Source organism: Manacus vitellinus, unplaced genomic scaffold, assembly GCF_001715985.3.
Source record: "Manacus vitellinus isolate BGI_N305 unplaced genomic scaffold, ASM171598v3 scaffold_3_pilon, whole genome shotgun sequence".
NCBI lineage: Eukaryota > Metazoa > Chordata > Aves > Passeriformes > Pipridae > Manacus > Manacus vitellinus.
The window spans coordinates 8172808-8294978 of NW_021940535.1; the positions used below are offsets into that span (position 1 = coordinate 8172808).

General features: G+C 40.7%; 2 protein-coding genes across 2 annotated transcripts; one reads left to right on the forward strand and one right to left on the reverse strand.

Annotated features, from left to right (window-relative positions):
• Positions 1-9910: 9910 nt before the first annotated feature.
• Positions 9911-93993, forward strand: AOAH (acyloxyacyl hydrolase). Its single transcript, XM_018075724.2, has 22 exons — positions 9911-10204; positions 10593-10747; positions 24356-24451; positions 29418-29478; positions 30574-30673; positions 38691-38750; positions 44287-44357; positions 46315-46375; positions 46878-46948; positions 48161-48209; positions 48621-48669; positions 49788-49882; positions 57768-57859; positions 60169-60251; positions 67105-67141; positions 68112-68186; positions 74397-74569; positions 77261-77319; positions 77400-77459; positions 79020-79116; positions 82882-82958; positions 89423-93993. Exons 1-22 carry the CDS (start codon positions 10080-10082, stop codon positions 89549-89551), a joined length of 1875 nt encoding a protein of 624 aa, XP_017931213.1. The 5' UTR covers positions 9911-10079; the 3' UTR covers positions 89552-93993.
• A 374-nt stretch (positions 93994-94367) lies between these two features.
• On the reverse strand, positions 94368-118109 carry ANLN (anillin actin binding protein). Its single transcript, XM_029961829.1, has 23 exons — positions 117956-118109; positions 117318-117587; positions 116556-116902; positions 115644-115863; positions 114546-114739; positions 114300-114407; positions 113675-113795; positions 112677-112793; positions 111918-112144; positions 111253-111404; positions 110791-110938; positions 110019-110154; positions 109526-109708; positions 107703-107829; positions 106720-106768; positions 106584-106640; positions 105025-105063; positions 104594-104615; positions 103464-103576; positions 98729-98815; positions 97064-97171; positions 94937-95109; positions 94368-94539 (listed from the first exon to the last, which is right to left on the reverse strand). The coding sequence occupies exons 1-23, from the start codon at positions 118059-118061 to the stop codon at positions 94416-94418; spliced, it is 3228 nt and encodes a 1075-aa protein (XP_029817689.1). The 5' UTR covers positions 118062-118109; the 3' UTR covers positions 94368-94415.
• Between the last annotated feature and the right edge of the window lie 4062 nt (positions 118110-122171).

Here is a 122171-nt window from a genome sequence, read left to right on the forward strand (position 1 = left end):
GCAGTGTGTAGGAGGCATGCCAAACAGCCCCAATCTCTAGAGCAAAGGAATGCACCTCTGACTTTGTCTCTTGATGCTCTTCTGAGATCTACAGCTAAATGTGGAGGACCTATTGTGATACAGAGCATCCTCTCTCTTGAATCCTGGGTAGAATTGTTTAGCATCCATCAGCATTGAAGAAAACAAGCCCACTGTGCTAAGGGAGCCCTTTAGTGAGGTGAATCCTTCTCAGGGAGGCAGGGGAGCACCAAGGATGCCATTCCAGGTGCTGTGTACAGGCACAGTTGGGGCTTGGGAGCCCATGGAGCTGCTGGAACTCTTGGCAGGAGCAGGATTGGGTCACCTCTCTGAAAACACAAGCCTGATAAATATAGCCAGAGAGTTTTTGTTAGAAGTTACAGCTTACCTTCATCTGCAGTGACTGTAGTTATTTTTGCTAATCATCAAAAGAAACTGGATGTAGGAATAAAGCAATGGAATTATCTAGACACATGAATTATGAATTTTGCATCACGAATTACTGCCTAAAATAGCATGATGCACCAAATGCATCTAGGGCAAGTGTTCTTTAGTTTTGAAGGGCTGGAAATGACACTAGCTTCGGGGAAAAGAAATATTTTCTTTTATATCTCAGAAAAAAATTGGGCAACTTTCCTTTACCTATTTGGCATCCAATAGTTCCTAATCTCTTTACACAACTTTTGACACAGCAATCCTTCTGGGTTTCGGCTGCTCAGCTTGAAAGGCTTCACTGGGATTTGATTTTCAGAAGGTCAGTGCTAAGCATTTGGCAAAACTCAGGTGTCATCAGGGAAACAGAAGACCAAACACTGAGACACCCAAATACGCCTCCCCGTATCTTTCCTGCCTCTTCTCACTTCCTCGTTGTTAAATGCCCAGGAACTCGCAATATGCCATCATTAAAATTTCTTAACCAACTTTCATGGTTTCCACATCAGAGTTATGGGGCAGAAGACTTGTTTCTGGAGGACTTCCAAAGAATTTGGCTACAAAGGGTGAAAAAGGAAAAGGCTTGGGTAAAAGAAAAACCCCAGTGAGACCTAGATACCCGTATCACTGGATAGCTGCATAACTTATTAGCCTGGCTAGGGCTCTCAGGCTTACCCTACTTGATATTAACCACAGACACTCTGGTGGGAAATCCTCTTATAAGCTGTGATCCACTTCTGCCCCAGCCTGAAACAAACTTTGGTCTGCTGCCTGCCCAGCTCCTAATACAAAATGAAATTCCCCAGCCTGCACGCTATCTTTTATCTGGACTTTTACCAACACTACTATCACTGTATCGCTCAGAGGCAAGATTATTCAGACTCCCCGCTGGGGATCTGCAGCATCACCGCTGCACAGAACGGAGCACACCCAGAGACTGCAAATAGAGATGTTTCCGATATGCGTGGAATAGTTTGGGGCATACCCAGCTATACAATTATTATCATTTCTGCTTTCTGAAAAGCATTCCTTGGCATCTGATCACTGCTAAAAGTGACGGCTTGTTTGTGTTCGGTTCAGAGCCTGGAGATCTCCAGAACATACCTGTTTTCTTCATTTGCTTTATGTGATGGGAATTTAGTGAAGAATGATAGATTTGCTGCTGGGGTGTCTGTCTGCCATTTTTGTGAAACTGAGAGAACTGCATTTTGTTTGGTCCCCAAAATGCATTTTAACTTAGTTATCCTTCTAGGAGTGATGGAGAGGCTCCCTTTTCCCTCAGGTAGTATAGTTCAGAGGGTGAAAGTCTCTCAGGCCCCGCTTTGTTATCTTCTGGGTATAGTGTTAGACCAAGATGTTTACTCAGATCTTTTCATTTTGAGAAACTACTCCAATGAGGGGAAGGAGTTTTACTGGATGTTATTTAACACCCTCAAGCTTTGTTGCTAATTTATGTTGGTTGCTTTAAATATACATGAATGCTGAGGCTAAATGATGAATGGTGGCGAGCAAGTAACAGGGAGAAAAAAATCCACAAATACTCCAGTGTTAATTTGTTTTCTGAGCCGAGAAGATGGGGGAGATACTACTTCTGTGTCACACTTCAGCAAAACCCTGGATTACATTCCTCTCTCCTCCTCTTTCTTCTTATCCTCTGGTTGTACAGCAATCACCTATATTATTTAGGCAAAGTAAAGAGAATCCCTGTGGTGTCCAGCAGCTTCATTTAAGTACAAATTAAAAACTAAAAAAAGAAAAAAAAAAGGAAAAAAGGGACAGAAAAGCCTTAGCCATACATTTCTGTGGCTGTGGTCATACCTGTGCAGAAAAAGGAGATGGGTCCAACATCAGCAGGCTTGCAGTCCTTCATTTTGGAAGATGGATTGTTTTTTAAGACAGAAGATTGCCTGCTCATTTTGCCTGTACAAGTTAGTTGGGTAGATTTTGTTCATGCCTATGCCTATACCCCTCATATTTAAATAACCTTGTAGAGAGCACATATCAGGGTTCAAAAAGGATTCAATTACTCATTGAAATATATTACAGCTCTTTTTTATGCATCCAGGGCAAGAGCAGAAAGACATCAGAAAGGTATTATAAGAGAGTGAACATTTGTCTGAAATGCTATTTATATTTCATTGAATTGGCTGAAAAGGACTGTGGAAGGCCAGTAATGAGTGAGGGAGGCAGGCAGCCATCCCACTGCGCACAAAGGGTGGCATCTTGATGGATGATTTAATGACTCCAACATACGCGGAGGGGCCGGAGACCAGGCGGAAATATCCTGTGTTCAGGGCACAGCTTGAGTGGGGGGAAAAAAGTGATGTGGTACCTGCTTTCTCCCTCACTTACAGTTCAATGGTCCTTGTGCCACTGGTTTTGATTCTCCTGGGGCCATTCCTCATTGCAAAGGCAGGAATCATTCCTGCCTTCTCCAGGTTCAAATCTCTTCTGGGATGAAGTAACACATCAGATTAGCATCAAGCCCCAGCTGCTCACCTTACCCATCCCTCAAACACTGTTGTGTTTAACTGAGTATTTTCCCTAATACTCTAATTTCTGGAATGGGCCAGGAAAAAAATGAAAATACAGCTCTGAGTCTGAAGCTGAAAAGAGATAAATCTGGGGGATGCCCAGACAGGGTAAGGAAGCAGAAAGAAGGATGAAAGGGGTTCTGAACACAAAGCCATTTTGGAGAGGCATGTTTCTGCTTTATGGTGAGATGGCTATGAACAGTGGCAGACAAAGCCAGCTCCCATGTCATCTTCTCTCATATATGCAAGATGAAACGACTGATGTCAGAGATCAGCATATTATCTGATGCAAGTGAAAAGATAAACAAGTGCAAATAAGACCTCCATGAATTTTCAGCAATAGAGCTAGGTAAATTAGGACAACAGAGTTTTAAATTGGATATTAGCAAAAATTTCTTTATGGAAAGGTTTGCTAAGCTTTGGAACAGGCTGCTCAAGGAAGTGGTTGAGTCACCATCTCTGGAGGTATTTAAAAGACATGTAGATGTGGCGCTTAGAGATGTGGTTTAGTCCTGGATTTGGCAGTGCTGGCTTAATGATTGGACTTCATTGTCTTAAAGGTCTTTTGCACCCTAAATGATTCTATGATTCTGTGATCTGAAATGTAAAGTGTTAAAGGGCTGACCTCATACCTGAGTTTGGCTTGCCTGTAGAAGATTGTTATCAGCGAGATTGGTGCAAACTTTACTGAATGTATCCTCAACATCAGCTTGTTGAATGACTGAATGTATAGTCCTCCAAGTGCTTTGAGTTCTTTCATACAACCCACCTTCTCCATAGAGCATGAAAACTCTGTACATGGCTGGCTGACCAGTGGCTTGCTTAATCAATATTTGAAAGATTAGCATGCACTGCCTTTGCATATTCACCTATGCCTGATAGATGCTGTCCCCTGCAGGACCATTTTGCTGATGGAAACTGTCCAGCTCACCTGCAGGTTTTTTATTATCGAAGCAAATTAGTGAAACATCTCTTTGAAAAGGAAAAAAAAAAATCCTCCATCTCGTTATTGAGCTGCAAAGTGACGTATGTTGTACAGGTCCCATTTCTGAGCATGGAAGTTCCAGTACAAGCCTCAAACAGTATGTTTAAATAATTTTGTGAACTTTGGTATGTGCTAGAAATGCCTCCAATGACATTTCTCACTGTTTCCTAGCCCAAACACTGGGAATAATTATCTTTTCTTGACTTATGTTCTGTGTCGAGATCAAGAGGCTGTTGAGCTTAATTTTATTTGCGTTACTTGGAAGAAAGATCAAATGGAAAAAACATAATCAAACATTTATTTTTCTTCTTCTTTAATGTTGTCATGCTCCCCTTTTAAGTACTTATAACCTGACAGCATCTGGGGCAAGCTTTCCCGCCACCATCCCCTACCACAGCTTCAACCAGCACTAAACCAGGAACCTGATAAGGGGTTACATTTCTGACAAAAACCTGATGCCATAGTGATAGCGCTGCAGGGATAGATGCAGTAGACTGGATTTTGGCTTGCCTAGCAGGCTACTAGCTATTTATGGCAAAGCAATAATCACACTGAGTTGATAATGCTTGGATCTTACTTCTCTGGGATTTAAATGAGTACCCAAACTGCAGGGCAGCACAGAGTCTGTCCCAGGCTTCCTAACTTGTATTTACAGCTGGCTCTGGGTGACTCTCTTATCTAAGGCCTTTAACAAGTCTTTCTAATTAGTCCTCTCTGTAATATTGCCACACTCTCTTGCTCCTTAATTGCCAGGGTTTTTTTGTCTAGATAAGAGCAAGAATTAGATCTTCTTTAGAGCTGAAAAGGCCCACAGCTGGGCCCACACAACTCAAACTACAAAATCTATGTTGATAAGATTACTCCTGCATTTGTAGTGTCATCTGCACATAGTAAGAACACAACAACCAGGTCTTTTTTTCTGCACTAATACCAAGCCACTAAGGAAATGTACTGCATCACCAATAATCACAAAGTCATAGAATCATTTATTGGAAAAACACTTTAAGGTTATCAAGTTCAACCATTAACCCAGTACTGCCAAGTCCACTAGTAAACCATGTAAATCACTGTAGGGCTCCACATAGTCAGTAGTGAGAAATACATTTTGAGGATGCAGTTTATCTCATCTCTGCTTTGCAGAAAGCCATCTTTAGTAGAAAATTCAGTCACCTCCTTTTACCAACCCTAACAGCTGGATCTTCCCAGAGGTGCATAACCTACTGTGCACAAGTGTGCAAGGTGACACAGCCGTGTTTTTCAAGCGTTCCCTGTTTGAAAGCCCTAAGGGTCTTGTTCCCACAATTTATTATACTTAAACTGAAGTAAGTCGTGTCAGTGATTTACATTTCTAAGAGCATAGATATCAACAGCCCTTGCAAGCTGGGATAGATAATTTCATTAAAAGTTTCAGAATAAAGGTTAATCATCACAGCTACAGCTTGACAATAGCTTGGAACAAATTTTTGGATATAAGTGTAGGAAAATATTGGTTTAAATGCTTTCCCTGCAGCTTCGAATGACAATGAGATGGAGAGAGACTCTGAAACAGAAGCATCACTTGAACTGCAAGCAGCAACTGCTAAGGAAACTGGGGCAGAGGGAATGACTCAGTTGGCTGTGGTGCAGTCTCAAATCCACATGGGGCTCTGGAAATGTTCATCCATGCCAGTGATAGCGCAGCAACCGCATAGATGATTTTGACAGTCAGAGAAATTTGGAGAGCAGTAATGAAAAATAACCAACGCAATAAACCACTGGGAACTTCAGAGTCAAAGGGCACAAAGGACAACATTTTGAAAACAAAAGGAAGAAAAGAAACCGAGAGGATCTTTGATCTAAAGGCTTCTTCCTGCAGATTTTATCTCTCCAGACACAAAAATACAAGGCTTATGTCTATTCCCTTAAGAACTGAACAGCACGTCAAAGAGGAGAGGAAGCCTTACAAGATAACATTTAATCATCATAAAAATGCATGCTTGAATGTGACAAAGAGAAAGAAATCCATATATCTTAAAAGTCAATATGTAACAGAAATCTAACCAAAAAGTAAAAAAAAAAGTGCAATAATGTGTGCTGTGGCTTGAACAGAATAAGATAGATAAATGTACACTGCCAGCTGATCTCCTTTTGTAAGAGGACTATCTCATTTTTATTTTTTTCAATCAAATGGTCCCTAATCCTGACAGATGGTATGTCAATTCTTACTTGTCCTGTTTTTGGGCTTCTTGGAAGTATTTTCCACTCTTTTTTCTTTTCAATGGCTTTTTTCAATGTATTTTCTGTGTACATTACAGGTCTTTAGGGACCCATTACAGAAAGCAGTGTTTAGCATAACTCCATCCTTGTATCTCATTTCACGCTTCTACTGGCAATCATGTATTGTGCCCTATGGGGAAAGGGTGATTCTTAAATTGTCTTTAAGACCTTATTCAGGAAATCAGACACCCGAACTCAGTTCCACTGTATCTCTGTCAGGGGCATTAAAGATAGAGGCTCAAACCTTACCTGTCCCCTAGCTTGTTTGTTGGCACGACCACCCAAGCCAATGTACATTCCATGTCAGGAACTAATATAGAAGCACAAGAAATGGAGAAGTGTTGTGGGTCCTTCAAACTCCAGCCATCACACTCCTGGGATTAGCCTAGGTGATTGTATTTCTTCACTAGCATGTGCCCTGATGCTGTCCGCTCTGCCGTTATCGAAATTCAGGCTTGGTTTTGTCTGCTTTGCCTCATGTTTTTGGCAGCCACACACATGTGCAAGTTTCTCTCAGCTTTGCTTAAATTGAGAGAGGCTTTAGGGTGTGGCTGGAGACCTCGAGTTGGGAGTTACCGAGTGGGACACATCATGGTCCGTTAACCCCTGGAGCCCCTTCGGTGACCCCCAACCAAAGCCGTCTCTTACGCGGTGTGTCTCCCACACATCACACTTGCTACTGATCTGTATGTGGGAATATGGTGACTGACATTTAGCTCTGTGGACCCACACATGTGGTAAAACTCCCCAGGAAACATAGACTGGATCAAGCTGGGTGAGATGAGCAAGCTCCTCAGTGTGTCCTAGCATCCTGAGAGAATATAGCAGACAGCTATACGACTTTCCTTCGGAGAAGCATCTTACTAAAACCCCACAGAGGATGCAACGTACATCTCTCCTCATCTGTGTGCTGAATGGAGGGAGCTGTGGGCCCTCCCATTTCCCTGATAGGAAGCAACAGTGTGAGGGCCAGTGCATATCGTGGATGCATGCACATGTATTTATTTATGTATTTGTTATCATTAGTCCAAATTCAACCTTGAAAAAATTCAACTGACCCTACATCTTCTGCATAGAAGTGCATGAATGACCTGTGTGTCTGTGGAGGTTGGTCATTGCTGGAGCAAAGAGGGTTTCCCATCTGCAGAGGTGGTGTTCTCACTACACCTTTGGTTCTACACAGTCCTCTTCAAAAGAGACACATGGAGACCCAGAGAGAAACAAAATGTTGATTACATCCCCAATGCTATTTAGGTGAGTAATGCTGCAGGCAGGTACTTAGTGGGACTTCCAGAAGCATTTCTGCAGAGTTCATTCCTGTACCTGCCTGGCTCTCATGGTCCCCAAAGGCAAGTGTCAGGGCCCTGGGGCACAGCCTTGACCAGGCCCACCAGGACACCCTCCCAGGCACCCGGAGTCATGTTGCAGCACAGCCCTGAGTACCTGGTCCCCACCTGAACTGCACTCCTCTGCCTCCTGGCTGGACCTGCTGCAAGCCTAGGTTGAAAACACATGAAAAAAACAATAGAGCTGGGGAGACAGAGATGCTTGCAAGCTGTAGGGTGACTCTGCCAGATGTTTTTAGGCAAGGAACACCCCAGGCATCACCTCTCTGCCCTGATGCTTTGCAGTGGGCAGAGCTCTGGTCTTCCATTTCTCCTGCTGCCTTACCCTTTATTTCTAGGTAGGCAGCATCTCCTGAGTCGCCCTTGTCCCAGGTCTGCTTCCCTGACTTAGGTGTTGTACACAACCTAATAGAAGCATTTATTTTCAAATCCCTTCCTTTGGGAAAGAAATAATGTGGTTTTTACCTCCCATGAACATCATCCATGCACTTACTAAGATTAAAAGGCAACGCTCCTTCACTCCTGTACCAAGACAGCTTTAGTCTTAGGGACTTGGAAGTAATATAAAACCTGCTTGGCAAAAGGCAGGCCTTGCTATCTGGTTTGAGTGGGAAGGAGAAAGATTTCACACCGGGGGGTGCCATCTTCCCAGCTGGCCTCTAAATCTAAGCATGCAAATCCCTCATTTGTCTGGCCAGACCACATATTTTAAAAGCTTTGGGGTTTTTCTTTAATTGGTTTAAGAGCTTGGCTAACGCATAAGGTACAGTGCAAACCAGCTCTGTGTTACACACGATTCTGGGTTGTCTCACCACTCTTTCCACAGCCTGAAATGAAAGAAAATAACAGAGCCGATTATAGGCTTCAGCTACATGCTTTGTAGGTTTACATGCCTGGGAGCAGCTTGTGATCTAACTATATATTTTATAAGTGCTGTTGTTTAGATTTGTGTTTTGCAACAGATACAAAGCAGAAACCATTCTGAGGACCTCTCTACTTGGAAGATTTTTCTTGCCTATTATTAGCACTCTGCTTTTGCAGCAAGTGCTCATGAGCCAATATGCAGGGTTTTAAAGGACTTCAAAGTGTCATTGGGAACCAAGTGATATGTGTGTTAAAAAGGGTTTAATGGAGCTGCAGTCGCTGTAGCACAGTGTCTTTTTATAGCAAGTTTTTACAGCATTAAGAAAAACATCCTGCAGATTTCAGTGGGATTGGCATATGGATAAGGTACTTCGCACTATGATTTTTGTTTATGTGCTATTAAAAAAAAAGAAAACCAGCATTGCTAGCTATAGGGAGAATGATAAGCAGGAAGAGTTCTGCAAAACTCAGGCAACAGCTATTGCCTCTATTTTGGCTTTAATTATTTTCTCCTTTTTTTCAAAGAAAAGCTTATATTTGAAAGCCAGCAGCTTGACTTAGAGAATGGAGATATGGAGTGATTTGTATTCACATTGAAGATTTTAAAGTCTTTTTTTTTCCCCAGAGCCACTGGATTATATTATCATTAGCACAAGGCAAATCCTGCTTATCAAAGTTGAGGCAAACTTTCTGGGGCTGTCTTTAAAAAGTCATAGGTCAGGCTCCCAAGGAAAGAAGTGGTTTGCAAAAACTGTATGAAATACTAAAGTGGATCTGATACCTATGTGATCATGTTGATCTGCAGGAATTGGCAGGAATTTTATTAGGTCCTCTAGTTCTCCTTTTACGACATCATTTATAAGTCTCCTTTAACTATTCCTGGGCAGTATGCAGGGATAGCAGGTGAGACAGGTTACTCATTGTCCTTTAGCAACCTGCGTTAACAGCCTGTTAATTTCTGAAAGAGGCAGGCAAGGAGTGGAAAGGAAATACAAGTACCCATGGCCCACTGGGAGGGCAAGAGGCTTGCCCAGGGTTATACAAAAAGACATACAGTGTCTGTAATGTAGCTGTATGGACTTGTTCCAGCTCTGAAGCAACGTTATTTAAAAATGTTTCACTCTCTGCTTTTGCTTCAGGCTGGAGAACAACTGGTTTCTGCCTTATCTGAGGGATTGGAAAAAAAAGAGAGTCAGGGAAACCTTTGGTTGTTGTGACTGCCAAAGTAGGAACAGCTCGGGATTTCTCAAGCCTCGCAGGCAGCTGAGAGCTGCAAGCAAATGTGCTCAAAGCTGATGACAACAGGGGTTCAGCTCCCAGTGCTGCCCTTACACTGGCAGCTGTTTCCCATCCCCGTGGCTCAGTCCCAGCAGAACTAAAACCCTGGCAAAACCCCAGCGTGGCAGCCCCGTCCCTTCTGCCCCTGCTGCTCTGGCTTGAGCAGCTTCTCATTTTTCACACCCAGTCCTCCCAAACGGAAACCCTGGTCTAAAATCTTACACAAGCAGCCGGAGAGATATTTTTTTCTAGTCTGCGGAGGAGGGCAGAGGAGAAACGGTGCAGGGGGGAAGGGTTTGTGGAGTTGGTTTCCTTTTTTTTTCTTTTTGCAACACTAGTTATTCAGGGGAGTGTCTTGCATTATTAATGCTGAGTGGCTCCGGCAACTACTGCGGTTCAAGGTCGTTACTCATCCGCTGCTACTGCAGGAGACACAGGAGCGCTGAGCCAGAGCTGTTCATCCAACTCTCTTGGTCCTCCCAGGCCAGCAGGTTGGGAAGAGCTACACATGGGGCAGCGGGGTCGCGTGGGGGCGTGGAGAGCAGCCCCGGGCCAAAGGGTCATCGCAGTCTGGTCATGGGGTGCCTGGGTGTGTGGGATCTGCTGGATTTAGTGGGTGGTGGGGCCTGAGAGGAGCTGAGGGGTGTGCAAAGAGCAGGGGTTGGGAGAGCACCTGCGATGTGGGAGTGCGGGGTCCTCCATGCACCTTGTGGGAGGGCAGATGTCTGTATGCCTACCTGGGTGTCTGCCCCTGTATCACTTACAGCTACAGAGGCATGCAAGTCTCCTTTCATCTCGAGCTGTAGGAATGCAGGATGCTCTCTGAGCATGTCCACGTGCTCCCTTCCTGCCTGATTTCTTCCGTTTTTCCTTCCTTAGGATGAAGGGCCCTAGGCAAACATTCCTTAATTTATTCTGCATCCTCTGGCTCTTGCTTCTGCTGAAGGCTGCCTCTTCCTCCCCTCTACACCATGAAAATGAACCACCACCCCCTTCACTCCCCATTGGGCTGTACAAAGGACAGACCTGCGTTGGTATGTATCCAGGTTTTGTTTGCCTACTGGACTTGTTCATTCGTTACTCCTCTGGTGAGCTGAGAATTGCTGTGCACATCATAAATCGCTCCTTTATCTATTTCAACAGCTGTACTGCAAAACACTTGTAGTCTTTGGTGAAACAGTCACTGAAGATTTTGCAAGGCCATTGTGGGGTCTGGAGTTATTTTATGATTTTGTTTTTCAGTGGCTGCTTCCCAAAGTTCATGGTTTTGCTCTGTGAGCAATGGTAACTAAAAAACTGGTTTTAATGTCTGTAGGTCTGGTACATGGAAACAGGATGTTGTGAGGTCCTTGTATTTGTTAGGGTTCACAATGCATTTTGCTTAACTGCAGGAAGGCACAGTTTCCTTCAGACTTGCCCAGAGTCTCCCCATTGTCTTCATTGCCTTGGAAACTCTTCTTAAGAGTGGTTGGTCCATATTTGGGACAGACACCTTTGTGGTCTGGATGATCATCTCTGAACATCCAAGTTGGAAAGTCTCTTTCCTCACATTTCCTTTCCTTTTTGTGAATGCATGCATCTGCATGATCTGTACTAAAGTGAGGCAAGTTGGCAACACCCCTCTAGTGTGACTTTGGTGACTGTGGTGATATCCACAAGATCTGTAGCTGGGGGTATCCTCAGCTGGCTGATTCCCAAAGGAAGACCGGTAACACTGGAGTCAGTTTAAACTGTGGGTATCTCTGCATCAGAAATGCCCTTGTCATGAGACTCTGTATATCTAGAGAGATGTGGGATCTTATATTTTTTATGTGTGCTAATGTGAAATGTTGGGTATGTCCTATGCATTACAATCAAATGCTTTATTTTGTCTTCAGTTGGACTCATTGATTTTAGAGGTCTTTTCCAGCCTAAATAATTCCATGATTCTTTTAGTTTCCCCGGGGCATGTTTTGTGCTGTAAACATAAACCCTGTCACAACCCTCCATCCTACAGAAGGAAATAATTCTTTTCACTATGGCTCAAGGAATATAATTAGAAATCATATTCCTAAGCTTGATAAAATCAGATTTTTACCTCACTTCTGAGCCATCCACAGTGCCCCTGAAAGTTTTGGTGCCAGGGAGGCAGGATGAACCAAAAGTGGAACGAAGTGGAAGTCAGGGTGGTGAGGCTTGTGCAGCCCCTGATGGGGTTCAGCCACCAGATGGAATATGAGAACAAGTGGTGAAAAGCAGAAATGACCGTCAGGGACTGGCCTTTTTTGGACTGGCAGCCATGCAAGCTGTGACTGAGCAGCTGCCAGAGCGAGGGAGAAGTGGTGTTTAATGGTGAGATCTTTAGGGTGCTACCATTTTGATGACACAGGAAAGTCAGTGATCATGCTCATTCGCTACACTAAACGCTTTACAATAATGTTTTTTAGATGTTAGGTGTAAGCATTGTCTGCCCTTTCCATCCTGTTGATCTAGCAAAGTTCTAAATTCCTAAAGTCACTGCACATAACATTGAAGTTGCCTCATGCAAGGTCCTTTTTTCCCTCCTAAAGGGATGAGAGCTGAATCAGCCCCATTGCTGGGATCACTGAACATGTCCCTGGCTCTTGTCTCCAGCAAGAGGACAGGAAAAACACTGCCTTCCACACCAGTTTCTCTCTCTGAAGTGTCCCTTCAGCTAAAAACATCCTTGTGAGCTCAACTCAGGACCAAAACAGACTGTGCCCCACCTCTGTAAACTGCAAGATAAAAACAAAGTGTGGCAAGTGTTAAAAGCGCATGGGCCAGGCCTGGCAGGGAGGACTGGTGGCTGCTAGCCCAGATGTCTGCCACTGGGCTTTTACTGATTAGCTGCTCTCTCAACTAAACACTTGAAAACACTTACTGTGTCCCTTCATTATATCAGGCAGGAAAGAGAAAGCACAGAGAAAGTGATGTTTGTGCTTGCCATGGCTTGGAGCAGGAATAAAGTCAGTTCTTGCATCTAATTCAGTGATCAGCCCTCTCAGGAGCAGAAATTAAGCAAAATCAACTTGTGATTTCCTTCCAATAGCTCGACCCCAGACCCTGGTTTGCCATCTTGGAAGGTAATGGGAGAGAACCATAAGAACTTCCTCTGTGTCTTCTTGGCCTTAAAGATCAAGGCAGAATTTTTCATAGAATCAGAGAGAATCATGGAATGGTTTGGGTTGGAAGGGACCTTAAAAACCATATAGTTCCAGCCCCCCTGCCATAGACCTATAGACCATGTTGCTCAAAACAACATCCAACCTGGCCTTGAACAGTGCCAGGGATGGGGCATCCTGTTCCAATGCCCTCTCACCCTCACTGTGAAGAATTTCTTCCTAATATCTAACCTAATTTTTGATGTGAGAAATGCCTGCTGCCAAATGTATGGGAGATTTTATTGAAGAAATGGGGGTTTTCATGCAAGTTAAATGTGTGGTCAGGTATCTAATCTTTCAAAGTTATCTGCCCCTGTTTTCTGAGGGAAATGAGGTAACTTCACATTGAATAGTCATTTCTGATCACTCCTGTGTACCACCTGCATGACCGGGATTGCTGTGTTAGTAGCCAAATCCTGCCAGAAAATGGATGCTCTTCCAGTAACAAAACCACAAAAATATTTCCCATTAATCCTTTCCACTGAAATTATCACACTTCTTGAAGAAATATGTAGAAATGATATGACAGGAGAGCAAAGTGCAGCTCTGCTACCTCCGTTAAATGTGGTACAACTTGGTTGCTTCTTCCTTCTGTTCTCCTTGCTAGTGGCATTCCCTGGGTAGGCACCACCATCTGCGCCAGTATATTCTGGTCATACTGGCAAAGCAGTTGGATGCTTCAAGGGGCTTCCCTGCCCTTAGCAGATCCTGGGAAATGTATTTTGTGTCAGCACCTGTATGCTGATACAGAATATGGCAGGGGGAGAGGAGGGCATGCCTCCGATGAGGTGCCACAGCAGGCTGAACAACTCAGACAATTCATAGGGAGAGGTTGGTCAAAACACATCTGCTTTCAGATTGTCACTTGTCTAAAAAAGGTGACTCTTTTGCAGCAAACTCATATTAGAAAACATTAGACAAAAGTTTTAATCATCCTCAGGAACTGTAAAAAAGGTCATGTCATTTTTTTCTGCATTTTCTTGAAAAACATGGCTGCTTCATTCAGGGAAAGTCTTTTTATAATTGACATGGTGTGCAAATAAAGCAACTGTAGTGTTCCCACCTAAAAAAGGGTTTAGTACTGCTGCCTTTTAGAGTTATGGCAAAGAGGGGAAAAGCACCCAGCAGTAATCCTCCCAGCCACAGGATCAAATGCAGTATACCTAAGCAGTTCTAAGATAACTGGTCTATAGCAGTTTCTAACCACAACCAAATAAATGGTCTTCCTTTGGCCTTGTCACGAGAAAAACTTTCCCAACATGTGACATTCTCTTTTCTCCATCAGTGTTTCCTGTCTCCCCAGGCTGGAAAAATGCCACCCTTTTTGTGTGAAATCAGCTCAGGCCCTCCCTCTTGGCCTTTTGCACACTTAACATGTGATATGTTCTTCTGGTTTTTCCCTATGGTAGAAAAAAGGGCTTTTGTAATTTTTTTCTACATAGAATCATAGAATCACAGAATATGCCGAGTTGGAAGGGACTGCAAGAGCCCATGAAGCTGTTTTATCTCCTGTAAATGCAGTGAGATTTGCTCTGTGCACTGTTTTGGATGCTGGGTCTGGCTTTCCTTTCTGTTTGTTACTAATGGGTAGTATGGCTTAAGAGGTTTATTCAGGATGAGAAATCCTTTTGCTGAGTGCAGCCTGACAGTTTCAGCGTGGCATCCTGAGAAAGAGATTCTGTGTATTTTTCTCTTAAAAACTAAGCATGAATGAACACTTCAGATACTGAGGTCTCTGACTTTCCCATCTGTTAAATGAGGAAAAACTGCCCATTTCACAGGGCAAGCAAAGTTTTACTTAATGTTAGGGTACCCAAAGACAGTACAATAACACTGGTAACTGCTGACACTGGTGTTAATGTTTCATCATACCTGAGATCATGTTCTTTATTTTTCTACATTTCTTAAAATTTTTCTTCTAATTTTGAAAGTTTTTATTCCCTACTGCCTACCACCCTAAATTACAGCAGAGCCCTTTCGGGGTTTTTGCAAATTGTTCTGTTCTCTAGCAAAGTTGACTTCATCCAGAGGTGTCTGAAGCAACCTCAGGAAAGGCAGAAGCTGTCCTGGAGGACGCAGAAACTGAGGGAGACACTGAAAGACAGAAGGGAACTGCTGTATTCATCTCTCTGCAACGTAGTGAAGAAGAAATTTGGGGAATGGTAGATTAGTCACTTAAGCATCAATTCCTAGAAAAATCATGAAATAGTTTATAAAACATTTTAAAAGCACCTTTCAAAAATAATGTCAGATCAATCTAATTTTCTTTGCCAATGGTATAATGGTGTGTAGACACAGAGGAAGCAGTAGATATTATAGCTGGACTCTAGTAAGACTTTTGGCACTACCTCAGCACTAATCTTACGACTGAGACATGTGGCATCGATTAAGCTTCTACAGGGCAGGACAAAACTGATGGGTAGCCTTGTTTAGAGAGTAATTACAAGTGGCTCACTCCCTAAGCAAAAGGATATACAAAATTACGTCTTTCTTGGACTTCTCTTTCCATATTTTCACTAGTCAAGATAATGAAATTTGTGCTATTAAATTAGCAGCTCATATATGGCTGAAATTGTTTGCAAGTACAATGAAGGGCCGAATTAAATTAAAACAATCTTGACAACTTGGAGTACTTGCACTTGAAAAGGTTATTTCAATATGGGAATGTTGAAGGCACTTCAGTAGAAATAGTCCATGTAGCAGATGAGATCAAACCAGCTGGGTAGCATCCCTAGGGAAGATCATCTGGGTTTGTGGTGGCACAATGTTGGCATGCTGTCATGAAGCACACACATGTGCCGAGCACCAAGACGCGAGAACAGAAGATAGCTTGCAAGATGTGAAGTAACCCGTTACCTTTCTCAGCATTGACAAAGCTCAGAGGAATTTCTGCCTTGCCTTTTGGGGCTGTGCATCAAGAATGATGCAGAGTGACAGGAGGTTTCAGAGAAAAACAAGCATAAGCTATAAAGAACGAGTGAATAAATTAGAGTTAATTAGTCTAGAGAAGACAAACTTGAGAAAAACATGTCTGTCCTTGAAAACATTAAAAGGGTGATCCGTTCTCAAGGTTCATAACAGCTGTGGCAAGAAATAACAGAAATGGGTACCAGTGGGGACATTTGGGTTAGGAAGAAGATTTTCTAAGGTCAGTAATAAGTGAGCACAGTCGTTAGTTCCTGAGAAATCTGTAGAAGACCTCATTAGAGATTTTTGCAGACTGTGTCTAGCCTGTCCCTTTAGAATGGCCTAGATGGCACAGATCAACTGCTAGAGCACAGGTTGTGTAAGAGGACTTCTTTCAGTGTTTCGGGGGTTCGGTGCTGTGACTGCGAGAACCATTTGCAAATAGCAGCATTTATTTGTTTTCTTCCCAGAAGTCGACTGCCCTGCTCTATTGACCATTAACTTTGGTTGCCCTTTTTGGAGTGTGGTGATTAGTCAGGGAGCACTCAATACAACCAGACAGCAACGCTGTCCATCTTCTTTGCTAGTGAGCAGAGATCCTGTGGGTCAGCAGCCAGGGAAGCAAATTTCCCCATCTTTGTGCTCAATATAATGCCATTCTCACAACCTTTGCAGGTCAGCACTTCCATTCATCCAGGACCACATAATTCCTAGTGTATGAAGAAGCATGTTTTTGAAACATATTTTCAGCTCTGATTACATTAAAGAACAGATGTTTCCGAGCTACCAGCAGTGTAAAACGCTGACCTCTACCTGTGTTGATTTGCTTGGTTGTCATTGTCCTCAACAGTTTGCCTCCGTCTAGCTGTGCATGAGTGCAGGGATGAAATATGCCCCGCAGAGTGGCAGCAGGATTGGTGGTGTCTGGAGCTCCTGATAACTTCACACAATGGAACATGCCAAATGGAGTTGGAGGCTTTTAGCAACTGTGCTCAGACAAAGTGGCTGTGCACATATTGTCTGGGGAGGCACCATGACAGAACGTATAATTTACAGCTCAATGAGTTCTGTAAAAAGGCCATACCCAATATCAGTGTAGCACCACAATGTATTTTACTCTGAAAGGCTGGGAATTGACTTTGATTACAGCTAAACCACTGCCAAGCCACAGCACCTCTGTTCAGTTCACCGACATTGCTCAGTTTACTGAGTGGCAAAATTTGGCCTGTTAGTCAACAAGAAATACTAAATTTGATCATAACATTTTTTTCCTAGGTTTATACTTTAGATAGGAAAGAACAGACATGGGAGTAGTAAATACAGTAGAGATACTAAAGCTACTATTCAGTAAAAACATCATTTCCAGAATCACCCCAACTCTTACTGAAAGTTTATGACTGTAAAATGTAAATATATCTATTGATCACAATAAAAAGGTATGCTCAGCACACCAACACATCTACATCTATGTGTGTGTAAATACACAGTCACATCTGTATGCATTTGTAGATATGGGTAGTCATGTACATTTTACATTACTTATGCTTGCCTTCAGTATAAGTTTTCTTTAATAGTTTTATTTATCGATGGTCTATTTGGGTGCTGATTGCCACGTGTGTGCCTCTCGTTCTTGTTCGTATGTTAACCCTTAGAGAGAACTTCTGCTTATGTTTAAGGCAATCACTTTTACTGGTTTTAGGAACTGTATATCTGAAACAAGTTTCCTGCATTCTGAGTCTTAAAATGGTCAAACCTTTGTGACAAGGATGAAGTTATCCATTCACATTAACTTCCCCTGCCAGCAATCGGGCTTCGGTAAATTTTCAATATTCTTTCTTGATTTGGAAAAGATAAATATGCTCACGGCACACATGCAAACATGGGGTTTTTTTCCTATTAATTAATACAGAAAACATTTCTATTGGAAATGCCTGGGGTTACAGATTTTTTTAAATAGGGCTCTTTAAAGTGTAATATAGGAAACATTTGGAATACGTTTGGTTGGCAAGTATGGTACTAGTGTCTTCCACTAGATGGAAACTGAATTTTTGGCACTGCCATAGCTCTATCAGAGTCCTTATTGGGTGTCTTAAGAAAACAGTAGTGAATGAATAGGGCTCTAAAGTTAGGGTGTCTGAGGTGGCTCACTGCTACTGCACGTGCAACAGAAATGATAACTGGTATTCCAGGGTTTGCTGGTTTTGTTACTGATTTTGTTACAAATGTACTCAAAATACTGTTATATTGCTATTAATATTTTAAAAATATCTTTAGCCAATATACTATATGTAATTTAATACCCAGTGACAGGTTTGTTAATAGTGTATCATTTAGTATTTCCAGGATATTTTATAACGCTTAGCAAATTAAGGGCAAAAGGGTCTCATATATGCCAATACGTTTGAATGGATACCTCTAATTATATTCCATCATTTCAATATCTCTGTAAAATGCATTGGCACTGTAAATGAAATAGGAAACAAAATCTGAGTTAAAAGACTATCACTCAGATCCATTTCTAAATTACCTTTCAAAGAAACGAATCTTCTGGCTGTAAGAAAACTGTCCTAACTTTGCATATACAGTTAAGTCATTTGAGCTGAATATTTCCATGCTGGAGTGAAATCTTGAGGTTATAAAGGGCTGTTCTTTGAAAGTATCAGCTCAGTGCTGAGAAGCAGTGCAAGAAGGCAAAATGGGTATTGGGAACTATTAGGAAAGGAATATATAATGAGTGAGATGCTGGAACAGGTTGCCCTTGAGAAGCTCTGGATGTCCCAACCCTGGCACTGTTAAAGGCCAGGCTGAATGGGGCTTTGAGCAACCTGATCTAGTGGAAGGTGTCCCTACCCATGGGATGGATAACTAGATGATCTTTGAGGTCCCTTCCAACCCAAACCATTCTATAATTCTATGAAAAAGAAAGCATTCCTGTATTGTAACTTTGCATGGTCTGCCTGCATCAAAAATACCCACATGGATGTCCGCATCTCAGAGAAGAAAACCTTACTTCTTCCTAGTTCCCCATGTGAATGCTCTTATTTCAAACAGGAATGTCTTTTTCCAGGTTGAACTGGAACTGGATTACATGAATTTAGAAAGAGGAGATTTTATACCTGTATAACAGCATCTGCATGTGGAGTAGCAATATTGCCTTTTGTAGACAGGCTCTTGGGTCTCCTCACCTGTAGGCTTTGAGATGCTTTGGAGCTTAGGATCGTGTTTTGGGAAAGCCTTCATCTTCTGTATAAAACCAGGAATGTGATAGATGGGTTCATTTACACAGAGGCTGGCTGCTGCAGACAGATTTTTGAGGCAAAGGTTTGCCGCTTCACCAAACAAGGCTCCAGCTCCTGCTTCACTGGGAGTGAGCTGGCTGGCAGGGTTTGCAGAGAGTTATTTGTGTTCAAGGCTGCTTTTGTGGACTTATATCCTCCTTTTGCTCTGTGGGTGCGTTTAATTTATGGCTAAGGAACAGTGATATGGCTGGACAGGTGAGAAAGAAGTCCAGTACCCAGAAATGTGAGCAAAGGATGGCAAAGGAGGATGTGTCAGGTGCCAGAAATCCAATTTAACAGAGTTTTACTCAGACAAATAGACCTACAAATCTGAAACTTAGAGAGGCAGCTTACACTATCCAGACATTTTTTGACATCCCTAGGTATAATTCTAATTATAGAGCCTTTCAAACTTGTGCAGCAGAAGTGGATTAAGTTAAATAGTCTGCTCAAACTGCTAGAGGCTTCACAGCTAAGAAATTAATTTCTCTAGCTTTGATTTTATTATTGGGGTATGATTTTTTTTCCCTGAGCTTATTGGAAATGTCATTTTATTATTACACACTACTTTCAAATACATGGAGAGAAGTACTTCCTGATGTGTGAGTTTTCACCTTGCTGCTGCAGAGCAAAATGGTTATGGACTTGTCTTATCTCTTCAGAAATTAATAGCAGATGGCACAAACCATCGCTAAAAGAGACAGGCATTTTATTAATACCAGAGTCTAGTTTCTAATGGCTGGCAGGTATTTTAATGGCAATGAAGTTCTTCCAGAGAAAACATTCTTCAGCCTGTCAGGGTATTGAAACCTATTATTGAAGTGAGATAGCAGAGTCAATTTGTTGAAACTTGTTACTAAAGAAAATCTTATGCAACTATAAAAAAAAATTAGAGCTTTTTTAATGATGAAGCCTATTTACATTGGCTTATATGCACCCAGCTCATGATGAGAGATAAATCACATCTAAATAGCAAGTAAATTAAAAGCAAGCAATAGTTGCTAATGACTGACCAGATCAGGACATACTTTTCTACTGATGCCAGAACACTTAAAAGTTTGTATTAGTGCACATATCATAAGTAATTAAATCAGTTAAATTTCTACAGTTGAAGATATCTGATTTCCCCTTGCCCTTTTTAGCTAACTAATTATTTTGCATTTTTGACCAGCAAAATTAAGACCCAATTAAGACTAGGATAACTGCTTACCATTTCTTTTCCTGACACTAAATTCAGAGGAAGATAATATATTGGATTAAAAGGAGAGCAGGTTTGTAGTAGGAGTGAGGATAGTCTGGATTATCTTGAATTTGTAAACACTAACCTCTTGAAGTTTAGCCCATCACCAGAGATAGGTTCTCCCAGAGGATAAATCTGAATTACTGGGGTGGCATGTTTTTACAAAAAAAAAAAAATGGGGAGTCTAGGTGGGTTAGGCTCCCCAGACCATAGTGACCCCTAGACATTCCTTCTCCCTCTGCACAGTTCAGTCTTTTTCCCCAAGTAATTTACAATCTCCAACCCAAAAGCTTCTCCAAATGGCATCACTCTAAATGAAGGTCTTTGGCAGAGCTCATAGCAAGGTGATAAGAGATGTCAGCAGACCACAAGGAGTAAAGAGAGGTGGGCCAAGGGCAGTTGATAAAAGACCTGGTCGATAGGGAAAACAGAGCAGATGAGCCAATGGCTTGTGTTGATGGCATGTGTTCCTGGGGAGCACCTTTCCCACCGGAGGGCAGGAGGACTACCCAAATTCAGGTCCAGAGACTTCAGCCGCGATGCCTGATGATGTCCCCAACTAGAACTGCAGACCCTTTTTAAAATCAGTCAAGACTTTCTTTATCAGCTTGTCCCACAAAGTAAGCATTTTGCCTGGAATAAATGCATTTGACTGGGAGAGCATTTGAATAATCAAGGTGTGGTCTGTGGGTGCCTGAGGTGGGGAGAGTATAACAGCGTGAACAGAAACATCCTCTCTGTGATAGTGAAAACAAGTTTATGAGAGCAAACATTCTGAAGTTCAGCTCTGTGGGTTTTTCCCTAGTAGTCAGGCTATTATTATTGTTATTTATATTCATATAGCTTCTAGTAGCCTGAGGTACTGCATTAAGTACTGCACAAACTCAGTGATGGCTCTGTTAATCCTCGTGTGAAGCAGATTTCCCTTCAGGCCTGGTTCAATAGACACAAAGGTGTCTATCTGACTTAATCGATTGAAAAAATTTTCATTTAATTGCCAGGAGACTGCTCCTAGAGTAGTGTTACCCACATGATTGTGTTTGTGGTTAAGAATTCTATTTCTGTTTGGCAGAGCTGAACCAAAAATAGCTTTTTTGTTTCTCACTCCCTCTGTGGTACTTTGACAAACATGAGATAGAAACTCACATCTTCAGTGTCTTGTATAGCACAGAAAATGGAAGCACCAAGGGTATTTTTATTCTCAGCCCAACTCTTCGGATGTTGAGCTGTTTGTCCATAAGCCCCTTTTTCTGCAGACCCCGAATGGAAGTGCAGGAGCACTGCATTACACAGCACAGGCAAAATGAGAGACACTTCTCTCTGCTGCAGTAGGTGAGATTGTCAGCTCCAACCTAAACAGTTCTATGATTCTGTGGATTCCTCAAGCTCGTGGTGCAAAAGAATGAGAAAAAAAAACAAAAGCTGTGCACCTCAGAAAATATCAGAGGGATAGCTCTTTCCTGTCTTTCTTCTTGGACTCCTTTTTGTCTTTTTGACTTCTAGACATCAAGATTGTTAGATGAACGCCTGACCTCGGTATGAGTAGAAAGGAAGGCATAGAAAGAATGTGTGTTTTTGTGATCAAAACACAAAAGGTAGTTTAGGTAGTTTTCTGAGCTTCTATCCTCATAAATAAAACACAGAAGTCAGGGGAAGGGTAGTTTTTTGTTGTCTGCAGGTTGCACATGTATGTTAATAATATAGTTTCATAAGAACTAAGCTATGTAATGCCTTTTAGATGTGTTACAGTGTGTCTTGAGGATGTGCACTGCCATCTCTGTGCTAAAGGATGGATCAGTCTGGCATGGCTGTGCGCATGCTACCCCAGCAAAGGACCCAGGGTCTATTTTCTGTCTCAGGGGTAATGGTTTTAAACTAAAATAGGTTTTGGTTAGATTAGATATAAGGAAGGAGTTTTTTACAATGAGGGTGGTAAAACACTGACACAGGTTGCCCAGAGACGTGATGGATGCCCCAGCCCTGGCAACATTCAGAGTCAGGTTGAATGGGACTCTGAGCCACTTGGTCTAGTTGAAGCTATTCCTGCTCATTGCAGGGTTTGGACTAGATGCATTTTGAAGGTCCGACCCAGCCCAAAACACTTTGTGATTCTATGATAAGGCTGTTATAAGGCACCTGCTAGTGGTTAAATCTGGTTCAAATGGCCCTGGTGTGTTCTTTGAGCCCAAGTCGGGAGCATGCTTTATCCTTCATCTTGGATGTTCCCTTTACTTTAGTTTGTGTCTTTATTGTTCTACTCTTTTTTTTTTTCTTTACGAGCTATTGTGTTTTTAATGAGCTGTTAATTCCTTGGGCTAGCTAGCCTCTGGTTATTTGGAAGGATAGGGGAAAGAGGGAGGAGGAGAGGGAAGAATGTCCTGCTTTAGGTTTTTTCCTTGGTAGTATCTGTCTTCATTTAATCTCCAATCCTTTTAGTCTGACTAGAGGTAATGGCTCTTAGCATGCTCTATAAATCATTCTGCAGAAGATCTTGAGTGAGCATTTTATTTAATAAGTATGGAGAAGTGGGCTTTTATCCGTGCAAAAGAGGTGACAAGTTCACTGTAATTTCCACTGGATTACTGTATTTGGAGTAGAAGAAGTAATAGAAGACTCAAAATACTGGCCTTACAGCAAGTTCCAATTGTACTACCTCCTCTTTTACTTGCTACTTGATCCATAGAAGCATCAAAGTTATTTATGTTGAAAAACAGCACTTTGATTTAATAGCGCATAGGTGCTTGGGTGGAATTTAAAGCTCACTTTGAAGAGTTGTGCCAGTCTGAAAACCTGAACATTAAAGCTCTCGAGCTTCAGAAAAAGGTGAATCTGCAGCCACATCAAATTGCTGCAGCTCACCTCCATTTCTAGACTGTGTCAGAGCAAGTCTGAGAGCTTGGATTTCTTGAAGAGGAGAGGAAGTACGGTTCAGCTACAGGGATCTCAAAGAGAAATCTTTATCCAGGCTGCTGGAAACTGGCATCCTGGCTCCTTGTCTACTGTCTGCCTGGGATACCCTCCTTTCTTTCTCCTTTCAGGCTCTGAGCCTAGGCAGGGACTTCACTCTGGCTGCCAGGTCTGACTACAGTGGGAAGACTTTGCATCACCAAAGCTGTGTTCCTCATAAAACAATGAAGCCACTGCAGAGAAAGCACAATGTTGACTTACAGCAATTTAAAATTGATTTGAAATGAATGCTCATCATGTGGATTTTGAATGGCTGTTGAGTGAGGATCACATTGAACCTACTTCATCCCCAAAACAGCAGGAAAAGTGCTACACATCTCAAGAAATGCTTCACTAGTGTACAATTTTGTGAGTCTCAGCCACAGGAAGTCCAAGAAGCAACTAGGCTGTAGCCCTGTTCACACCCAGATTAGTGATGAGAAATAACCAGCTTTATAGGTCAAAGGAAGTGGTTTCTTTCCAACCACAGAATGAACTCTGAAGACATTTTGTCTTTAACAAATGGGACCAGCAACCCTGTGTGTGTACTGAGCACTGCTGAGCTTCAGAGTAAAGTCTGTGAAGAAACGATGCCATGGATGCTTTGGTCATGGTCAGAACACACATCTGCGGTGTGATGTCTCTTCTGTAGGTCATCACAACCGTTTGTTTTCCAGGTTTGGTGTCTCTCTCTGTGGCTTGTGTGGAGAGGTATAAAAGTCCTATCAAGTACAGACCTGTGACTTTTTTCTTGTGAGAAATAACGAGAAAGCAGGTGGCCAAGCAGGCAGTCGTAACAGTGGCTATCCCCCTGACTCCTTGATTTTCAGCCTTGAAAGAATGGAGTAATTTTTCCAGGAGCACTATATAGTAAAAGTCAGGCTGTTCTATGTGTTCCCCTGGCATCCACATCCTCCCTGTAATAACTTACAGGGTTTGAATCAAGACAGGAATTCACAGATATTTTTCTTCTTGAACATTTATCTGCCATGGAGCATTTCAAGAAATAAAATGCCCAATGATGCCTGAAATATTTCTGTGGCACGGGGCACTTCGTCACACCTCACAGACAACCGTATTCACTCTTTTTGTTTGTTTGTTTGTTTGAAGGATGCGTGCTTGTGGTGTCTGTAATTGAACAACTTGCACAATGGCACAACAGTACAGTAAAGGCAGCCGTGGAGAGACTGTGCAACTACATACCTGGTAAGTACCAAGTAATGTGCCATGTTATGCTGGTGCTGCTGTATTTCTCTGTTAATTAAAAATTCTCATGTGAAGTCTGAAAAAACTTTATCCACTTCTCGTGCAGCATCTCAAACATATGTAGCTAGGAGATAGAAAGTTGCTATTTACAGGAAAGTCAGTGGCGTGGCTTTGCTTCGTTTCAGGGACGGGATTTTGTCCCAAAGTTAGAATATATGGGGCTGTATTAAGCCCACACATATCTGAGCACCAACATATGCAGACCCCTTTCCTTTCTTTTTCTCCCCTTTGTCTCTTTGTTAGCTGCTTAAGAATAGACTCACTGTATGCCCGACTACTCATCTTGTTGATAAGGGTCTTCATAGCAACTGTGAAGCTGAAAATGTTTGCAGTGGATATAGGAAGCTGCTATTGCAAAATTTTAAAAATGAGATCAAGTTGACAGATGTGATGTGAGGATTTGGTATGCGCAGAAAAGCTATTGAAATGTAACTGGTGATACAAATTTCAAAAGCAATAGCTATTCCATATGATTATATGTAAGAGTCCCGTTTTTCTGCCCCTTATTTTGTCTGCCCAAAGGAGCTTAGCTGTCCACATGCACACTCCTAAATAGAGAGCAGTTTGAATGCCACAATAGCTTTGTGCCTCACAGACCAATCCTATAACTATTTAAGTAACTAGATCTCACATTCATGATATCTTTTTAACATTATGAATGTAAAAAAGATGGCTTAGGATTCTTCATTAAAAAGTAATTTTTATAGGACTTCACGAATTATATCTCTGAGAAACCATCTTGCTCCATAAACCCTAGTTAGGAGATATGTGTAGAATATTAATTTCCTCCTTTCCAAGTGAGGATTTCCTGATGTGGAATGGGGCAGGGAGCTAATTGCTAGGATTCATTCATTGATAGAATGACGCTTATCTGATTTCTATTCCATAAGTCATATCCTCAGTGTTTTAAATTACAGGCACATAACCACGAAGTTACAATTACAAACACTGATCCTGCTATTAAAATACAATTTTCTTCTTTAAATTATGACATACTAGCTCTGTGTTCACGATTCGCTCAGTGGACCTTGTTCTGCTGACATGTCAAGATATTTCTTTTCAGCTGCCATTCTTTACACATATAAAATCCTATTATCCCTTTAGTTAAATCTATATAATCCAGTTACCTTCTATGAGATGCATGGATACACCCAATAGAAAATAACTGACCCTGAACTTGAAAGGAATGAAAAATCCTATAGATTGTGTGTGAGCTACAGTGTAACCCACTTTATCCTCTCCTGGGGGGTGAACACTGCAGGCCAGCAGGAATTAACAGCTTCTTCTTGCTGCTTGAAACAGTAGAAAAGCTTTGGGTGCTCATGAGGAGCAAACCTACTAAAGCAGGTCATGCATTTCATTTATAGAAGCAATTCATTATTATGTGCATGCCTATAATCGATTGCAAGAATAACAGCAACAAATTAATGGCAGTGGGGTTTTTCCTAGGGCCAAAAAGGGAATAAGAATTCATGTGGTTTTTTTTAAGGACCTCCTATAATTCTGATTAGAAGCCTTCAGTAAAGTTATATGATGTTCAAGAACAAAAGACAGAGAAAAAGATAGTAAAATTTTCAGTACCTGTCAATCCCACTTAATCCCCTAGGCTATGTAGAAAATGGAACCACATCCTCATTTGTATGGAAATATTTGCAATATGTGTGATTCAAGCAATGTGGCCAGTAAAACTATGAAAATAAGACTAGTAATGTCACCAGTGAAGAAGGCTCTTGAGCAGACGCAAAGGCCAGGTCTGGGAGAACATGCAGTATTTACAGTGTTAAGAGATGTTAGCAAGAATATGTGTTTACCTGGATACTGACTGACTGCTTGATGAAATTGAGGTGTCTGATACCTGAAATGTGCTTTGACACCCTTTGCCTTCACCATTGGCTCTGAGTCATGCTCTGCCTCTGTGTTGGCCACTGCTGTGTAAACACCTCAGAGCTCAAGTGCAAATGGCAACAGGATAACAGCATCTTTCTTGCAAATATTTATCCTCTGGCATTCAGCCAGAATCTGTGTTTCTAGGACTATCAAGATATAGAGGAAAACCTTCCAGATTGTTCTTACGTGAGAATAAGGCACTTTAGGGGATCTCTTTTATGCAAAACAGGGCAAAAGCAAGTACACTCTATATTTTCTCTAAATTTTCCAGCATTTAATTTGGTTTAAGCTCTTTTTTTGCCTTAAGAGACTGTGAAGAAAAAGACTCCAGGCCAATTTAGTGTACAAGATAAGATAAAAAGAGTGGGTCCTTTAATTAGGCCTCAGGGCAGGGGAATACACGTGACATGCCCACACCCAGAGCAGTGGTTGTATGATTTTATAATAAGGTCCATTCAATCCCAGATCTGTCCACTCCTGGTTCTGCCCAGTTCTGCCCACTGACACACCCCTTTGGGAATTAGGTCTGGGGATGTTTGGGACCCCTTCTTCCTCATCTTCATCTTCTTCACAGCGTGTATAGTCCTTGGAGCTACTCCAAAGTTCTGGGCTTGAAGGTTGCTGTGTCTGTGTGATATCTTCTGGTCCAGGCCTAGAGTGCTTTTCTACAATTCTACCTTGAAAAGAAGACTAAACACATTAACAGAATTTAGAGGGATTGATATGAAATGCGGTAACAGAGTTGGGTATGTGTAACTATTATGCTACAGGGTAAGGGATATAACACACCTACATTAAAATCTACATTTACTACAAAAGTACTTCTAAAATCTACAAAAGGAAAAAAATCCAAAAAGCTCTGAGGCATCGTTTTCTTGCCCCTGAACGTTCACAGTTATTCATCACTTTTTCTGTCCCTCCCTTCTGACTTACACAGGTTCTTCCTCACAGATTCCTCTCTTCAATGTCCTCTGCTCCTGTGTTTTATCAGAGCTGGACCTTTGTTAACACATGAATGCAGGCTGGCTGGCTCCTAGGGCAGTCCTGTAAACAGTGCCTGTGGCTTTGGTCTGTTTTGCTGGAAGCTAAAGCCTGAATGGCATCTGAATCTTCCAAGAGGACTCTATGTGCTCAACTACAATTTAACATTATTACTATTCTTTTTACCTCTCATCATTTGTTATGCCATGGGCTAGTTACATGTCAAGCTTCCTGTACGCATAAGGAAACCAGCACCTAGAAATCCGTGTGACCAGCAAAACCCTTACATCAGGTCCCCAGACTTGGCGGGCAGCCAAATTCTTTTCTCCTCAGAGCCACCAGTACAGGTTACAGTAGCCAGCTGGCTCTTCCAGGGCCAGAAACATCGTGGAAACCAGCTGGTCTGGGAAAATCACAAGGAGACCATCATCTGTGATGCGTCAGGGAGGTGTTGGGGAAGCCAGCCACCTTTGCCTGCAGGCTACTATAGGGAACCAGGTGCCCCACTGGCAAGCCTCATCAGAGGGTATTCTAATCAGCTGTGATACCAAACTCAGGGTTATTGATGTCTGCAATGTCCTTTTAGGTGAACAAGAATAAAATCTAATTCTAGTCAGGAGACCAATTCTTACTTGCAGATTGCTTCTAAAGAGCCAATAGAGAGGAGTTATGTGACAAAGGAGGTAAAGAAATTAAGCTAGTAACTTGATAGAAATAAAACACCTGTCATGGGATAAGAAATATCAGCTATCATAGTTACAGAAGCTGCTTGCAACACCATATGAGTAGGAGAGTGTTGGGAAAATTATCTCTTTGTTCCCTGGTATGCCTTTCTGGCCCCAGTCCTCCTTTTGCAGTCACAGGTTGCCAGTCAAGGTGCTTGCAGTCCTGGTAGGAGAGCAGCTGTGGGAGAAAGAGCACATCCATGCCCACCAATGGAGTCACTACCACAAGGTTTTGTACCCCCCTCGGAGCAAACCTACCCACCTGGTATGCAGCAGACTCCTGGCCATGTCCAGCTGGTTAAAATTGAATATATAGCCCAGAGCTGGAGGGGAGTGACTCCTTTGGGGGTTGCTATGCCTTTCTTTGGGAAAGATGAGGACACACTGTGCTTTCTTCCCCAAGTCTGTCTGAGTAATGGAGGTCCAAAAGAAAAATGACAGCTCTCAGGAATTTGAGGAGCTGCAAGTTTATTGTCACAGTACTTACATGAACCTGCATCTTTTGACATTTCACAACACTAACCCTACCGAAACGAGGCTGACACCTCCTTTGCATAGTTAACCATCTCTAGCCTGTTCAGGCCAAGAAACAGGAAGTTTTCCTTCATGGGAACTGTCAGACCAGTGCTACCATCATGCCCTTTTTTGATTCAAACCCCAATCTCTCCCACAGTGTCTTTGCTCAGGTGCAGGGACCACCTTTTTTTTAAAACAGTGCCTTAAAGAAATCACTAATGAACTGTCTTATGGAGGGTATGCTTCACCCAGATTAAAGAAAATCAACTAAGCCAGCATCCCAAAAACGAACACATCTGCAGACCATGAAAGAAAACCAAACAAAAAATGTCAAATATTTCTTTGGATACAGTTACTCTTGCACAACTCCTGCTCTACACAAAACCTATTTTCTCAAATCAAGAAGCTCCCAGGCAGTTCTAGCCCAACACCACTCTCTGCTCTTTGATTTACGTATTTGTTTTCTTTCTTCTTGCAAACCTACTGAGCTATTTGTTTAAACTTCTTAGGACATGCTGTGGCATACATTATTTCTTTTGACTTTTCCATGATACCATACTCAGAACATTTAACAAATGCTGACTATCTATTCTAGTCTTTATCATGTGGCTTGCCTAAAGTGAGAGAAGGGTTTTAGGCAAGGTTAAAAATTCGGTGCTACACTGAGGTCATAGAGTCACATGCCTTCCTCTAAAGTAAATCAACATTCACCTTAATGAATTAACTGCTGCTGCATTTTGACTGCTGCAAAACCAGTTCACTATGTTCAACTACTTTAAAAAAATTATGTTTTCTAGAAAAACTGCAAGGTTTCTGTTACTTACTCGCTGAACTTTATGGATCACGCATAGCTGAACTGTAAGTATCACTCTGTGCTCTCAGATTTTTGCTTAGTTTGTTCTTGACACGTACAGATGTGCTGTCAGATTGAAGCGTAGGGATTTCACTCCTGAAATCACATTATTATTATTAAAGCAGAGGTGCTTCAGAGCGATTCTGGTTTGGCATTTGGCACAGATATTCCTGAGTGAATAAACACAGGCTGCCACCAGTAACCATTTTGATATTCCATTTAAATCTCAGATCAGGCCCACCTGATGTAATTACCTTTTGAAATTCAGTTCATTTGGCTGAGGGAGGAATTTGAATAACCTGTGTGTGTGAGACAGATTCTATAGAATCAAGCTGATGTTACTTGGCTCTTGCTTTCCATTCTACCTTTAATCAGACTTTCTAATTATCAGCCCTTACGTGCTCTCGGCCCTGACCTTGATTCACACTCTTGGGAAAGCCTACTATTTAATGTAAGTGATTAAAAAAATAAAATGTAGGTCATTTTATTCGTCTTTGAAAGTTCTTAGTTTAATTAACTGAGCTTTTGCTAGACCTTCCTCCTCCTTAGGGTTTTTATTTTTGTTTTTAAAACTAGTCAAGGGACTGCAAAGTGTTTACAGGACTAAGAAGTGCTATAATCAAACATTTTCATTTAATTCCTGATTAGCCCAGAGATGTATCCCAAAAAGAAAGAAAAAATTCTAGCACTCATGCTTGGTGATTAAAGGTTAAGGATCTTTGAAGGATTTCTCGTTATTTTGTGGAGTTAATGATTGAACATTCATATGTACCAAATTCTGTATGCATTAACCTTTGTCTTTGTCAGACTTATGATTGATTTAAAAACTAGAACAGTCACAATATATGTGATTCAGGTGCTGCGTATAAAGCATGGTGTTTTTTCATAGTCCTGGGATCCAATTTTAAATGCTGAGTAGGATGTCATGGCAGAAAATCATTAGAGCCCAACACTGTACTGAGCAGTGATTATGGGCCACAGTGAAGTGAGCTGAGATTATTGTGTAGTGTTGGGGAGATCTGGCTTCCCATGGAAATAGCTTCTACTTTCAAGCACCCAGAAGAACATAATAGTCTTTGTTTATGCACCATTTCCTCCAGCATAGCCAGGGAAATGAATGCTGATGTGGTTTGCCATTCCTTGAAGCTGTGTAAACAGGATCCAGGACAACCGCTTTGTCATCTCTATCCTCCTCCAAAGGTGAGTTGGTTTGCCACTTTTTTTAAAACTACTGATTGTGGAACATCTTTTAAGCTGGAACTGAACAGTTCAGAGGCTTCCACTGCACGTGCATTGTCTAGGAAATAAACTTCAACATTTTGAGCGTGAACACTTTTAGAATGAAAAGTACATAACACGCATTAGTGGTGTGGACTATCCTCAACAGAATTGTTGTAGCATGAGAGTCACAGGGCCAAATTCTCTTGTACCAGTCTGGATCAGAGAAGAAGAGTAGAGAAAATAAAATATCTCTTTCTCTGGACTTCATTGTTAAGCAGTAAAATAACCCCAAACCAGAAATTCAGCTGAGGTTCATATATACCACTGCATTACCACGGCATGACAAGTGATCCCCACACTGCCTGATCTGCAGTGACAGCCTGTGTAGGCACAAGTTACCTGCTGCAAATGCAGGGCTATTAGACTTGGAGTAGTCTGCAGTGCAAGAGGTTTAAGCTAATGCGCATAATCTTTTGCCTCAGGCTGAAAACATATTTAATTACCACCACTTCTTTGATGTACAGTTACTTGCTACGACACTTGCATGTCCTTGATTGCATGTCCTAGACCTTTTACACTCGTACACATACATATCTGCATAGGTGTCTAAACATATACTGTTTGGTTTGGGATTCTTTTGTTTGTGGGGTTCTTTTCTTCCCAGTTATCGTGCATGTCCAGTCACACTAAAACCTGCAAGTGATGGTGGTTGTTTGGCAGTGTTGAAAAGCAAGACACTCACTTAGGTACCTATTTTTGTAAATCTTTTCCCTGCGTCTGGATGGAGAAAGGCATGTTTGATTCCTAAAGGTTTGTTTGTTTGATGTTTCACACAGGGTCTAATCCAACAGTCATTGAAATCAGTCAGTGTCTTTTTATGGGCTTCGATGAGCTGTGATTCCTCTCCATGATGGGTTTAGTTCTGGCAATATTAAGATCTGGAGAAACATTTGCCTTCCAAGAATGGCAGTAACATTTGTTTTATAGCACGTGTGCATCCCATATGATTACTATGCTCCATGATATGCCAACATAGAGATATATGGGTGTTCAACCAGGCAGGGGTAAAAGAAGACTGGAAACAGCAGAGGGTCCACACTCACTCGACTCAAACAGGATGTTACCCAAATTTCATCAGATAGATTCTATGAGAAATCTCGCATCTTGAGCTGAATGTCAGAAGTGCAAGGTGCCTCTTGAAGTGAAAGATGCAGACAATGAACCACACTTTAAGAGAGGGATGGAGTCTCCATGGCCACACAGAGAGCCAGGCTAACAAGTCTGGAGAGAGGGGCTGTTTAAATCAAGGTGACTTCTGTGAAGAAGTTATAACACCTGTCTTGCAATTCTTTGTCAATCAACCAGAAGGGAAAGGATCTTTGGTTAGCTCTTACCCATCTCTCAGAGCAAGTGTAGCACTGAGGTGTTGACTCCTTCCAGCGACAGCTTCAGTGAGTGCACTTTCTGCAAGGAAAACCACTGAACATGTTGGGTTTCTGGTTGGTTTTTTAAAACAAAATTTAGACTCTTGTTTGCGTGGCCTGGAGAATATCCTTCAAGTGAGTGGCTCATGCAAACCCTCTCCCCTTCCAAGTGGTAGTTAGATCCCTTTCTGTCAAGGTGTATTTGTTTCTCATCAGGGAATAAGGGAATGGTGCCAACAAAACCAATTTTTTTACACTGACTGTGCCCTTTTTTTTTTTTTGGCTCTCCTGGTGCCCTGAGACAGCATGAGGAGATGGGAGGAGAAGAGCAGTGCTTCAAGTTCATGCTCAAGTGGTTGATAAATTGCCCACAGTAACTGTGACAAGACAGACTGAGTAAAGATGAATTTTGGGTGAAAAAAATTAATATACAATCAGAGAGACAGATGCATAAAATACAGTTTACCTCACATTTCCTTCCGTCATTTGTAATTTGATTGATCACTTCAGTTTTATGAGCCTGTAAATGTTGGTGCAGTCCCCTGCCGAGTGTTTGAACAAGACTTTAATACTAATGACTGTTCTGTTCAACTCTATTGATTTTCAGGTACTTTGCTTGTTCATTTAGGCTTTTGGATGCCCATTTTCCCAGAATTAGTATCATATTTGTACTGGCAAAGGGAATAAAATAAATAGTTACCTGTCCTCGTAAGGCAGTATAATTTTCAGGTTTTAATTGCCTTTAAGGTGGAAAATATCAATGTGTAGCTGATTTTTCAGTCAGTACTTTATTTTTTTCTGCTTCTGTGGTGTTGTTTTAGTGACATTCTGTGTCTTGAGGAAGGAAGGGCCTCTGCTTCAGTGGCTCTGCAAACTACTTACTGGAGATATTACAGGCCATGTAAATGATACGTGCATCATACTATATACTTCCCTGGTGTCTGACAAATTAGCCCAAATTAATTTTTTTTTTTGCCAAGCTGCCTGAAGCCATTAGCACTCTGTGATTATTCTAGGAGACTTTGCTGTAATTATAAATAAAAAATATTGCTCCGTTCACACAGAGCTCAGTGCTCTCAGCGCAGAGCTGGAGGAGGAGAGCATCCAACCGGGGCAAAGGCAGCTCTGTTGCGGTGTCCCCCTGGGGTCTTGGGCAAGGTGGGCTGCTCTGCTGGTGGGCAGTTTCAGGACCAGACCCCTGATGTTGGTGGGGAAAAACGGAAGAAGCTTTTGTGGCTCCTGGATCACCAGTGTGGCTGTGTGATCAGATGTCACTTGTACCGGGGTCCTGTGAGCCCCTTCTTGCCTCCAGTGGCTCATAGAGGGTCAGGGATGGAAGTGCAGGTAGTTTTGCATGCATAGGCTTTCCCACTGCATGTTTCTTGCCCAGTGAGAGGTTCTCCTCTACCCTTAAGTAGGAGGGTGGCAACACTGGGGACTCTTTCAAGTAAAGAGACAAACAAACAGGGCAGATCAAAAGTGTAGGTTTAGTAAAGGTAGCCGAATACTAGACAGTATCTAAAGCTGCTTTAATGTGTTTTAAGTTACGTCTGTAATATGTCTTGTGGTTTAAGCCACATCAACAGCAGATATTCTAATATGGGCTGCAGGATCATTCCAAAATGCTGACAGTGGTACAGGCATCCAAGACAGGTGGTTTAGGTTGACTGGATAATGTTTTAGCCAAAAATATTTATCTGCTCATATGGTGGAAGACTCTCTGCACTAGGTCATGTAATACAGTGGTGTTCCTCTAGTGAGCAAAAAGGCCTGAAATAGGGTGAAGGGTTTTAGGCACTGCCTACCAAGTTTTCCTTCTGGCCCTGGGAGCAAACAGGTTTGCAGGAGATTACTCTCAGCTTGTCTCTAGATTGCTTTAAGCTGGCTGGCCTGTTCAGTTAAATGGCAATACTTTAATTGATTTTGTTGGGACCAGAATAATGGCTGGACTTCAGCACTGTAGTCCTGCTCTGGCAATTTCTAAAGCAATATGTGTTGGAAAGAGCTTGTACTCTTCTTTCTGCCTTTCAGGGTCCCTTTTCTGCTGCCCATCACTTTTCTGCTCCAGATTATAAGAGACCTTGTGGCTGCAGATTTTGCAATTTTCTGCAATAGGATTTTGGCAGAAGTCATCTTACATCAGCAGTAGTACACGTATTTATGTTATTATTATTTTATCTTAAAAAAATAACCATCAATTCCACAAGCACTCATGCTGGTTCATGTGCCCTCTATCAGGTCTTTGACTGACTTTGCAAAAGGCAAAAGCCCCCTCATGGACATGACTGTGGCCAGCATGCTCTTTGACAAAGTAGGAGCCAACCAGTTCTGGGTCGAAAAAGGAAACCCCTTGGGGTGTAATAAAATAAAAATACTCCTGCTGTTTTCTTTCATTCCTCTCTGTCAGTAAAAATGTGAGTTGCCTCCTGGGAGGTGAGGCAGAACCAAACTCCAGGGTGGGAGTGCTTCTGCATTCTTGATAAGAGCAGGCTACCAGTCAAAGGTAGATCTCGTGACTGGGTCCTGTTTCCTTTTTTTGAGACCATAGGCAGTAAAACAAGCATCTGGGAGGCATGCTAGGTCCTGTGGAGCAAAATGTCCTCCTTTTAGCCTTTCTTTTTGGAAATGGGTAAAATCCACTGAAATGTGAGTTGTTTCTCCTGCAGTCAGAACTGAGCTCTGAAGAAACTGCCAATAGACAAATGATAGCAGAAGGCACAATTTGAGCACTAATTCCTATTCTTTCACTTGTTTCTCAGCACTTCCTCTGCTCCTCTTAGCTAGCATAAAATAAAATAAAATAAAATAAAATAAAATAAAATAAAATAAAATAAAATAAAATAAAATTAACCCTACCCCAATTGTAAAACCAAACAACCCAAAAAAGCCAAATCACACAACCCCAACTTTCCACCAAATAATCCAAAGGAAATAGGGTAGCATAAGAATTGCAGGGTGCTGCATGTCGTTGCATCACGCTGATGTAGAAGCTGCCACAGGCAGGACCCTTGAAAACAGGTCTCAGGTGACTCACGGGCACAGAGGCATTTGGCATGGGAGGATGGCAGACAAAAACGTGAGGACAAGAAAGCATTGCTTTTGAACAAATCCCACTTTTGTCACTGCCATTTAACACTGACAAGTTTTGCAGATTTCTCATATCTCGGTACTCTTCGTAAAAGGATGATGAAATGAGTTAGAAGGGAAACTTGGAGTGTTTTGTAAATAACCACTCTCCTGGGAAAGAGCTGGCTAATGAGGGTGATAAATGAGAGACAATTAGATTTGGTTCATGCATTTGCTTATGACAAGAAATACATCTGTTTGCCAAAAAAAATCATCACTGGGAATGCGTGGTCTCTGTGGAAAGCATTGAAAGAAGGCAGTGAATGAAAGTCCCAGTGCCCCCCCGCCCTCATCCCTGTCCATGGTGTGGGTATGTTGGGGTGGCAGGGCTGCACCAGTTTGGGCAGGTGGTGCTGGCTTCTCCCCAGGACTGCAGCATACCCTCTGCGCTGCAGCTACAGCTTTGCCATCAGCTGCTGGAGCCTAGGGAGCCCCCTCACTGGGGGTGTTCTCATGCCATGGGAAAGAGAGGAGGCTCCTTGCTAACCAAGATGCAGCAAGAGAGGCTGTATGGGTTGTATGGCCTTCAGTGGCAGGCTTGACCCGCTGGTGTCAGCCAGGGATTACAAGTGACCCATGAAACCAGGAGTGTTTCCTCCAGGGTGGGTGTATCAGCTGCCAGTCTTCCATAGCCCAACCTGGAGTCTTGGCTGAAGTAACTTGTGAAGTGAGAGAAGGTCTCATACTTAGCACGTCAGAGAGACAATTTTCTACATGCAAGGTCAATTCAGCCTTTCCTCCCTTGTTTTCTGCTTTCTGACTGCAATATTTCTGTAGCTGTCTGAAGCATGCATTTCTCATGTGCTGCTGCTGTGAGCAAGCAAGGTCTCTCCCACCCTGACCGGCAGAGAGGGAGTGATAAATCCTACCTCTCTGGAAATATTCCATCTATTATACTCAATTTTAAGCCATTTTCCTCATCTGCCTCTCAAGTTATTTTATTGCAGAAATGACAGCAGCTGGTATTGTGCAACGTAACTATGGCAAATGTAAGATGCATAATTGGTTTTAGGGAGAGCAGTTGTTGCCCAGGGGGAAGAAACTAGAAAACAATGGCTCAGTCCTAGTGTCCCTCATCTATTTGTGACATACCCTGATTTTTATAAGACTATAGACAGCATGAATTAAACATACATTAACTACATATATTAAAGTGACACGTATATCAAACCCCAGTAACTTAGAAGTCTGTGTTCCTTGCTGCTTATGCTTATTCTTCTGTATCCCTTGGACTGTTCACTATAAATTTTTGACTCCTGAATATCATGGTTAATTAATTTGCTTTGATCACTGCCTAAATCAATTATAATGACATGTTAAATTTTATCCCCAGTAAAAAAATGTTGATAATGATTACTTTAAATGCAAATATATTCTGCTGTTATATTCCTAGCTGGCATGCCCACTGTTCAGTAAGGTGCCATCACTCGAGGGATATTTTCTTTTTTTCCAAATGCTTTAGTATTACCACGTGGTGAAGCATACTTTTTGCCCCCGTGTTGAGTTCCTGTAGCTCTATCCAGAGAAACATAAACCTGGTTGGTGTTAGACTGGTAGTTATGTCCTTAGGCTGGGCTGTAGGAGGGACTGATGGCAGGTCATTGTTAGACAGAACAGTTCATCCTCACTAACAATTTTGAGCAGACACTAAGTGCTAACATGTTTGTTATACTCTGGATTTGCCTTTCTGATTTGAAACACTGTCACAAGTAATTTATTTTTATCTCCTTTTTTTTATTCTAGGGTGTTTTTTTTACCAATTCTCAAATCCTATATAACATAAGTAGTTATTCCTTCAGAAAGAGAGAAAATAGGCTGTGTTTTCAGCCTTCTTCACTCCGAATGCTAAAGGGAAGGACAGAGGCCATGACAAATATGACTGTTTTCAAAGGTGGTCTAATAAATGCAGGACAGCATATAGGAGTTGTCATCACTGATATACAAGAATATTGTCCTAAACTGAAAATGGAGCAGCAGAGGGGAGCACACTGGTGTTACCCTGACCCTCTCAGACTCCTGTGACTGTCTTTTCTCTTTTTTTTTCCCTAAATTAAAGTTGTGAGATCTTCCTTTCTTACGGGAAGACGTGGCTGAATTTAGAAAGTATTGTTCATCAGAGCTGTTAAACTGTTGTTAAATATTTTTGACTGCATGAGCATATCTGGGGCATCTCCCCACCTCCATGACTGGGAAGAGTCCTTGTGGCAGAAGAACCAGTATGGCCTTCTGTGCTGTGATGCAAGACAAACTTCTTAAGGCTAGAGTCAACACTTAGCTGCATGGTGCAGAAACAGCCTGCCCTTGCTTCCTCCTCATGGCTCAACATTTAGCCAGGCAGGACCCACGGCAGTGGATTGGCAGGCTGCAAAAATGTATTGGTTGAGGTTTTTGCAACGGCAGAGCCTCAAGCAAGGCTTTGAGAGCAGGACCATGGCAGTGTTGGGCAGCTCCCGGCCGTGGCAAGTGGCCATCAGTGTGCATTTGGCCACAGCCTTGCAGCACCACACACGGCACATCTGTCCTCCTGCTGCCAGCAGTGCTGGACCCTGGCTGTCACCCACACTCATAGATGGTGCCCCTTGCACAAAATTTCCTTTCCTCCTTTGAGGAGCATGTGTGTAAAGGGATTTGAGGAATTATTTGGGCATCACTTGTAGTTGACTTCTTTGTAACCCATGGCCTTATGACGCCCAAACTGATGATGCCTTTCCAAGGTATTTTCTTCCAATGGTTCTCCCACTCTTCCTTTCTATGTAGGTGTAAGTATCCTCAGTTTGGAGGTACCCCAAAATGATTCTTCAGCACAAGTTGGCATGGACACAACAGAAAAATTATCTTCCCACTGTCAGCAAGAACTTGCCCTGCAGGTCAGGTATTTCCAGAATAAAAAGCTAACCTTCCTAGATCCTAGCCAGGAGATTTTCCTTCCAAACTCTTTTCCCTGCTTTTTACCTTCCTGCATGCCGGCTGTTCCCCTGCTGGGATGAACCTCAGCTGAGTATAACCCTTATCCATGCAAGAGTGAATATTTCATCTGTGCCCTTCCACAGCAAGTCAGACTGACATTACATGTGTAACCCTCTTTTAGCCATCTAATGGATGACTTGTTCTTCAGGAGGAGTCACCAGAGAAGTATGTCCTCTGCAGCTCACACAGTGCAGTCAGGATATGAATTTCAGCTGATCTGGACTTTTACTTAGGAAATAAATGATGCCCTGGAGCAAAATAAATGAACTCCTGCAACTGGAGTTTCATAGAGTGTGACTGGATAATTGATTGTTAGTCCAATAAAAAGTAACTGATGAGGAGTTTGTGGACTCATACATCATTTTTGTGCTGTGACTGATATATTAAAATAGAAAAAAAAGGTAGGAAATAGGAAGAAAAGTTGGTGGGATACTGTGAGGTTGATCTGGTTGTTTTTCATTTTGTTCTTGCTCCCCTAGGTAGGACTGAGAACCGCAATAAAAAAGGCAAGAAGAATTATGAAGACTTCCAAGGACCTGGTAAGAAATCAATGGCATTAGGGTGTTTTACACTGTACTTGCATTTTATCAGGAGTGAGTCCTTTTTTATTTTGTATGACTGTGAATCCTTCTGAATTGAATGCTGACTCACTCCTGCCTGGCACAGGATCTGCTCTGTCAGGTGACACTGGGAAGAAGGAGAGGGAGAAATAGAGAAGAAATATGAAAGCATGGGGAGAGCAGAAAAAAACCTCATGAAAACGCAGATTGTTTGTGGAGAAGGGATAACAATCTATATCCATATCTGTCCAAGACATAAATTTATGTCTAAAATGCATGCAGCAATCAACATCTCATCTGTGAGCTCCATAATACATCTTCACACTGAGACGCTTGCTTTTAGTGGCCCAACATAGGAATTTCCCACTCAGCCTTGCCCTGTGCTTTTCCTTCATTCCTTCAAACTTCTTGCAGTGTTTATTATTGCTCCTCTTTTTTTTTTGTGCTTCTTCCTTGACCCTTATCATCCCTACCTTGCCCTTGTAGCAATATGTAAGTGGGTGTCTTATGAACTGAGCCACTGCCTTACAGCACAGAGAGTGCATTTTAGGGCTGTCTGAAGCTCGAGCAATGGTCTGAATGCAAATTCTGCATATTTTTCCTTTATTTGTGAGAGACTGCCTTTGCCTGTTAAACTTGAAAACTAGGATTTGAAATCTTTCTGCCTCCAGTCAGATTTGTAGAAGATCTCTAAAGGGTAGCAGAGAAGGGAGGGGCAGCTTTTATTCTGGTGGGTTCACTTAGGTGAGTCAGCTCAGCCACAGAGTTTACTTCCAATTGTCTTCAGGCACTTAATGCAGAGCAAATGTTTTAGCTGTTTGTGACGAAATTATTGGTATTGCTTCTTCCTGATTTCTTACTGGGATGCTACTCACAAAAGTGAAAATTGAGGTGCCTAATTAGCCTTTGGGCAATTGCCAAATTGCCAAGCCAGAGAAATAAACAAAGCACTGGAGAGACAGGTCACACCTCCCACGGAACAGGAACCAGCAGGATCTTATTAATTTTCCTTCCTATTCAGTGCTGTGCTACTGATGGCCTGAGATTTCTGCTCAAATTACATTAAATTTCTAATCCCCTTTCCTTGGACCGAGTCCCCATGTTAACACCTGCAGCAAGATGCTCTGAGTCAAGCAGGTCCTCTCTGTTAGCCAGAGAGCAGCTTCAGGCTTGGGCGTGCTGTCCCCCAGGACATTGGGCTCCTTCACTCCCTCACACATGTTTCTACCCTTGGCATATTGGGCTGCATCCCTTGCATGGCCATATCTGGCTTTTGTAGGCTCTCCTGGATAGGGTGGCATGGTTGGCATCAATCTTTGGGTGCAATAGGCTCTCCTATTTTGCCTCTACTCTCCCATATCCTCAAAGCTGCTCCCAATAACTCTCTCAATCTCCATCACAACACCCTTGGCCCTTTCCTGCTCCTAGTTGCCCATTTGCCAGCAGGAAGGATAAGTAGACTGTGTCCCATCTAGAAGCAGCACATAGTTGGGTTTCTCCAGTCAATGTATTTCTAAACCTCCATAGGTGCACAATACAAGGTCAGCTCAAATTAAAACAAGTATCAAGTGCTTGCTTGAGCCTCTCCTGAGGTTATTCCTTGCGTATTCCCTGTAATGAGCCTGGATGAAACTTATTTTAAACCTGGAAAATTAAAAATAACAACATTTCTAGAAGCATTACTGTATCTCTCAATTTCCCATTCACACAGATTAAAGTTATTTTGAAATCCAGAAAAACAATATAGTGAGAAAGACAAAGGAGAATCTCTAGGAGAGAGCACAGTATGGATCCTACTTGCATGAGTCATGTATCCCAGAGAAGTAGAAAGAGATGAAATAGTAAGAAAATCACCTGCCCAGTTTGAACACTGCCGTATCATGGTCTGTTCACCTGCACGCACAGATACACATGGTGGTGAGAGCTGAGGAGCTCTCGCTGCTTGGGAAGAGGATCACCTGGCTGAATGTGTGGGTGAGGATCCAGAAAAACCTCATCTGTGGTAGGACACCACTGCACTCACATCAGCAGAGAGAAAAAAAGATTCGCCTGGCCTCTTTTATGCTCTGGCTCATGCTAGACCAAAACATCAAATTATATCTGTTCATTCTTCCCCTATCTGCTGTTTTGGTTGCTTTTGCCCCATTGCATGTTCGGGGAAAGCCTTCTGAAAAAGTTCTTGCAAGTTAGTTGTCCCCATCTTGGCTTGGCAGCTGTGTGTGACTGCATAAAAAAAGGCATGATTATGGATGTTGGTAATGAGAATGGGAGGTCTGTCTGGATCCCAGGATTTACTTGGAATTTCTGTGGATCATTGTGAGTTTAGGAAAAAGAAAAGATATTTGACTAATGTAGAGATGCAATGAAAGTGGCTACAAACCCAAAAGATTCTAATAAATGTCTCCATTCATTAAAGGGAGTGAGCCATCTGCAAGTGATTGGCTTAAACCAAACACCAACAAGCATTAGGGGCTCATTGTTATTCTTTTTAGTAAAACCAATTAAAATAATTACAGAAATGCCATTAGGGAACATTAACAGGCAATGAATAAAATATTAGTGTTATCAATCACTGTGAGCACCTCTAGTGCTAACTTTTTTTACGGGGGGAGAAGATACTAAGGGGTATCTTTGAGCAATAGTGGTGAACAAATGGTGAATAGGGTTGTGGCTGTAGCATTTGGTGAGAGCAGACACCATGCATACAACCCTGCCACGACTGTGAGGTCCCTGCAAGTCACAGCCTGGCAGTGGGAGAAGTGGGAAGCTAAAGGGAATTGTCGGGAAGAGGAGAGCATAAGCTAATTTCCCTGTGTCCCACTCATTTTACACAGGGGCAAGTAATCCATCTTCTCTCAGAAACTCATACTGCAATCGTAGTTTGTCTCTGCTGGGAAGGACCCTATAGTACCTGCTCATGCAAAGATTCTCTCCTTTTTTTAAACCTGTATTCCTTTATGCCTTTTAAGAGTAGCCCGAGACACCACACTCCTGCACAACCCCAAGCAGAGCTAAAGCATTACCTTCAGACCTCACTGTCCCACCTGCTGTGGGAATGCATAGGCTGTGGAGCCAGGGGTTGTTGTGCTCCAAAATATTGCTGCAGTAGCTCCTCAGCATCGCCCACACCCATTCCACGTCACCAACACACAACCATTCCCACCAAAGTTAGGCAGTCTCTGGTCTTCCTTTGAAACTCACGGAGATCCAGTCAGCAACAATTTTGAAATGATTGGCTGAGAAAAAGGCAAGAAAAAATTTATTCTACTTACAGCAAAGGGTAGACTTTAAGTGCAGCCTGTGAGCAGAATGAAATGAGATTTTATTTCTGTATTTATTTCTTGCAAGCCCTGTAGTTTGTCTTTCTGGTGCAGTTTTGGCTCCAGGTGCTTTAACTTCAAAGGCTTTGCAATACTGTGACTTAGGCTGAAGTGAAAACCTGACAGCTCAGATGAAGACACTGCAAATCTTAGCCTGATGGAAAGCTTTAAGAGCGTCTACTGCTTCTGTAGGCAGGATTAGTCCTGCATGAAGGAGGTGGGAGAAGTGATTTCTTTCCTCTTTCCAGGAAGGTGTACATGGGTTTTCAAATCTCTTTGAGAAAAGCTGGCATCCTGCTTGTGCACCTCTCACACTCTCCGCCTACCTGATCATACTCATGTATGCACACACAGAGAGCAAAAAGGAGGTCCGTGTCCCTGCCATGCTGCAGGACATAGCCCCAAGGCAGCCAGTAGCTTGAATACAGAGGTGCAGTGGGATGGGGAAGAGCACATGGCAGCTGAAGTCACAGCAGCAGGACAAGGTTGGTCTTTCAGCTCAAGAAAAGGTCCCACTCCCTGGCTGGTTTTGGCTATTTCTCTCTACTTCTTCTGTGATTGTGTTCTGGTTTCTCCTTTCACTCTACCAACACCTTCTCACTCCCAAGCTTTGTCATTTGAGTGTGTTGGACAGAGATAAGGAGAATAAATTGGTGGGTTTCTTTTGGGGTTCTTGTCTCATCTCCCTGACTTTCCTCTTCTTTTTCTCCTTTGATTTCACTTTTGCATCCTTCAGAAAGTGTACTGTCACAGCTCCACCTCCACTGCAGATCTCCCCTCCTGCTCCTTTTCAGTGGTAACTGAAAAAGGTACCACTCTTTTTCATCTTCATCTTGCTGCTTGGTCATTTCAGCCGCCGCTGCAAATGTTGACTACAATCTTTGCACTAGGGGCTCTATCCCCTCTTCACTACCCCAGCACTCCTCTCCACATTGAGATCCTGACTGTGACACATCGCTGTGGCTGACCTCCTGCTCTGGGCGGTGTGATACCCTTATCTCCATCACCCCTTGTTACCTGTGCGAGCAAACACCTTTCCTGGAACTGTAAGGCAATGCCCTACACACCATGGCCCACTGGTTCCCTGCCCTGCAATGCTGCCTCAAGGTTCTCCTCTGTCACTCAGAGCTTTATACACTGCAGTTACTGCCCCTCATGGTGAGTAATAACCTTTCATGGTCCTCTCCTGAGTTGTATCCAGCCTTTACCTTCTGTTTTACATTGGGTTTAATTGTAATGTCTTTAGGGCGAGGACTATCTTACTCTTTTTCTCTGTGTATATAAAGTATGTAACACGAGGCAGTTGGTTCAAGGACAGAGCTTTTAAGTACTATCTCTATATAAATAATTACCCTTCTTTGCATCAAGTTATGATTATGCCCATCTGCTCCATATTTACATGATAAATGTAGCCTTAGTGAATACAGTTAATTAGTCTGTGCACCAACTAGCCCTCTGTATTTATAGACCACTTGAGCGCCCTCAGTGTTTAAAGACCACCTGAACTTACAGTGAAGCCACATGAGCAGCGTTTGTGGGATTCACTGCCAATGCAGTGCAATATTTCCATTCATGAGGAAACTCAGCTTCTGAAACTTCCTGGCTAGCTGGAACATGAACTGGATTGGCCCCTGGCAGTGGTCTACTAATGCTGAAAGAGTTTTTCCAGCAGCAGCTGTCTTTTACAGCTTCCAGGTCTGGCCAAGATAAAATATAGTTACAAGATTTCCAGGTAAAATCTCATTAAAAATTCAAAGGTATTCTCTGCGTGTTCTGGATCGTCCTATTTCTCCTCTCTATGGGGTTGTTGGCCTATCCACTCCTCCCTGAGCATGTAGAAACAAACCTCATGGCTCACAACGTTTTCGCATTGTGTCAGATACCATCATGTTTATCAAACGTGATAACAGTAATTTTTTCAAGGAATGAGAAAGTAAGTTTGGTACTTGAGAGGAGACACTTTCACAGGAACTTTTTATTCCTTTTTAGTTTATAGGTCTTTGAAAGCAGGAGTAGTTGATTTGTCTAAATATTCTGGCATGTAGCATCCTTAATGGCATCACTGGAGTTTTTAGATGTTTCTAGGCAGAAAATACACGGTTTAGCTCTGTAATTTACTGACACTGAATATCCTAAGGTACACAATCTCTGTGAACTAATGCACCCATCTTTTTTTTATTTTTCTTCCTCTCCAGAAAAGCTTCCTGGGGTTCTCAAGTATTTGTACATTTCCTCTTCTGGCTAACCTGTGTGAGAAGATGAAATAGTATGTATAAAATTTCAGTCCTTAACCACAAACAGATTATGGTACATTTGCTTCTTTCAAAAGTCATCCTTAGTTAACAAAGCCTCCCACACTTTACTTATGTTGGTTTCCTTCATAAAACCACTGTCTAGGTAGTATAGAAGGAGATTGCAGAGAAATCAGGCAAGTAAGTTTCCTCCTAGGGATCCCTGTGATTTTTTCAGTACTTAAATTATTTGCTTTTTGTCAGCATGTCCCAGAGGTCAAATATGTGACACATTCACAGATGTGACATTTCCAAAAGGGAGCCACCTTTCTGTTGAGATTTCCTGAGACCAAGAGACTTCTCCATTTCATTTGTTCACCCAGTTGTGGTGCCCCTGGCTGAGCACAGGAAGGCCACCAGCACCCATATAACTCTGTGAGGAACATGAATTTAATGTCAGTTGTGAAGTGTAGAAGAATCTCAAGACAAGAAAAACCATTCATGGCAGTGCTGACTTTGAATCAGTTTCTGAGAAAGACCAAGGACGTGAGCTGAGATATTACTCCTAAAGCATATTTGTAAATGTAGTCCAATGACTTGGAGGAAGAGTCAAGCAAATCTACATCAGTATCATAAACTGTATATTTGACTGAGTCAACTGCCAAGACTAACTTGGCACCTATTCACCTAACTCAACTATTTCTGCTCATTTAATTGAAACTGCAAATATCAGGAGTTTATTGGGAATGGGTTGACTGACATGAAATATCTTGTAAATGCCTTTGAAATGTTAGTCAGGACGCATAAGCTGAGTTAGAACCCTGTGAGTTCAGACAGTGGAAGCAGGAATCAAATTGTATATCATATGTTGAATCAAATATGTTCAACTCTTCTGATCTCTCCCTCATGCGCTCTCTCTCACTCTCTTTGGTTTGTCACTTTCCTCTCTCTATAGCTGCAAAAAAATGTTTCTCAATTGGACTTTTTTAGTGGTCTAGACTTGTGCCAGTTCCTTGCAACTGAACCTTACTGCAGAGAAGTAGCCCAAACAGTGTGTTGGAATTATCGATTACGGACTCAACAAGGTTGACAATCACACCCACAAGTGCATGTCACCAGTCTCCTCTACATTTTTTCTTATCCTGATGCTTCTGCAGCTTGAGGAATCCACACCCATTGCACCTATTTGCTCTCTCAGCCAGGTCCAACATCTCTTACAAACTCAAGAGTTTCAAAAAACTTGAAAAGAAAACTTTCCAAGGAAAGATTAACTAGCATATCATTTTAAGATTGCTGCCTACTGGACTAAATATGAAAGGCTGCTCAACATAGGTGAACTAAGCGGTGTCCCATAGCCAAAGAGAAATGCCGTGCTTGGCCAGCACCATGTGAAAGTGAGCACATGCCCAAGCTAAAAAGGAAGGGGCACAGGGCTGACACTATCATTTTAATACCTGTTTCAGGTACTGCTAAAACCTATGGGATTTCTGGAAACAAAAGTCACAAAGAAAAAGAAAGAAATGTAATTTTCAAAGGTTAATGTGATTAGGCAGTTAGTCTCCATCAGCATGAGATCCATTCTGCAGATCTTTCCCAGGGAGAAGGGCCTTCATTAGCATTTTGTATCTGACAGGTTTGCAAGGCCTGCAAGTGTTGAGTGTAGTATTTATTTCCAAAAAATTTATACTCACTTTTACCACAGATTTGATGTCCTAGTTTGTTTTAGAGACTGCAGGTTTGACATTGCAGCCATACAGGATTCCATCAGCTTCACCTCCAGATTTCAGTCAGCAGGTATTGAAAGAAATTAGAATTTGTTCTTTTGGACAGGATCACTTTGCTGAAGTACAAGCACAGAGCTAAAACTGAATATGGAGCAGTGAATGACATGCCAGTTATTATCTATTCTGTATGCTTCATTGTGTTTTTTACTTTCTGAATAGGTTCCCTTCCATATGTTAACACTATGTTTGTTGTTTTTATTTTTTACAGTGTTATAAGAAATAAACTGCCTTTTGAAGATTTTGATGGAGATAAATTTAGTACTTTCCCAGTAAGCAAAGCCTTTCCTTTGATACACTAATCCCTTGATAATGAGGGTGTCTATGGGATTCCTCTTACTTTCTGCAAAGCCTTATCCATTTGTGTGAAAATAGGTATAGGAATAAAGTGAATGGATGGGTTTTTATCATAAAATGTGGGGATTTTTCTTGGATGAAAAACCAATCATTCATTTATGCCACCTGGGGAGATGCACACATAAAGCTGTGCTCCCTGCAGAAGCAAATTGCTCTGCTGCTGAGTGGTTTGTTTACTGAATTAATAAGAGGTGAAGCAAAGTCATATTAAAAAAAAAAATTGCCAACTTGTCTTATTTCTGCACCACAGCATGCAAGGTGTCATTTATTAAAGCTTAGCAAAGGGACTCCAGAATACAACCTGTTTACTGGGTTTTATTCTTACACCTTTAGTTAGATTCTCATTTTAGATACTTTAAATTGAAAGTGCAAGAGCAATAATGACTGTCCTATATGTGTGCTTCTCCTGGCCTTCAGACACTGAGGGGCTATCACTGGCGAGGCAGAGACTGCAATGACAAAAACACCACCGTGTATCCTGGCAGACGGTAAAGCTTTTAATTATTTTAAAGGCTCCCTAGTGATTGTGGCTTCTTGAAGAATGAGCTCAAGATTTTATTTTGGCCATATTCTGAGATAGCACATCACTGCTTGTTGCTTGATTTCAGTGTGATAGAGGCAAGAGGGGATGATCAAGATTAGGGGTGGGGTGCGTTTGCAGGGGTGGTGCAGAGGTTTCTTTCCTTTCTCTGAAGTGTCTGCAGCCAAAGTTGGTCAGACACACCAAATGTGGAGGGAGGAGGGAAACCATGCTGCTGAGGCTTACAAACCTTATTACACTTGAGCTAATGCAGGCTGTGCCTATTTTAGGGAGCAGCAGGGTGGGAGTGTGAAACAGTGGTGCTTGTGGCTGGCTGCTGACCTCCAGCATCCAATCCTCATGGTTTGTGGAAATGTAGGGCTAAATATGTACCCTTCTAAGTGAATACCTTCTGGGTGCATACCTCCCAGTTGCCTGAGCATTGACTTTTATGGAGACCTGGAACAGAGAGCACAGCCAGTCCTACTGGTCTGGCCTTGCTCTGTTGCTTTTGCTATTTTACCTTTTCAAAAACACAGCTCTCCTCTACCATGGTTTTGCTAAAAAGTTGTTAACCAGGACTGATTTTAAAGCATAGATATTAACCAGTTTGTGACCAGATAAACTGAGATTAAGGGTATGGCCCTGGAAGAATCATGTGCTGTCATCCTGGGCAGCAGACCTGCATCAGCAGAAATGGGCTTACAGAGTCCTGGATAGATGGATATTCAGAGACTGAATATATGGAGTTTTCCTGCAAGAGAGGCCTGCATTAATCATACTGTTTTATGGGCCAAAGAAAATCCTCATTACCCTGCACTGAATTTGGAGTGAGGGGCTTGGTGGATTTCAGTGAACACTTAAAAGGGCAGGGAAAAAGGTCTGTCTTTTCCAAGAATCACCCCCACCAACTTCAGCTAAGTGCTGAAAGGATACAGACTGAAAGGATAAGTTTCATTCAGCAACTTCCAGGATTAACTTTAAATTAATATTGCATTTTGCTGGCAAAAATTCCTCTTCTGGATTCAAAGGAGGAAAACCCCCACCCTTCCATGCAGAAAGGAATTTCTAATTGCTTTTTATTCTTAGCGAAAAATGACACTAAAGATCCAATTTCCTCAAAAGCCCCTTTTACTTTATTTTCTGTAACACTGTTTATCCCTTTGTAACTCTTTTTTAGTCCTGATAACTGGGATGTGAAAAGTGACTCTAACTGCAATGGCATATGGGTAAGTAAATGAAGTTACACCTTCTTGATTGCTGCCTCTCTTTTTTCCTTCTTTTGAAACAGCCTGTAAATGTTTCTTTTTTATTTATTTTGGTTTAATAACTGATTTGGATTACTCTTATTTTTTTGCTGCCTTTGATATTCCAAATAATAGAACCATTTATTAAAAACTAAGCAAATAAGAGAAGCAGTTATGAGTGAAGTTTGTTTATTGATGCTTATGATTATTTAAATAATGATTATCATAATTAATTTAAATGTACATATTAAAATAGTATAATGGAAAGCATCATTATGATGATGCAGTGCTTCCTACAGGCAAGCATTCAAGAAGAACTAAATTCCCAGCCTCTGTTTTGCACTGCCACTCTTCAGGTGCTAGATAGCTACTATCATCTCTCCCCTCCAACAGGGTGTGGATCCGAAAGATGGAATTCCCTATGAGGAGAAATTCTGCAAAGGTAAATCTTTAGGGTTAATACAAGAAACAATGTCACTGACAATGCAGGGGAAAGGCATTTTAATGAGTTTTACAACATCATGAGAAAGGCAAAATGGCAAAATTGTTGGATTTTTTTAATCCTGAGGGTGAGCAAAGAGGAAATGTGAAAAACACCAGCTGCTGGTAATCTCCTGTTAAAAGTAAGTTCAGTTACAAAGTTGAATACGTAGATCAGGGACAGCAGCAAACAGAGATATCACCTCTGCATCTTCTGTGGAGCCTGAAGCCTAACCCAGAGGGTTGGTCTGGGGATTCAGGGGAGCAGTTTAACATCAGCATTTGTCCAGTTTGAATCATTGCCATAAATACATGCTGATCCTTTTCCGGAGAAGGACTTACAGAGGTGATGGCATCAGCTGATCTCCCAAAGAGGTGAAGTCATGGCATCAGCTGATCTCCCTAACTGCAAGGTGGGTGGGTGCCTGTGTGTACACATCACACAAATAACAACCTCACAAAACAGCCCTGACTGCAGTTGCAACACACCTCACCTTACATTTAAATCAGGAAATGAACCATTGCCTGGCAAGGCTTCTCAATATTTTTAGATGAAAGGCAATTTACAAATGCTAAATAACATTAATTATAAACCAGACAGGATATTCTAGCAGAAATACTCATATGAGCAGCACATCCACCACCCAGTTCTGTTATAAGGAGCTTTGAGCAATTTTCTGAGTAATCCGATTTCCCTAAATGTTTAAGTACTTTTTAATGCATATTCTATGGATAGTAAAAATAAACATTGGCTGCACAGCAGAACCTCTGCTGAAATAACATACAATTTGAATATAACTAGGATTTTTTCTGATTAGCAAGACCTCTTCCTGTTTTTCATGCCCACTTCCCGGTTGTTTCTTTATGGCTGATGGCAAATGCCTGCTAGACATTTTTTGCTGCAGATGGAGTGAAAATCCTCTTTCAGGGTCTGAACATTTAAGCCTCATGAAGAGTGGTATAGCCAGTCACCCTGTGACTCCCTCAGCTGCCACGGCTGTTCTTCTTTAAGCATCGCTCTCCATGCTCGTTTTCAGTTTGCTCTTTCTGCTCATGTGACTAATAAAATGCATTAATTAGGTGCAGACTCACAAGGGGTCGTGCTGTTGGGAGACTCGGCTGGCGCTCACTTCCACATCCCTCCCGAGTGGATGACTGTCACGCAGATGTCAGCGGTGAGGAATCACATTCAGGTTGCCAAAAACACTGTGCCACTGGTTGCCATTTGCTTTGTCCCCTGTGCTGCAGGTTGCCAATGGGAAACAAGTGCAAAATGCTTCATTGCAATGGAATTTATAGTTATGGGTTCACGTGTATCAGTCCCCTCCTGCATCTGCTGTTATGAAGATAAAAAAACAGCCCTGTGCTGCTGCCGGTCCTCCGACATCTGTGCAATTGGGTCAGGGAAGAGTTTGGCTGCAGTGGCCCAGTGCTGTGCCAGAAACACAAACCAGGACATCTGGCTTTCCACGCACGTGCCTGTGGCTCAAGGAGACCTGTACTGTCTGTGGGATCAGTCCTGCCATTAGCAGGCTTGTTGGTATGGCTCCTCGCTGTGCGAGTGTTGCAGAAGTGACCCTGCTGATGGTTTGGGAACTTCTGTTTTAGGCATCTGGCTTTGAAATGACATGCCCTGGGTTGTTTTCCCTCATCTGTGGCATATATGAAATAGGTCTGTTAACTCCAGCATTCAGGCTTTGAGGTTTGTTGAACAAATACATCCGCAGGTATTTGAGGGTCATCCAAGGATTTATAATAGACTTGTCCTTAAGGGAAGAGTTTCTGTGACCGTGAAAGATCACGGCCACACTGATGTCTATATTTGGGTGGTATCCCAGCATTTTCCATTTTCAAACAACATCAAAATGCAGCTGACTGTGAATTATGCTGAGCCTGGGCTGTTGCAGTTCACTGACATGTAATGAAATAATTGAGAGGAAAAGATCACTCCAGCAAACTGCAATTGTGGGGTGGAGACAAATGTGCAAGTATGCTCTTGACCTTCACTGTTGTTTCCTATCCCGAAATGTTGTCACTCCCTAGTCAGTGAGGACTGTTCCTTGTCCTTCTCTGCACAAATGTCTGCTGCATAGGGGTGATCAGATAGATCATCATTGCCCACCTTTCCTGGTGAAAACCACTGGCCTCTGTAGAAGGATATGGACATTTTCTGGAGAACAATTCTTATTCCAAAGTGTTGGTAGTTACAGTGCTGTGGGAGGTCTGAGAGTTTCATGTATTTTTTCACTTTTGATCTCAGAGCTGATTTAAATGTTGCAGATTAACAGTTGTTTTTCTCTGTTAAATGCTTATAAGTAACTATTAGATGAATGACACTGATGACAGAGCTGATGAGGCACATAATAAATTAGAACTGATGATAATTGAGATTACCTTGTCTAATGAAGATGGTAATAATACTGATGGTGATGATGATTCTCGCAGTAACGCTGGTAGTAGAGCCATGTAGGCAAGAAGAGTTTTAGACTATGTGAGCATTATATTATCACTACAATGAAGATTTAGAAAGCATTTCTGTTGCTTGAAGCTTTCTGGTCCACTAGCTGGATGGGTCAAGGGCTGGTAATAGCATGCTGAGGTAGAAGCTTCAAGGCTGGGAGCTGGAGTGCAGATTACAAAGCGAGTTTTGGTGGCTCCTTGTTACTGTCTGATGGGTGTAGAACAACTTGCATGGGAAGAGAACTGGTGCTCTCTGTGTAAGGCTCAACAAATATCCACTTTCAGTGATCAACTCCATCTGGCCAGAGTGTGGGAAAAGTTGAGGACTGGTTGGAAAAGGAGAAGTGGGTCACTTTCCTTTGCAGAAAGAGTGCCTCCAGGTTAGAGCTGGTGCCCGTCACTGGGGCAGGGAGGGCTAAGAGAGATGTGTTCCCTCACTGACCTTTTGTAGTCACTCCACTGACAGCATATAAAATAAAAGGAGTTAATACGTCACTGGAATTGGAGAAGGTAAATACAGTGTATGAGTAGAGTAAAAAAAAGAAGCCTGGATTTCACATGGAGATCCAGTGCCGCCTTGAGCCAGTCCCAGATATCTCTTGTGGTGTGTGTTCTGAGTCCAGTAAGAAAGGGATGCATTAAAATACCACTTACTGGAGCTAGCAGAGGAAGGTAAAGGAGAATAATATAGATATTCTTGTGTACCTTCAGACACTGGGTACCCTGAGCTGGGCAGCGTGAGACAGACCTCTGACATGGGTATGGCACAGTATATTGGTAACATAAAGGAACTTGGGAAAATCAGTTACAGCTACACAGGGCAAAGCAAGGCTGAGCTAATAATCTTTCAGGAGATGCAGCCCTCCTACAGCTAGCTGAGCTCTACAGTAGTGCACTGCACAGCCACCATGGTGTATGTGGTACATGGAGTTTGGGGTAGGAAAGAGCAGATTCTGTTCTAGGACTATTTGCAAGCTTTCCTACCAATCTGGAAAAAATACAGCAGTTAAATATTAATGTAGAGATACAGAGAGCCCAATCATATTAAAAAACTATTATCTGTGATTAAACTCTTGCAAAATTAAAATGTTATTTAATTTGAAGCTCACCTTGGATAAGAAAGTTGACACCTGAGCACAAAAGTGCCAGCAAAAACATTTCTGAGCTAATTCAGACTTTATCACTGCCTCTTCCTCTTGCTTGTCATCTGTCTTGCTCTCTCTGTGTAGAATGTCAATAGCAGCAATTCCACTGCCTTGGGGTTGCGAAGGTGCAATACTGTTGTCTCTTGATGTGTTGTATTAAATGCCACTGGCAAATATAGGTTTAATTAACAAATTAATGGGCTTCAATGCTTTTTCAGTGCAAGACTTTCCTCAAGGAGATTTTCTAAGCACATCTAGGGATGGGTTTGTTACCATAGGCAATGCGGAGAGTCTATGTACTAATCTCACGGAAAACGTCTTTAACCTGAGACCACAGAAAGAATATGAAGTTAAGGCTTGGGGAGGAAAGAAAAAGGCATCAGCTTTGTGCACCTGTTGTTCCCCTATACTGTCAAACTCAAGACATTTGCTTTGATTCTGTCCAAATTTCTTTGATAAGACGTATAAAAATATTAGTTTACCAAATGGTTTTATCTACAGTCAATATTAGAGTCAGTTCAAAGCTCTAATTTCTATTTCAGTAGAATCTTAAGCCTCTTAATGGAATTACAAACAGGGCTTCCTCACCCCTGCCCTGTAGAGGTTTTTTTATCATGTGTACAGGGAAAAGGTTGTGTACCTGTTAACTCAGATTTATTAAGTGTACTATTTTATTACTTTAATGTTTTTCTATATTTTTACATATCCATTTTATACACTTTATACATTTCACATATTTCTTATTTATATTTATCCTTTTACATGTTTACATATACAAGTATAGAGTGAAATTTACACTTGGTAACAATGCTGTGGGCCCATCTGTTAATCAGCACCACATCAGTGGCGGCTGTGAATTCCAGTTTTAAAGATAATTGTGTGCAGAAATAATTTTTCAGGAGAGATGCTGAAAATTTCATTAAGAGACTCTGCAAAATGCTGTTTTTCCCTGATTATGCTGCACATATTCTACCGTGCAAAGGACTAGTTTTGATGAGTAAGGGAAGAAAGAGAATGCGAATGAGAAATTTCCTCACTGAAGCAGGCTCAGGATGCTGTTTGGGTAGCTGGATGATTAACACAGGGGTGATGAGATGAGCTTTTGGGCTGAACAGCTTTGGAATTCATATGCCCATGACGCTGAATTGAAGAGCATTGTTGGGAAGATGTTGTATACTGGATTGTGGATTTCCTGGTCTAATTAGGAATTTACTGCCCTCCTAGCAGTGGGATAATAACCCCTGTGTAATCCAGTGCAGAGGGACGTGCTTCAGTTACATGCCCCATGTCATTGAATGCATCAAGTTGCATCATTTACTTTTCCCATATCAAGTCCTCTAGTGCCTTCCTGCTCTTTCTGTTTCCTTTCACCTGACCAAATGTGGAGATCTGAATCATGTTCCTGCATCCTCCAAGGAGGCTGGTTTGAGGGGGAAAACTTGCAAGCACCTGGGCACCAGCCTGCCCACAATGATGCAGCCATAGGCACCCATTTTGTCTGTCACCAAGCTTGAGCATGTATTATGTCACAGTGGGGAGCTGTGTTTTCCAGTGATATTTCCAAAGCCTTTACCTAGGAGCCAGGCACATATACAGTTATCATACCTCTCAGAGGGTGTTCTTCCCACAAAGAGCAAATGGAGGCATTACTTGGTGTGGAAAATATCCATTATAAGGTGGACACATCTTTGAAAGCTGTAGCTCAGGCATGTTATTTCTCCAGTTAAAACAAACAAACAAGCAAAAACAACAAAAATATTCCCTCACTCTTCTCTATGTAGCACTAGGGGAAGTCACAGGTACCTTACAGGAAGAGAATTATACAGCTGTAAGAAGGGGATGAGACAACTTTATTTTGGCTTTCTGCTTGTCAATAGCTTCTGGCTTTGCCAGACTTTTCTTTCAAAAGGTTCAATAAGAATTGAGCTGAATATTCATTCCTTTGACCTGAAAATTTGTACGCTAAAAATGAAGTGTAATGCAGTAGGTGTGCACTTTATGAGGTTTAGTAAAGCAGAAGAAATGCTGGTGAGGATTTTTGGAGGTGGATAGTTTTTGTGGAAAGCTAATATTGAAAACACTGGTGTGTCTAGCAATGGATATTATGCTCCTGCTGCTCTGTCCATCTGTTTGCAATTGACTTCCAAATAGCTACTAAATGCAACATTTTTCTGTTACAGATTTGGAATAGAAACAACTTTTATTTCTCATTTTAGAGACAATTTTATTTTGAGATAAAAGCACTATATATTTACAAATGTGCTGGAAATAATACCCTTTCTAGAAAGAGGAATTTTAAAACTGTTGGATCTCTTTTTCATGCTGAATAAAGAGAAAAATAAATCCTACATTTATCCATAGTCCAGTGAATATCTATTTGCCCAAAAACTCAAAGGATTCTCAGGTTTCATTAAAGTAACTGTTTCATAGTATTTATTTCCTATTAGAAGAATTCATAATTTCTTTAAATGTGGATTCAGGATGTCCTAAAGCCTTATCCTACTGACTTTTTTTTTTGCACCACTAGAAAAAAGAGAAGTTTGATATGCGAAATTCTTATTAAAAACATTCTCTAGCTTCCCTCTAAATCCACTGAAATACAGGCAAGTTTCTCCCAGCTAGTACTGTGATGACTAAGGTGCCGCATTTTGCAGGAAATAAGGTTATAGTTTTGCTAATTTCAAACCTCTGCCCCTTGCAGCTTTACAGAATAGAAATGTTATTTGTGCTTTTTAAAAAGATATATTTTGCTTTTCTCAAGGGCATTAAGGTTTGCTTATTTGTATATTTAGAATAAGAAAGTTGTCTGTGGTACTTAATACTATCACAAGGACTTGAACAATATTAAGGGATGTTTCAAAGATTTCAGGATTTCCAGGACTGACATTTCTACAGGCTTGTATAAGTGTGAGGTTTCCAGTGCCCTTTTGTGTTCTGATTTTGAAAATCTCTTGCCATAGCAACCCTGAACCTTCTTCCATTTAAGCACAGCTTGGCATTTGTGCATTTAGCATCAGCCACAGCTTTGGCTGCCCCATGTTTCAAGGCAGGACACATCTAGGAGATGAGAATATTCATTGAAATGAGACCCATCTAGAGCATTCGAGGCTAAAATATGGCATTTGTAGCTAGGCTGGAATAACTTTCTACTGATTCTTTGCTAAAATCAGATGCGTAGGCTGAAGTAGGTTTCTCAGCCAGAATAGTCTAGAGAATGATATTTAGACAAGTCTGTGCTCAAAAGAGTTTTATGCTAAAGGTCAACATAGTTTAACCTCCAGAGTAGGACACATTTGCTTTCGAGACTAAGAGAAACACAATCTGTTAGACTGTACTTTCCAAACTATGTCACTGCAGAGTTTAAGGTCTAGCATTCTTCTGAAATTTCCATTAACTACTCATCTCCACCCTTTGGAACTGAAATATCTTCAAAAGTCTGGCCTTAAGTGCTTTGTTGGAAAAGTGTCAATGCTAAATGTATATACAGTTTTCAAATACAACTATAATTTTGAGCTCAAATGTTCCTTTCCAAACCAATTTGCATCTCAATTAGTTTCTGGCTAATTCATATTTGAACTAAGTTTGCAGGGGAAAAAAAAGCCAAACAGTTAAAAGTTATTGGGACTTGTCCAATGAATATATTGTTTTTGAGTGCCAACAGGAAATAATGAGAGAATTGGTCATAGAAGGATTCGTTTTAAAAATATTTAATAATTTTTACCTCTTTTTATATTATATGCTGATATAATATATCTCTCATATACTGTGACTTATAAGAGATCATATCTGCAGGGTTGTTTTTTTCTGTGCTAAGTGACTATTTCTGTCATCTTTCATGCAAAACTATGAGGAGGAAAATATTGCAAATGGCTAAGCCATACTGTATCCCTCCACTTCTGCTCATAGCTGTGCCCTTGGATTAAGTGGTTGTTTGCACACAAAACTAACAGATTTGAAGGTTCCTTCCACCCCTAAAAAAACTTTTTTATGTATGTATGTAAATACGGATACACTCAAGGACACATACATATGTGAGAGAGAGAGAAAGAGAGAACAAACTGAAAGATAATTAATACATGCCCATTTTCACCTTTGTAACTAATGCAGATATACTGTAAGTAGGTCAAATCTGCTGTTACATGCTTTAAACTGGCATCTGCTGTGCATTAGACTGCTCAGAGCTTGGCTTCAGGATTTCTTCCCCCACAACCCCCCTTTATTTGCCTTTCTTCCTCTTTCCCTGCATCTCCCTCCATCCTCTTACAGTCAAAATCCACAGATGTATGCTCAACCCAAGTATAGCTCCCATTCACCTAAATGATAATTTTCTGGGAATGAGAGCTTGGTGGTGACCACAAGATTTAGCTCTTCTGTGGCTGCTCAGTTACATCTGACCCTCCTGGATAAAGAATTACCCACCTGCTTGTTGTTTATAGCAGTGAGGCCTTAAGGAAACCCCACAATTGCTTGGAGAGAAAATGAAGCTAATAAATTATATGGATTAAACTAGCCTGTAAGTTCTTTGGTATTATGTTTTGACCTTCTTTTGGTTATTACCTTTTCTATCAGCAGTTTTTCCTGTATGAGCACACTGGATTTATACTTTTGTCTTTGCAAGCGTACCCCAGACTAGCAGATGCCGGAAATTTACTCCATGTTCTCGTCTTTCTGAGGTAGCACAATTTATCAAGGCTGTTTTTCTAACCTTTCATGATTTTTGGGACATTCAGAAATCAAAGTGGAAAGGAACAGGGCACTGTGTTTTGAATGTGCAACATGGCTTGCATCTGTAGAGAGGCTATCACAGAGACAGTCACTTTAAAAATGTTAGGGACTAATATCAGCAAAAGCAGAGGAGGGTAAAGGATGTATGTATCTCCCAGGAAGGTTACGTCACATGATGTATTTTTCTCCCTGGTCCCTGCCATGCTCAGGGGCCTTTCTGACTCTGTTGCTTTAGGGTCATTTCTAAAATTTGCAGTGAGGGCCAGGCAGAGGTTTTTAGGGGATCAGATGCTTGCAGCTCATTCTGCTGGAGAGAACAGGAGAGCTTTGAGTGAATTTGACATTATACTTCTGCCATATGCTCTGGGGACATCACACTGTCATCTCTTCCTGTGCCCAAGGTTGACCCACCTTTGAACAGGATAGATGCTGGAGCAAACAACTGCTGCCTTGGTGGTCTGTGCCTGCAGAGTTTTGGACTCCTCCAGAATTAAAGGGTGCCAGAAGTTGCAATTCAGATATCTCTTCTGCTTTTCCTTCCTCCATCTCTTGATATGTTTGCCTTACAAGAGTCAACTTTTTAATTATATGCATACATAATTACCACTACTGGCTGTATTTACAATTGCAGCTGTCTGGCTAATGCTCCGGCTAAGAAATGTTCAAATTTGCTAAAAGGATTTTTGTCTGTGAGGGCAAAACTGTGTTGATTTAAAAATTTCTCTTTCAGAAATCATTTGCTAATCTTCCAATGGCTTTCAGTGACGAGCTTGACTGGCCCCAGTTCTCAGAGATCACTGGATTTCTGAATTCCACTATCGGGTAAGACAACCAGCAGGGAGGGTGGCCAAGTCACAGCAAGTCTCAATGTCAATCAAAGCACAGTAAGGAGACAAAACTCACAAGACAGTGCTTCAAAGGAAAGATAAAAAATCCATTCAGATCTGCTTCTGCCCTTTCTAAAATCAAGATTGACACTGGATTTAGGGTTTTTAAAAAATATTTTAAGTATATAACGAGATCTTCCTGAAATTCGAGGTAGGTTTTAGAACTGGTCTAATTGAAATTTAGAAGGAGAAAATCTTGTTCTTTACAAAATTCTGGGGAAGAGAGAAGGGGAGCATTGCTGAAACTAACAAAAATCAGCATTTCCTTTTTCTTTTTTTTAATCTTTCCCTCTTCCTCAGATTTCCTTTCTGCTGCTGAAACAGTGGAATAAATGGTAACCCCTTAGGGGGAAATCTTTCTCTCCTCTCTCCACCCTTTGTTTTTTAACACATTTAGAGGGAAATAGCAAAAGAAGAATTTGGAAGAATCTGTGACCTAATTTGCTGTGTTAGCTTGGCTCATGTGGATGGGGAAGGATGTAGGGATAGATGGGAAAAAAAAGAAGTCTCTGCCAAAAGGAAGGAAAATAAAGTCTAAACACTTGAAATGCCTGCAGTTTTAACTGTTAAACTAACAAAAAAAAATAATCATAATTTTATTAGTCATCTGTCTGGCCAGCATTAAGAGGCCTTTTAATCCTGCCAGAACTGTATGGTACAATCACCAACAGTACCTGGTCGGACCTGAATTTCAGACAATTTTTATTTTATTTGTGTAAGATAGGTCAGGAACAGAATTGAATGCCAAACCAAGCATGAGTCAAGCCTAAAGAGGCTCTCTACCAACAGAATTAAAAAGTTGGTAGAATTATATTCTTTTCCAGGAAAAATATCTGTTGCACCATACACTTCTTGCTTCCTTTTTTCTCCCAGTAAAAAATCCAGGCTCCCTGCCTCAGCTACATTCACACAGTGTCTGCTTTAAGAAGGTTTACTACTTGACAAACCAATGGGAAACATCTATGCAGCCTCCTCTATCAGAGCCATAGCAAAACTGACCTTTAAAAATCTGTTACAATGTCCAGCCACTCAATACACGGCATTTGTGTGGGCTCCAAAGAATCTGAAGTCCACAAATGATCAGAGATTAGAACTGACCCCGAAGTTGTCAGCGACAAGCCTTGGTCCAGAGTTCAGTTTTTAATCTCTTTCACTTCTGGAAGAAATAAAAATCAAACAACTGCCTGGCACTTCAAGGTATCTTTAAGAGAAGTAGCTCAAAATCCCACACCACAATAAGTGCGGTGGAGACTGGCTGGCACTGTGCAGTGGGAGGATACCAGTTACTTCAAGACTACCCAAGCAGAGATACAAACTGGTGTGGTCCGTGTCCATCTTTCCCACTCCCGGATAAGCAAACAGGGATACCACTTTTTAACTAATATCCTCTGAGTGAGAAGGTGTGTTTGCTCCTCTTCCTCTGCCTGCCCACTGTGTTGAAAACCAAAGAGTTGAGCATTTCTTGCATGGCCCATTGCATGGTGACTGGCTGAGGTTTTTCTACGCAGGTAGTTACTTCTTGTTGCTGGTTTAAAACTTATTATTGCCTTCTGTATCTTAGTCTTCATCCAAGTTTGTTGTTGTTAAGCCATGATGCTTATCTGATTCCTTTGGTTTCTCAGTTCAAACACAAAATCAGCAGCCCAGATAGAGATGATCAGGTACTTCTGACTGGGAGCTTGGTCTTCTTATCAACCTTTGGGCTGTTATTCTTTTCACTTGCTTTTTGATTTTTCTCAACAGTGCAAAGTAAAGAAGAGAACTAATCACAATCAAGCATAACCTGCTTTCAGATTAATCTGTCCAAGATTTATGTTGTTGGGAAATGATTTCCCTGCCAATATTTCTTCTCTTTTATTTACTGTTCCGTAACAACCAATTGAAAAGTCAATTTGTGAACAATCAACAGGATTATTTTGATAAATGATGTATAACAGAAAGGTTTTTAAACACATTATCTGAAAGACCAGCATAAAAGCATTGTTCCTGGATGGAACAATGTCAAAGAAACTTTCCATCAATTTATAGTTTCTGAAAAGATATCTTGGCTTCGTTTTAGGCAACTCTGTTCAAGATTAAAAAGATTTATGACCACAAAACAGGAGAGATAATGAAATAGAAGTATATACATAACTGGGGTACTAAGTTGTTCAGAAACAAGAACATATTTCTTTTTTAATATCAGCTTTATTTTCATCAGTATCATATGAGTTTAGCAGTTTGCATTTTCTCAATTTGTTTCAGAGGCTGGACAGACTCTCTGTATCTGCGTTTACGCAAGAGAAATCGCTGTAATCACAGAGACTTACAAAACATTTCCCAAAATGGTATGTCAACTTTTTTCATTTTTTGTTGGTTTTTTTTTTTTTTAACATTGCTACTGCTGATACTTGATGCTGCATTAATGACCATCTTTCAGAAACAAAGAGAAACCCCTTCCTAGTTGCATGCATTTCTTATGGAAAAAATAGAGAACAGAACTTATTCAACTCAGCACCTTTTCTTCTTGCTCTGAGCAGGGAGGCGTGTGGCTTGATCCCTTTTATCAACATGCTAAGAATTTCCACCGGATTAAAACCGGTGTACCCCACTGTAACTCTATGGACCTTTTCTTGACCAGGGCCAAAATGAGGGATTTAGAGGGATGTCACTAGTAGTGACAGAGATAAAAGGGCCGTTCTCCGTCTACTCCGGAGGCTGTGGCGTGGTCCCTGCTTGCATGCATTCCTCTGCTCTATACTCCTGCAGGGAATGCTGAGAGAGCCCTATACTGCACCCCACGGTAGCACAGGGGACTCCTAGGGCTGCCACACCAGCAGGCAGAGTGAGCACAAAACAGTCATCAGTCTCATAGCAAGGCTGTCCATGACATCCTAAGACATCCCTTGGGGGCCAGCAAGCAGAGATCCTCCTGCAAAACTGGGAAGGTCAACGGTGCTCATCTCAGTGTGCTCTTACAACAGATTTTAAATAAGTAATCAGACACAAACAAAGCACTGGTGGGACAAAGATGGGAAAGAACTCTGTTATGCTTTAATTAATTATTTTTGTGAGGCTGGCATAACATCTTTTTATGAAAAAACTTTCATATATATATATATATATATATGCATATAAATATGCAGAAGACCTGACCTACCTAGAACTAAGGAAACTGTTTTGCATGGTACCTCTTTGTGCAGTGAAGAAGAGAAAGATTATTACAAGAAAGAAGAGGAGGGTAGAGAAAAACCTAAGCAGAGAAGAGCAGTGGGTTTGAGAGAGAATCTATGTCCCCTGTGCATCTCTCCTGAGGCTAATGCAGCTTAACATTTGGAGTGGTGACCTTAGAGCAAAGACCAGGGTACATGCTTAATAGCTTCTGTGAATGATGCAAAACTGCAAAGTATTAACCATCCTAGAGCAGGACACATCCTTACACAGGAATAATTTAGATGAACTTGGGAACAGCAGTGACAGGAATTGCAGCAAATGCAATTGTACAAAACATCTATGACAGAACTAGTGATGAGATTTGTCTGTAAACTAGTGGCTCATCAGCCAGAGGTGGTGGAGGAACAGAGGCACTGAGGTCCAAAGGGAAATTCCAAGAAACCATCAGGAGTACAGGATCAACTGGAAGAGACTAAGGAGGTTGCAAGATGCATCATACATGGCATTTTCTCTAGAGACAGGGAGACAGTCCTTCCTCATATAAGTCCACTGATAAGAACTCAGAATTTGAGCCCCTTTTGTCTAGGGAGGACTGACTTGGGTGGGTACAGATACAGAAAAGGGCTTTAGAGAGAATTAGGGCAATGGAGACTTCTGAAGACGCACTGGCATTTCAGCAAAGCAAAAATTAAATGGTGTTATGGTTTTGAATCCCTTTGAGGTATAAACACCACAGAGTGGGAAGAATGGTTTAAACTGAAGGATAGTTCTGGTACAAGAACATGGCTTTTCATTAATCCTACCTCTGTTTGGAGAGGAAATTTTTTTTAAAAAAAAAAGGTTACTAACAAGGAGTAAAAACCTAGAATAACCCTCAAAACAGAGGAATAAGGGTAAACAAGAAACCCTGAGTTGTTTCAAGACAGAGTTGAATTAAATTTGTCAAAGAGGTTGTGTGAAGACGTGACAGTAATCCTCCTTAGAAATTGAGGTTTATGATGTTAGCTTTTGTGTCTTGGATTAGGTGATGTTCCCAACAGCAGGTTTAAAAGACACTTGATTATGCTGTGATTATCCCTTTGTGTTTCCATTGTATTTAATTAATTTTCATGCTTCAGAAAACTGGCTGCAGAAGCTTGGGAAAATTTATTCTCCTTGAGGAGATAATTTGGCTTTATGGGATGCTCTTCCTCTCCAACAGATGATTCATGTTGGCTGCAAGTGAGGAGCACTGCTGCCCCTAGAGCTACTTAGAAACTCGTTAAATGTTTGGAATATTTCTGCAAGATTTAGGGTCAGAAAGGGTCTGCCTCAGCCCTACCTTCGACAAACAGACACACATAAATATCTCAAAGGCAAGCGTCAAGAGGATGGTGCCAGACTCTTTTCAGTGGTGCCCAGTGACAGGACAAGGAATAATAGCCATAAACTAAAACACATGAAGTTCCACCTCAACATGAGGAAGAATTTCTTTGCATTGAAGGTGGCAGAGCACTGCAAAAGGTTGCCCAGAGAGGTCATGGAGTCTCCCTTTCTGGAGACATTCAAAACCCACCTGGACAAGTTCCTGTGTAACCTGCTCTAGGTGACCCTGCCTTGGCAGGAGGCTTGGACTGGATGATCTCCAGAGGTCCCTTCCAGCTCTAACGATTCCCTGATCTTACCAGGCAGAAGAGCTTGCACAGACAGGTAGCATGATGCAAGAATCACTTCCAGGCTCAGGTGGGCATTTTCACCTTAAAAATTACCTTCTGGTGCCAGCACCAATGGCACTGGCAATGCCTCTCATATGCCTTTCTACTTCCTGTGGCACACTTGGTGCTCCTGAGGCTTTGGTCTTCTGTGAAAGTGTTTTACAATGTGTTTGGTGTCATCAATCAGGTGTTTCTGACTTTCTTGCCTGTAAGATGCAGGGCACTAAAGTTGATGGCTCTTGCAGTCCCCCAGTTGTGCTTTCTGAGAGAATAAAAAAAAAGGCCAAACTAGATGGTCATGGATGACTAGGTGTGAGTGGTTCTTCTCATTTCTGTCCAGTTCATCTCAGTACATGATAGCCTAATTACCTTGTTCTGTTCTCCTTACATTAATGGGGGTGGTAGTTCCTGCACCTCCTTTTCCCAATTCCCTTGTAGATTTTTTTTTTTTAAATAATCTCTCACTGTGTGCATGGTTCATTTTTCTCTCCACATATCTCCTTTCCACTTACAGGCACCTGCAGGATATAAAAAGAGGTGAGCCTGTGACAGGGCAAAAGACTCTGAAGAAAATTGAGAAGGGAATTTAAAAAAGGGAAAAAACTACAAGTGAGAGAAAAATCTCAGGATGTCTTCCCTCGATGTCTTCTCTAAATCATCACACTGACACCACACTGTAAAGGTTCACTTTTATTGCCTCATTTGGCTTAATAGTTTCCCTGAATGGGAGGATTTAAATAGCCGCTCTCAGTGGCAGTAAAGCAAAGAGTTGGCCGCTACCCTGACCTAACCTCACCTGGGACAACTAAACCTTCCTTTGAAAATGATGCTTCACAACCCCACATGTATGCAATGGGAGGATGAGTCACTAGAGAGGATGATCTGGTGGGGAAGATGTGCAGCCAAGAGCTAGAGCCCAGGGATGGCATTGTGTCAGACCTCAGCATGGAGGGACTTTCCCCACTGACCTTCTCAGGACATGCATCTTCACTCTGGAGAAATGCTTCCTCAGTCTCTGTGGTAGTGGGATTTCTGCCTTCCCTTTCTTAAGAAATCCCATTATCCTCTAGAGATTGTGGACCCTTTCCTCCTCTGCATCTGGCTGAGGGACAGGACCAGGGAGGGTGCCCCTCAGCTCAGTATGTTACCCATGGCCTGTGAATATACTCATATCAGAATTGCTGACGTTCATTTTGGGTGACCAATTTTGCTCACCAGGCATCCCACAAAATGCATGGGACATGAAACATAAGTTAATAATTCGTAACAAATCTGTTCTATTCTGACACTACTGTGGAAGTACAGCTTGTGGTTGCACAACAAGCACCTCAGTGTCCTAATCAATGTTTTCTGTCAGAGTGACTTGCTGAACAGTGTTCTGCAGATAATTTTTGTTGGTTCACTATTTTCAATACTGTTTTGTTGTGTTTCCTTCCAGCAGCTTCACACAGGTTGATAAGCTATGTGCCATTTCTGGTTTTTGACTGGGTGAGTGGGATCTCCAGGTGTGAGGGCTTGGCATGAATGCTCAGGTGTGGAGTTAGAAAATTCTTCTAAATGTTCTCCAGCACTTGTTGAAGATCCCTTGTTTTGATAGAAACATCCTGACAGTGAAATTGGTTAGATAAACACAGGAAAAGGGAATGCACTCAGATTTTCTAAATAATTACAGCACGATCTTACAATTGTCATCCATGTTTTGCATGAGATACTTGGATAATGTAGGCTATTTCAAAGCATGGGTATTTTATGTTCCTTTGCCATTTTTAGTCTCATCTGTCTCTTTGGGATTCTTGCCTTTGACGAGAAAAATTAGTCCTTTTTAACATGTGCTATGGGTCACTGAGCCATCAACCACCAATTATCTCACATTGGCTTCAAAACCAGTTAAGAAATAATAATTCTTTTTTTTTTTCTTCATCTGTCCTGGAAAGTCTATTCCACTTGAAGTTCATTTGGGAAAAACCAGATACTTTTTTCTTTGCATCATTATATTTTCAATTGCTTTTACAACGTAAGGGAGCAAAAGATTAGAAGTCAATAAGCCTTCTTGCCCACGCAGTACTTTTGGTTCTATCCAGACCCAGGGTCTTTCAGTGCACTTTAGTGCTGCTCCCTGTCAGCCATGTAAGGTTTGAGTGCAAGAAAATATAGAAGTGCAGCTCAAGTATTCCAAGGTTTATGAAATTCAGAGTTGCTCACAAGCAGAAGGAAACCCAACCTTGATTCCTCAACCTAAAAAACCCCACTGCTGTGAAAATATTTGGAAAGAAACAAAAAGAAAGGCAGGAGAGATGCAGGGAGATCTTCCAGGACATTCAAAAGTGTAAGAGTAACTGTTCTGCCTCATCTCTTTTTGCATCTTGAATGTTTTTATCGCAGACTGCATCCTGTATCACAAAAGCTTCCTTGAAGACCCAATTTACCCATAAAAACTGTTTTCTAAAAACCCTTTCATTTTCTTGATGTTTTGATTTGTAACTGTGTTAGTGCTTTCCACAGAGCTGCTTATAACTACCTACGCTCGTGGAGTTAATACATACCCTAAACCAGCTTATTGGGATTTTTTTTTATAAATACATTTTTGATTTCTAGAGGTCCCACTTGTTTATTTGTGCTAGAACTGCAGCCTCAGTCCAGGGAGCCATGTGACAGAATGGCTTTAAGAGGGGGTATTCCACTCTAGCTGAAAGAAGGGCTATTAAACAAAAAAAAAATAAACTGCTGGTAGTTATGTTCCAAGCCATATTTTCTAAGGATTTTGTGGGGCTCTTATCCTACTGAAAAGAACTTCTCAACAGACGGGCTGGATTTTTGAATCAGCAACCCTCAGGAAAGAAGCAGCAGACAGATATATTAATTTTTAGCTTGGAAGAACTGGATTATTTAAAACATAAAGGATTCCTTGATATATGTGGTTGGCATCACTGTGAGTGATAATAACAAAGGCACCACTATTAAAATGCAAAGTGTATTATTGCTACCTTAGGGGTTTATCTCTTAGATCTTTCCCCCATACCAATCTAGCAGGGATTTAATGATGTTCTGTCCACAAGTTTCCTCCCAAGAGCTGCGGGGAGGACAGGATTTGCTGCTAAAAGCAAGCTTCAGAAGCACAATGCAGAAAAAAGAAGAGACCAGGAAAGAGCTGAGCTGAGAATAGAGGGAGTGTAATACTAGAGGAGAAGGAGCGAGAAAAGAGGAGAGAGTGATAATACTACAAAATGAAAGCAAGTACTACCTGTAGGGCCTGCTTCTCTGAAGTGTATGTTTCTCTGCATTGCTGCGCAGTGAGCTTCTTGCAGTCACAGCCTTAGTCTCATCTTGAACAAAACCTAAAGTATTTTTTGGCTCCTTGTTTGCTAACAGTCTTATACTGCAGGTGATGGAGTTTGATTTGTGTGCTGGGGATGTATATGCAGAGCCTTTAAAGACCTGCTAGTAGGTTTAATGCATAAAAACTTCACTAAATAGGAATGCCTTTCTCATTCAAAATATAAATGAAAGACTACAGATGCTCACAGATGCTTAGGTGTAGCCAGCTCTTTTCCTCAAGTAGGAAAGATTTGCATCCAATCCATTGAAATGCACAGCTTCTTGGGAGGAGTGCAGCTGGTCTAATACTACTTTTTGTAAGTCTGACACTTGTGGGGAGAGCAATGCAGAAACCCAAATGTTGGTGTCTACAGCTATTTAAGGTGCTTTACAGTATCTTTCCCATCTTCAGCTGCCTTTCCAGAAGTGCACAACCTCTCATGCATCCTGTGATGAATCTCCAGCCCTGCTGCAGATGTCTTGGATAGTCTGGGATGTCAAAAATGGCACTTGATGTCTATGTTTAGGACCTGAATCAATCCCAATGTGGTATAGCTGTGAGACGCATACCCTCAGAAGAGTGAGAACAGTTCCCTTTGCAATTTATAGGAAAAGTTAAAAGTAGAACGACTGTTGACAAGTCAGGTTGGCTGGTTTACAAGAGACTACTATGTTCAACAGATGGGAAGAAGCTGCCAGATCTGGATTAAAAGCCAGATCAAAACAACCCTGCACTTTAAAGTATTTGATTTAATACAGCCAGAAGTGTGGGACTCAGGTAAGAGGCAGCAGGTCCCTGGATTTAACTTTACTTCTTAATGCCAGCACCTAAAATTATTACAGAGATGATTTCTTGTTCCATTTTTATTTTTAGTGCTTCTACATTCTTGGAAATATCCAATTAACTTGGGTTTTGCACTTTGGGTTTTAGTTGGTTTTTTGGTTTTGGGTTTGGTTTTTTTTTTTGTCACTATAACAATGTTGTACTAATTCTCTTATTCCCACTGTGTGTGATCAGGTGGTTCTTCTGGAAACCTCCTCTATTTAATAAAAAGGTGAGTGTTTGATGGGATTCAAGTGCTAACTCAGGGTACAGAAGCATTGATAGAGTTCTGCTTCTCTGAAAGAAACGCGCAAAGCCCTGTAAGGAATATACTATCCACAAGTACTCTAAAAAGCACAGGCACTTTAAGGAATATATTATCCACAATAATGTTCTAAGAAGTACAGCTTCCCTTGACCCTTGTGCTCTGAAGTGATGGCTGTTTCTTCTCTGTTATAAACATTAACAAAAAGAAGAAAAACTGTTTTAAAGTGTGGATGTCACCATGTCCAGGGTCTTGAAGTTGGCTCAGTAAAACCAGTGGGACATTTCCAGTGATCTTAGGGAAGAGACTAAACCTTTCCATACATCTATGCTTTGTGTCCCCTTAACTGTGTGTAGCAATGTACACAGACATAGGTAAGTCCACTGTTATCTCCACATGGATATAACTGTGCATCTGCTGGATAGTGAGAGGCAGCAACTCTCCTTTTCAGATGAATTTAGGTGGGCTATGGGTCAGTCAGGTTTAGTTTACTTTAGTTCACATGCCAAGGATTTTTATTATTCTCTCCTCTGGAAAAAAAGTAGTAAAGAATCCTTGCCCTCTAGCACTGAGCTTCAAACCACATCCTGATTTGATCTTGAGTTCAATTCTGCACATAGACTTAGTTGTCAGCCAAACATTGTCTTCCTCTCCCATCTCTAATTAAAAAAAAACATTTTGGTTCATGTCTTTGCCCCACAATGAAACTACAGTCCACTAGGGGCAAAAGAGAGATGAAAAAAGATGTGTTTAAGACACTTTACTAAAATATAAAACTATAGTGAAAAGAAAAACCCAAATATAGGAGTGTAGTCATTTCAGCACTGCCTGTATCCAACCAGGCTACTTCCAAATGTGATCTCACACAAGCACAGTGTGTGACTCAGACACTGAGAGCGTATTTCCACATTAATATAGGTGCATATTTATCTTTTAGCTTGGCCAGAAACCAGCTGTTGGACAATCCAGCCATAGTTATCTATGCTACAATTGGGAATGATGTCTGCAATGGGTAAGGTGTAAACTAAATGAACTTTTATGGTAGCATAAATTGGACTTCTTTAGAGTACTGCTGACTGCTTGGACGTTTGTGTCTCATTGCTTTGTGCTTATCCATGATGGCATTTTTCTTCACTTTTAGTCTATCCTTCTTTCTTAATTTTCCGCTGAAAATGCTAGTTGTTGCCTTACCTATATTTGTCATAAGCACCTATCAGTCCCCATTCGGACCTCGTCTTTCATTTCCTTTTTTTGTAGCCAGTCGTAAAGTGACCCATGGCATGTCTGAAGTAATCATTTATAACTTAGCAGAGGAAATTAATAATAACAACGGGGGGGGGGGGGAAGAGTTTAAAAGCATGTATATCTGTCTTATCCAGTGTGTCACCTCCTGTCAGGAGGGAGAGTATGACTGATTTATCATTTCTGAAGAATAACAAAATAGTCCCCTGTCTAGGTCCATTTTACCCTGCCTCTGCTGCACACTGCCTGCAGTCTTTGCTGTGCTTTCCTGATGAGGTGTTTTGTCTTTCTGGCTTTACTCACATCATAAGCTCTGCAGGAGAATGAACTGAAGCTTTCATAACTAATAGTTCTGATATTACCCAGAATGGATAATGTCACAGGGACACCAAGAGGTCACTAGCTGGATGCTTCCCTTCCTCCAGGTATGGAAGGGCAGAAAACACCTTGCAACCAGGCAAATGCACAGGACATCCGTACTGCAGTTTTGGTTTTGAAGAAGGTCTGAGTGCTGTTGCTAGTGCAACATTATTTTCACCATGACCAATCTTCAACTTTTCTTGTATGTTGAAAAAATATATCTGACGTACATGGAGACTTTCAAAACACTCATTTTAATAAATGCCACACACTCAGCTGAGTTTCCTTCTAAAGCTATTGAAAACTCTCACCTGCAGGTTGTATAATAAAGTTGGAGCTATTCAAACTTGGCCAATAAATAGCAAGGCTTGGTATCCTACAATTTCTCTTAACGGGCAGTTCATGGGTTGAAATTTTGCTTGTCAGGTGTTGTTCTCCAGATGAGGATGTCCAAAGCCAGGCAGGACCTTCCCTGGCACTGCAGCACCTGGAAGCCCTCAGCCAGGGCAGAAGTGGTACCACAGGGCCCACCTTTTAGGTCCTTTCCTGACATCACCATTGCCCTAGCCACATCCAGACAGCACACAGAAATAATCTCCCATGAAATCTTTGCCATCTGGTGCTCATGCTCTCTCTGCACCCTTGCCCAAAACTGCCAAATTTGCCCTCAGCACCACGCTCCTGTCAGTGGAAGGACACACAAATCCTCAAAAGCAATGCCATCACTCCCTGACTTAGTGGGAAAATCAGTCAAAGGCCCTTACCACTTGCTGACAAGACTGTTCTGGGAATCTGTTTACTGAGAAGCTTATGGAGGTATCATTACATCCACCACCAGGGTGATAAACCCCCCTCTCCTCCCTGCCCCAGCCCACCAACCCTTTCAAAAAAAAAAAAAAAGGCACCTTTGCTGAAGTCCATGTCTCCTGCCATGGATATTTTCAAGGTGTCTTCTCCCAGGTTTGGCCTAGGCTCTTTTGTGTACATATTTCAATTCTACTGTGTCACTGCCTTTGCTAAAAGCTCCTTTTTTTCCTTTGTTTTATTCCTCATTCTGCAGGTTGCCATGTCTTTCACTTACCATGTCTCTAACACTGCTTTCTGCTCTTACCTGAAGTAAAAAGAAATTTTCCAGAAGTTTAAACCATTTTCACCTTGCCTCGCCCATTTGGTATATTCCAAAACCTTCCAGAACAGTATTTATTACTTACTTGAAATTCTACTGTCTTTTTATCCCAGCATCCATTGCCTGGCAGAGATACTTTTGTCTGCTCAAATTCTCAGTACTGTTTTTTGTCTGTTTACTTACAAAACGTTCACAGCATCAAAAGAGGCTATCAGGCTTTAGTGACCCCTGTGGCTCCATCAAGGAAAGATTCTGCAGCTTCTGTAGAATGTGCTGTTTCCATCGAGTTGTACAGTGGACAGAGATTTCAGTGTCCAGTCACTGTGTGTAGCTGCCCTGGCTCTGATGTACCTAGAGAGGTTACAGAGGATGCAGAGCATCTGATGGGCTTGACTTCAAACCTAGAGCTTGACAAATAGAAACCTCTTCAAGGGCAGCTTTAAACTGCAACAATGGAACCTTCTTGGCCTTATCCTGTATCTTGCCTTCAAAAGAGAGCAGTGTGCGGAGCATACCAGAGACACAGCTCTTAGCCAAAGCGTTGTTAAAATGCGAGTATTTCACCCTGTGCAAAGAGTGGGGCAATGAATAATATGGATGTTTGTAGAGGAAAAAGGTAGTGAAATTGGCAGCCTGTGCTACACATTCCCAGTAGTCTCCATACTGCAGTGTCCAAACAGGGGGGTTAGAAAAATAAAGACAGATGGCAATGGTATCTCTCAGCCCACTGAGGTTTAAATGTGGGACACAGAGACCTAGAACAAAAAAAATCAGACAAAAAAATAACAAGCACCAGAAGTCTCAAATGTTGTGCAGTTGATGCACATATTAGTTACATTTGGGGTGAGGCCCCATTTCTCCAGCCTCTTTGTCACAGATCTACACTTATCGCATCTGCAACAAACAGAAAGGTGACAGCAGCAAAGCAGGGTGAGCAGGGACCCACTGGGAAAGGAATTTGTGCAAAGTGGCACCAGTGCCAGCAAGAGCGTAATGCTCCCTTGTTGTAAGACTATCAGCACCAAAGAGCTGTTGCACCTCTCTGGCCCTAAAAGAGTATGTGAGCAGGCAACACCTCTAGCCCTCATGCTGTGGGCATCCCACCCCTCTGCAGCGAGCTGGAGCTGAACTGCTCCGCTGTGGATCCAGCTCTGCACGTACGTGCGTGTGCCGTGTGTGAATGTGTGTGTGTGGCATGTCACACCCCAGCTGGCCCTGTGTGCCCATGGCCCAAACCCTGGGCATGTAACAGCATGTGGCTGGAAAGCAGATGGATGGCTGGAACATTTGCTGGGGAAGTATTTATTTGGGTTGGGGTTAGGGGGAGGGGGAGTTGCTGCCCTATAGTATGTGGCAGGCCAGGCTCACAAACACAGCAGAAGGAGGGTGGAGAGCTGTGTGTGGACTATGCTAGACACTGTTAGAAGGGACTGGAGGAGGTCCCTGTGACAGAGGAGAGCTGGAAAAGCTTAGCACAGATTGCATGAAGCTGTCTGTTCTATATGTGTGCACAGCTAGAGTACCAACGATGTTAGGATATCCAGGAGCTCTGTGCACATCCAACAATTTTACTGTGTACTTGTGTGTTGTGGGGGTCCCAGATCCAGTGCAGCAGGAATCCTAACATTAACATCTGCTTCCTATGCTCTGACACAATGAACCGAGGGCAACAGCAGCTTCCAAAGGTCCCAGGTGGGCAGAGGCTCTCATGGGCTGCTGACCTGCAGGAGAATGAGGTGATGGTACCACAATAGGCTCATCCAGGCACCTTGAAGTCCTTCTGGCAGACCTCAAATCTAATATACCTATAAAATGGCTTTCTTCGTGTTCAGTTTTAATTTCATAACCTGGCATAGAAAGGAAATGTGAAGAAATGGACTGAAATATCTGCATGACTTCAACAGTGTATGACAAGAGAAAGTGGAATTATGAATGTCATATTAATTTTGGCTTACACTGACATGTTTACTTGTGGTAGAGGCCTTGCATCAGAGCAGTATTTTGAAATCAAGTGCTGCAACACCTGTAGGCGAAATGAAGTAATTTCAGAGCAAAACCAGAGTCTTATCTCAGAAGTAGCTTGCTTGGGTGGCTGTCACAAGGATAAACCTGAATCTTAATGCTGTTTTTCAGTTCTCCCTAATCAGAAAGTCTCAAATGCTTCAGCAGCACATGCTGCATTAAGATAAATTTCTGCATCCAGGAAACTTGCCCAATTATTATTTTGTGTGCAAAATGCAGCTCACTGAAGAATCCCAAATCTTTGTTAGGAAACATGGTTGTCCCATACAGGACTCAGCACCCTTTCCCCCCATCTGAGCCCAGACATTTCTAATGCCTTGAGACAGAACATCAGTGCTTTGGAAAGCTCCTACTTCTGTAGTGTTCACTGACAAAGAATTTGACCCTATTCCTCAGCAGTTTGCCTGGCACTGCATGCAACAGGTTTGCCCTTCTCTTACCTATGGGAAACCATGAAAGATATAAAGTCTTTCCCATGGAAAGGACCTGGATGGAGCCTCCTGGTTGCTAAGGTGATTGCTTCCCTTCTACCCTACCAGGAGAAAATGCTGGAACCACTAAAACAATGAGGGTGAACATTAGAACAATCTTCCTGCTTGGAAGGACATCCCCTGTCTTTCTTCCTGAGCAGCACAATCAGGTCCCCAGCAGGTGTTGAGGTTTTCTCCCTGAATGCCTTGTTCAGCTGAGCCGCAGCACCGAGACAGAATGAAAAGTGTCACGAGAGACTGCTTCCCAAGGTGCTTGGTCCATGCCATGCGTGGTCACAGATGTTGATGTGCTCCAAATCCCAGCTATGGTACCCTTGCTGCTATGTCCGGGGGCTCTTATAAAAGCTTATGTTGCAAACGCATGTCTTTATTGCCTTTCCCAATTCAAAAAAAAGGCAACTTACTGGTTTCCATGCTCTGCTTTGTGTACCCCAAGGGAGCCGTGGCCAACCTGGACTTCCCGGCGTTTGTGGAAACTTACAATGGTGTCCTGATTTCCATCCCACTGACTCTTGACTCTGAGACAGGCCAATGGCACATCTCCAGGCAAAGAGAGACCTTTACACAGAGTGGGCCCTGCTCTGCCTCACAGGTGTTGCCAGAATGAGATGTCATGGAGCTGGGGTCCCTCCTCACACCAGAGACACATGGATCCTCTCTTGCTAGAATGGGACAGCCTTCCAATGGCTGTGATCACCCCCTTGCTTTCAGCCCCTGTTACGGGCATGTGCACCACGAGAATGTGGCAATAGCTCTCAGAGAGAAAATGGATGAATGCTTTTTCTGTAATAAAGTAGGGGTTTTAATAACATAATTAGAGCAGTGTTCTCTAGGTAGCCTGGGGGGATTTTGGTTGCTTGTTTTTCTTATATAAATTGAAACATATTTCAACTTCAGGATTTAATTTCCCCCCACCTCTCCTGCAGCAATTACAGCTAAATGCAAGAGAGGAAGAATAAACCTGAGCCTGGGACTCTGGCTTGAAGAGGTTCATACCTGACAGTGAGCCACAAAACATGTGGTCATAGTTGGCTTCATGGCTCTGATTTGCCTCTCTGCACTGTAAATAAAAACTAACTCATTTGCAAACGATAATTCCAGTAGGTGATCTAAGCCTTTTTTCTTTATGAAAGTGTGCTGGGCCTGGCTAGGATGGAGTTAATTTTCTTCATTGCAGCTCCTGTGGTGCTGCAGTTTAGATTTTTTTGACAAAATCAATGCTAATAACACAATACTGGTTTAGCTGTTGCTGTCTAGTGTTTGCACAGCATTGGGACCCTCTCTGTTCCTCATTCTGCCCCCTGCGTGAATAGATTGGGGCTGCAAAAGAGGCCGGGAGGGGTCACAACTGGGACGATGACCCAAACTGACTGAAGGGATAGTCCATGCCATGTAACATCATGCTCAGCAATGAAGAAGGAGAAGAGGGTATGTTAGGGAGGTTAACCATCTTTTGTTCAGCAACTGGCCAGGTGTTGGTCTATCCAGGAGGTGATGAGGGATTGTCTTTGCATTCCTTCTTTTGCTTGCTTCTTCTCTCCTTCTATTTTTTCCTTCACTTTCTGAACAATAACTGGTTTGTTTTGGTTTTTTTATCTCGACCCCTAAGTTTTCTTGCTTTTACTCTGTCTTTCTTCTTCCCCTGTCTCACTGGGTGGAGCGGGGGCGAAGCGAGTGAGCAGCTTTGTGGTGCTTAGCTGCCCACTGGGGTTAACCCACAAAAGGAGTCCACTCTATAAAAAAGAAATGCATCTGTGTTTTTAGAGAGACAGATTACACCAAGGGAGGGAGGTTTCTATATCACATCTGATTTTGGCAATATCAATGAGAAACCAGAACACATGGCATCATTTTTATAAGGTTTTATTTATCTGACTTAATGTGGAAGTGCAGCAAATAAAGAAAATGGCACTGTTTCAGGTGCCTTTTTGGGGCCACAGCATTGCCTGACTCAATGTCCTATTGGTATCTTCTTCCTTAGGAACCGTGACACACTGGCCCACATGACTACCCCCAAAGAAATGCTCTCCAACGTGATGCAAGCTCTGCGATACCTGGACTCCCGTCTTCCAAATGGCAGCCATGTGATTTTAACAGGCTTGGTAGATGGTCGCTTCCTCTGGGATAACCTGCATGACAGATACCATCCCCTAGGTAAATATGAGGTGTTGTGGGGTTCCTCCTGGTTATCTGTCTGCTCATGTTGCCTTTGCTCTCTAAATAATTTATGGATCTATTAAGAATTTCAAGCAAACCTGACAGAGTGGCGAAGATCTGAGAAATATGAGTCAGATATTGGCTGTGCAGCAAAGTCAGAATGACAGTTCTTACCATCCCCACTGCATGACTGGACAGATCCCTATCCTACCCTGTTACCCCACCAGCGAGACCTACTCAGCTCCAAAACAGCCTCACCACATTCTGTAGATGTGGAAACAAGATGTTCTACCTCAGCCTTGGCCTGAAATCATGGACAGCCTGCCTGCACTTAATCCTTTGTTGTTACAGGTGGAGTTGGACATTTAGTTAACACCTCCATTCACTGGTTGGTGGATGTTATGGTAAAACTGGATGTGGACCAGGACAGAAGATTAAGTCAGGGGATTGCAAAAGACTGGTTATATATTAGAGAAATAAATTTTCCTCCTAGGTGCCTGCCACCTTCTACACTACCTACAGGTGTAATGGCTGAAACCTCACACCATGTGCAGGCGTGTTTTGGGCTGTTCCCTCAGAGTGTAGTTGCTGTAAAGAGCTTTGGGGTATTTTTTTTCAGAGATTTGCAGGCTGCCTTTGGGAGCCTGTCATCTCAGGGTGTGAATGAAGCTGTACATCTGACCATTAGCAGATCACTTGCTCCTTGGCTTCATCCTGTGCCAAGCAGCAAGGATGAATGTCATCTCAGGGGGCTTCATTCATTTGCACTGAAGTGTGACATCCATCCTTGGTTAGTCTGATAGCTGTGCCTCTGAGGTCAGTGTGGAAACATTTCCCTGGGAATGCGGGATGTTGGGGGATGGGGAAGCTTGGAAGCTGGTTGCAGAACCCCTTCTCTGCAAGTTCATAGCACCATGCAGTGCATAAAGAATGTGAAATACTTTATGCAGGTAGCAAAGGAAGTTTTTACACCAACAGAGGCAAGTCCCTTGGTCTCGAGTCAAGAGTGTGTACAAGATGCCATTCCACTGCCAAATTTTAGACCAAAAACATGTACTTATTTGTACTTGTGTAAAGGAATCTCTTTTGCATCTAACAAGCAAGAAGTTGTTTTCGTCTTTGTTCTCATCAGCAAAGAAAGAGAGAAGCTAAACTACATCATTAAAATGGTAGATCACAAATGCAGATGATTTTGGCAACCACAGCTGTCAGCAGAATCTGTGCTGTGGTTTCCCCAAGATTCCCCAGTCATTGCCGGTGGGTCCATATCTTTTCCATTTCTATTCCTGATACCTTGTTATATTTTTCTCTAATAAGCACCTTACTACTACCAATGGAAAAAAAAAAAAAAAGAGAAACTCTTGCCCCTTTCAGGGTAAGGGAAACCTGTGATAATTATTTTTTAGTCACATAAACCCATTTCTCTCCTTGAGCGCATGTTTATCAGAGGGATGGTTCCTCTACTGGATATCTAATTATCAGAGACAACACATAGCATTTTTTGGCACCAGCCGAATCAGGAGTGATTAACTACAGAACCAGTTGGAAATCTTTCAGAGGGGCTGATTTGCCTTAAAGGGACCCAATTAATCCTAAGCAACATGTTTTGCAGCAAAGGATCCCTTCTGGCAGATTCTCCGATGAGCTGCGAGCAGGTTTCCCCATTTGGCTGCCAGTCAGTCAGGCGTGACCAGACACCAGTCTGGCTTTCAACCAAATCCCTAGTCCCCCTGACAGCCCATCCCAGGGCCTGGTGCTTCAGGCTATAGGGGTCTGGGACATTCCTGATATCCAGGAGTGACACTAGATCTTTGAACTTCTCCTCATTTGTTCCCTGGGCAGCTGATACTGCTGCTGGATGATGGGCAGCTGTGTGATAGGCATGAATCACATCTGTATCAGGGAGCCACTGTAAAGCAACCTGAGGAGCCCATTTCACTTGGGAGTGATTATACTTTGATATTTATGCAGTACTGAAATATGAAATTTTTATTGTTGTTTTAGGAACTGCGAAGTCTGACATAATGATGAGTGCACTACAAACTCAGACAACTGAGTGGCCATTTAATTCCCATCTTAGCTGGAGCTACCAAAGAAGCAAAAAGATGGAGAAAATGGAGAATTTTCTCAGCAAACCAGGCTATTGCATAGCACAGCAAATTTTAGGGAATGTCAGCTAGGTGTTTGACTTGGTGCTTGAATTTGCTCGCCCACACAAACATATCCACTTCCCTCAATGACAGCAAAATTGTTTCTCCCTTTTAAGGCTAACCTCTGTGAGGTAAATGCGAGTGTACACAGGCATCCTTCTACTTTGCAAACCCTGCATTTCTGTGGCGAGTGAGAGACACGTTAATGGAAAAAATATCAGTCATGCACTTCAGAAATTGGCATAGGCTGTGATGACTAACCCCACGTGCGAGACAAATCACCTACGAAAGGCAGGAGAGGGATGCAGGAGAAGCAAAAGCATGGAGACATGGACGCTTGGCAGGAGGAATGCATTGGTGCCACCTCTATTGCACCCCAGCTATGGTAGTGGGAGGGTAACCCAAGGGTGGGAATTGGGGTGGTGTTCCTGGGGTGCCTCTCCCCACCCAGGGGTGTAGTGCATGGGAATTCACAGACCTGAAAAATGAAGATACATTCGGCCATCAGGCACATGAACTTTCCCTCTCTGCTTTGCAGGGCAGCTGAACAGGGATGTCACATACAGTCAAATTTATTCTTTCCTTGACTGCCTCCAGGTAAAGTGTCTGGCTGTAGCTTACTAGTCCCCTTTTCCTTTTGGCCCACTACTAAAGCTCCTCTCCCCATGCCTGCCCAGGTGAGCCCCTGCAGCGGCTGGCTGACCCCCAATGAGACCCTCAGGAATTTGACCTCAGAGGTAAGTCTCAACAACAGGGGCCACCCTCTTGCACATACATTGAGGATATAAGCCCAGTTGCCTCAGCATACTTTTTTCTTCCAACAATGAGAAGAAAATGAGGAAACATCTGCACCCATCCTTTCAAATGCCTCTCAGGCTCTGGGAGGCAGCATGCTCAAGTGAAGGATTCGTAAAGGTATTCCTGTTATAACCTCTCAGCTGTCCAAATTTATTCTCAAGAGATGTGATCTCCCTGAGACAAAACTGTTCAGGTTCATGTTCTTTAAGAAGAAAACATACCTGATAAGGAATAAAAGGCTTGTGAATCAAGTAGCTGTTGGTATGACAAGCTGGCTGCATAGATTTTGCTGCCAATGGGAGCGGGTCCTGAGAGCAGGAGTTTTACCTTTTTTCATTTGGGATTTGTGCTAATCTTCCTCAGACACATTTCTGTGGACTTAATCGTCAGATAATGTGACCAGGGAGCATCCAGGCTCAGTGCAGGAATGGGAACAGACAGGACAGAGATGTCTTAAAACTCACCCTAAAAATCTGGCTGCAGAAGTGAATGACACATAATACCAGCCACTTATTTTGTTATGGTGCAAACTGATTTTTAATTCCAGGAATCCCCTGCAGTCATGTAAAAGAGACGGTAACCAAATGTTATCAAAGGTATCATCTCTGTGTACAGTTGTATTAATATTTGCATTCACTAAACAACAAAATATTGCCTTAATTTAACCAAAGCTTACATATGTATTTCATTTTATGCCCTGTCCCTCTTGACTTCAGAGAAGGCAATTAAACAGATTCCTAAATCTTTGCAGGATTACAGTTTATATATTCATACCAACAATACAGAATATAAAGTACATGTAACTTCCGTCCATGAACAATGCATATGCCTGCAGGGTATGAATTAATCTTTTTGAGCCCTTGTCTGAAACTAATTGTCTATGTTATTATCCAAACTGCACAATTTAAATATTTAGGAGATCCTGATCTCTGTTATGGCTGTAGAAATTACACTGTATGTAATTTCTAGGCAGACACTCAATGAAGGTAATTTACTCTGCTGAAAGTAAGGGTGGAATTTGGTCTACGTAGATAAGCATTAGCATCCACAACATAATAGCAGGAAGGACAATATGAAAACAGAACATTTCTGTTGCAGAAATGTTTGGGGTTTCTTTAAAAGAAATGAAAATTACTGGGCTGCCACTCATCAAGAGGCACCAAAACTGAGAAGTTCAGAATATTTATATAAGCCTAGGGACACTACTAAAAGAGGTCTCCAGTAAAATAAGCATATGCTGTATTAAACTTACAAAATCAGCTGAGGCCTCAATGTAACCTGCAAGGACATGTTGTATGATGAACTGGGTAGCTCAAAGGCTGGTGGTGTTCGTGCAAGCTCATGTTATGACAAAGAGCCCCATTTCACCTCCTTTCCCCCAGCTGAAAGAGCAATATTAGCTATCAAATTCCTGGCCGCACTTCAGTGATGAAAGCTGAATCCATGCAAAGCAGCATAAATAGCAATGAATAGTCATTAAATCATTTGATTTTTTACAGAGAGCGTTACAACTTTCCAACGTCCTGAAAGAAATAGCGAAATCTGAGAAATTTGCCAACTTTGATATTTTCTACATGGATTTCCCACTGAGACAAAGTAAGTTGCTTTTTTTTCTGCTTTTCTTACAAAACATTTAGTCAGGTGGTAAGCTGCTAATATGGTCCTCATATTTTAGCTCTGTACCAGGAAAAGGGCAGAATAGTCAGCCAGCCTAGGTGATCCTGATGGCAGGGATGTGGTCAAGGGGGGACATTTAATGCCATCTCCCATCTTCCCTGAATGGAGAGTAGCCATGGATCTTTGCTGAGACAAGACCTCACCACCAGCCTGGGCACCACAACCTCTGTGCTGCTCCCAGCTGCCAGCACCCACAACCCCAGTGATGCACAGCACATAGGCCACTATCTCTTGGGTGGCAAGGGGCGAGGCAGAGCAGATACGCCTCTGCTAAAAATGCCTCCTGGTTGTCCACTGCAGTTTTTCAGGCTGGGGAAGGAAAAAAGAAATCTCGAACCTATATTGGTCCATAAGATTTGGTTATATTTTTGATCATGGTTTTTATAGTGGGTCATCTAGGCTGGAGATTCATACCCGCAATGGTGAAGGTGGTCTTCATGAGCTGTAGTTTACTATATCACTGACTAGGCTTCATATTGCTTCCTCTGGGATGACCAGTGCCTCAGGAAGAACTCTTATCATCCGTTTTTCTGTGAAACACAGCCACGCTCTCCTAACTCACTGTTCTCAAAAGTAGAAGCACCTCCCCCAGGAATAACTGGCTTCTTTCCTATGTTTCTTTAAACATCTGCTTTGACTTGAAGAGCTTACGAAACTTGTCCTTCTGTGGTCTTTAGTGACATTAGGTAAGCGTATTACCTAAATCATTCTTCTGCAACTGACATTTGAATTGAAAAAAACAGGATATTTTTGTTGTTACCGTGAGCATCAGCAGACAGTGTCCCTGTGGGACTGGGGACAGACATCTGTCGCTGGATCCCTCTGAGCTTGGCTTTCCTTGCAAAAAGCACAAGGAATCCAGCTTGAGGCATCACCCAGCATCAGCCCAGCTTCATCATAAGGAGAAACATACTCCTTCTTTTTCAAAATAAGAATCAACCTAGGGTGACAGATTGAGTTGGGCAACATATTCAAGTAGTTAGACAGTGATGGGAAAGTAGGGATAAAGCTTCTTTTTTCAGCCTGAATCTCCCATGTTTCAACTTATGCCCATTGTCTCTCCCTCTCCTACTGTGCACTGCTGTGAAAAGACTAGCCCCATCCTCATTGCCTCCTCACAGGCTGTTAGCCAGAAGGGATCGTACCTGTCCCTCAGCCTCTGTTCACAGAGCAGGAGCTCCAGCCCTGGCCACCTGACAGCTCTCCCCAATAGCATGAATGTTTATGTTCCAAAAATAGTACATAATAATTGGAAAATAAACTTGATCTCCATTTCCCTCTTTTTATATTCAAAGTTCTGTGTTGGTCCTTATTGAAAAATTTAGTCTGGGTATTATATTTTAAATCCCAGCACACAGACAGCTAAATCTGGAGCCATGAAGGGACAGAAGCACCCTGTCAGTACTTTAAAGTGTACATCTCTAGCACCTCTCCCCATCAGTGCCTGGCTGTCCTCGAAAGCACGAAGCTGCCAAGGCACCTAAGATTATTAAAAACTCATTTTACAGCCAAATCCTATCAAAATTCAAAAACTTATTTTATCCTGCATGACCCATTTCAGGAAACTGGTTCTGGGTCTCATGAAGACCATATGGAGAAGGAGGAGGTAAAGAAGTGAGGATAGGAGAGGGAGTCTTTCTGTCCAAAAGTTCCTCTCAGAGAGGTGGACTCCACTGCCAAGTTGATTATTCCTGCACAGAGTTTCAGAGTGTCCAAGTCTCTTTGCAGCTTTTGCCTCAGCTACTTAATATTTAACAAGTTATTCGGATTTGAAATGAACTACCTGCTGGGTAGGCAAATTATTTTAATAACTTAAATTATTAACTTAAAGTAATTTATTTGCTTTCACAAAAAGAAACATCTTAATATAATTTGCTGATCTTGATTACATCGTGTTAAATTAATGAAGTAAACAAAATCACACATGCATACACAAACATCAGCTTTGAAAGACACTCTGCAAAGTTTCCTGCAGCCCTGGAGCCAACGATTCGAGCTTGCCGTCAGAAAAGCTGTCAGATCGTAAGTGTGCTCAAAAGCCAGCTAAGGCTGCTGACCTACTTTTCTGGTCTCTTTCTGAAGCAAGCACAAATCCTCCATGAAACTCTCCAGACATCAAATATTTAGCAGTGGTTGCACACTGTGATGACTACATTGATTTCAGGCTGGCCTGGGCATATATATGTGCATAGTAGCTCCCAGCTTTGTCAAAGTAATACTGGAGTATACTAGCATTTATCTTAGATTTAGATGGACTTTCAAGATCACACATTGCCCTTGGAAATCAGTCATTCCTTTAAGAAGCAGTGTAATAAATGGCGGGGTACGTGTTGCTTTTTTGGACTTTTTCTTGGTGTGGATGGGAGCATACTCTAGTCTAGTCTAGCCAAGGCAATAGTAATTTTTAACACAAATTCTGGACATACTCGGTGGTTATTTGCTCGATTGCTCTAGGATTTTTGAAGGTCAAGTATAATAGTCTGAATTGACGTACCTTGATACAAACCTTACTTATCCCTTCGCTATTTCTGGCACTGGAGCTGTTGTCCCTCTACAAAGTAAAACACAGTACACCAGCCTCTTAATCCATGTAGAATATCATATATATGAGGAGCTACGCAAGTTCACTCTGTTCATCTGTATGAGTGTTCTGTGGTGTAATCTAAGGTGAATATGTGTTGTGCCCAACAGAATGCAAGTTTGAAATAAAGCTCCAAATCCTGTGTCTTGAAACAGGTTACTCTGGGAGCTGACTGAAGCATCTCAAGTGGGTTTCTATAGTCAAGGCAGGAATGTTGCCTTTTTGTGAATTCAAAGTTAGCGTGGGGACCCAGACACCACTTTTCGACACAATAGCCAGAGTCCAAAATACAGTGGTTAATCTAGATCAAAACTGTGCTTGAATGGAGAACATTTTCCTCCTGACAGGATGCTTACATAATGCTATTAAGAATTCTTAATCTGTCATTATAAAAGGAATTATTGAATTTACAGTCTGTTAATGCCATATCCACTAGTCCCATGTTTGATCACTCCACAGCCCTTTAGAAGAGAGAAAGCTTTTTACTTCTCTAATGGCTCCAGGGTTTATAGCACAGCATCATTTGCATTGAATGTCACGCTTATGTAATTCAAAAGGTTATTTTGTTGGAGTTGAGAAAAAGACTGCTCAGAAGAGAAGTAACAAAAAATGACAGTCATTCCTGCAGACTTCAGCCCATGTGAATATTGTTGCCATCTTTTTCTCTAAAAAGCACTGTTTTCTTTATCTTTTTTTTTTTTTTGCGTTCTTGGGGATGCAACTAACATGGCAAATGCAAAAGTATTAAATCAGTATTAAATAATTTACAGCTTTACTTGGTATAGCATCCATCTTAGTTGGGAGGGAAAGCGAATTGTTTCACGATCATTTATGTTCAAAGTGCTTTCTTGCATAAAGATCGCAGAGAAAAAAAATTAACAATAAAGTCTGAAATACTGCCCCAAGGAGAGGGGATTGCACACACTATTGGCTCTGACAACTTTATGCGAATTATCATAATTTTCATGCAGAGCTGTCATGTGCTTGAAAATACCAGCGGTGCTTTGCAGAAGAGGGGGGTACACCTCCAGGCGGGCATCTACGTGTTCACCGTGATAACCCCTCTGCTTACATTATAACCCCTCTGCTTACATTATTTGCAGCGGCTGAGGAGTGGCGCAAGATGGGAGGTGAGCCCTGGCAGCTGATTGAACCAGTCGATGGCTTCCACCCCAGCCAGGTAAAAACCCAGCCCCAAGAGATGGGTGGGAGCAGGCAGGATGAGGGAGCATGCGAGACACTAGTGCCCATTGCTGCCCCAGGCACTCAGCTGGCATGCCACGGGGATGTAGGTTTGGGGTATTTCTCTTTTAAAGGAGAGTCATAGGATCATTTGGGCTGGAAAGACCTCTAAGGTCATAGAGGCCAACTATTAACATAGCACCACAAAGTCCACCACTAAACCCTGTCCCTAAGCATCACACCTATGGGTTTTTCAAATACCTCCAGGGATGGTGACTCAACCACTTCCATGGGCAGCCCATTCCAACGCTTGGCAACCCTTTCCCTGAAGAAATTTTTTCTAATATCTAATCTAACCCCGTCCTAGTGCAGTTTGAGATCATTCCCTCTTGTCCTATTGATTGTCCCTTGGGAGAAGAGACCAACCCCTACCTCATCAGGACCTTGACCTCCTTTCAGGTAGTTATAGAGAGTAATAAGAGAGTGATAAGGTCTCCCCTCAGCCTCCTTTCTTCCAGGCTAGAAGACCTCAGTTCCCTAATCCATTCCTCATAAGACTTGTGCTCCAGACCCTTCTCCAGCTCCATTAACCTTCTCTGGAGTCGCTCCAGCACCTCAATGTCTTTTTTTGTAGAGATGGGCCCAAAACTGAACACAGGATTTGAAGTGTGGCCTCACCAGAGCTGAGTACAGGGGGACAATCACTGCCCTGGTCCTGCTGGCCACACTAATGCTGATACAAGTCAGGGTGCCATTGGCCTTCTTTGGCCAATCTAAATGATGGCTCTAGCCCTAGAGCCAACATCTCCATTTCAGGCAGTTGCACTCTGCTCTGGCTCCTGCAAAGTCTTCTGCCTCTTTCCCTCATTGACCAGTACTATGGCCAAACAGGTCTTAATGCACAAAAACTGATCCTTGCCACTTAGCCTGGCCGCTTGTCTGCCCAAACACTCATGGGAATTTTGCAGGATCAGGACAGAAACGCAGCACTGCAGGAACCAGACAGGTCCCCTCCAGCCCTGTCCCTGCTCTGCAGCCTCTGAGGCTGTGGGTTTCCCTGTTGCAGCCTGAAACAAAGCTTTCTTTTTGAAGCTATACATTTAAATTGCTTATGCTCAGCAGCTACATATTAGTAAGTTTTCTCCTGCTTTCTTGGCCTCCTAGGACATATGGCAGGAGAAGGTTTACAGTCAGAAGTAAACAAAAGGGAAGGAGAAGCACCTGCTCTGCTTTAAGTCCTTGCCTGGATTTGATAACTTAGTTGTGAGGTTGCCTGGTTCCCACTTCAAAATAGCTTTTTTCTGACCCTGTAAAACACAGGGAGAGAGCATGTTCTGCAATCAGCTGCAAACAAAGCCAATTGGTTTTCTATTTGCTAGCTGCAGATTTCAAACATGTGTGCAAAGCAAAGCAGCAGCCAATCTCCTCTGTACAGTCCCGGGAAAAACTGTGTGAGCTGAAAACCCACGTGCAGCCTTTAACAGTGAGGTCTCCCACCAGCAGGCATAGCCTGACAGGGTTCTCTGGACACTCCTCAATGATGTTTTTATGGTGCATGGTGCCAGCTCTGTGCCATGGTGAGAGCAGTTTGGAGAAAGCTGTTGTCTAGGACATCACTGCCTTGCCCCACACTTCCAACTACACGCTCCCCTCCACCTCGGAATGATCAAGCCATGCAAGCAAACCCCACCATGCTGCCCAGCCACAGGCAGTGCCCCCTGTTCAAAAGTATGGCAGGATTTTATGGACCAGTTTTCTGTTGTGAGCTAACACTCTGAATGTGTTGACTCCCACACCTGATCCTCATACAACCCAATGTAATGACATTTTCCACGCTGAGAAAGAGCAGTCGATGGAGAAGCACTCCAACACGCATTGGAAGCATTGATGGATTCCAACATTTCGGCAGCTTCTCCGTTGAATGTGCTGTCAGTTCAGCTGGAGGAGAGCTGCAGGGGGAAATCCAAAGGCAAAATAGATGCTTTAGTTGCCTTGTTTCACACCCACGAGAAACTCCAAACCAGTCAGGTGGAGCAATACGGTGCCTTGCTTAGCCTTGCCAAGTTAAAAGAGCCTCCTGTTCAAAGAGGGACTCCTTCATAGCAGAAATTCCTGCCTGTCTACCACGCAGTACCAGAAGATAGCTGCATGAAAGTATGAACTCACAGCCTAGGGATGCAGAGAAAGCATGCCTGGATTTTTTGCTGCAGGCCTTTTGCAAGGACACAATTAGAAAAAACTTGGCAAATGAAATGAGAGTGAAAAGCATGATGAAACAAACCCCTTTCCCAACCCTGCCCTCTGGGGTAACCGTGCCATACAAAGACTATGGAGTGAAGCAGAAAAGGTCTTTGCATAATTTTTCTGTCTTACCCCAAGGCCAGCCTGAGGTTTCTTATAACCCCCAGTACCAGGCTACCATGGGAGCCAAGCTTGCCATATCACAACTTTTCATCCAGGCTCTTGCCCACATCCTGCAGCTGCAAGGTAGCATGGAGTTGAAGGTAGGAAAAATATATCTTAACTGGATCCTTCCTAAGCAAAAAGGAAGTTATAAAGGACATTGAAGGGCAGCTGCAAACCTACATGCAGCCCCCAGAGTCCTGAGATGCAGGATCCAGCCAAGCACTGTCTTTTTTCACTCCCTCTGGACCTGGCGTCCTGCAGTGGTTATGATTTCCCTCTCCTACTGTTAGGATTACTGTTACTGCTTTTATAGGTACATTTTCCCTTACAGTCAAGGTGCCAGCTGTAGATATGCCTCACTTCAAGTGAGTTATTGTCTTTCTAGGATTTATTAATTAGCCTTATCCAAACATCCACTATTTTTCTTTTCCTGTTAGTGTACAGAAGTCTGTTATCAATATAGCACTATTTAGACTGAAACATAGCACTCTGCTCCAAAAGAGTGACTCTCTTAATAAAAAGAAGGGGAAGTGTTAGCAGAATGATATTTAAGAGTACACTTAAGAAAGATGATAAACAACTCACTCACTCTTCATATGAGTTTTATTTAAAGTTTTACTTTCTACCAACATGAATGCCTCTGGCCAGGTGTGGCTTTTTTACCATACAATGTTGCCTAGCAGGAGAGAATTGATACCATGCAGCTCAAGTGAAAACAGAGGCTCTTACTTTAATCTCTGCAGCTATTCCCCATCCCTCATGTATAGTTTGACAAAACCTTACAACAGATAAGCCCTAGCCTGGGCATTTCTACTGAATTTTCCCCCTGTAGACCTCAAAGTACCTGACAAATATTCTCAAATTTTGGAATTGAGCAGCACTCCAAAGAAAGCATAAATACTTTAGCTCTTGCCTTCAATGCAGAGAAACTTTGGAGCTTGGGATAAAAGAACCGCAGCGCCCCTCTCGGCCAAGGGTGAGCTGGCAGTGTATACAGTGATCCCTAGTCATTGTAATACAGCAGTGGGCAGCATAAGATGGTGTCTGTTCTCAGCTCCTGGAATTCACCTGCTGTTATCAGCTGTCTGTTTAATTTTAAAAAATCATCTGCTGGTATAAACATAGCAGAAGTAGGTGCCAGCATGTATATCCAATAGTCCAGCAGTCCAGACATTCCAGAGGGATACGGGAGGGAATTGAAACTTCCTTGCTGAAGCCTGCATACCTACAATTACAAGGTGAAGAGAAAGAAAATAAGAAAAAAGACAACACTCAACGTGTCCCGTTAGAGCTAGTGCAGTTTCTCATGCTTTGGAGAAAGGCTAGGTTAGGCACTCAGGCAAGGAAAACTAGCCCACACAGTCCCCACTTCAGGCAATACTTTATATTTAAAAACCCTTGAAAGAAGGCATAAACACCAAGTACTGATTTATTTAGCCAGGCCCAGAAACACATTCCCTTTCTGTTAATTTCTTGCACAGTAAAGGTGTTTCCTGCCTGTTTTTATTAAGTTGCAAAACAGGAGGCTGCAAACAAACCACTCATTACAGGCATAATTGCATTCCACTAAAGTTTCAAAGCTAAAATTTGCCTCCATAAAGTTTTTTACAAAACACCCAGCTCAGGATGGAGGTGGAAGAAATTCACACCGTTTACTTTTGACACCTAAAAGCCACATGCATCACTCAGTCCTCCCAAGTTCCCTCTAGAGCTGTCTTTGTGAGACCATTCCCCAAAGTCCGGCTTGGTGGTTCTTGGAAGAAATATGACTTTTTCTTCCCACTAACTACAGATGGAGCCCAGCAATTTTCTTCAGCATCTCTTCCTTACTACAAAATTTCACTGCAAATCCTTGTGAATGCCAGATGGCTTCAAGGACATCACTTCCCTCTAGAACAGCCTATTGCTTTGTTTGGATGACAGGGCTATGAATTTCAACAGGATCCTGAACAAACAGCTCCATTTCTGGCTTTTATGAAGTTACCGGGGAGAACGTGAAAGCCCTGAGCATCACAAACTGGAACCTGAGACGCTTGGAAGATTCTTAATGTTTACATACAGGCAGGAAAGCACAGCTTGAGTGTGATTAGCTTCTTCCTTTTTCTTCCTTAAGTCATAGCAAAGCATACTCCACCCAGAAATACAGAGAAAAAGCTGAAGTGGCACATATCAGATGAGTTGAGTATTTACACTTTGCTGAGAAGCACGCCCTTTGCCAGTTTGGTGCAGAAGGAGAAAACAGATAGCCTGAAGCTGCTGGAATAACACAGCTGCCTCCCAGTTGCAGTCACCCAGAGCCTTGTGAGGAATGAGTAATATCTCCTGTAAAGAACTTCCTTAGGGGTTGTCATCTTCACTATTAAGAAATTAATTGCAAGCCCCATACAAATTACAGCATGTCTCACAGCACAAGAACTTTGGAATTTAGAAAAAAACATGTAAGAAATGCAATTTCCAGAATCACAAACCCTTCTCTGTGCCTTGCTACTCATCCAGAGTAAATTATTGAAGTCATCAGGACTTATGAAGTGATGTGTTAGCAGAACCTAATTTAGGCAATAATTTAGGGTAGTTTAAGTATATATACCTTAAATTACAGTCAACAGTAGTCTGAACACTGTAGAGCATACCTCTGGTGATACTTTTGCAAAGGGTGTACCATGCAAAGATAGTAGGGTTTTTAAAACCAACCAACAAATCCTGCTAAAAATATATATGGAAGGCTTAGGGAACTGTGAAGGAGGTTTGGAGACTACATGTCAGAATGGACCACTCTGACAGGGATGTGCCTCAGCCCCCTGGATGACATAGCATGTCCCAGAATAAACATTTGGTCACTAGAAACTGCAACCAGAAGAAAACACTCTACTGTACAGTCTCCTCTATCCTTCTTCCCTGCTCCAGTTCCTCCATCAGCTTAACAAAACCTCAGGTGACCGGAGTCTAAGAGCTTCCATACCACAAATATATCTTGTTGTATATGAGTTCTGAATAAAAGTAAGTTTTTTGTCTCCTAGCCCATCATTACAGCTTCCTTCAAAAGTACAACATTTAAAAAGAAGTGCATAAATATTTCCCAAAGGCTTCTGTCTTCTCCCAAACTCCAAAACAACAGCATTCAAACAGTTTGATTCCATAAACCTATTTCAGTCCTTTAAAAAAGGCTTTGTTAGCCTTCATAATTGCAATCAGTGTCAGTGTTCAAAAGTTTATGTTGAAAATAAAGTTATCATAGAAGCCAATTATAATTGTAGGTCAGGAGTTAAAGCAAAACTGTCTTAGCAGCATGGGAAAATTTGATTAAGGGAGAATCAGGCTGTTCTCTCTGTCCCTTTCTGCTACCCGTGATGTCTTTTACCCTGGCAATACAGCAGATACAATTTCTCTTCAGTGCATAACTTCCATGGTAAAAATCTCTATGAAAATTGGACCAACACTGATATTGAGGAGAAAAGCTATTCTAGCATTTCTGCAGGTCTCATGGGGAAAAAAACCTCTGAAGACAACCAGCAGCAGGTGCAAACTTAGAGCATCAGAGCAAGGTAGTTTCGAAATTGGATATAATTGGGCCTCTTTCCTCAACACATGGTTTCCTTCCAGGAGAGCAGAGAGAACATTTATTAGAAGTACTAGAGGTATTTAGAAGCATGAATTCTTTTAGACTTACAATAGTTCTATGCATTATATCCAAGCAGTGCTTTCGACTACTTTCAAAATGATCAACAGGGGAAAAAATAAAAATCATACTTTAGGGCTTTTGAATAGCAGTTTATGGACTAAACATCATAGGCATTAGAAAGTGGGTAGACACAGACATTGTGTCATTAGACAAACGACTGGTCAGGAGGGTGCAAATATATGGTCCTCACCATATTTTTACTGTTCAGAAGGATTTTGCCCTGGTCAAGCAGCTGGAATGGGGGATTTCTTTTGGTTAGAGATTACGGTCCATCATGTGGCTATACAGGCTTCCTTATGGTGGGGTCTCCTAAACGCTGGCATGAAATAACTACATTATAGAGGCATGAGATACTGATGGTATTTGTGCTTCTGCAGATTGCTGCAGCCCTTGGAACAAGCATTACCTGGCAGAAGGCACTACAGGAATGGCCTCAAGTGCTTGGAAAGGAGAATCCATTCAATGACCAGATTGAAGCTATATTCAAAGATCAAGGTGGACACTGACTTCCAAACTGCCAGAGCCATAATGTGATTTATGGTGATGTTTCCCAGTGCATTCCACGAGTCAAGATGATTAAAGACACACACAAAAAAGGGGGGAGGGGAAGTTATCAGAGCCAGTAGCAGTGGACATAGCACAACAGCATTCTTTTCAGCTTGTATCTCACCTGCACAAGTAGGCTATGCTTTTTTTGTGGAGCTACAAAAATAAAAATCAAAGGATACCTGCCAGCTAGACCATTTATTGTACCGATTTGCAAATCCATAAATTGTTTTTATGTAGATAGCAAACTTCTAGCCCTACCTCATTTTTTCACCCTGCAGAACATTATTACTTGGCTTTCCATTTGTACTGTTTCAATGGTTAATCTGATCCAAAAGGAGTGGGGGAAACCTCAAACTCATTATGTTGTTACAAATTGCATGTATGTAATTGCTCTGACTGTCAATACATTATTTAGCTGCTATTTGCTTATTAAAACGTGCCAGGCAACACAAGGCACTACAATTTTGATTTGCCTGGCAGCATTAGCACAGGCTGACTGAGCACAGGTTCTCTTCCTCCCATTAATAAGATGCTAACTTGACAACCCTTCATGTATTGAAAACAGGTTGCTTTTTCAACCTGTAATATATCTTTGCTCTTTATCTTCCTAACAAATAATATGCCCAGTCCTACGTCTTTTACAGGCATGACCCAGGAACCACTGAAAATACTGGGCAGCCCTTAGCTGCTGTACTTCATAGAAAGACTTGAACGTTGAGAATTACTGTATTTTTTCACCAGCTTATCCATGCTCTTAACAAATAAACAAATAAATATTTAAAAATTAGAGACAGCTCTACCCTATTCACAACCTTACTGATGATGGAGGGATCAGACAGCATAAAATGGCATTAATTACACACAGAAAAAAATCTGGTAAACAGAAAGATTTAACATGACATGACTAAAACCCACCCTATTTGGTCAAAGCTCAGGTAGTCCCGTTCTGCTCTTTGTTCTGAGCATATCCCTCATACAAGGCTGTGTCACCCATGAGGCAGCTCTTAGGTTGTGGTCCAAATCAACAGAGATGCCTGGCTGTAGGAGAAGCACCCGCTCAGCATTGGGAATAGGCAGGGGATGATTGGCTTATATTATTTTGATTGAAGCATGTATTATTGCTTTGCTAGATCCTATTTATTTTTTTTTTTAGAGCATAGTCAATGCCACATCCTTCATTAAGATAGCAGTAATCCCAAAGGAATTTCTAACACTTAAGTAAATATTCACGTCATCTATTTTCGGAAACCAAAAGGGAATACGTTCCCTAATTGAATGATACTTGTTAATAAGGCCCCAATTCATTCAAGGCATTTAGATGTTACCAAAATATCCAGTCTCCCAAGAAATAGTTTCAACTCCAGAGAGTCATGCCTGGGGAAATTATTTGACGGTAGAAGGAAAAGGAAATCTCCCTGCTTTCTGTGCCAATTCTTTCCAAACAACGTAACACTCCACGCACCCTGGCCAGGTAGAACGCCTTCTATTTTTTATTACCTGTTCAGGCCTCTTATGTTTTGCTAAATATAACACAAGGACAGAAACAAATGCATTCACATGGTTTTACTATAGACCAAATACAGCACTGGCAATAATTACAGAATATTAGATGATTTCCTCTAGACTAACATACAGAAGTGTAGCAATTAAAAGGGGGAAGAGAATCATGTTTAGAAGCCTAATTTTCAAGGCAATTTCATTGCAAATTATTGTATTTCATTTGAGGCTTAATAACACCAATTAAGAATTTTACAAACTAGTAAAACTGAAATTTCCTCAGCTAAAGTAAGCTTCATTGCCCAGAGCAAAGCGTTTTTCACTTAGAGACTTGCATATTAGTGAACTTCTTGAATTTTCAAACAATGGAAAAACCCGTTTCTTATACAATTATAACATCTTCTCAGAGACAACCTGAAACCATAGCTGAACCACAAAGCAAAGCTCTCAGGTTTGCCCAGTGCCATTGCTCCATGCTGGACATGGGGTCTCTGAGGGACACCAATGAATGGGTTTGCCCCTGGCTGGAGTTGCACTGACCAAAGCACATGCCCTCATGCCTTAGAGTTGAGCTCTGCAGCTCCAAATTGGGCTGTATGCAGAAACTTGATCTGTAATGCAGTAACTATCTGCGAATAAAGATGAATTTTGGGCCTATTATGCCATCAGCTTTTACAACCACTGTGTCTGTTATTTCAAATGCAAAAAACAGCTGAAGATCTGCACCCCCAACCATCAATCACTTACCCGTACCACTCTAAAAATACATGTCCTATGCTTAAAAAAAATGCTGCTGAAAAAGCTTACTTATGCTAAAGCAGTAATAAACTACAAATTCTAGTCTATTCCATTAGTTTAACTGTCTCCTGGTGTTTAGACTGGTTGACAAATACGTGGGGAAGAGAGAAATAAACAGGAAATAAAAAGTTTCTCTTGGAAAGCTAAGTATAGTTCCATGCAATTCAAACTTTATAGCAATATGTATTTCTAGAAGGAATGGTCTGTCAAGGTCTCTTTGGGGTCAGTCAGAGCATGTGAATATAGCAGGGATTATGTCACTGGCTTGGTCCAACACACTACAGATGGGAAGGTTTGTTTGGACTTCATTCTGTAAATGGTTTTTACAAAACTTAGAGTTTTGTTTGAAATCAGACAGTAGGAACTATTTCTGAGGTATAGAACATCTAAAGCTACCTAAAACTATTTGAATTCACAGAGTCTGGCCTCTTTAAAAAGGATCTACTACAAACATGAAAAAAATACATCACCATTTTTTTTGCAAAATTCTCAGGTCACCCTTAAAAGAGCAGAGAAGCATGGCAGGAGATGGCACACAGCAGTACAAGTCAGTAAAGCTGTGAGTGCAGGCTTGCAGCTAAGCTGGCATCCCATGCTTCTGCTGGCTGCAGTAGCCCATGTCCTCACCACTGAGAGCTTGTGCCCAGAACTCACCACACAGGTCAGCTTTTCTAACTTACTCCACCTGTTACACTTTTTACCTTTCCTTGATGAGGGATAACTACTTTTTGGTCATTGAACAAACACAGATTGGTTTCTACAATGGATAATAGCCCAATCAACCTAAACAAAAATATGTTGTTCCCTTGGAAACATCCAGTTCAGTTCTTAGCACCTTTCTGTGGACTCATTTGATAATTCTATATTTAAAAATTTTTAAGATCCATTTGGAAGTTTAAGAAGACAGCCTACTACATACCCAGCATGAAATTTACCCTTGCACTGTCCGTGTTGTGTTACTCTGTTACTATGCTGCCCTGTCTCCATCACTAAAGAAAAGAACAATCTCTCCTCTTCGTATCTAATGAACTGCTGGACATGGACAACCTGGCCTCTCACTACAAAATTTGGTGCTAGCTACATCCGAGGCCTCAAATTATCTTCTCAAAAAAGTGGAATTGTGATACACGTACAAAATAGAATCCTTTCTCAAACACTGTGTGGATCCCAGCACTACTTCTTTAGCTTACAAACTAGTGTTTCAAATGCATAGAAAATGCTATGAGAAAAGCAGGTGGTGTGTAATTTTTTATTTTAAACGAATAAAATAAATCTCAATACATAGTTTGAAAATATTTAAAGACATAAAGGAAAAAGAAAACGATTTAAAAGCAAGTACAAAAGTGGTAGGATGAAAACAGTATAAGCTAACAGAATTTAGTGTTTTGAGTGTGAATATGTAACAGCAACAGCAATTTCAAGTGTTCCACTACTGTATTTGCAATAGTGAAGTAATGAGCTGGTATTTCACTAAGCCCGGTGAAAAGCTGTGAAAACTGCAAGTTTTAACTGAGAAATGTTGCCATTTTGATGGGTCTCAAGTACTGCTTTTCTATGCATTTGCGCACATGTCTGTCAAGGGGAGGAAGACCCGTACTTTTGGCCAGCAGAGTATTAGTTGGTACATAGCAGCTTTGTAAAATCTTATTATTAAAAAAAAAAAGAAAGCACTTTTACAACCTATTAACCTATTCCTGGTTCTCAAATGGAGAATTCCAGCTTGTACAAACCACAAGTCCTAGGACATACTGATGCATACAATCCTAAACCTAAATTTCTCTGTTAGATTTTTTTTACATAGCAGTCCTAACAAAAATATTCAAGACTTTTCATTTCTATCAAAGTGCAATATACTGCATACACAATCCCACACCTGCAAATCACATAGTGTACATGCCATGCACTTACCCATACTGGTTTGTATAAGAAATTGCAAAAGCAGTATGAATACATTGCGCATTTCTATTGTTCTGACCACAAGGATGCTGTACAAGCAAGAAATATCTCTACTGCATGTTGTAGAATAAAATTGACTTAGTAACATCTGTATTTGATCCTTACAAAATACCCCAACAAACCCTCCAACATTAAATCTTGTACTTTGGCAGCATCCTTGTTGGAGTATTTTGAGCTATTGTTTCTTTCAGGGAGCTGAGTTATCTAGAAAGCTTGTTTTTCCACTAGCTTGCGCCTCCCTTCCTGCCCTGAAGTGTGATTTCCTGAAATAATTTAGTTGTTTAAAGGAGAAAATGTACCTAGTTAGAAGACTTCCAAAAAAGGAGTTACATAAATATTAAGAAACAGCTAATTGCTTCCTACCATACTCAAAAGCTAGGAAGTAAAAAAGTTTTAAAATTTTTTAAGCAAAATGAAAATACTGCATAACACAGTCCTGTATAATGTTAAATACTCTCTCAATTTAAAGCATAAGTGACCCAGAGGACTTCCCGTATTTTCATTTCAGTTCTTTTCTTGTTCAGTTAATGAGGATTTTCGCATATTTTCTTCATATTTCCTTTCCAGAGTTTAAAGCTTTCCAATAGGTTTGTAGCAGGCATCAGGCTGCCACATGCGAAGGTCAACGAGGACTTGGTTGAGCTTTTGCATCCAAAGGTTACGTTCTTCTTTAGTATCAGCAGATAGCCAGTTCCTAAAAGGCAAAGAACCCAGTGGATTATTCTCCACCTCCACTTAGTTATTATGAAAAATGTCAAACTGATCAACCATAGAAGCCCAAATAGCAGGGGAAAAAAAAATGAAGTCAAACGTTCCACAGTCCTGTTACCAAGCCACCTGGTATTCTCCACTTCTAGAAAAGCGGAGTTCTTTGTTCTTAGAATACTGAAATGGAATAGAAAGACAAAATAGGTCTAAAAGTGAACCAAACAGCTAAAGTGCCATCTGAAAATCTTAGCATTTAAATGAGCTTAGCACTGATATGACAAAGTTGTAAAGCTCCTATGTTACTAAAACTATCCCATGAGGTAAAACACCATCCCATACACATCCCATAGCCTCCCACAACCTCCACGATTTTATGCACTCACTTTGTAACACAGAGTGTGTCTCTGCATTGGCTGACTAGAGTTTCTCGGTCATCTTCCCTCTGAGGTCTGACAGTTATTAGTTCAAAAGTGTTGGGACGGGCACAGAACTCCCTGTTGGCAGGTTCAATCTGATGGTTGGTACAGTTAGCCAAGTTTATGCGGCCCAAAGGATGCTGAAAGTGAAATTAGTTCATCAGTCAAGGATGCTGCAATCAAGAGTAATCCTGAACAACATACGCTTTGACAATTTTTGCCATTTTAGGGCCATAGCTGAAAGCAAGATCATACAGGCAATGGAACATGCTCTGCTCAGCCACATACAATACCACTAACACATCTATCCCTTACCAAAGGCTTAGGCTACACAAAGATGTACCTCCACTTTATTCCTTAGAATGTTTTAACTCTCAATTTCAAGAGAATTTTGTAACAAAATCCAAACTGATAAGAGTAAACCCTGTGAAAGCCTATAGAAAGCACACACTATAGGGATCCTTGCATCATTCTTGTCAAAGCCTATAACCATATATGGATTCGTCTTCAAACATTCAACTAAGTCTTGAGTCCAGCTGCTTTAGCTCCCTCTAGTCAAGAGATAGGCCTCTTTGAAGAGCCTTCCAAGTTCCAAGGCAGTCACATATAGGTATATGCTGACTATAGAGAGAAGCTCAGCTGTACACCTAAAGTTAGTTACAGACCTTGGCATTGATTCTTCATGCCTGCAGAATACCTCATCAGGGAAATATCACAAGCTACTCTTGGCTTGGAGAAGAATTTGCTATTTTTTGGGCATGCTTACTACACTATTTCATAGACACTTAACCCAAGTTCAGGAAAAAGGAGGACAGCTCCACATCAAGGAACATTAGGGAAAGTGTTGCATGTTGGTGATATATGCACAGCCATAGGAAATTTATTTTAGAAAAAAAGCATTTTGTGACTTAAAGCAATCATGGCCTAATACTGATATATCTGAGCTACATCTATCTCTGCATGATGGAACAGTTATAGTAGGATTGAGGGGAGGCATTTAATAAGTTTAATACTGTTGTAGATAAAAGTATAACAAAAGAATACAGCTGACCCCTTCTCAGAACAATAGTCAAACAAATCTAGAAGATTTTCAAGAACAGAATCAGGAAAACAAACCGAAGCCTCTTTCTTGTAGACAAAAGTAGAATAGGAAAATTTTCTTGTTTAATTCATTTAATTTTTGCCTATCTTCTATTACAGTGGGTAGAGATTTTTCCCTCTCTTCTAGCATGAGAAAAAAGTACATTGATATATTTTGGCAATGTCAACTATCAGCATATGGTCTTCTTCTGTTAGCAGGGAAGAAACTAAACTCAAGCATCTGGATTGGCATAGAAGAACCAAAAAGACCAGTTTGCCATAGAGTTTGGGAATGAAAGTGTTCTGCCAATAAACTTAACAATAAAATAAATTAAAAGTTTAATGGTAAATAATTTCAGTGAGTCAGAAAAACCCTCTTGAAAGCAGTCCTTACCAAGATCTGGAAATATTTTAGCACATGCAGAGAGAACAGGCTAAAGTGACAGGAAGGTTCACCTCAGTGACAGATGAACCTCTGATTTGTCTCATTAGCCAGACATTAACTTGGTTTCTGTGAGAACCAAGAAGCACTGGTTCCAGCTATAATGTGGAATTGCAAGACAACAATAACCACAAATAAGATAGTCCCCAATTACAGCTATGCTTCTGCAATATAGAAGGATTGCCCACTCTAATTCTTTATCATATTGTTAGTCATATTTTGTCTAAAACTTAAGGCAACTAGACACAGTCTGCTTATTCAGCTGTACAAGTCTGATCAAATTCAATTAAATATAGTCATTTGATGAGCACAATGGAAAGCCTTAAGACTAAAGAGGAAATTAAATATGGATCCTCTTTTGCTTTTTCCCTTTCCCACTAGACAGAGTGGTCAGCTTCTAGGTTTGCCCAGTTAGTTCTGCTTTATAAAGACAAGTCCCCTCCATTCCCCAAGGAAGCTTTATGAGCTTGAATACTTTGAACATCTTTACCAGTTTCAAGCCTTAAAAATGAACAGGTAGTTGTGTAGGGTACTACGGAACTTTAGACTTGAGCTTTATAAAGAAGCATTACCTTTCGTTTCTCATCATCTGGGTATGTCCAATAAGAGATACAATTTCCAGACAGCACACACCAGCGTCTGTGCCATGCTCCAAATCCGCTAACATCTTCAAACATCGTCTTAAAAGAAAATAAATCGTTTTAAAAAAGAATAATAAAAAAGTAAAAAATGGGGTAACAATATATCTTGAACTTGGTCTGTACTTTACTATTTTGCTACCAGAATGGTTCTGCAAGTACAATCTGTTATAGGAGTACACAAAAGTGAAGGAAAAAAATTATACTGGGAGAGCCTTCTATTAGCATAGAATATTTTCAAGATAGCATAGAAAATTGGCTCACATTATCATTCTGAATTTTGCAGCCTCTTGCTCAAAATACATCTACCACTGCTGTTTCAAACTACCAGGTTTTCATGTTGATGGTGGCCAGCATTCCCATTATTTAAAGATAATGGAGGGTTCCTTATAGTAGACACAGTATGAATAGTTCACAAAACACATATAACAATTTATTATTATTAGATATTTAAGTCATCTTTGACTTACAATTCAGGATTACAAAATATCTGGCTAATCAACAGGCCACACTCAGGAGCCCAGTCAGTTTAAAAGAAATTAGAAATTGATTTTTAAATGTTTGTGTTGGCAGTTCTTTTACTGGATGAAGGATTTTGCCAATTTCAAGCCCCATTTCCTTAGTACTGGAATGGAAAGTTTAGTATCTGACTTGTATTTCTGAACCCCCCTGACCTTGTATAGAAGTTTTATTTTCCAATTAATTTGTGTGTGTTGTGTTTTTCACTCATCACAATTCAGTTTATAATTTTTAATGGTGCAGGGAGTTTCCAAACCCTTACTCTGGACAAATTTAATATGCACGTACACCATTCTTCCAGTTTGACATATTGTATAGTGGAAGCAAATATGGACTTTCTTAAATTAGTACACAGAAACATGGGGCAGCAAATATCATAAGCATGAGAAATGTTTGCATCTAATGAAATCTGTTCAACTTCAATTAAGTGAAGGGAAAGGAGACAGAAAGCAGTGTCTGAAAAGAGTCCTAAGAAATTCTGATTTATAACACCAAAATAACAGCCAACGTTAATGTCGGGCTGAAGTATTTCCATAGCACATTTACTGCCATCTGCTGGACATCTCAACAGCTTCACCTCTTAGACTCAAGTATCAGCTGCATTTTTGAAGCTCAGTTTTAGAGAGAGAACTGCTAAAGATGTTTTTCGAAAAAAAAATACTGTCACTTCCTTGGCATTTCCAAAGGCTGTGAACACAGTGGAAAAAAAAAAAAAACAATCTTGTTTTTACCAGACTCAAAAAAAAAAATCAAAAAGACCAAACCAAGATATCTTGTAAAATTTTCTGCCAGAGAGATTAAAATCTCATCTCATATCACAGATTGGAGCAAGAGAAGGCTAACTTAAGTTTAAAATAAGAAATTAACAGAGTTTAGAAGAGAGACACAAAATCTTAAAAGGCAGCTTTAACTTAGTCACGTTTAGAAGATAAACTAGGAAACATTTGGGGTCTGGTTCAGAGAGGGGAAAAAAATATCAAGCCACTTTTAAGCTTCAAATACATGTGTGAAGTTAAAAAAGTGACTACATTTAATAGGACCTGTTATTCGCAAGGAAGAAGTTTCAAGTGAATACCTTACCAAGAATCCTTTTTCTTCCACCAAGGAGTCCACTTGACATTTCAATTTTAGATATATATGACCTTCCAAAGGGGACAAAAAGGGAACCTGCAAAAAGTAAAACAATTAGTCACTTAATTTTGACACCTCCCAACTCTTACTGGTTCAAGCAAGCCACCTGCACCAAGATGTTAGCACTGTCTTGCTCCTAGAATCTTCAGCCAGAAAGCAGCAGTGAGTCTCAAGCAAGACAGTAATAATCACTTTTTGTTTCAAGTTCATTTAGAAGCTCTTTAGGAATTATTTGCTTAGTAGTTTGCTCAGGACATATGGACAAACATGCATTTTCTCTATAAAAACAGGCACTCCAAGCATGGTTAGAAACAACAGAAGGCACCAGTCCACACCCTGCAAGCTTCTGCCTCAGCTTGACATTAAGTTGTTTGGAAAATATCGAAGTGAGCTGAAACAGGAATGGTACTTGGATACCATAAGTATTTTTAGCAGATACTGATGTAGCAATGCCTACTCAGATAAGTCTTTGTATTAAAAAAAAAACTAGCAAGGGGAAAAGTAACGAAAACAATTCTTCTCAACAATTCTTCTCAACTGGCACTCAAAGTGTTAAAGACCTGTGTTAAGTAATTTTTAACAGAAAGGGTTCCAAGTCCTATCTTCTGCCACTGAAAAAAAAAAAAGCAGCTAAAGTACTGTACTAGAGGTTGGTTAAATAGCTATTTGATAGTCAAGAGTTTTTAGAAGAAACATGCAACAAAGTCTGCCTTTGGACTTCACCCAATCCTTCCCATACGTAGTACCCCATTACACTGACTACTCCTATGAAATCACACCCCTTCTTTTATTTTCCCCCATAAGGAAGCTAAGAGACAAACTGCTAATACAACAAGCAAGTTATGATCTGCAGGGCATTCTACATACCATATTTTGTTGCTAATCTAAATAAGCAACACTGTTAAGAATCTTGCAAAAAAACCCCAACCAAAATAGAAACAGGAATGCTTCTGATAATGAAAAAAATCAAAAAATAAATACTATTAAAAATAATATAAATTATATAATATATGATTACATATTATAAAATAAGACAAATTATATTAAAAAATATAGTAGAAACAGTGTTTTCTCATAGTAGAAAAAACAGACAAGTTGATGGTGCTAGTCAAACACAAAGAAAGAACAACTTGCCAGGGAATCAACATGTCTACATTGCAATGAAGTAGCTTTTAAAGCCACAGAATCAATGTCAATCAAATAGAATTGTTAGTAGTTAAGATGAACAAGAGTCACCCTCAGTAGTTAAAAGTGCACATCTGTAGGCCTTAGTGAATCCTGCAGAACACTAGAATACATGTTGTGGCTAGAAACAAATTGCCTTCTAATTTTAGACATCCTGAAGCTTCTTTCCAGACGTGATACACATGTGCACAAACAGGTGATCAAGTCATTTTTACATGTTAGATCCACTCAACTATCATAGCATACTCAGCTCTACAGTATAGCACAGAAAAATTCTGAGCATCAGGAAGGACCTGCATGACCATTTGAAAAGCAAAAAATAGTAAAACATTCCCACATAATATAAATAAGTTAGATTTTTTATCAGCAAAGACAACTATAACCCTACATGCTACATCAGGGAACATTGGCTTATATTCTAGCAAACCACAGTAAAATCCATTTCTGAATGAGGGCTTCAGGGACATTTGGCCATTCCCCAATTCAAGTTTGGGGGTTTTGCATTCCTTTCTGGTTTATGTCAGGACAGAAGAATCTATCTAATGGATTATGAAGTTTACCAGTGAAGAGCTGTGTGACAGTAAAGCAAAGAGGTTCTATAACAAACAGAACATACAGTTTTGAAGAACCTGCAACACCATTACTAATTACTAAAGCAGGTCTTGAAACACTCTCCTGTACACATAATGAGAAAATATTACATTCTACTTATCAATCTATCCCTTTCAAAGGGGTGGAGGTGATGGAAAGAAATCTAGTTGTCAATATCCAGGTAGATGAAGAGAAAACTAAAACCCATGGCTAGGCTAGCTTGCATTCTGGTGCGCTCATTCAGGTGTCTGTCTTAAGCAGTTGTCCTACTGTCATAGATTATCTGTAAAGGTACTCAAGACAATTCAAGAATTTGAAAAATTGTTTTTTTAGGAGACTTTTGATTAAAAATAGGAGATAAGTACTAAAATTATCACTTGCTTAATTTTGAGCAAAAACATATAAATTTATCTAAAACACTTTCTTCTGATAGATTCAAGTAAGCTATTAACTAGACAAAACTATTTTCAGATGTTAAAGACAAATTATTTCTTTTAAGCATATCAATTCACATAATTCCTAAAGCCAAAAACGTATAGCAAAATATTTTAAGTGCACATTTGTGTACAAATAAAAAACCCTCACATTTTAACATGTTTAGTATCTTTAAAACTTCGGTTCTTTATGATCACTTTTTGCCTAAAAAACAAAGGTCTTGCTACATCTTGCCAGAACAAGGTGTGGTTAGAATAAGAAATTAGATCTCTAGGTCCCAGGTGATTTTAATTTTCTTCAGCAGCAACAAGTTGAGTTAAACCAACATTTAGGCCGCCAGTCATTTTTCTCTGGTTCTCTTATCAATGGAGTAGCTGATTCTATGTTCTCTGCAGTTCATAAAGAAGCTGGCCCAAATTTTCTGACTAGCAAACTTTAAGAGACACATCTATTTGTTTTGAAGTAAAAAGTCCCTCCTCCAGTGACCTAGGAAGACAAGAGGCACATGCTAGTTAAGGAAAAGTCCTAGGCAGCCTAAATAACTTTGAGTTCTAGCAGTATGCTTATTACTGTGCATGCTGGGAGAAGTACTGTGCAAGGGGGAGAATTCTGCAAGTCTTAAAGGCTCCTAACATCTTGTGTTTAGTTAGTAAATCTTCATAAGCATTTTCCTAGAAAAATTAAAAGAAGTTGCAAAAAGGCCAGACACAGATAAGAAACATGCACTAGAAAGCAGTTTCCTATTTTAAGTTATGAACTAAAGGATTATAGCAACCTTGTCCTGGAACATATAGCCCAACAGTTCTTTTTCCTCCCCTTCAAAATTTATCTAGGGAAAAAAGAAACATGCTCAATGCAATTAGTGTAAAGTTAAAGTCTAGAAGAAGAAAGGACACAGTCATACATGAGTATATTTTGGTCCTTTCCTACCCTGAATTTTAACAGTATGTATAAAAGAGAGGAATGAAACAAAAAACCCACTGTGACAGTAGTTTGTTCCTCATTAGAAATGTATGAAGCAAATTATAAAGCAGCCATTGGTACAGCCATAGGCCAAGTCAAAACTGAATATTTACTGACATGATAATTTAACAAAACCCAAGTGACAAACAAGATTTCCCCTTTTTGTCAGATAACTAAGACTGCACCTGCAAAAAATTAACCAAGTGATAGTTTCCCTGGAATTCTATTTAAACCTTGTGCTTGTGCTACAGTCCAGGAGTCCTAGTCCAGTGTCCTGTCCCACAGAGTAAACTGAAGAAGTTCAAACCCAAATTGCTGGTTGCAAAAGCTGATTCCATTAACTCCAAGAACAATGAGTTTCCAATAAGCAAGCCATACACAAAGATTTCTACACATGGTTCTGGTTAACAGGAACACTTATGCTGAAGAACCAAAGCTGAAAAAGCTCTGAAATTCACATAGTCAGAAACACCAGTGCAATTCAAGTGTTCAGTTCTGCCAGCTGTTTCAGTAACAGAGTCTGCTTTTATCTGCAAAAAGTAAAAAACTTCTAAACAGCAAGTTGGTATTATTGCAGTATTTTGTTTTAAGCCTTATGCACAAACACTACTAGTTCTTGTCATCTCATCTCCCATCAGAAGCTATAATTGCAATAATACTACCAATACATATGATTTAATTAGCCAAGAAAAAAAATTATACTAATGATGCTGTTTGGATAGATAAAGTTGTGATTTAGTCCTACCATAAACTGTAGTAACTTTTGAATTCATTTAAATTATTTTAAGATAGCTACTGGCATAAACACCTATTAAAATAGATTTTAGGTATTAGATATTACAAGGTTAAGAGATCATAATGAATGCAAAAATGTATTTTTTAAACTTCTGACAGTAAAAGCAAATAAGCATTATATTTAGACAAGGAACTAATGCAATAAAAATCAATAATAGTTCTCTCAATATTAGGATTATTTACTTTTACAAATTTAATTAGGATATGAAAGGAAAAACTCGTAATCCTAACTATATTCGAATGTTAATTTTTAGGTCAATTAAATGAAGAAAAGTTCAAATACTTCATTATCAGTAAAACACATTAAATGTCTTATTTAGTGATAACTGCAAGGCTAAGAGCAACAAACAATACGAAGACCATGCACAAAGATGCCAACTGCATACATCAATTTTTTTGTCAGTGAATGCAAATCAGTAAACAAATGCCTTCATTATCTTTGCATAACCATACCTTACACTGAGCTACAGAAATGAAAGATTATCTGGCATAGTAATGTAGAGTCTTTCTCCATTGTATCTCAAAATTACCTATATTGAATTTCATATGAATGAAGTGTAACAACTATACATAAATTTATAATGTATAAATAACATATCTATAAACCTCTATGTTTCATTTCTAGGATGGTAATTTTGCCTGAAAACAGTAGGCCCAGACTCATTCATTTTTCTAGTAGTATGCAATTACCTTTGGATTAGTAACCAGTAATTACCTTGTCCAATGCAAATTTGGCACTTCCTACAGAAGACAGAGACAGCTTGTGGGATCCAACAAGGATGAAATTAGTACTGCGTATAGCATTTGGGCCACCTGGACTGGCCATGGCTGCAGAGAAAGAAATTAAAGTGAAGTCATAACACAACACACAGTAAGGATGCTGCAAGGCTTAAAAAAAAAAAAAAAAAAAAAAAAAAAGGCTTTATTTGTGCTCCTGTATGCATGCCCTACTCAGTACTCCGGGGGAAGCCCTCTTTGCAGTGCAACCCAGCAGGACATTCAGAGAGAATCTTGATGCACACCATTCCTCCCCAGTAGATCTTTTCTTTCATAAAGAAGTCTTGAAATATCCACAAAGGAGAAAAAGCATTTTAAGACTCAGAGGGACAGAGAACATGCTAGGGTATGCTACAAAGCGCACACATCCTGGGGTAAGAACATGCCTTTTAAATCCCTCCACCTCTTCTCAAGTGACATGCTGCAGCCTTCTAGAATTTTTACACCTTTTTTTGCATTTTTAGCAATAGAAACACAAACTGTAGCTCAGGCACAGGAATCTTACTAGTAGCAGTAGCATGGTAGACACTCCAGAGTTAGTTCATGAGCTCCTTAATGTTGTAATTTGTACTAAGGACAGCTCAAGTATCTCATACTCTAGTCATACAAGTGTATAACACATTTTTATGTAGTTAGAAAACCACTCCGAGATGCTGTTCTTCCCTCCCCTCAAGAGTCAGAAATATATAAATGTTTAACTGTGTTATTATATACACTACACACAAACAACGTTTTAGGATCTGTTTGTATTTTCAAGTTATTCTGTAAAACTATGTTGACATCAGACTCCAGTTTGAAATCTTAAAATTCATTTGAATTCACATTTTCAGTAAAAAAATGCAAACCATGGGTGTCTGATACCAGATATTAGTTTTGGTTTTGTAAAGATCCTTTCGTTAAATTCAGTGGTAACTCAGATATAAACACAGGACCAGTTTCTGGATTGGTAAATTTGGTGCTTATTACTCTGAAATTGTCATCTGTTACAAGTATTATTTATTGATACACTGGTTTTGACAGAAAGTGTAGATTATTCATCTTGGCATAAGATGTTTAAACTTTACTTACCTGGAGTAAGAAGGTTGCTTTTCTAGGAAGAGAAATAAAGAAATAAAGGTTTAAGGGAAAGGTAATTCTCACAGTTTCTACAAAAGACAAAGCTAGGGTAGAACAAAATTACAATTGAAATACTTAAAAAAACCCCAAAACAAACAAAAAAAACACCAGAAAAAAACCCAAAAAAACCAAACAGAAACAACTTGAAAAGAAAGTCCAAATAAATGTGTAGCAACTGCATATTTCCAGCATTACATGTTTAGAGCTGTTATCTATTTCTTGAGCTGATAACTGAAGAATTTGGTTGAAAACTGGGCAGTTTATAGAGTTTTAAATAAGGGACAGAAAGAGCCTACTTAGGGCTCAGCCTTATTCAGTGTGAGAATATGGCCTTTGGAAGGAGTCATAAACAGATCTGGTCACAATATTACACTCATACTTACAGAGGTAATAGATGTTAGTAATCTCTTCGGAGTAATAACCTATGAAAGAATACAAGAAGATAATGCATTTGCTACTGAATTTGTCCACCATATTAGTGTAAAAATTAAACAGTGAAACTACTGAAGGCTTATCTAAATAAATTTTGAATGGATAGTTGTTGTAAGGAGTAAGTCTTGGTTTTTGACTCGATGTAAAGTATTTCGGTGGAAAGAATACTACCTATCAAAAAAATATTTACTGAAGTTTACACATGCATTATCTTGGGATGAACAGCATGTGTTTGAAAAAACGTTAGTAGGCCTTTTAACTCCATTACATGAGGCTTCAAAGTTACATTTGCTTATTTAAAGGTAAAAGTTAACAATAAAAATACAGAGATGTTCCATGTGCTGCTGTTATAAATAATCTATTATTTTCAAATCAAAATCTCAAAGTTTAAATTAAATTGTATATTAAACATGAACTGGAATTACATACTCATCTTTTCTTGAAGCTGAAGGAAAAGTCTAAGAAACTTGTCAAAAAGCAGATATAGGACACCATTGGCAAACCTGCAACCCTACATAAGCAACTAACACAAAATCATTCTCTTTTAAGTAAAAATTCCTCTAAACTTCAGCACAGGAGAGAATAAGACCCTGGACTTGAAACTTTTATTAGAGGATAGGTAGAAGCATGCTTTCAATGTGCCAAATGGAAGTAAAGAATAAAGAAATGTCCTATTTCTGTTTGCAGAGACAGGATTTAAGTACTCATTCCAAATGTTTTGAAAGACACTTAAGTTTCTTGTTTTCACTAAGTGATGTATCTTGACAAAGAAGAAATCAGACCTGAAGTCATTAATTCACTGTGTGCTCAGCTATTGGAATGATGAGAAGAAAAATACACCCCACCTCTACTCTTGCCCCCCCCCAAAAAACCAAACCAAACCAACAAACCACCACCAAAGAAAAACCCAAAAACCAAACAAACCACCTCTAGAAAGTCACTGGCTTGTTTAGGGTTACATATCCTTAATAAAGCACAAACATTTGATACCTGTGCCCTATCCAAGCTGAAATATTTTGTCCAAGGAGTTATTAAAGCAATGTTTGCTTTAAAAAAACAAGCATCTAATGTTTTTTACTTAACACCGAGGAGAAAGAAAGTTTTCAGTTGATCAATAAAATCTTTAAGACAAATCAAACGCCAGGGTAGGGCATATTGACTGGCACAGTTTCAGTAAATGGGAGAATAAGGGCACTAAATCACTATCAGAGGCACCACACCTAATAAATAAAAGTTTGCAAAGCATAACATTTTGCAGAACTAGTAAGATTTCTTCTCCTTCCCTTCCAATATATTTCAGATTCAGCCAAGTACTGCATCTAAGGTCCAATCTCCTAATTGTTGCAGGTCCCCATAATCCATCTGTCATTGCAGATGTTCCAAGAAAGAAGGAGAGGAAAAGCGAGCAACAGATTGTCTAGCACTATTAGTCAGTTCTCCCTGAACACAGCAGTCTTCCTAGTGCACCTTCTGTTGAAACTTTATATACTGATTTTCATGTTTCATTTACCTTAGATTTATTTGCCTTTTTCCTTTTATCAGTGCTGGTAACTTCTTTTCTCTGCACCTGTAAGGAAAGAAGATATTAAGAAAGTACAGCACATTATTCTCTGTTACACATCCTCTGCACAGGAACTGATACATACCAGACTGTAAACTTCTACATTTATTTCAAAGTCATTTGACACATCATGCCTAAAAGGAAGGAAGGGGAAAAATAGGTTAAACAGAAACTGAAGCAAAAAGATTTTTGGTTTTGTGTGTGGTGGAGGTTTTGGGGGATTTTTTTGAGTTACTCTTTATTTCTTCCCTCATTCAGCTCTTTAAAACTGTCCAGGGAGCAGCTAGGTTCTACAGAGAAGCTTAGCCATGGTGCTGACTAATAGCTTAGTCTTAGTTTGCTCCTGCAGGGCAATACAGCTGTTTGAGATCCGTTCACTTCTACAACAGTACGCTTCAGAGCGATTATCATTGCTATTTTTTAAGACTTTAGTGTATTACTATTTAAAAATACTCTGCAGAACTCAAAAAACAAAAGGAAAAGGGAAAACAAGTACATCTACCGTTTCTCGGATTGCACCCTGCAGTACACACATTTCCAGAAAGAGATTGGGTCTAAGTAAATAGATTTAAGTGAAAATTCCAGTTCAAATGGACTTTAAAAAGGGAGTTTGTTTATTTTGAAAGACTTCTGATAACAAACAGCCATTTGAACTCACAATACCTTTTTAGATGACATATGAGACCTTAAAGTTTTAGTTGTAAGAGTACTATTTTTTCCAGACACTAAAACCAAATAGCTACATAAAATGTTACTGGTTGCAAAAGAGAAAAACACATCATCTCAGGCATGGTAATCCATCTGTCTTTGCAGGTGTTCCAGGAAAGAACAAAGGTAGAAAAAGCAAGAGATAAAATAGCTGATGGATATCGAATAAGTCTAGGTTGCTCTTCTGAGAGAAGTGCATTCCAGCTATTTCTTGAAGCAGGAAATACCTACCTATACCACAAAAGCTCACCATATATTTGTTTGCAGAATATGACATTTTTGTATGAAGATTTTAAACATTATTTGCATGCTCTACCATTGGAGTTGAAACTGGTTCAAAAAGAATTTCTGTACACTTACATAGTAAATGTCGTAGTAAAAGTAAGAGCATCTCCATTCAGGGAACTGGCAGTACTTGCTAATGGAGTCACAACCATGTTTTCTGCTCCAGATCTCAGGATTATTATATAGTAGTAATTCGCTGAGTCTGTAAATACATAGCAGGTAGTTTTGTTAGCCTGAGGAGTTCAAAGTATCTAAAAATCCCAGAATTCTGAATTACCATTAAATACATCAGTTTCACCCCAATTAAACACTTGGTTACAGTCAAGACTTACTTATAAACTTAGTCTTAAAACAATTTTTTCTATGCTGTGTTTACTAGTAGGACTGTCTCCATAGGATTCACAAAAGCCACATTGTTGTCTGGGGCATCTCAGCCCAGACCTACACTAACCCTTGCGTGAGAAGGGAGAGGAAGAACTTGCAGTCAGATTCAGCAGCTAATCTTAGTTCCTTACACTCTTTAGGTCTGTCAGCTCAAGCACACATCAGCTCTTGCTACTGCCCATTCTCATGCTTTTTTCAGTCCTATGAAGTAACTGGCTATCCAGGTAATTCATTTCCTTAACCTTTCACATAAGGGGAAAACAAGCAAGATCACCACAGACACACATCTAAAGAGTGCCAGGAGATAATTCGGAGTTTGTGCAGCAAATTGCACAATGCTCTTGCTTTACCTAATGTTCAGCAGTGTGAGACTACATCAAAAAAAAACCCACAAAAAACAAGCCAACAAATAAAAACAAAAAACAAAATGCCCCAAACAGTTTGAGTGCTCTGTTGTATAGGATAAGTCACAGCTTTCAGAACAGCTGTTGTAAACTCCAATAAAGATTGATTTGTACGTTTTATATTTGATTATCTCTTCAGATGCAAGTGATTAATAGAGCTTCTGATGCACAACGCACAGCAAATTTTATGCTTCCAAAATAAAGGTTTTATGACAAATAGCTCAGAGTTGTTTGTTTAGACAATTTTGTTTTGAGAATTACTGACAGAAATTAAACTTATATTTTTGTAATCCTTAGAGAAGTTTTCCTATAACAGAGATGAATTGTCTCCTGCAACAGGAACAGTAAAAGTTTGTCCAATAACTTTTGTCCTTAAGTTTTAGTGAGGCAAGAAGCAGAAAGCTGTCCACACACAATCACATTTTGTGGTATTATATCAAATAGCACTGGTTATTATGGGCTTGCAGATTCTTTGAACAACCACATGCCAGAAATTCACTATATTCCAGGATGGGTCTCTAGACCTACAGTGAGATATTGCTAGATATTCTTCTGGAACAAAAGAAGAAACAAATCCACATTTTGACACCTTGATTAATTATAACAATTTACAAATACTAGTATTCTATCATCTTAAGTATTTTGCAATGTTAACAGAAGGATTGAAAAAAATAGAGGCTTAATGAGCATTTCACAATGCCACAAAGGTCAGAATTTTTGTAAAGATCTTTAGTATTAGACTTGCATCCATCAAAAAAATTCCAAGACAGTAAGAGAGAAGACAGCCTGAGATATAAAATTCTACTTCCTCTCCAACAGATTACAGGGAACCACAAAGAACTTTAAGACTGGCTGGAAATGTCCTGATAAGTTTCTCAAGTCTCACAAGCCATAAAAAGATGCAACTAACACAACCATGGAAAATAATGAAAACTTAGTCAAAAAGCAGATGAACTGAAAGTAATTGCTAAATTTTTATTGTCGTTAGATTTCTTAGAACATCAGCATAGAAGACAAAAAAAAACCCAAGGAGAATGAACAAGAAATAAATGTTGGGAGAACGAGGGAAGGGAGAGAAAAGGGCTAAAAGCCTTCGGTTGATAGCTTTACCTGGCTTTTGAACTGTTCCACATACAAAGTCTGCTTTTAGAGGTAAACGCATTTCTGAAATGGAAACAGATCCCCTGGATGGAGCAAATTCAGTGGATGTAGAAGCACCTTTATTTCTTTTACTATGAGGTCCCTCACTCTTCAGTTTATTCAGTTCTTCCAATAAAGCAGTTCTCTTCTCAGCTGCAAAGAGGAATTAATTACAGTTGTAACAGAGGAAAAAGTAGTACTGAAACATTTTTTTTTTGCCATAAGCATATAAAATGCAACACAAACGTTAATCATCTTCTATGAATATTAGGGTCAAGAAAGGTACCAAGAGTGTCCTCTCACCTACAAAAGAAGCTGAAATGAAACAGATAATATCCTCTCCTGTTTTCTAAGTGAAGAACTATAAATATCTACAATGATGTATGTGTATTAGCAGAGTTCCTCCCAAAGTGTTCTTGACAAAGTGTTCATGACAAAGAATTGAACTTGTTTAAAAACCTACTTGCAAGGAGAAGAAGTCTCTCTGCTTCTGCTTCTTCTTGTGACCCTTTTCCATGTTCCTCATCAAAACAGCAGTTCAGAGCTTGACTGGCTTGATAAATCACTGTCTGCTGCATGTTGATCTCATTGTTCAGTTCCTAGGGCAAACGAGTGGTAGAAATAATTAGCCAGAAGAGTTATTTAGTGTTACATTCAAACAAGGAAATGTCTCAAGATTAGCATTTTTGGGGCTATGCTTCAGAAAAGATCAGATCACTTAGTTAGTAAGCTACAAAAATTTTGCAGTTTACAGTTACTTTCGCAAAAGAATATTGCAGTACGACTTTTTTTGACCTCAGAGGTAATTTAAATATGGTGGGGAGTGAAGGACTCCAATGTTTGTATGCTACACATGCAGTCTAGTGTTCCCTTCATTTGGGGGAAGCAGCAGCTAACCAGAAATTCAGCACTGTAGGTGAACGAGGCACTAGTAAAGTTCAGAATGTTGCCTACTGAAAGTATGTAGTTATAAATCTGGCCTAATTCAAAGGCAGTGATAAGATACGGATTCTGTCTCCTTCTCAAAACAATGTCTTGTTCTCTCCAGACTTCCTTTATAACATGATCCTTCGAAGAGATGCAGCTGTTCGAATTATGCAGTATCATCCCCTACCATTAAATATTTATGTTAAACAATCTAATTCTGCAGTTCTAAGCAGTATGTTAATTCATGGGGGAAATTAAGTGTGGAAACAGTAGATTAAAAAAAGGATTTTAAGAAGCGTATTAAATACCTGCATTTTTTTTTTGATATTGACTTGGTCAGATGGGCCATTCCTTTTCATTTCCAGTTTGGAAGCAACATCTTCTTTGCGAACAATGATTTGCTTTATTGAAGGACGATCTGTCTCTTTAAATCTCTGAGATCTGTACGCATCGACACTTTTAAAAGAGGAAATCTCATGAAATGTTTCACAGGTGTGCCAGGCTTTTTTTCTTTAATATACATACATATGTACTGCATATTGGTGTTTTCCAACTTGCCTAGTTGGTTTTCAAAAAAAAGCATGCTATCAGCTCATTTTAAGTTTAAGCAACATAAAAGACTACACTGAGACAATCTTTGACAAAGGCTGAGATCCTGGAAAAAAGCTTTGTTCATAGTTAAAGCAAGTACACGTCCTTAGAAGAGTCAAAAAAGCCAATGTCTTAATTTGTACACTTACAGAATCAGGGATGAGGTTTGTGTTTATTACCTATATGGAAGGTTGCGATCTTCTGACATAGACCCAATACTGTCTCCAGATTCTGCCCTGGGAACTTTAGTCCTTTGGAACTTTTCAGACTTCAGACTTACATCACTGGTACTGCTACCCTCCCCAGCTGACTTACAAGGAGAAGCAAAGGCCTGGGGAAAAGAAAAGGTTATACCACCTGTCCACATTATTAATTACCTGTTTTCTCTGACCTTTACTTGTTTTGCATGTAAAAAATAAATTTGGAGGCTGCTTAATACTATTTAACAGATGACATCTTACAAATATTTCCTAGGACATGAAGCAAATTTATTTATTTATTTTAAGGACACCAACAGATTATTGAACTTAGAAACCCTTAGTTTCTAAACCAGTATAGTTGCATAATTACTTCTCTTCAGATCTTCATCAGCAACCGCTTCACTGAGTGCATGTCTACCACTGCAAGTTCAATACAAATAATAGATTGATTTAGCAAAAGACTATTTGTTTAGCAGAGCATCCAATATGTTACACTGTTTTCAGAGGAAAATAACTTTGCCTCATTATGCTCTCATTAGCAAATGTCATTCTTTGTTCAGATATCCTAATACAACAAAATGTCACTTCTCACAAGCAAATTGCACATCTCTGTGTGTCCTTCTCCACCTCATAAGAATTCTCACCTCTGAGCCAACAGATTCCACTAGAGGGGTTAACAGAGACATTGATGAAATATTCAGCGACTCTTCCTGCTCATCCTCATCACTTTCACCTTCCAGGCTCATGCTCATTTCTTTCTTCAGCTTTTCTATGTCTGGACCGTCCTCTTGAAGAATTTCAAAAATCTCATTTATCACTTTTGAGCTATTCATTTCGCCATCCACATTCATTTCGACTTGGCATAGTTCATCTGAAGGGTGACATTTTAAAACATATTAGTAGCATCAAGACTAAACTTTCCCTTAAATGAGAGTGAAGTGATATTAACAGATGAACTATTTTTGCTTTTCCAGTAAGCTTGATTAAAAAGCATTTCTTATAGTCAGGCATATAGAACTCGAAAGTACACTTCTATGATTATTTTTTAATGCTATTTTCATACATGCTGCTTAATCAATAGAGGGAATGAAAAGATGCACCTCTTAGACAAATTTCAACCTTTTAGTTCCAATACATCTGAAACTTAACTGCAAGACCCACAGTCCTTACCCAATGAACTCTTAATATCAGCTTTTTAATGTTCCTTGAAGACTTGAATGTCAAGGGAGAAGGATTATGATAAAAGAAGTTGCTTGTTTTATATAAACCTCACTACAAAACACACATGAGGGTCAGTGTATGTATGGTGAATTCATTGTTCAGACTTGAAGGATATTAACACTGTTCTAGACAAGTGGCAACACAGAGCTAAGTGCATTAATATACATTTACTCAACACAAACCTTTTGGTTTCTCAGCAAGTTGTTCGAGTTCAGAGGCAGACATCACTTTCACAGGGCTCTTTGACTCAGTGATCTTGGGAGGACTGGGTTTATCAGTCTCTTCAGATTTAGAAGCATCTAAGTGGTTTATAAAAAAAGAAGTAACTGAAGATTATGTCTAGCCTTTGAACTTTAATTATTGAATTTTAGAAGTTTTACTAACAAAAAGACCACTATATTAAGTATTGCTGTTAGCTGGCTGTCGAAAAGCATTAGAGTATATATCCTCCACAACCTGTACATCTAGACTTCTATCTTATAATCAGAAAACTGATACCTGAAGAAACACTGCTGAAATCATAGCAGAATGCAGCCACTCAAGAGTAAAAAAGAAAAATTCAAAAAAAGCAAACAAAAAAACCAGTAAACAAACCATCCCACCCAAACCCAATCCAAGAGCAGGATATGATCCTGTTTTTCTAGAAGCACATTTAATAGCCTGTTTGTCCATAAGGTCTACAAGAAGTGTTAACTAAGTTCACATTTTTCACACAGAAAGCTAGAGATTCTTCCACTCGGTAAGCAACAGAAAGGGTATCACAAGCATCTCAGAGTTCTTTTCACATCTTGTACTATAAGAATTAATATCGTAAAGGGATACGGACAAGCGAAGAGTTCTTTCCCATTAGATTATTGTGGAAATTTGGATTCTCAGATACAGCATAGATTAAATCTGTAACTGACAATTCTCATTCACTTCCCTACACTTAACCTATGTGAAAGTATAAAACACAGGTAAACCCACTGAAAAACAAAAAGACAGTCTTGCCTTGCAAACCTTTCAAGTGGTACAGGAGTGTAGAGTGCTATTATGATATGAAAAGTTGTAGATAAATCAGTTAACAAATAAGAGGTCCAGTTCTACACATCAGTGCTATGAGCCTCTTTATCTGCTCGTGGAGGTCAAGCGCAGTGTTTCTGTCCAGTAACAGCAACAGGCAAACTGTGACAGTTCTTACCCGAAGACTCCACACTCGGAGACTTTACTGGCCTGTCACCTGCTGGTGTGTTGTCTGTTGATCCAAAAGCAGTGGCATCTGAACTAGGAGGGAGTTTTGGACTAACCTGAGATTGGTTTTCCTGGCAAGAATAAAAACATAATACATTCAGGACATAATGTTCAAAGTAACTAAAAAACAAACAAACAAAAAAAAACCAAAACAAAACACACCTGCCAGAAAGAAATACATTGAACACCTACTAGGAAAAAGAGGTTGCCTATCCAGTATCCTATTTATTTAAGAAACTTAGCTGAATTGCTAAATATTGTTTGTGTGAGGAGCTTTCTTCTGCTTTTGAAGATATATAATACAAAAAATACCCCTACACTTAATATCATGAAAAAGTAAAAAAATTAGTTGGCTCAAAGCAGTATCACTTGGAAAAAGGAAATCACAGGAAAAAAGAAATCTAATAATTTCTTAATAAACATACAATCACTTGACAAGTGGTCTTGCACAGCCTGGACATTCCCCAAAGCATACTTTTTTTTACTTTTTATATTTGCACATCCTATCCCTGTATTCAGAACATGTTGAAGCAATTCAGACTACCATATTTTGATACATGCAGGTAACACATTACCGTTTTAGCTTGCGGAAGTTTCCTCTTTGAACTGTCACTTTTCTCCGCACTCCACAGATTGCCCCTATCAAATCGGCCACGAAGGCATGCAAGTTCTCGCTCACGTTCCTAAGCAAATAAAGGGGAATGGGGGAAAAGGTGACAGCTTGAAGATGTTGCAACATTTCAAATTCCTCAGATAGGTGCAGAACACTAAGAATCTTCCCCATACCTTTATAAGTAAGCTACGAATGTAACAAGTCATACCTGCTTAAGCTGAAGTGCTAAACTGGCAGTAGAGGAATTTTCATTTTGTTTGAGAAGCCTTTCCTGGATTGTCCTGGTGTTTGGGGTAACAATAGGTGTTCTGCACCCAGGAGTATTTGTAGCAGGGCTGCGTGCACTACGCTCTTGACAGCGCTCCCCAAAGCGTTCCAGGAAGGGCTTAATTCCTGATCCCCCTACAAGAACAATTGTTTCACCTTGAAAGAAACTCTCAAAAATACAGAAAAAAATCACTGCAATTTGCATCCTGATGAAGGTTCTCAGTGAAGCAATTAAGCTGTCTCCTTTACACATCTTACTCCATTATATTTTATACAAACTGAACCTGAAGGTCAAATCATAACAGAACATTGAAGTTAATAAAGCAGCAAATCAGAGCAAATAGATGTCCCTCTCTTACTACACTCCACATGTGATACAGTTATTTAAATTTGTTTGCTTTTTCAGTATTGCCTCTATAACAAACTTCACTTGTATCTTTCATGAAAATGAGCGTTCTAATACATAAGGCAGACATATTGTTCAGTATCCACCCTATTTTATTGAGCATGTCTTTTATTGTCAGCATATCTAGAGACACACACTTCCTTTTCGGAGAGTTCAAGCAGTTAGTCCAAGTTTCTGACACAATAAGCAGTTGAATTTAAAACTGGGGATGCTCACCTGTTTTGACATTAGTGCTATCAACTGAAAGAAAAACACTATGCAAAGTTAGTGCATCCGTGGGATTTCTTTTAACATATGCAGACTCTTAACATTATATTGATAGGATACACATAGTGTTCAACAACTTGAAATAAACTTTGAATAATCTCAATTAACATGTTAGTATAAAAAGTTAAACTGATTTTGCTCTTAGAGAATTACTGAAGTTGTGTCCAAAAAAAATATCCCTGCAATATATGGGAGTTGTACAACTTAAAATAACCACAGAACTCATTGGAATTTTAATCAATTTACAGCAGGAAATAGGTATTATCTGGTATGTTACCTTAAATTCTTAACTAACATGTAGTTTTGAACACAGAACACATAAACCTAATTTGAATGAACATTTACTGAGGCTGAAAAACAGCTTACCTGGTGTTGTGGGTTTACCCTTAGATTCAAGTTGCACATGTGTTCCTTTGACTGGCTCTTCTTTGGACTGAACTGGTTGAAGCAAAGATGATTTTGCTGTTTGTGTATGCTCTTGAGTTTTCTTGGGACTGCAGGGATTCTCTGTTAGCAGTTGTACTTCAGATTTGTTAGAATGTGGAGCAGTGGATCTTGAGGATTGTGTTAAAAAATTGTTTGGATCCTGAACAAGACAAAAAGGAAAAACATTCAGATGACACATTCTTATTCTCTGAAGAGGAAAAAGAATGAAAGCATTCTGCATAGCCTACCATCACCTAACATATCTATTCCATCAACAAAAGAAAAAGTTGAGACAAGTCTTAAGCTTTTTTCTTTTTGTTAATCCAGTGTTCCAAATTGTTTCAGAATTTGATTCCAGGTGCTCTTGCCAGCTACTTCAGGTATTTTCCCACGTTTCCCTAAACAAGACTGCAGATATTGCCATTACATAAATGCCATAAATCAAACAATACATGTCTGGTACTACTAATTTCATCATTCTGATTGAGTCTTCATACAGCAACAATATTTACAATTTCAGTCAATCAACTATATAAAGTTACAGAGTGAAAGCCAATATCTCTGTAAAAAGCCCCTTTCTGATGGTCAAGAGCAGTAATCAATTACATTGATACCAACTTTTACAAAACACTTAAGTACTCTCATCTTTAAATCTCAGCACAAAGAATTCTAAGCTGTTTCACGTCCGCGATTAAACAAACAGAATGTGGGATTGCAATAAAGTGAAAGTTGTAAATAGACTAAGATTGCTCACACCAAATCTTTAAATTCAGATTAAACAGTTATGTGTTAATGTTTGCACCCTGCAATACTCATATCAATTTTTAATCAGCAACCAAATCAGGCACTCACCGCTCTCTTTGAGTTTGCTGGTTTATTAATAGAAGCCTCAACAAGCCTTTGAGAACAGGATGCAGCTTCCTGCTTTACACTGCTACTATTGATTCTAGCAGATGCTCCACTTGTAGTGGACAATTTGGATAAACAAGTAGTGCCAGGCTGTTCTTGTGCATTGTTTTGCTTTGCAGATGGATGACTTAGGTCATCTTCCCAGGAACCAATTGTAGCAGCAAGGTTAGCTAAACGGCCTCTTCTCCCAATAGGGGTTTCACTTGCCAGGGCATTAGATGTCTGCTTAGGTGGAGAAACAGGCAGATCTTTTGACTGGAGAGGGGACAGAGAAACACATTCAGAGGGATCTGGAAGAAAGAAAACACATTTATTTTGCTAATAAAATATATTGAGATATATTTACATATTTTGCATTGTACAATGTATTGAGTTTAATCAACAGGTAAATGTTCCTGCCAACAACAGAACCTAACCGCTAGTCCTGAAGGCATTGAGACTAATCAAATTAAACATTTTTAATCAAGCAGTTTACTAGTTTTATGTCACTGCTGTAAGGAGTAAGGCATCAGACTAGTAGGAGGAAAAAAAATTATATTATTAAGCTGTGGTCAAAGCTTCAATATTTTAGGCCTTCCCTAGCGCTGTCTCAGAATTCTTTATTAAAATATTAGCATTCACACACACAAAATTATCTTCTACTACCAAACAATCATCAATACAAACACTGAAAGACAGCACTACTGCTTAGCAAGTGAAACATACCCTCACTATCCCAGCAGCGCCGCTGTTCTGCCAGTTTCTGCATACGTGTTTTGACTGAAAGGGCTGCAGGAGTTTCTGGTTTGGTGTTTAGAGGCTGAACGGATGAAGTCCTGTTAGAAGTAGTTTCATGCAATTCTGAAGTCATCTTAGGAGAGTCATGGCTTGTGGAACTTGAAAGAACTGGTTGTACATTCTCCGAACTAGAAGCTTGAGTCTCTATATCATTAGGGCAGAGCCTCTTTGATGGTGATGGCTTTGTATCAGGTTTTACTGTACAGGTCAGAGTATTCAAGTAAATTAGTATTCAAGCAATCTAAAATATTTCCAGAGACAAAACAAAACTATAGTGTCAATAAAGTTATGATTTTTGAATACCCTGATATGCCTCCCAAAAAAATGCCCTTCCCAGATCTACTAAGCACAAGGCACTATCTTTGGCTATTATTTCTAAATAGCTCACTAATTCCTTAGTGCATCTGCTCTCAAGTCAACCTAAACATGAGCTAGTCCTAGTGGTCAGGTAACTGCATCCATCACTGTTTATTTTAAGATATACACTCAGGATTCTCACTTGCCCTTAGGAAAAAAAATAGGCCCTGCGTCAAAAGACAACCTTTATTAAATTTGTTGCCAAATACCTTCTTCACCAGGAGGAGAGGCCTGGTTACCAGTTTCTGCCAAAGGCTCTCTGACCCTCTTGGTCTGCATTGTGGGTCTTGCTCCCACCTTGGGCCGTTCCGCCATTTTCTTCTGCAGGTTCTCTCGCCTGGCACGGGTTCTTTCAAGGAGTTTCTGAGTAGTCAGTAGATCACGTGTTACTATACATTGCAGCGTGTTAACCAGTAACAACTCAAATCAAAAAATGGTAGCATTCTATATAGCATATACTAAGATCCACAATACCAGAAGCCAGCCAGTAGGTTCCAAACTTCCAGTCATTAAATCAACTAGTGTCTCCCATTAGCTTGGCTTTGAAAGAAAACCAGGGTAAAGAGACAGAAGCAATGGCAAAATTAAAGAGGGGTTCATTTAGAGCCTGAAGTAGTCAGAAAGGTTTGAAAGTAATTACAATTTTTTACTGAATCACCACATTACAACCTTGATCTGGGTTTTTTTGACAGGTTGCTAAAGCATCTGGTCAAGTCATCTGACTGGCACTAACCCTCTAACAAAATAAACAGCAGCGAAGCTGTTGTCAAGTGATCATAAAAAAATTCAACAAATTAAATGTGTGGCTATCAATATTAAAAAAAATTGTTGCTATTACACCTTCTAAATCAAAAGGTGAATTTCTTTGCCTGAAGCTTAAATTTTAAGAATAGACTGATGTTATGACTAGTTATATTACGATAAATAACCTGTTTATTGAGATATCTGTATTCAGAAGAACATATAGAGATACCAATTAAGGTACCTGACATTATCTTTCATTCCCTATCCATTGGAAATTTGAGTACTCTGATTATATTCCATACAATACAGCTGCTTCAGTAAATGCTCCACACTAGTAGAAAGTGATTCCTTATAGCATCCAGGTTTAAAATATGTTGTGGTTTGTTTGTATTTTTTTTTTAAATACAGCATTCGTAAATCATTATAACTCAGTTTGAGACAAGAAAATGTGTGATTGAACTAATGGCCTTTAAAGGGAAGCATATAAACTGCACTTGTTTGGTGGCACATAAATTATTGTGAGAACTGTGCCAGCCATTATCCATCCTGTTGCACAGCAATTAAATACACATTTCACATTTTTAACTGTCTAAGGCTGAAGTCTTAAACAATGTTCCATTGTAGGGCAACACAGGACAAACAGAATGTCAATCTCAACAGTTTTTTTGTGAAAGCAAATCTCAGCTTCTCTAACTTTCATAGAAGAGGAGGATTTTGAAAGGAAAAAAACCCCAACAGCAAACCAATCAAGCAAAAACAAAACAAACAAACAAAAAGACATATGAAATGCCTTCAACGCAGGTTCCATCTTAGTTCCGTTCACAAGTCATGTTTCCTTATTTCAACTTACAAAAGGCAGAGCTACAAGGTGCACGTAATACCCACATAATTTAAATAGCCATTAGGATATTTTTTAACAGTTCTTCTTGCACAATGTTGAATATATCTTCCACAACAGTATTCCTGTGGTTCTATTCAAATGGAATCACATTCCTTTCTGTTTTGTTAGTTCAGTGAAATAGAGTTGCAGTTGTTAAAAAAGGGATGTCACTTCCCAAGAATGCATGCCTCTGTTGTTTGACTCCAGCTCCTACTGGCTTTTTGTATCTCAAATTTTCCATGCAACTGCCATGATTCAAATGCTGCTATGACACACAATGAGTAAGCCACTCTCCAGAACTTGAAACTTACTTTCCGAGTTCATCAACAGGGTATTTGTTACAAGTACATTCTCAAAGTGTTCTGATGACAAAGTTTCAGAGTATCATAGAATCCTAAAATCACATGAGATCCTGAGCTGGAAGGGACCCACAGGGATCATCAAAGTTTAACTCCTGGCCCTGCACAGGATAGCCCCAAGAATCTCACCATATGCCTGAGGGCACTACTTAATTCAATACATCAAGGAATTTGAGGACTACTGAGTCAAAGCCAGAGGATCGCTGTTCGTGTTACAAAAGCAACTTCTGAAAATCAGAAAAGGCCTTTCCACTTCAAATGTTAATGGACAATCTCAGTTATTCAATATTTTACTAAATATTTTATATTTATTCAATACTAGAGAAGATACTTGGGGTCCATATATGATTACAAGAATCTGTTCTAACTAACCTGTTTTACTAGCAGAATAGAGCAAAGGGAGCAAATTTATCCATGGCATTGAATGAACACTTAACTTCAAACCTCATATTTGCAAGTTTTGCCTGAACAACTGCATCACTCTTTGCTCATTCTCCGTGCTAGGAAACCATACTTTGCTCTATGAATGTTAATAACTACTCCAAATTACAAAATATCCTGAAAAATTACCCACTGTACCATCTCCTCAGTGTGATCTGTATTAATAATTTGGTTGAGATTCAGAAGGTTATTAGCTTTTTCTTCCAAGATTAATAAAAAGAAACATTATTTCTGAACTGTCTAATTTGAAAGCATTCCACTGAATTTTAGAGCAAGATTTATTTGAACTTAAATTGATTGAGACCCAGCCAAACTTTGCTACTGCAAAGTGATCAACACACACTGAATTAACAGCACGCTTTGGTCCATTAAGGTTCAAATATTCTGTGACTGTGAATTATATTGCTTTACATAATCAACTTGCAATGCCTCACCAGTTCCCTGAAAGTTACACAGCATGATAATTTGTAGACAAGGATTATCTGAAAACAGTTTAGCTAAGGGAAGGTTATATTAAAAAAAAAAATAACACAAACCACAGAACATAAATACTTCAAAATAGGTGGTTAAAAGGTTTCTTTTCACTGAATTTTTTTTTTGAGGAAAATTACTAAACTTCAATACTAATACACTAATATTGGTGAGATCTTTACACAAGAGTGGAATGTTCTCCACAGCAGAAACATTCTTGATAAGACACTCTGCAATACTGGCTAACACTTGAAAATGAAGTTTACTCAGGGGAGCAGCCTCACAATTGGTCATAGCTTTTCAAAATCAGTTGTGTACAAGAAAGGGCGTGTTGAGGTTGGAATACCTCCCAGCATGCAAAACCATTTTAAACTTGATTTGGTAGTCCAGACTCGAAGTTTATTTAAGACTAGCTAGATCGTGCCACTCACTACCAATTAAGGAAGGAGGTTTTAGATGTTTACACTTAGCAAGACTTTTCATGGAGGTAGGGTAGATCTGCCTTGGCATTACACATTTAGTAAATCTGTTTAGATCAACATCTTGTGTTCATTTTTTTAAAATCAGATCTGTGCAGTCACCTTTTTTGGGCACTCGAATTATTTTAATTATGTCAGTTTGATAAACAGACTGTTTACAAGGGGATAAGAGAGTAGAGATAAGAGAGTACTTCATCAGTGTATCTGATCTGATTTTCTTTTTTAAAGTAATTCAGGTTTTGTTTAGGCAGGCTGTGGATTGAAGGCCAATTTTACTAGGAGGTTTCTCAAAGTAGTCACAAGACGGCTTCAAGACTTTACAGCCCTGACACATAAAATACACCTTAAGTATACCAGAGCATCTTTCAGAAACCTCCAGCCTTCATACAGCTTCAAGCTGGTCAACTCCACTCATTTTGCTACGATTTTGTCTCTGTAAAACTCAAGCACACACACAGCAAGTTCACCCTAACAACTGACAACTACTTTTGTTTTTTTTTTAAACAAAAAAGAGGAACCGTGCCTGCCAATGAGAGTGACCATAATCGCAGATGGCAATAGTGCCAAATAAGACGCAGTTTTTTCAGACGGTCGCCGCTTTGGGCAGACTTGACGTACGACCCTTAAGTACGGCAGCACAGTATGTGTCAATACCACTCCCACTAGCTCCCAGGGTCCCTTCCGCTCCAGCCGAAAGTTTTATCTGCCGGATGAGCACGAAAGGCAAACGCCCGGGATAGGAAAGGTCCTCTCCTTCGCAAACCCTTGAGTGAATCACCCCTCTGTCCTCTCCCGGCAGGGACCTGACACCTGGGTGGCTCCAGGAGCGGAGGGACCAGCAGGAGCCAGACGGGGGTGGGGGAGCAGAGAGGGTCTCCCCGCCGCAGAGAAAGCGGGTCGCCACTCGCCCGCAAAGCCCCGGAGTACCGCGAGCGGGGACGAGGGGCGCTGGACAGGGCTCAGCCGGGAGTCAGGATGAGAAGGAAATATTCCGCCCCAGAGCGCCGTGCATCCAGAGCAGCTCCCTTGCCTTCCCTGCGTACCCCGACCA

Coding starts and splice junctions, on each gene's coding strand:
- ANLN (XM_029961829.1), bottom strand. CDS start 118,061: ATGGCGGAACGGCCCAAGGTGGGAGCAAGACCCACAATGCAGACCAAG. Junction 111,405..111,917: donor TGGAATCTGTTGGCTCAGAG/GTGAGAATTCTT, acceptor TCTTTTCCCCAG/GCCTTTGCTTCTCCTTGTAA. Junction 106,641..106,719: donor ATGTAGAAGTTTACAGTCTG/GTATGTATCAGT, acceptor CTTTCCTTACAG/GTGCAGAGAAAAGAAGTTAC.
- AOAH (XM_018075724.2), top strand. CDS start 10,080: ATGCTGAGTGGCTCCGGCAACTACTGCGGTTCAAGGTCGTTACTCATC. Junction 24,452..29,417: donor ACTGTGCAACTACATACCTG/GTAAGTACCAAG, acceptor TATGTTTTCTAG/AAAAACTGCAAGGTTTCTGT. Junction 67,142..68,111: donor CTCCTCTATTTAATAAAAAG/GTGAGTGTTTGA, acceptor TTTATCTTTTAG/CTTGGCCAGAAACCAGCTGT.